Genomic DNA, 115,364 nt, shown 5'->3' on the forward strand with positions numbered 1-115,364 from the left:
GATAAGTTTAATGCTAGCTAGCAACTTACCTTGACTCCTTGCTGCACTCGCTTAACAGGTGGTCAGCCTGCCACGCATTCTCCTTGTGGAGTAGAATGTAATCAGCCATAATCGGTGTCCAAAAATTCAGATTACCGATTGCTATGAAAACTTGAAATTGACCCTAATTAATCAGCCATGCCGATTAATCAGTCGACCTCTAGTTGTTACACATGGTCTGCCACTGCGAGGACGATCAGCTGTCTGTCCTGTCTCCCTGTAGCGCTGTCTTAGGCGTCTCACAGTACGGACATTGCAATTTATTGCCCTGGCCACATCTGCAGTCCTCATGCCTCCTTGCAGCATGCCTAAGGCACGTTCACACAGATGAGCAGGGACCCTGGACATCTTTCTTTTTCTTTTTTTTTCAGAGTAAGTAGAAAGGCCTCTTTAGTGTCCTAAGTTTTCATAACTGTGACCTTAATTGTCTACCGTCTGTAAGCTGTTAGTGTGTTAACGACCGTCCACAGGTGCATGCTCATTAATTGTTTATGGTTCATTGAACAAGCATGGGAAGTGTTTAAACCCTTTACAATGAAGATCTGTGAAGTTATTTGGATTTTTACAAATTATCTTTGAAAGACAGGGTCCTGAAAAAGGGACGTTTCTTTTTTTGCTGGGTTTATATCTACTATATCCACTGTACATTGCATTTTCTGTTACACTGTTTGTACACACCGTGTATTTACATACTGGATTCTTGACATAGCTAATATATCTACTGCTGTACATACTGTATCATTTGCATAGCTTGCATTTGGATTACTGTTCATGTTATTTGTATTATTTCTGACATTTCTTGTTTGAAATTTTACTGCATTGTAAGGAGCTAGTAACTCAAGCAAGTTTTGTTAAGCCCCGACACTCGGTCTGAACATTAACACGCATCACTTGTGGTACGGTTTTGGAAGCATAAAGACCTTATCTTTCATATCAGCGAGAAATAATAATAACACATTTTTAAAAAGTTAAATTGATAGGTGTCAATAGGTGAGAGCATTTAGAAAGGAACCATTATAAGTGGGGGTTTTGAAAGGCGTCTTTTAACACTAGAAGCGCTGGAATTCCATAACTACTAGCACTGCCATGACTTGATTTTTCAATTATTATTATTCCAAATATTCAATAATACATTAATGTAAAAAAATACAATTATAAGTTAAGGTAGCTAGTCACGTGTAGCTCAGGTGAGAGTATTTTAGAGGCGCATGGGCGCCAGCGTCGGGGAGTTCTTTTCCCACGAGGGACCAATAATGAAACAAGTATTCAAATGTAGCACTCACCACTGTACGTTTGTTAAATTACGTAAATGTAACGTTGGCTAGCATTTACAAGAAAATTGTTACATACATACTACCTGTAGGTAACATTTAAAGAAACAGCTTAGTCAGTGAATATACTTTTTTTTGTTATTTTTTTTTTACATAACTGAAATTCCTCACTGTCGTCTCTGCAGACCATTACTAATGTCCGATAACCCAAACGACATATTGAGTGAAACGTGTCGAAACCCCCACTTCCCCATACAGTTCATTTGAAACGTTCACTCTTTTCGAAAATTCCACTTTTCTTGAGAGATGCGCTGCACTGAGAGATGACATAGCAGTAGATGGCAGCATAGAGACCCTGAGGGACGACGACTGAGATGATGTCGCAGCAGCTGGAACCCTCTCGCCAGAAACGTGGCGTCACTGAAAAATACTCTCGGCTGCAACTAAAATAGTGTACAGTAATTGAATATTTTGTATTTGAGAGATTATTTTGATGTGATATGAAAGTCTAGGACTTTATGTTTCTATAACCGCATCGCAATTGAGAATCGATTAATGTTTAGATGGAGTATTTGGCTGTGTTGGTCCTTGGACCTTAAGGCTAACAGTAAACTCCATCTTGGGCTAGATTAAGGCTTGTCAACATGGTAATGAAAGGAGACAGTGTAAAAGACACAATTCATAGGAACATTTACTGAAATAATGCCTATCAGCATTGCAAAGTAGCCTACTGCACCAAATACCTTTTAGATATTGACTCACTGTACATAATATTGTGTTGTGAAATGCACAGTATTCTGACTGTACTGCTCTTCTCCTGAAACTACGTATCCCATGATTCTTTTGAAACGCATGCACACATAGGAACAGGAAGACGATTGTTTGTTAGCAACAGTCGCTGAGGAGTGAAGTGTTTATGTGAAACGGTAAGAAATGAATAGTTAATGGTAAACATTATGCATGCATGCTTTACTATTGGATAGACACTTTTAAACTGGACGATAGCTAACTTGTTAGCTTGCTTATCCACTCTAAAACTAACGTTAGCTAGTTCATTGAGACTTGGCTTCAGACGAGCCGCTTGTTTTTGTACGTACGTAGCCAAACGAACCTAGCTAGCCTATTTGTGAGCTATTTTGACCTAGAAAGAAACATTTAGCTAAGCTAGTAGAACATAAATAATATGTACGCCTATTCTAGACATTGATAGCAACTAGTTAGTACTGTTAGTTGCATGGTTTTCATCTGACCTTCCTAGCTAAAACAAGCCACGGGAGGCTGTGTCCTGTTAGTCTTTCATTGATGGATAGCTGTGATGTCTCAACCTTTTGTTTCCAGATTGAACCATGTCAACGTTTGCTGACGAGACTGCAGCAGATGTGCCTGTTAAAGACATCACCCTAAACCTCACTAAGGTTGGAGTGGGATTATCAGGTTATTAATGCCATTACTTGACTTTACTTTACTCTACCCTATGGACCTTAACAATTGGGTCTAAACTGGTGGTAACTTCCTGGCTCTGTTTGCAGAGATGCTGGTAGCCCAGAATGCCCGGGCGAGGCAGGCGATCTTGCGGGTGAGCAGGGAGGAGCTGGAGGACAGGTTCCTACGGCTCCATGAGGAAAACCTGCTCCTCAAACAACACACACACAAACAGGAGGACAAAATCAAGAGGTGGGAACTGCACCTGGATGTATGCACACACACGCAACACACACACACATTTAGCTAAGGTTTCAACCTCAATGCATACCCCTACAGTATCAAACCTTAGAGTTCAACAACTCTTCATGTGGATTTCTGACCCTTGCCTCTGCTCCCATTCTATTGAACTTCTCTTGGCTTTTCGCAGGATGGCCACCAAGCTGGTGCGCTTGGTGAAGGACCGTCGGCGTGTGGAACAAGTGGCTGCAGGTGGGGTGCGACCAGGGAGCCGGGACGTGGAGCTGGAGGAGATGATGGAAGAGCTGCAGGAGAAGGTGGACCACTTTGGAAATAAGTGGATGCGTCCGAAATTGCACCATTATTCCCTATATAGTGCACTAGTTTTTACAAGGGCTCTGGTCAAAAGTTGTGTAAGGAATAGGGTGCCATTTGGGACATAACCAGTGTTTTCATTAATGTTTTTGTGTGTTATCCTCTAGGATTTCAAATGCGCATCTTGTCGATGTACGTTTTGTTTATTTGCAACCCAAAATTGAGTGTAATTCAATTCTAGGTCCAGGAGCTGCAGATGCAGAATGAGGGCCTGAAGCAGCGCCTGTTGGCCGCCAAACAGCAGCTGCAGACGCAGAGCAAACGGCCCACCCCCTATGGCCATGTCCAATCACGAGTCAATACAGGCCTGCGGAGGCTGAGGGAGGACACGTTCAGCCTGGCTCAGCTACCCCCTGCTGCCCCCAGAGGTGACCTTTGACATTTTACTTTTATACTCTGACACTGAATCCCAAATGAACTCCTAGTCTTTACTCCCTAGGCATAGATTGGATAGGAAAGCAATATGGATTTATCCTCATGTTTGAATTTTGGTGGGAGTTTTCTGTTAGCCTTAACTTTTGTGTCTGTTTGTGTCTCCCAGGCCCTAGAAGTGTGGAGGTGGAGATGAGTGGCAGGGCCCCTCAGGGTCTGCTGCCCAGATACGGACACAGTTTGCTGGATGACGCCAGAGCTGAGATCCGCAACCTGTATGTACTGTTTTTATCAGCTAGCTAGATTGTGAGGGACTGTACGTTTTGCACCATATTAGCAACATCCCCTCCATGATTGCAATGCTCTCTCATTCTCTTTCTATCCTCCCTCTCTATCTGTCTCTCTTTCACTCAGTCTTTTTCTGTCTCTCTCACTGTCTCTATCTCTCTCTCCCCTTCCCTCTCGTTTGTCTTTTTTTAAACTAATTTTATTCCTATATTTGAATACATCTATTTAAGTGATAATGCCCATGAAGACGATGTTTGGAGGATATATTGGCACAGGTGTTGTTAGGGTCGAAACGGAAGCTAGAGCCGGCAAACCATACCAATATATCCTAAAAACTGGCTTCGAGGGCATTTTCACTTTTACCACCATATTCAAATAATTATTGACATTTTCGTAAAAAATGTTATTTTGATTAATTTATTAATACTATTTCATCCTTCCACAAGATATAGTCCCAACACAAATCTAGGGTTGATAACCAAGCCGGCTGGTTGTTCTTTCTATCGGTTCGGTTGCGAGACCGTCGTTCAGTCTTCTTGATCTGTATCTATGGACGCGACCCAGTCGTTCGTTATAAATGTTCCATTGCCATACTGGCTGGCAACATTCTTATCCCTTGCTTTCTAGCTAGCCAACTACTGCTAACTTACAGTCACATCAAAAAGTGCAGCCCTAATAACAACAGTAGCTGCATTTGCATTTGTTTAAGCTGTTTTCTAGTGACCTTTATTTGGACACGTCCATAACAATGAGCTAATGAGGCATGATTTCACCTGGCATAAAAAATGTCAGGACACTGTTGTTCAGAGGAGCTAGCCAACAACACAGCTAACACAATCACTTCAAACTGAAGGTGGAAAGACTGCAAACTTAGCTGCACTTCATTTCGTTGGACCTTTTTTCAATTTACATTTCTTTGAATATATCCATAAAAATGATGCCAGCTGATTCACGAGTTCGACTGGCTGAGAAACGCTACCTGTCTGTCTCGTCCCGACTCCCGACACGACACGTTCATTACTATGGGACACATGGAGGTCAAATTTTAATATTGAAACAATGTTGCAAATGACATGAGAGACAGACAGCAAGGTTTATAGAAATCTCCACTGTTGAAAACTAAATTTTAGTCTCAAAGAAATGTGAGATAATGTCTAGATGCTTTTTATAGTGGAGATCAAGTATATAAATTGCTTGGCTGGGTTAATGAGACATTGGATTGCGCAGTCAGATGGAACAGAGTAAATAGGCATTTTAACATCATAGGTTTAGCCGGTGGTAACTTGTGGAATAGACACAGGCTGGAATGCGGTTTTAACCAATCAGCATTCAGGAATCGACCCACCCGTTGTATAAATTATAACAGAGCCCCACAGTGGTGTCCTAAAACCTAGTGGTCAAACAGGACAATGGTTCCAATTGTTTTTCCAACATTTGATAAAAGTCACCTTGTCCTAGAGAGATGTACATGGTTATCAGTGTTACGGTGCGTGAATGAGGACCCAAAAGCGAATTAACTTAAACAGAGCTTCTTTAATTACCAAACATAGGTAGGCTCAGACGGACCGGCAGATTCCGACAGGACAAGACAAGGTTACAGCAAAACATGACGACAGTCTGGTTCAGGCATGAAACACAACAAACAAGAATCCGACAAGGACAGGAACAAAAACAGAGAGAGATATAGGGGACTAATCAGAGGGAAAAGGGGAACAGGTGGGAGAAGGGGTGACGAGGTAGTCAAGAGGAGACAAGGAACAGCTGGGGGAAAGCGGGGGAGAAAAGGTAACCTAACAACGACCAGCAGAGGGAGACAGGGTGAAGGGAAAGGACAGAGACAAGACACAACATGACAGTACATGACAATCAGGGTAAGCCCTTATTTGAAGTGTTTCTAAAAATCCCCCATGGTAAAAATTTATGGTGGAAAAACAATTGGAACCGTTTCCCTGTTTGACCGCTAGGTTTTATGGGTATTTTGACTCATGCTGTGGATCGCCTACAATTTTACACCAATTTTCTTCATTTTAGGCTCTTACATCCTTCTGGACACTTTTTATATTCTGCTGTGTTTAGTATTATTTACCCATAATGCTCATTGAATTGACATTCCAAATGACCATTAAATAAAGCTCTGATTGATTTGTTCTACCATGATTCATTGTGTTGGCCAAAAAAACATAAGCAAAAATATAAAAAATACATCCTGCCAATACTGCTATTTTACTTTTCAAAATCCAAATAGTCTTGAATAATTTTGCGTCATCATTTATCCCATGATGACGTCACTCCGACCCCCTCCAGCCCTATAAAAGGGGCCCCCGGCCCATCTAAAAGTCATTCATAGTCTTATCTATCAATCACAAAGCCCAGAAGAAGCAGATTAGCCACCCTGTCCGCAGGCAACACCGCACCAGGGTGTCCCGGCGTCGAAGGAGAGGAGGCCGCAAGCGATAGACAGGCTAGGTAACCTACCTGACTGAACCTCACCCTCCCATTTCTCCCTCCCGACAGACCCCTGGTAGTGTAGAAATGTTAAAGTTGTGGCATATCAATAAGCTGATTAAACAGCATGAGCATTACACTGGTGCACCTGGTACTGGGGACAATAAAAGGCCACTCAATGTGCAGTTTTGTCACACAACACAATACCACAGATATCTCAAGGTTTATGGGAGCATGCAATTGGCATGATGAATACAGGAATGTCCAGCAGAGCTGTTGTCAAATAATTTAATGCTCATTTCTCTACCATAAGCCACCTCTATTGTCGTTTTAAAGAATTTGTCAGTACGTCCAACCGGCCTCACAACCGCAGACCATGTGTAACCACACCAGCCTCCACATCTGGATTTTTCACCTGCCGGATGGTTTGAGACCAGCCACCCGGACAGTTGATGAATCTGTGGGTTTGCACAACCAAATAATTTCTGCACAAGCTGCCAGAAACCGTCTCAAGGAAGCTCATCCGTTTGCTCGTCGTCCTCACTAGGATCTTGACCTGACTGCAGTGAAGTGAATGCTGTCCCACTTCATGTGACTAACAGAAAATGAATAATGTGTCCCTGAACAAAGGAGGGGTCAAAATCAAAAGTAACAGTCAGTAGTATCTGGTGTTGCCACCAGCTGCATTAAGTAGTGCAGTGCTTCTCCTCATGGAATGCACCAGATTTGCCTGTTCTTGCTGTGAGATGTTACCCCACTCTTCCACCAAGGCACCTGCAAGTTCCCGGGCATTTCTGGGGGGAATGGCCCTAGCCCTCACCCTCCGATCCAACAGGTCCCAGACATGCTCAATGGGATTGAGATCCGTGCTCTTCGCTGGGCATGGCCGAACACTGACATTCCTGTCTTGCAGGAAATCATGCACAGAACGAGCAGTATGGCTGGTGGCATTGTCATGTCAGGATGAGCCTGCAGAAAGAGTACCACATGAGGGAGGAGGATGTCTTCCCTATAACGCACAGCGTTGAGTTTGCCTGCAATGACAACAAGCTCAGTCCGATGATGCTGTGACACACTGCCCCAGACCATGATGGACCCTCCACCTCCAAATCGATACTGCTCCAGAGTACAAGCCTCGGTGTAACGCTCATTCTTTCGACGATAAACGTGGATCCTACCAGCCCTGGTGAGACAAAACCACGATTTGTCAGTGAAGAGCACTTTTTGCCAGTCCTGTCTGGCCCAGCGATGGTGGGTTTGTGCCCATAGGCGACATTGTTGCCGGTGATGTCAGGGGAGGACCTGCCTTACAACAGGCCTACAAGCCCTCAGTCCAGCCTCTCTCAGCCTATTGTGGACTGTCTGAGCACTGATGGAGGGATTGTGCGTTCCTGGTGTAACTCTGGCAGTTGTTGCCATCCTGTACCTGTCCCGCAGTTGTGATGTTCAGATGTACCGATCCTGTACAGGTGTTACACACAGTCTGCCACTGCGAGAACAATCGGCTGTCCGTCCTGTCTCCCTGTAGCGCTGTCTTAGGCGTTTCACAGTAATGACATTGCAATTTATTGCCCTGGCCACATCTGCAGTCCTCATGCCTTCTTGCAGCATGTCTAAGACACGTTCACGCAGATGAGCAGGGACCCTGGGCATCTTTCTTTTGGTGTTCTTCAGAGTCAGTAGAAAGGCCTCTTTATGTCCTAAGTTTTCATAACTGTGACCTTAATTGCCTATCGTCTGTAAGCTGTTAGTGTGTTAACAACTGTTCCACTGGTCCATGTTCATTGAACAAGCATGGGAAACCGTGTTTTAAACACTTTACAATGAAGATCTGTGAGGTTATTTGGATTTTTATGAATTATCTTTGAAAGACTAGGTCCTGAAAAAGGGACGTTTCTTTTTTTGCTGAGTTTAGAATATTATATGTACACTGCTCAAAAAAACAAAGGGAACACTAAAATAACACATCCTAGATCTGAATGAATGAAATATTCTTATAAAATCATTTTTTCTTTACATAGTTGAATGTGCTGACAACAAAATCACACATTATCAATGGAAATCAAATTTATCAACCCATGGAGGTCTGGATTTGGAGTCACACTCAAAATTAAAGTGCGAAAACCACACTACAGGCTGATCCAACTTTGATGTAATGTCCTTAAAACAAGTGAAATGAGGCTCAGTAGTGTGTGTGGCCTCCACATGCCTGTATGACCTCCCTACAACGCCTGGGCATGCTCCTGATGAGGTGGCGAATGGTCTCCTGAGGGATCTCCTCCCAGACCTTGACTAAAGCATCCGCCAACTCCTGGACAGTCTGTGGTTGATGGAGCGAGACATGGATTTAGGTCTGGGGAACGGGCGGGCCAGTCCATAGCATCAATGCGTTCCTCTTGCAGGAACTGCTGACACACTCCAGCCACATGAGGTCTAGCATTGTCTTGCATTAGGAGGAACCCAGGGCGAACCGCACCAGCATATGGTCTCACAAGGCGTCTGAAGATCTCATCTCGGTACCTAATGGCAGTCAGGCTACCTCTGGCGAGCACATAGAGGGCTGTGTGGCCCCCCAAAGAAATGCCACCCCACACCATGACTGACCCACTGCCAAACCGGTCATGCTGGAGGATGTTGCAGGCAGCAGAATGTTCTCAACAGCGTCTCCAGACTCTGTCACGGCTGTCACATGTGCTCAATGTGAACCTGCTTTCATCTGTGAAGAGCACAGGGCGCCAGTGGCGAATTTGCCAATCTTGGTGTTCTCTGGCAAATGCCAAACGTCCTGCACGGTGTTGGGCTGTAAGCACAACCCCCACCTGTGGACGTCGAGCCCTCATACCACCTTCATGGAGTCTATTTCTGATCGTTTGAGCAGACACATGCACATTTGTGGCCTGCTGGAGGTCATTTTGCAGGGCTCTGGCAGTGCTCCTCCTGCTCCTCCTTGCACAAAGGCGGAGGTAGCGGTCCTGCTGCTGGGTTGTTGCCCTCCTACGGCCTCCTCCACGTCTCCTGATGTACTGGCTTGTCTCCTGGTAGCGCCTCCATGCTCTGGACACTACGCTGACAGACACAGCAAACCTTCTTGCCACAGCTCGCATTGATGTGCCATCCTGGATGAGGTGCACTACCTGAGCCACTTGTGTGGGTTGTAGACTCCGTCTCATGCTACCACTAGAGTGAACGCACCGCCAGCATTCAAAAGTGACCAAAACCTCAGCCAGGAAGCATAGGAACTGAGAAGTGGTCTGTGGTCACCACCTGCAGAACCACTCCTTTATTGGGGGTGTCTTGCTAATTGCCTATAATTTCCACCTGTTGTCTATTCCATTTGCACAACAGCATGTTAAATTTATTGTCAATCAGTGTTGCTTCCTAAGTGGACAGTTTGATTTCACAGAAGTGTGATTGACTTGGAGTTACATTGTGTTGTTTAAGTGTTCCCTTTATTTTTTTGAGCAGTGTATATATATTTTTAAAATCATGCACACACTTTCCACTAGGATGTTGGGATGTTTTGTGTATGAAAATATGTATACTATATATATTGAAAATGAAATGCAGAAATATCACATTTAAAACCCAAATATCACATTTACCTAAGTGTTTCGACCCTTCACTCAGTACTTTGTTGAAGCACCTTTGGCAGCGATTACAGCCTTAAGTGTTCTTGGGTATGACGCTACAAGATTGACACACCTGTATTTGGGGAGTTTCTCCCATTATTCTCTGCAGATCCTCTCAAGCTCTGTCAGGTTGGATGGGAAGTGTTGCTGCACAGCTAATGCCAGGTTTCTCCAGAGATGTTCGATTGGGTTCAAGTCTGGGCTCTGGCTGGGCAACTCAAGGACCTGTCCCGAATCCACTTCTGCTTTGTCTTGGCTGTGTGCTTAGGGTGGTTGTCCTGTTGGAAGGTGAACCTTTGCCCCCAGTCTGAGGTCCCTGAGCGCTCTGGAGCAGGATTTCATCAAGGATCTCTCGGTACTTTGCTCCGTTCATCTTTCCCTCGATCCTGACAAGTCTCCCAGTCCCTGCCGCTGAAAAACATCCCCACAGCATGATGCTACCGCCACCATGCTTCAACGTGGGGATGGTGCCAAGTTTCCTCCAGACCTGAGGGTTGTCATTCACGCCAAAGAGTTCAATCTTGGTTTCATCAGACCGGAGAATCGTGTTTCTCATGGTCAGAGAGTCCTTTAAGTACTGTTTGGCAAACTCCAAGCGGCCTATCGTGCCTTTTTGTAAGGAGTAGTTTCCATCTGGCCACTCTACCATAAAGGCCTGATTGGTGGAGTTCTGCAGAGATGGTTGTCCTTTTGGAATGTTCTCCCATCTCCACAGAGGAACTCTGGAGCTCTGTCAGAGTGACTATCGGGTTCTTGGTCACCTCCCTGACCAAGGCCTTTCCCCCCCGATTGCTCAGTCTAAGAAGAGTCTTGGTGGTTCCAAACTTCTTCCATTGAACAATGATGGAGGCAACTGTGTTCTTGGGGACCTTCAATGCTGAATAAATGTTTTGGTACCCTTCCCCAGATCTGTGCTTCGACACAATCGTGTCTCTGAGCTCTACGGACAATTCCTTCGACCTCATGGCTTGGTTTTTGCCCTGACATGCACTGTTAACTGTGGAACCTTATATAGACAGGTTTGCCTTTCCAAATTATTTCAGATCAATTTAATTGACCACAGGGGGACGTTTTTATTTATTTTTAATACATTTTCAAACATTTGTAAAAAATAATTACATTTTTGTCATTATGGGGTATATTGTGTAGATTGAGATTTTAGAATAAGGCTGTAAAGTAACAAAAATTGGGGGAAATGAACGGGTCTGAATACTTTAAGCTGGAAAATATGCACTGTAAGCTGGAAAATATGGAGAGTTGTACTTAGTAATGTGTTGTATTGGATTTGTCCTAAACATAGCAATTTGTATTCAGGACAAAAAGTGTATTGCTTTGCCACATTTTTTGCAGTATTGATTTTGTGCCTGTTGCATTTAAAAAATATATTTTTATTCTGTACAGGCTTCCTTCTTTTCTCTCTGTCAATTAACTAAGTATTGTGGAGTACCTACTGTGTTGTTGATCCATCCTCAGTTGTCTCCTATAACAACCATTCAACTCTAACTATTTTAAAGTCACCATTGGCCTCATCTTCAAATCCCAGAGTGGTTTCCTTCCTCTCCGACAACTGAGTTAGGAAGGACGGCTGTATCTTTGTAGTGATTGGGTGTATTGCTATACCATCCAACGTGTCATTTAATAACTTCACCATGTTAAAGGGATATTCAAGACTGCTTTTTTATTTTTACCCATCTACCAGTAGGTGCCCTTCTTTGCGAGCCAATGGAAAAGTTCCCTGGTCTCTGTGGTTTAATCCGTGTTTGAAATTCACTGCTCGACTGAGGGACCTTACAATTATGTGTGTGTTACAGAGAAATCATTTGAATTGGGGTTTTAGGCTCTTCTTCCTGGAGAAGTCCATGCAACTTATTATGTGACTTGTTAAGCACATTTTTGCTCCTGAACTTATTTAGGCTTGCCATAACAGTGTTTGATTACTGATTAACTCAAGACATTTCAGCCTTTTATTTTTAACTAATTTGGAAAAAATATTTTCACTTTGACATTATCGGGTATGCCAGTGACAAACAAATCTAAATTTAGTCCATTTTAAATTCAGGCTTTATCACAACAAAATGTGGAAACAGTAAAGGTGTGTGAATGTTTTCTGTGGCACTGTGTATATAGATAGGTTGTGTGTGTGTGTATAAACACTCAGTGGCAAGTTTATTAGGTACACCTATCTAGTACCGGGTCGGACCTCCCGTTGCTTCCAGAACAGACTGAATTCTTTGGGACATGGACACTTTGCTCAGTTGGTATCACGGGACCTACACCACCGTTGTACTGCTCCGTCATTTGCCTGCTTGTGATCCGCCTGTTAGTTTGCATGATTCTTGCCATTCTCCTTTGACCTCTCATCAACGAGCTGTTTTCGCCCACAGGACTGCCGCTGATTGGAATTTTTGTTGTTGTTGTTTGTCTTACCATTCTCGGTAAACCCTAGACACTGTCGTGCGTGAAAGGCCCAGGAGGCAGGTAATTGACAAAATAAAGGAAACACCAACGAGGTGTCTTAATAGGGCGTTGGACCACCACGAGCCAGAACCGCGTCAATGCACCTTGGCATAGATTCTACAAGTGTCGGGAACTCTATTGGAGGAATGCGATACCATTTATCCATGAGAAATGTCATAATTTGGTGTTTTGTTATTGGTGGTGGAAAACGCTGTCTCAGAAGCGGTTCCAGCATCTCCCATAGGTGTTCAATTGGGTTGAGATCTGGTTACTTAGACGGCCATGGCATATCGTTTTCATCAAACCATTCAGTGACTACTTGTGGCCTGTGGATATGGTCATTGTCATCCTTTGGGTTCATAGCCTTGGTAGCCAAAATAATGGCCTGCCCAGCAATTTTATACATAACCCTGAGAATGATGGGATGTTAATTTCTTAAATTACTCAGGAACCACACCTGTGTGGAAGCACCTGCTTTCAATATAGCTCGTCATACCTTGTATTCCTTATTTATTCAATTGGTTCCATTATTTTGGCAGTTACCTGTACAATTTATATTTTTTAGTGTTATTGTTGTCATTCTCACTTTGCTTTAGCAACAGTAGCCTTGTCATTCATTCTAATAAAACTAACCTGAATCTTTGTCTGTCAGTGAGAATGTGATTGAGACCCAACGGTCTCACATAGAGGAGATGGACAAAGCTACAGAGCTGCTAAGGGACCAGCTGAGGAGGAAGGAGAGAAAATTTGAGGAGTCGCTCCTCCACCTGCGAGAGCAGCAGACCACTGGGCAGAGGTAACACACCGTGCAGAAGTAGCTACTCTGCATCCTAACAACACACTCCTCAATCAACCGCATTGAGCACATACGTTTCAACTTTTGATTGATTTTGTTTTTGGTGGAGATTCACAGCCACAATAAGTGGTAGTGTTCACGTACCTGTATATCTCCAGTTGTTTTATCCAGCAACGACACACACACACTATATGGGAATAGTGATCAAAACCATGCCTCTGTGTTGTGGTGTCTCCAGATCTACTATCAAGGACAACGTGGAGATGATCAGGTTGCAGAAGCAGCTTGTTGAGAAGGGCAACGCGTTCACTGTGCTCGAGGGCCGATTCCTACAACTCCAAGAGGTAAAATACAACTGCATGTTCCAGGAGACACTAGTTCATTAGCAATACTCTAGCAATGTCCAGTGTGGATTATTTGGGAAATGCATGTGGCATTAGTACTGCACCAGATCGAGGTTTTAAGAAAAATATTTGAGCTGATTTTTTTAGGGTCTCCACCGTACATTCTAATCTATAGTCGACATGGAAACTTCAAATATCTTGTTCTTTCAGTCACATACTATTCAAACCCAGTCACCATGGTAATGACCACAGTGTTGTGATTGCAGAGTCAGAGGACCCTGAAGGTCAGTCATGAAGCTGTGATGGCCAAGGTGGATGAGTTAATGGGCCAGCTGAAAGACGAGCGACTGAGGAGTCTGGGCCTGGAGAGCCAACTACAGGCCAACTCATTCTCACAGAGAAGGACAGAGGAGGTAACCTTCCGATACATTTGGGGCTGGTTTCCCAGACCCAGATTAAGCCAAGTCCTCAACAACAAAAAAAAGCACTTTCAATGGAGATTCTCCATTGAGCATGCTTTATAGTCCTGGACTAAGCTTAATCTGTCTGGGAAAATAGCCCTTATGGTTTGGTCATTTAGCAGGCACTCTTATCGAGAGCAATTTGATGAGATTGTTTCAATCTCATAACATTGTAGGGACACCCTTGGCTAAACTCTTGGCTAATAAACTATCCTCTTTTTTTAATGAAACACAGTTGCAGGAGCAAATCTTTGACCTGGAGAAGGAGAGAGTGTTGCTGAAGGAGAACTGTGATAAACTGGTGAACAGGTGAGGGGTTGGGACACATGGAATCCTACATGGAAAAACTCTTCTCTGTATGATCATTTTGTGGATGACATATGGCTTTGTGTTCCCAGTGCTTTCGATGTAAGCCAGGATCAGACATTTAGGATGCGGGAGCAGCAGCTGAAACTACAGATAGCCCAGCTAGAGTTGGCACTGAAGTCGGACCTGACGGACAAAAACGAGATTCTGGACAAGATCAAGGTTGAAAGAGGTAACTGTCGACCCGAACGTTTTGTGTACATTCAGAGACGTTTTTACATTGAAGTGTTTTAATTGTGTTACTATTTTAGATATGAACGAAAAATTGAGCCAAGAAAAGGAAGACATTCAGCTTCGGTTCCTGGAACAAAAGCAGCAGTTAGATGAAATAAGGGATCGAATCAAGTTTTACACCAAGGTACAGGAGCCGGTTCTCGCTCCATATAAAAATGAATGTGTTTTTTAATGTGTATACCTCAACCAACATGGTTATAGATGTGCGCTCATGTTTTTTCTCTTGCAGGAGAGTGAGGTCGATGTGGCAGAACTCAGTGAGGCACTGATGCTAATCAAGGTAATTGGTCATTTTACCTCAAATCAAATGTATTTAGAAAGCCCTTTTTACATCAGTAGATGTCACAAAGTACTTATACAGAAACACAGCCTAAAACCCCAAACAACAAGCAATGCAGATGGTAGTAGCACGGTGGCTAGGAAAATCTCCCTAGAAAGGAAGAAACCTAGAGGGGAACCTGGCTCTGAGGTGTGGCCAGTCCTCTTCTGGCTGTGCCGGGTGGCGATTAGAGTACATGGCCATTTAGGCCAGATCGGTCTCTTATCTCGACCTGAAATCATGCTCTAAGGCAGCGCTGCCCAACCCTCTTCCTGGAGATCTACTGTCCTGTAGGTTTTCAGTCAAACCCTAATTTAGCATATCTGATTCAGCTAGTTAAGGTTTTGTTGAGCAGCTAATTAGTAGAATCAGGTGTGTTAAATTAGAGTTGGACTGAAAATCTACACTGAAAACCCTAGGTCTCCAGGAAGAGGGTTGGGCAGCCCAACTGTAAGGTCCACTTTGACCATATGCAGCATCACCATATGTTACTACTCCCATCCACAAGGGGGCACTGTGCATTACAGTTTGCACTGAAATGAACACCTTTCCCGCTTGTCACTAGTTGCCACAAAGTAAAAATTGGCTATATTGTACAAATGTATGAAAACAAAAAATTGCTCTTTTGGTTTTAATTTAAGGTTAGTCATAAGGTTAGCAGTGTGGTTAATGTTAGGGATCGGGTTAGGGTTAGGTTTATAATCATTGTAAATTGTAGCAATAGGTGGGGTTTAGACAAAATGATGACTTCGTTGCTGTGGTAACTAGTGACAAGCATTCTTCCCTCCCTCAGGTGCGTAAGTCCCAGAGGAGTGGTGAGCTGGGCTTCCTGGAGCAGGTGGAGGAGGAGGTGCGTAGCGACACGGAGCACTCCGTGAGGGAGCTGCAGGCCACGTACGCTGAGACCATCCAGGAGCTGGAGAAGACCAGGAACATGCTCATAGTCCAGCACAAGATCAACAAGGACTACCAGGTACGTGGTTATACACAGCATGAATCACTTGGACTACGGTTGGGAAAATAACTAGATATTCCATAACATTTGCAACAAGGACACTTGAATGGTGTCTTACATTACACATACTTTTAGAAATGGTCTTTATTCGTAGTTTTTCACTTGATAAGGTGACATACCTTAAAAAAAAAATTGAAAAAGTTACACCGTATTCTTGTGTCTCAGGCGGAAGTTGAAGCGGTGACGCGTAAGATGGATGACTCCAAACTGCAGTACGAGCTAAAGTTGGAACGCCTTGCCCAGCTGCTGGACATGAGGGCTGCCAAGATCAAGAAACTTGAGGGTGTGTATTTATTCTGTCACGATTATTGTGTGTTGTGGTGATTTTATTGTTATGTCTAGTTTTGTGATGTTTGGTCGTGTCTGGTTTTGTCTTTATTGTCATTTTAACTGATTTCCTTGTTGTACTGTACTCTCTCAATTCACCCCGCAGCCCAACTGAAAGACATTGCCTACGGCACCAAATCACACGTTTTCAAACCCGAGGTTACCGACGACGACGTGGCCGACGAGTTCGACGAGACCGTACACCTAGAGCGTGGAGAGAACCTTCTGGAAATCCACATCGGCATGGCGACCCTCTCCCCAGTCGCCCTGGAGACACTGAGCGACCGCGAGCCCTCCACCTTCTGCACCTACGCCTTCTACGATTTCGAGCTGCAGGCTACACCCGTAGTCAGGGGAGCCCGGCCGGCGTACGGCTTCACGTCGCAGTACGTGGTGAGGGTGGACGATCTATTCCTGCAGTACCTCCACACGGGTTCGGTGACGCTGGAGCTGCAGCTGGCCCGGGGCATGGACTTTACGACTGTGGCTGTGGGGCAGCTCAGGCTGTCGCAGCTCCTAGAGAACGACAGCAAAGCCCATGGGATCGTACAGCTGGTTGGTGAGTGGAGGGGTTTTAATATGGACTTCTTTCTACCAGGGTATGTAACACAGATTCTCAGGTATCTACTGTATATCCAGTACCTACAGTAACTCTGCTCTCTCTTCTCTGCACCTCAGGTGTGGCTGGCGAGGTGCAGTCATTTGGCTCTGTGGAGTACTGGGTGAGGCTGCGGGTGCCCATGGAGCAGGCCATTCGGCTGTACAAGGAGAGAGTGAAAGCCCTGGGCTACCTCGGCTCTGCTTTCAATACGGAACAGCAGGTAGCTAGTGGATATTGTAACCAAACTAATCTTTCTTGGACAGACTACGTAAAAAATTGTACCATACATTCACTACATGGTCAAAAGTATGTATGGACACCCCTTCAAATGACTTGACTAGGCTATTTCAGCCACACCTGTTGCTGACAGGTGTATAAAATCGAGCACACCGCCATGCAATCTCCATAGACAAACATTGGCAGTAGAATGGCCTTACTGAAGAGCTCAGTGACTTTCAACGTGGCACCGTCATAGGATGACTCCTTTCCAACAAGTCAGTTCGTCAAATTTCTACCCTGCTAGAACTGCCCTGGTCAACTGTAAGTGCTGTTATTGTGAAGTGGAAACGTCTAGGCGCTATATCGGCTCAGCCGCGAAGTGGTAGGCCACACAAACTCACAGAACAGGACCACCGAGGGCTGAAAGCGCTTACAAATCGTCTGTACTCGGTTGCAACACTCACTCCCGAGTTCCAAACTGCCTCTGGAAGTAACGTCAGCACAAGATCTGTCCGTCAGTATAGCTTCATGAAATGGGTCTGGGCCGAGCAGACGTACCCAAGCCTAAGATCACCATCTGCAATTCCAAGCGTCGGCTGGAGTGGTGTAAAGCCCGCCGCCATTGGACTCTTGAGCAGTGGAAACGAGTTCTCTGGAGTGATGAATCACGCTTCACCATCTGACAGTCCAACGGACTCATCTAGGTTTGGCGGATTCCAGGAGGACCCTACCTGTCCCAATGCATTGTGGCAACTGTAAAGTTTGGAGGAATAATGGTCTGTTTTTCATGGTTCTGGGCAGTATTTCTGGTGCTTGAACCCAGAACCTAATCTGACCAAATTCTATGAGATATTAGTTCCGGGTAAACAAGATTCATAACCATACCACAACACAGAACTAGAAAAATGTAATGTCTACCCTATTTTGGTGGTTCAGTGTTGGTGCTTCAATTTCACAAAACTTTTAGTTAAAATACTTATTTCCTATTTGGCCCATAAATCCTCACTAACCCTACTCTGTTTTTCTATAATCCCCCAGGTGTCAACCTCAACCCTAACCCCCCATTCAGTGTCAGCCGACGGAGGCATGAACCTGAATGAGCTCAACGTCACCGTCCGATGCTGCAGCAACCTGACCTCCCGCCATGCCCAGCCACCCAGCCCCTACGTGGTCTACCAGTTCTATGACTTCCCTGACCACGACACCTGCATCGTGGGCGACTGCAGCGAGCCTCAGTTTGAGGACAACATGTCCTTCCCAGTGGCCATGGAGGCAGAGCTGGACAGCTACCTGAAGGCAGGGGCTCTGCTGCTCTACGTGTTCGATGACCACGATACCCAGAGTGAGATGTACCTGGGCAAGGCCAGGGTGCCCCTCCTGTCTCTGGCCCACGACAAGGCCATCACTGGTTAGTTTGGTAGTTAGTCAGGGTGGTTAGTTAGAGCAACTACACTGGTAATTATTGACTTTGAGTGTGTTTGTATGGGTTTAGGTTTGTTAAGTGCTTTTATCTATCTTCAAACTGCGTACATTACTTCCATGTTTTGCCTATTTTATTGAATCTTAGTCACACAAACTACTCTTTTTGTTTGAGTGGGACCAGTTGGGCCGCTCCAACCATCGACATCCCCCCTGTGTGTCCACATCTCAGGTACATTTGAGCTGACTGACCCGTCCGGCCTCCCCAGTGGCCATATTGATGTGACGCTGAAGTGGAAGTTCACCTACCTGCCTCCTCCTGGCTCTACCATGACAGTTGAACAGGCCAAGTTTGTACCCAAAGAGAGACCAGTGAAGCTAACAACACGAAAGGTAGAGGAGAAGAAGGTGGAAGTGGAGGAAAAGAGGAAAGAGGAGGAGGGGAAGAAAGAGGAGTTGAGGATGGTGGTGAAGGAAGAGAAAAGGGCCAAAGCTTTAATTCCTCTTCCTACTACTTCAACTGCATCTGAGGTAAGTACAGGTACTATGAGGGTAATGTTAGCTTGGTCTGGGATGGTTTGATGGATTTTGAGGTGGCTTCCAGTACAGAAATAGTATTTACTACAATGTACCGTTTGAAAGGCAATTTGATGGGAAAGGATTGCAGTATGTTTCAGTTACCTTTTTGGTTTTTGATTTGTCATGAAATTGTGTTTGATTCTTGTCTCCCAAGATGCCGTTACCAAAGCCTAGACTACGGACCGTGGTGAAAGAAAAAACGGCAAGCAAAAAAGTCTCATTCGTAGATGTCACAGCACCCGGAAATCAAGAAGCTGAAAACTTTTCATGTCCCTCTATTTTGCCTGGAACAGAGAAAAGGGATGTCTCAAAGTTACCGCCCCTAACAAAGGTACTTTATGTCTCTGTCTCTGAGTCATATGTTATATTAAACGCATACCTATTTCTGGGGTTTGGTGACTATGGGGTTATTTTGCTTCATGTTATAGTTGTAATTTTAGCTTGTGTGTGTGTGTATATACAGTTAAAGTCGGAAGTTTACATACACCTTAGCCAAATACATTAAACTCAGTCTTTCACAATTCCTGACATTTAATCCTTGTAAAAAAGTCCCTGTTTTAGGTCAGTTAGGATCACCACTTTATTTTAAGGATGTGAAATGTCAGAATAATAGTAGAGAGAATGATTTATTTCAGTTTTTATCACATTCCCAGTGGGTCAGAAGTTTACATACACTCAATTAGTATTTGGTAGCATTGCCTTTAAATTGTTTAACCTGGGTCAAATGTTTCGGGTAGCATTCCACAAGCTTCCCACAATAAGTTGGGTGAATTTTGGCCCATTCTTCCTGACAGAGCTGGTGTAACTGAGTCAGGTTTGTCGGCCTCCTTGCTCGTACACGCTTTTTCAGTTCTGCCCACACATTTTCTATAGGATTGAGGTCAGGGCTTTGTGATGGCCACTCCAATACCTTGACTTTGTTGCCCTTAAGCCATTTTTGACACAACTTTGGAAGTATGCTTGGGGTCATTGTCCATTTGGAAGACCCATTTGCGACCAAGCTTTAACTGATGTCTTGAGATGTTGCGTCACTATATCCACATAATTTTCCTACCTCATGATGCCATCTATTTTGTGAAGTGCACCAGCCCCTCCTGCAGCAAAGCACCCCAACAACATGATGCTGCCACCCCTGTGCTTCATGGTTAGGATGGTGTTCTTCGGCTTGCAAGCCTCCCCCTTTTTCCTCCAAACATAACGATGGTCAAACAGTTCTATTTTTGTTTCATCAGACCAGAGGACATCTCTCCAAAAAGTACGATCTTTGTCCCCATGTGCAGTTGCAAACCGTAGCCTGGCTTTTTATGGCGGTTTTGGAGCAGTGGCTTCTTCCTTGCTGAGCGGCCTTTCAGGTTGTCGATATAGGACTTGTTTTACTGTGGATATAGATCCTTTTGTACCTGTTTCCTCCAGCATCTTCACAAGGTCCTTTGCTGTTGTTCTGGGATTCATTTGCACTTTTCGCATCAAAGTACGTTCATCTCTAGGAGACAGAACGCGTCTCCTTCCTGAGAGGTATGACTGCTGCGTGGTCCCATGGTGTTTATACTTGCGTACTATTGTTTGTACAGATGAACGTGGTACCTTCAGGCGTTTGGAAATTGCTCCCAAGGATGAACCAGACTTGTGGAGGTCTTCAATTTTTTTTCTGAGGTCTTGGCTGTTTTATTTGATTTTCCCATGATGTCAAGCAAAGAGGCACTGAGTTTGAAGGTAGCCCTTGAAATACATCCACCTCCAATTGACTTAGGCTAATTGACATCATTTATCAGAAGCTTCTAAAGCCATGACCTAATTTTCTGGAATTTTCCAAGCTGTTTAAAGGCACAGTCAACATAGTGTATGTAACCTTCTGACCCACTGAAATTGTGATACAGTGAATTAAAAGTGAAATAATCTGTCTGTAAACAATTGTTGAAAAAATTACTTGTCATGCGCAAAGTAGATGTCCTTACCGAATTGTCAAATCTGTAGTTTGTTTACAATACATTTGTGGAGTGTTTGGAAAATGAGTTTTAATTGACTCCAACCTAAGGGTATGTAAACTTCTGACTTCAACTTTACACTGGACCTGTAATGGGGCAATTCAATGTGATGATTAAGCTTTCTTTAGAGTTACTGTCTACTGTGAGATTATGCAAGGGATACATGCATAAGAACGGTGATGTGCTCCACAGGTGTTCACAGGGTCAGCGGTAGCACCAGAGCCTCCTCAGAGCACCACAGAGGAAGAGGATGATGAGGAAGAGTCTCACTTCTCTGAGGGACAGGTGATCGTAGCCAGCTCTCAGTCTACCTCAGACGAATCAGACATTTCCGAGGAGATTCTCGAACAGATGGAAGGTTAGCACCTCACTGATATCAACAACAACACTAGCAGAAACATGTAACAAAAATAACAACCAGTTTCCTTGGTCCAACGATAATGCTAATCATTTGTATCGAGGTCCTATCGGAATTGGGAAGGATATGTTTGTTTTCCCTGCTCTCCCTGTCTTGTGGTTTGGAGTGCAGCTGCTACACTCCGTTTAGATTTGCAACCAATTTTTCAACTTCTTGCGTCAATCTTAATCATATTCCAGCAAGGCCTAATTTACAAACAAAACCCAAACCTGTACTGTAACTCTCTTTAAGTATGACTTTAGTGTACAGTACCTACTTTTTAGTCTGAGTTCGGATAGGGTTAGGGCTGCAGGGCAGCTCTGGCTCTTCAGCCTTAATAGCCAAATGTATATTCACATTTTAGTCATTCAGCAGACGCTCTTATCCAGTGCATGCATTTTTGTCCTGGTCCCCCGTGGGAATCGAACCCGCAACCCTGCCGTTGCAAGTGCCGTGCTCTACCAACTGAGCCCCACGGGACCAAATCCCCTATGGATCCTTAGGAAACAAATACTTACTATTGTATTCTCTTTCAAGTGCAAACAGTCCATGTTATTGTTTGCTGACGTGTTTCTTCACCAGAAAACCCATAAATATTTTAGTTCTGCTGCCAATAGTCTTCAGGCTGGGGATAGCTGAGCCCATCAATGTTAATGCTGACCTTGAGTAGTACGCGAGAGAGACCCCCCCCCCCCCCCTTTCAATGTTCAGCAGTGGTACATATCACTCAGCCTGCATCAATAAAACTTGCTGTCAACATGTCAATGCCAATAAGAATAGGTGATGTCATGTCAACTGTTATCACTATCCCCAGTTTCTTTCAAAACACGTATGCAGTGTACACACGCTCACAGCAACACTTATGAATCCTCTCCTTCTCTATTGCTCAGTATAACCCCCCCCCCCCCCCCCCCCCCCCTTGCTTCCTTCTGCAACACATCAAGCCTGAAATGCTCTTCTTGGTTATGACCGAATCTTTTTTCTCCTTCTCTCCCCCTCTCTTTTTCCCTCTCTCCCCCCCCTCCCCCAGACTTGGAGGCGGCCCCAGTGGCAGAGGACGAGGAACAGAGTGAATCTATCCTCTCAGACAGTGATGACTGCATTGTTCCTGGCCAGTCCTCCATGGGACGGAAGGTGGGTGAACCAGATAGAACCCAGCCTGTTTGCCTTGTACTCTGAGTCCATAGAGGATAGGAATACAGTACAGTTGGATAGAAAGTACTGTATCAAGGTTATTGGGCTTGTTGTGTTTATATCATGGGAATATAACAGCAGCATCCAAGTAAAAGTTTTTACCCAACAAGTCTAGTTTGCTTTAAGTTATTTGTATTGTTTATGTTGCCAACCATTGTTGGGACAAACCTCTAGTGCTGTAAGTATATTTACTGTGCCAAGGTTCTCTACTGATCATCTTTAACCAGTTTGTCAGATGGGATTATTGATTCTTTATTGGAAGCACAAAACACAAGCATTCATTCATCATTAATGGTGTTGATTTGAACTGTACGGATATGATATCCAGTTCAATATTAGCTGCATTATTATTGTTGATGGATAGGAAAAAAAGATTTCTCACTGATCATCTATCTGGAAGGAGGTGGAGCGATTGTTCTGCAAGTGAGTTACTTGCACATTCCTCTCACACCTGCTAAGGATGTTATTTTAAAGTACATGTACAACTGACGTAGCTATTTTAGATGACTCATTATTTTAGTAGTTTATGTTTCAGTACAATTATGTCGGACCGCTTCCAAATCATCTCCAGTATATGATCATCTAGAAATCTTCAGTCATTACTGCCCTGGTAGGTTAAGATTCTACCGTGTGTTCTTATAGACCCATCAGCCTAGTAAATGGGATCCACAGCATGAATATTAGCCAATAGACTTTCCAAAATCCCACCGCGGCTAAAGCCTAAATGATGACCCACCCTTTATGATTCCAGTGGCGTTAGGTCACCGAGTCTTATTACGTTACAGCGTCCTGTTTGTCTCTGCAGCCTTCGGAGCGCGTGCGCGTGGAGATCGTGTCTCTGAGCCTGAGGCCTGAGTCGCGGGCAGCAGCAGACTGTAGTGTGGTCAGGTTGTTTGTAGAGTACTCCCTGTTGGACATGCCCTCTGAAGAGACGCCACTGTCCCTGCCCAAACCCTCGCCGGGTAAGACCAGCCACTACAACTACAGCAATGGTAAGGGAATACCAGAGAGCGCCTACACACACACTCACAAATGCTGAACACACACACCGCAGGAGGTTGGTGAACATTAATTGGGGAGGACGGATTTGTGGTAATGAGTGGAGCGGAATGGGTGGATTGGTATAACCAACCATGTGTTTGATGCCGTTCCAGACATTATTACGTATCACTGTCAGGAGAAACAAGGCATGGCTTACTGGAAACCATGTGTTTGATGCCGTTCCAGACATTATTACGTATCACTGTCAGGAGAAACAAGGCATGGCTTACTGGAAACCATGTGTTTGATGCTGTTCCAGACATTATTACGTATCACTGTCAGGAGAAACAAGGCATGGCTTACTGGAAACCATGTGTTTGATGCCGTTCCAGACATTATGATAACTGTCAGGAGAAACAAGGCATGGCTTACTGGAAACCATGTGTTTGATGCTGTTCCAGACATTATGATAACTGTCAGGAGAAACAAGGCATGGCTTACTGGAAACCATGTGTTTGATGCTGTTCCAGACATTATGATAACTGTCAGGAGAAACAAGGCATGGCTTACTGGAAACCATGTGTTTGATGCCGTTCCAGACATTATTACGTATCACTGTCAGGAGAAACAAGGCATGGCTTACTGGAAACCATGTGTTTGATGCTGTTCCAGACATTATGAATAACTGTCAGGAGAAACAAGGCATGGCTTACTGGAAACCATGTGTTTGATGCTGTTCCAGACATTATGAATAACTGTCAGGAGAAACAAGGCATGGCTTACTGGAAACCATGTGTTTGATGCCGTTCCAGACATTATGAATAACTGTCAGGAGAAACAAGGCATGGCTTACTGGAAACCATGTGTTTGATGCTGTTCCAGACATTCTGATAACTGTCAGGAGAAACAAGGCATGGCTTACTGGAAACCATGTGTTTGATGCCGTTCCAGACATTATGAATAACTGTCAGGAGAAACAAGGCATGGCTTACTGGAAACCATGTGTTTGATGCCGTTCCAGACATTATGACTAATTGTCAGGAGAAACAAGGCATGGCTTACTGGAAACCATGTGTTTGAAAACCTCCTTCCATCAGCAAGGGCATTGAAGATGAAACGTGGCTGGGTCTTTCAGCATGACAATGATCCCAAACACACCGCCTGGGCAACGAAGGAGTGGCTTCGTAAGAAGCATTTCAAGGTCCTGGAGTGGCCTAGCCAATCTCCAGATCTCAACCCCATAGAAAATCTTTGGAGGGAGTTGAAAGTCCGTGTTGCCCAGAAACAGCCCCAAAACATCACTGCTTTAGAGGAGATCTGCATGGAGGAATGGGCCAAAATACCAGCAACAGTGTGTGAAAACCTTGTGAAGACTTACAGAAAACATTTGACCTCTGTCATTGCCAACAAAGGGTATATAACAAAGGATTGAGAAACTTTTGTTATTGACCAAATACTTATTTTCCACCATAATTTGCAAATAAATTCATTAAAAATCCTACAATGTGATTTTCTGGATTTTTTAAAATAATTTTGTCTGTCATAGTTGAAGTGTACCTATGATGACAATTACAGGCCTCTCATCTTTTTAAGTGGGAGAACTTGCACAATTGGTGGCTGACTAAATACTTTTTTGCCCCACTGTGTGTGCACACACACACACAAATACTCAGTCACTCTTACTGAGCCCTTGCCAGTGTAGGATTTCGGCTACAGATTAAGTAGCTAAAGAGAAACTGACAGGCTTGATGGAGCAACTCTGAAATGTTTCCTCCATTGAGTCTGTTTGTGTGTGTACTTGGAGTGTCAGATGTGATTCAGTAAGCCATGCCTTGTTTCTCCTGACAGTGATTCATGTGGACATAGAGAACAACAAGTCCAGACGGGAGATTCTAAGGGGGGTGCTAGAGGGACGCAACCCCCAAATGGAAAGGTAAGAAAAAGGTTGTTAAGAGTGTGTGTCGTTTGTCCATTGCATGCGCATGCATGCTGGTAGTAAAAAAGGAGGCGTAGCTGAGATTTCCCTTTAACATTATGCAACATTACTGTCAACTAGAAAATAGCCTAAATGAATAGACCAGATAGTGATGAGTTATGTGCTTCTCTATGGTGTCGCTGGTCATGGAAGGCAAGAAGATGAGGACAGGACTGTTGTAGACCGAACGGTTCTAGAAATGACAGTCTGTAGCTCTAGAAATGTACACACCGTTCCAGAGATTACATATTAACCTTGCCTGACCACTAACCTGCTGTGATTGGTCCCGTCTGACCTCTGGTGTGTTGTGATTGGCCAGTATCAGGTTCACGGTGGTGAGCGAGCCACCGGAGGAGGAGGAGCAGGAGAAAGAGTGTGAAGATGTAGGCGTGGCCTTCTTCAGGATCCCTGACATCCTGGAGCAACAGCAAGACCTGATTGAGACCAGCCTGAACAGTGAGTATTGTGTATGCATATTGTGTAGAAAACTGTGTCTTTATGTCAACTTGTGCAACAGGAAGTGTTTTTTCTCACCCCCAATCCCCTCTTTTTATGTGTGCATCTCTCTCTATCACTCTCTCTCTTTCGCTCCTTCTATTTGACTTTTACTTCCTCTCCCTCTCCACTCCCCCCCCTTTGTCTCTCTTTCTGAGTGTGTAGTTGTGGATGTGCAGGACAACAGTGTGGTGGTGGGCAGTCTGTGTGTGTCTGTAGAGGGACTGGAGGCACTACAGTCTATCATGGAGGACGCAGACCATGACTACACGCCCCTCTCCTCACTGGAACAAAAGGCAGAGGGTTAACTCGCAACGGACATTTTACTAGTGTGAACGACTTGGGTGTTTAGCCTTGCACACCACAAGACTGCATCAGCTCATTGAGCTAAAGCCTAGGCATTAGCTAGCACAAGTCTTCTGGTCTCAGACAAGGTTACTCATCACATAAAAATGCTTCACCAAATCACAGCTGTGACACTAGAAATCAGTGGAGGCTGGTGGGCGGCGCTATAGGAGGACAAGCTCATTGTAATGGATGGGATGGAACGGAGTCAAACTTGTGGTTTCCATATATTTGATTTAATTCAATTCCAGCATCTACGGTGAGCCTGTCCTCCTATAGCTCCTCCCACCAGCCGACTGCTAGAAATAAATTTTACTGCTGCTTACACAAGCATTCATCACTTCACTTATTTCTTCCCGGGAGCTACAAGAAGTAAAACTTGGAATGTGTAATGGCTAATGTGGTCTATGGACACACTTTTCTATGTTCTGATACTGTTATGTATGCAAATGAATCATTTGCAAATTATACTGTATTTAGGTAATGTATTTCATTTATATATTTTTATAGTTGAAAGGGATTATTTTACGAGGCAGTATGGCACTCCATGTCAGTGGCGTGATGTGTGTTGTGTTGGTAAAAAACTGTGTATTTATATGGCCTTGTGACATTGGCTCTGGTTATAATTGGATAATTAGCACGAAGCAGGAGTAATGTACGGACTGTGAAAACGTGTACCTCAAAAATATATTTTATATCTGAAATTAGGGTGTTCAGTAGAGTTGTAGAATGTCCAAAGCATTGAGAAATATCTTATTTTTACCTGTGTTAGAATAATAAAGAGTTTAGTTTCTAAATTACCTTATTTTGTTGTATATTGATTCCTAACCATTTGTTTAGTTTTAATGATTGCCAGAACAACCTCTATTTGCAAACATCCTTTTGGCATGTGAAGTATTTGGCAGGATTTAATATTGCAGGGTTCACTGGCTCTGATAACATTTGCTCAATTCCCTGTGACATATTAAATATCTGCCCCCAGAGGTCAAGGCAATTGAGTGTCCACTAATTTGTGTGTTATGAAGCCCTTTGAAAAGAGGATCATAGTCCTATAAGCAAAATCCTAACATTCTGCTCAACGCTTGTAGTTGTAAGCGAATTAAGTGTTGATTACACCATAGAAGAATGGTATCCAAAACCTGAAAAAGTATTTTGTGGTTATGAAAGGGATGTTGATTTACACTACAGTACCATCTAGTGTTCATTTGATGCATCTCATCTAAGACTATATTTTAAAAAGTAATATGCATCCACTGTGTAGAAAATGCAATCCTTTCCCATGCCACTGATTGCATAGGAATCTAATCTAGGGGGCAGTGCTGTGTGCAGTGGCATGTTTTTCAACCAGGAGTTGCCAAAGAAAGAAGATGCCATTTTTTAACAATGAGGGTTAAATTGGAGGCAATGCTGTGCAACAAAAGAAACACATATCTCTACAAGAGGATTCATTGTTTTTTAAGTTTTTTTTGTTACATTGTAGCATTTCAATCTGCCTAGCTGCATGTTGTTACAACATAGTTGTTACAATGTGTTGACTGGCACGTGGTGGTAGTTGCTACAAATGAACACCAATCTGGTTTATTGGGCAGAAGAATTGGGAAAGTTATCGGATTTATATTTTACGCAGTGGTGACCCGTCATTCAGGGCAGCTGGGGCAGTTTGCAAACAACGGGGGAAAATAAAATAAATCATAGTTATAAAGCCGCATACAAACATGGTCTATTTTTTGCTTTCTTGAGTAAGGCAGCTCCAAAATGCAGCTGTTTTAGCCTAGCTCAGTGGTTTCTGTGGTGGCAGGGCAGGTCAGTAGGAGTTGGTAATGTTCTCTGGTTGAGCCGTCATTGGCTCAGTGTTCTGTCACTCATGCGGACACTACATCACATCCAAATCTAAGGGTAGAGCCCGAAAATTCAAGCCCCTTGGGTGCTGCCATAGAGTTACATTAGAAGTGCCCATCCCAAGAAGGCTCAAGGTCATTGGCCACAGATAAAATGTCAAATCACGTTATATCTACAGTAGCTTTGATTGGACTGATCATGTCAACGTCATGAATCAAATCGACAATCTACTGGCAAATCCTTTGTAATCCTTGTCATATGAAGAGAAATAATGAATAGAAATAGAAATTATAGATAAAACGTATCGGTGCTCATCGCCCATTGGACATAAACATTACACAAGTGGAAATCGCACATTCAACAATGAGTGGTTTGGAAGGAATCAGTGGCTAACTGCAAGCGCTGCAAAGAAATCACTAGCCTGCTATTCAGTGGAGTGGGTGTGAGGTCCGAAGTCTGGGTTTAAGGGTCTCTATCCAAGCTTAAAAGGATAAACATTCAACATTCACAATGTTGTCAATCCAAATCCATACTGCTGCGCTCAAAACTCAGAACTGGGAAATCTGACTTCAGTGAGTTCAAGACAACTGGGAACTCTGAAAACAACTAGCTCCTAATGGGAAAATATGTTTTGAACGGTCATCCAACTCGGAATTGCAAGTCAGGAACTCGGGCCTCTTTCTTTTTTTTAATTAGCAAACAAATATTAACAAACAAAATAGGAATATTTACATGCAAACAAGCATACATAAACTATTTACATTGCCAGAGATCCTAAACAAACATAATCATTAATGATAAGGCAGGTAGCCTAGTGGTTAGTGTGTTGGACTAGTAACAGAAATGTTGCAAGATGGAAATCCCGAGCTGACAAGGTAAAAATCTGTGGTCCTGAACGAGGCACTGTTCCTAGGCCGCCTTTGAAAATAAGAATTTGTTCTTAACTGACTTGCCTAGTTAAATAAAACTAAAATAAAAAATACAAGTTGAAGTGCCTTTTTGTTTTTCATTTTAGTTCAAGTAGTGCCATATGGTTTAAAATCATTTAAGTTAGGTTTTGAATTAGAACCATTTGCGAATATGAAATGTACCTAATACCTGCGAATATGAAATGTACCTAATATCACTGACGTCCTCATGATTCGACCTTGTTCTTTTCCGAGTTTACAGTTGTCATGAAAGCATCATAAATGCAGAGAATGACAGATTTATGACAAAGTTTGATGGCAACATTTGTCCACGAAGGTCCGCGGCGCCACTTTCCTGTTCAAGTTAGCACAACAAGGTGTGTCCAAAAATGCATTGTATGAAGCTGCATAAATGATGTAATATGCCAGGGAGATACAGTTGAAGTCGGATGTTTACATACACTTAAGTTTCAGTCATTAAAACTTGTTTTCCAACCACTCCACACATTTCTTGATAACAAACTATAGTTTTGGCAAGTCGGTTAGGACATCTACTTTGTGCATGACACAAGTAATTATTTTAACAATTGTTTACAGACAGAATATTTCACTTACAATTCAAGGTATCACAATTCCAGTGGGTCAGGAGTTTACATACACTAAGTTGACTGTGCCAGAAATGTCAGAAATTATGTCAGAAGTTTCTGATAGGCTAATTGACATCATTTGAGTCAATTGGAGGTTTACCTGTGGATGTATTTCAAAGCCTACCTTCAAACTCAGTGCCTCTTTGCTTAACATAATGGATAAATCAAAAGAAATCAGCCAGGACTTCAGAAAAAAGTCTGGTTAAGCCTTGGGAGCAATTTCCAAACACCTGAAGGTACCACGTTCATCTGTACAAACAATAAGTAAGTATAAGTAAGTAAGTATAAACACCCTTGGACCATGCAGCCGTCATACCGTTTAGGAAGGACACGCGTTCTGTCTCCTAGAGATGAACGTACTTTGGTGCGAAAAGTGCAAATCAATTCCAAAACGACAGCAAAGGACCATGTGAAGATATTGGAGGAAACAGGTACAAAAGTATCTATATCCACAGTAAAACGAGTCCTATATCGACATAACCTGAAAGGCCGCTCAGCAAGGAATAAGCCACTGCTCCAAAACCACCATAAAAAGCCAGACTACGCTTTGCAACAGCACATGGGGACAAAGATTGTACTTTTTGGAGAAATGTCCTCTGGTCTGATGAAAAAAAATAGAACTGTTTGGCCATAATGTCCATCGTTATGTTTGAAGGAAAAAGGGGGAGGCTTGCAAGCTGAAGAACACCATCCCAACTGTGAAGCACGGGGGTGGCAGCATCATGTTGTGGGGGTGCTTTGCTGCAGGAGGGACTGGTGCACTTCACAAAATATATGGCTTTTGAGGCAGGAAAATTATGTGGATATATTGAAGCAACATCTCAAGACATCAGTTAGGAAGTTAAAACCTGGTCGCAAATGGGTCTTCCAAATGAAAAATGACCCCAAGCATGCTTCCAAAGTTGTGGCAAAATGCCTTAAGGGCAACAATGTCAAGGTATTGGAGTGGCCATTACAAAGCCCTGACCTCAGTCCCATAGAAAGTTTCTGGGCAGAACTGAAAAAGCGTGTACGAGCACGGAGGCCTACAAACCTGACTCAGTTACACCAGCTCTATCAGGAGGAATGGGGCCAAAATTCACCCAAATTATTGTGCGAAGCTTGTGAAAGGCTACCTGAAACATTTGACACAAGTTAAACAATTTCAAGGCAATGCTACCAAATACTAATTGAGTGTATGTCAACTTCTGACCCACTGGGAATGTGATGAAAGAAATAAAAGCTGAAATAAATCATTCTCTCTACTATAATTCTGACATTTCACATTCTTAAAATAAAGTGGTGATCCTAACTGACCTAAAACAGGGAATTTTTACCAGGATTAAATGTCAGGAATTGTGAAAAACTGAGTTTAAATGTATTTGGCTAAGGTGTATGTAAACTTCCGACTTCAACTGTATACTGTAGCTAAGAAAGTGATGCTAAGTGTATGTTGTGTAGTAAACTGTTAGTAGCCTCACCCTAATAATTTGGTCCTTTTCCCCTCTTAATTTTGCCTACTGTCCTGACTTGGTGGTGCACATGGAGCCTATAGCCTGTTTTAGAGAAATGTAATCATCGAATACTGTAAGAGCTTTCATTGTCTGCGTATATACCCCCTTTATTTATCCTACGGTTCTGACTTGGTGTACAGGAAGAATACTGTAAGAATGTTCCATGTTCTGAATTCTGTCACAGTTTGTTTCAAACTTGATGAACAAATAGTTATATTTACTATGTCCGTCCTAGCTCGCTCATTAATGTCTTCATCGAAATGATGCGTTGCCTCGTCTCCTTATGCCATATTTTCTACATCTCAATTGTCAGTAAAAACCACATTTGTTTAAGCAAGTCAGCAATATCAGCTATGTTTTTTTAAAGGGCAGTAAATGAGGCTGAATGAACTGTTTAGCTGCCAGACAAGGCAAGGCATTGGTAAGGTGTTGGGATTGCTGTTGGGACTCTGCCGTTGGGACAGCTTTATGTAGGGCCTAACAGTCTGTGGGTACCGTTTGTCACCGTTATAGGGCAATTCATGTATTGTTTAGTGTTGTGTGGTGTAATGGCTTTGCTGACATGCGTCTAAAAATATATATGTTTGCGCCACCAAACATGCTAAAATCGCCAGTGGTTTGGTTTACGTTGTTGAACATGGCATGAATGATTAAAACATCTCACAAAAAACTGGTATGAATGATATAATCATCCGGAAGTATTATTGTATTGAATGACTGGTATTCATCCATTAAACGTTGGAAACGCATTTTTTGTGGGCGGAAACCCCAAGTACGGTTGATATCGTATTCACCAAGCAAATACCGTCAACAATGTCACGTTTTCTATCGCTCATGTACTCTACGCAAGTCTTTTGCGTAATCTGCTACGCAAGATAGTAGCTTTCACTCAAAGGACATTTAAATGGCTACACTGTATAGCACCCACTGTATATTGGATCGCACAATACGAATAGTAACATTGTTTATATGTACGTTGTAACAAACCGCGCTTGAGTCGACTCTGCTTTGCAACTGCGTTGTAATTTGGACCCGAATCTATTTGCTGTGTACCCTTTGGAACAGTCAAAATGAACGAGGAGGAAGACTTTTTGCAGAAAACAAGGCAGGGGTTTGAAGATCTCTGTCGAGCTTTGAATATGGACGAGGAGGCGAGCAACGAAGCATGGAAGAGCTACGAAAACATAAGCAAAAATTACACATTAGAGGTAAATATGTTTTGCTTTGTATATTGTACAGTAATATACATATAGCCATTTTGGCAACCGGTTTACCACAGGCTTCACTTGCAGAATAGCATTGCCTCTACCTTTCACGACCGACATTTTACGTCGTCTCATTTCATATTTAAAGACGCAGCTTGTATTACGTTTGTAGTTTTACATAAATATTTGATATAAAACTCCATTATTTGTGATATTTTTCTGTGGAAAGGGGAGGAGTTTACCGGTCTGAATTTACCGGTCTGCGTCAGTTTTAGAGGCGGACCAATCTCATGGTTTAGAATAGGACAAGGTTAACTGGGGTCAGAGGTTCCCAACCTTTTTCCCCCCAGGGCGCCCTTTTTCACATTTAAAAAATGTCACTACAAAATTTTGTTTATCGAGATACCTTATACTAAATACACCACCAGCTTAATTTTTTTTATTTTATTTGAGGGACCAAGGAAAAGGGTTTTGTTTTTTAAGCTAATTTCCTGCAAACTACATAGTTTAACAAGACATGATGACATATTTTAGGTTGGCTCTTTATTTAGGTAGGCTCTTTAATGATGCTTACTGTAAATAAACTCTAGACCCTATTTCCCCAAATGTTATTCCGCTACCAAGTATGTTTATTAAGATAATTTATATGAACCCTCTATTTAATGATGTATATCCTCTTTTACATAAAGTGAATAGATCAATTGATAGCGACAGAGTCACACATTGTATAAGATTGCTTCCCATGCAAAGTCCCATTTCTTTGACTCCTTGACTTTAGAAGGTTGTTGCTCAGCTTCTGAATGACATTGAGACAAATATATTCCCCCATGTGCATTAGAGTCAAGTCTTCCTCTCTCATTTCACCTCTTGTTTTTAGCTTAAAGCATCGTAGATTTATTTATTATTTTTAGATCAGTATAAAAACAAACAAAAAATTACTCCTCAAATCAAGGAAGGTCCCGCGGAACATTGCCGCCCCATATGGGGGGTGCACCCTCTAAGTTGGCAACCCCTGGTCTAGAAAAGGGGGCGCTGCTCTTTGGTCCTAACACTGAATGATCCAGCTTACTTGATATTTTTTTTAAATATGGTATAGTTATGAATATCAAGGTTGTTATAATAAAGTCTGCCTTGTGCATGTGCCTTATTCACAAACCTTTCCTCATAAGGGTTAGCCATCTGCTGTATCTGTGTATGGTTTATTTGGAGGTGGTATGACACAAAATTAGGAACAGGGATTACAGAAGAAACCACTAGAGGGGAGAATTTCTAACATGGCATATCTCCTCTCTGGCCCCACCAGCTCTAACTGGTATCCTTAATAGTGAGATAGAGCCTGGGACAGAAAAAGTAACACCCCCCCTCTCTCTTTCTTCATCCCCCTTTCTTACAGGGCAGTGAGCTACACTGGTTAGCCTGTGCTCTCTATGTGGCCTGCAGGACAGCCATACCAACGGTGGGTAAGGGCACCGCGGAAGGAAACTATGTCTCTCTGACCAGGATCCTCAGCTGTTCAGAACAAAGGTGCGTATGCCCAGGCACTAGTCCCTATGGTCCGGTTTCCCGGATACAGATTAAGCCTAATCCTAGACTAATAAAGCATGTTCAATGGAAATTATACATTGAACGTGCCTCTTAGTCTAGGACTAGGCTTAATCTGTGTCCAGGAAACTGGCCCTAAATGTGCCCCACTTCATATATAACTTACTAAAGGACTTTCACACAAAGTCCTCCATAGATTTGCATAACAGTCCATATGGTTTCTTGCTTAGTTCTTGGATTCTGATTACAACCTGGTTATTTGTGTAATGCTGATCAAGGAACCACACATCTACTAACAACATGACTGTCCTATGTAATATATAATTTATTGAACTGGAAAATACTGTCATTTCTCAAACAGTTGCCCTGTTTCTGATTGCAGCCTCATTGAGTTCTTTAACAAGATGAAGAAATGGCAGGACATGGCAAGTCTGCCCCAAGACTTTTGCCAGAGCACGGAGAAGCTGGAGAGGAATTTCACAATTTCCGCCGTCATCTTCAAGAAATATATCCCCATATTCAAAGCCATCTTTAAGGCACCCTCTGACGACCCACCCAGAGTCCACAGGAGCCGCAAACAGAGGTGAGTTAGTTGTTGATACTGTAGCTCGCTATGAAGTTCTGACACATCACTATTTTCTACAATAGTTTGACCGGTCTTGAACAAAGTCAAGTAGATGTGTGCACTCACTTCACTACTGTAAGTTGCTCTGGATAAGATCATCTGCTAAATGGCTAGAATGTACAAATGGAATTGTTTCTATCCTGGTGCCAGCCAGATCGTGAGATCTCTGAGCACAGCGGTCAGTCTCCTTGACCAGACTGACTGCTGACTTATTCTGATTTAGGCGCCATCCCTGCACCGTCGCTGAAGTCTTCAACTTCTGCTGGATTCTGTTTGTCAACGCTAAAGGTGAGTACTTCTGTTTCGTTCATGGCAAAAGACAGGACAAGAGGGGGAGGACAGAGGGGAAAGGACTAGGGATCAGTGGGGTCCTGAGAAAAGGATAGTTCGAAGGCTATGTGAAGTGATCACTATTTGGTTACTCACAAAGTATAACTGACAAGGGCTAGCTACTCTACATTGGGCACTGGGCATGCCAAGGACTGCACTGAGTTGTTGGCATCAGCAGGAGAACAGAGGCCAGGGCAAATAGATGTCATTTTTATAGCTCCTTAATCCTTAATAAGATCTCAAAAGACACGCACGCACACACACAACCAGATAAGTCCCCTCCTGTGCTCCCTGTTCACCCACGACTGCGTGGCTGTGCACGACTCCAACACCGTCATTAAGTTTGCCTGCAACACGGCGGTGGTAGGTTGCGTCACTGGTTGGTATGGCAACTGCTCGGCGTCTGACCGCAAGTTGCTACAGAGGGTAGTGCGTACGGCCCAGTATATCACTGGGGCCGAACTTCCAGCAATCCATGACCTCTATACCAGGCGGTATCAGAGGAAGGCTCTGAAACTTGTCAAAGACTGCAGGCACCCAAGTCATAGACTGTTCCCTCTTCTACCACACGTCAAGCGGGTACCGGAGCACCAAGTCTGTGACCAAAAGTCTCCTGAACAGCTTCTACCCCCAAGCCATAAGACTGCTGAACAGTTAATCAAATTGCCACCCAGACTATTTACATTGCTCCCTTTATTATTTATTTATTTATCTTCATTATTTTCCACTGGCTCTATGCACACTCACTAGACTCTACCCTCTTAGAAGAAAAGGTGCTATCTAGAACCTTAAAGGGTTCTTCGGCTGTCCCTGTAGGAGAACCCTTTGAATAAATATGTTTGGTTACAGGTTAAACCCTTTTGGTTTCAGGTAGAACCCTAGTGGGTTACATGTAGAACCCTGTCCCCAGAGGTTTCTACATGGAACCCAAATGAGTTCTACCTGAACCAAAAAGGGTTCTGCCTGGAACCAAAAAAAGGGTTATTCTATGGGGACTACCGAAGAACTCTTTTGGAACCCTTTTTTCTAAGTGTCCTCACACATACTACACTGAATTTGATTTTATTTTACTAGTTTTGTTAATTGAATTAGGTGAAAGGTGACTTTGGTAAGTATACTGTGATATCCATTGTTCTCTTTTGAAATAATCAAAATCGAGGTTTGAGGCTACCAGCACTACTCTGCTGTCAACACGAGACATCTCTATCTTTCAGATCAATTCATTTCAACAAGCTTTATTGTTAGGACCAGATCATTGTGCCAAACTATCTTTGTGTCTTAGAAAAGCAGTGTAAAATCCTACTTATTATTATTATTATTATTATTATGATTATTTCAATTTCTCTTCTCTCTCCCTCCCTTGCCAGGAAACTTCCCTATGATCAGTGATGACCTGGTGAACTCATACCACCTGCTGCTGTGTGCTCTGGACCTGGTTTTCTCCAACGCTCTGCTGTGTAACACCAGGAAGGAGCTGCTCAACCCCAACTTCAAAGGTGACCTCCCGGCCCAAACCGATATCCCCTCCCTATCCTCCCATCTCTCACCCCCTATGCATACAGTACATTCGGAAAGTATTCCTACCCCTTGGCTTTTTCCACATTTTGTTACGTTATCAATGTACACACAATACCCCATAATGACGAAGTGATAATAGGTTTTTAGATTTTTTTTTGTACATTTATTAGTATTATCTTTTAAATACCTTATTTACATAAGTATTCAGACCCTTTGCTATGAGACTAGAAAATGAGCTCAGGTTCATCCTGTTTCTATTGATCATCCTTAAGATGTTTCTACAACTTGATTGGAGTCCACCTGTGGTGAATGCAATTGATTGGACATGATTTGGAAAGGCACACACCTGTCTATATAAGGTCCCACAGTTGACAGTACATGTCAGAGCAAAAACCAAGCCATAAGGTCGAAGGAATTGTCCGTAGAGTTCCTAGACAGGATTTTGTCGAAGCACAGATCTGGGAAGGGTACCAAAACATTTCTGCAGCATTGAACGTCCCCAAGAACACATTGGCCTCCATCATTCTTAAATTGCAGAAGTTTGGAACCACCAAGACTCTTCCTAGAGCTGGCCGCCTGGCCAAACTGCGCAATCGGGGGAGAAGGGCTTTGGTCAGGGAGGTGACCAAGAACCCGTTGGTCACTCTGGCAGAGCTCCAGAGTTCCTCTGTGGAGATGGGAGAACCTTTCAGAAGGACAGCCATCACTGCAGCACTCCACCAATCAGGCCTTTATGATAGAGTGGCCAGACAGAAGCCCCTCCTCAGTAAAAGGCACATGACAGCCCGCTTGGAGTTTGCCAAAGGGCCCTTAAAGGACTCAGACCATGAGAAAAAACATGATCTGGTTTGATGAAATCTTTGGCCTGAATGCCAAATGTCATGTTTGGAAGAAACCTGCCACCATCCCTACAGTGAAGAATGATGGTGGCAGCATCATGCTGTGGGGACGTTTTTCAGCGACAGGAACTGGGTGACTAGTCAGGATCAAGGGAAAGATGAACAGAGCAAAGTACAGAGAGATCCTTGATGAAAACCTGCTCCAAAGCGCTCAGGACCTCAGACTGGGGCGAAGGTTCATCTTCTAACAGGACAACGACCCTAAGCACACAGCCAAGACAACACCGGAGTGGCTTCAGGACAAGTCTCTGAATGTCCTTGAGTTGCCCAGCCAGAGCCCGGACTTGAACCCGATCGAACATCTCTGGAGAGATGAGAGATCCAACCCGACAGAGCTTGAGAGGATCTGCAGGGAAGAATGGGAGAAACTCCCCAAATACAAGTGTGCCAAGCTTGTAGCATCATACCCAAGAAGACTCATGGCTGTAATCGCTGCCAAAGGTGCTTCAACAAAGTGCTGAGTAAAGGGTCTGAAAACTCATGTAAATCTGATATTTCAGTTTAAAATGTATTACATTTGAAAAAATGGCAAAAAAAACTGTTTTTGTTTTGTCATTATGGGGTATTGTGTGTAGATTTATGAAGGGGGGGGGGCAATGTAATCCATTGTAGAATAAGGCTGTAATGTAACAAAATGTGGAAAAAGTCAAGGGGTCTGAATACTTTCCGAATGCACTGTATATACCCTCACTATCTTCCTATAGATAACAACATTCATAGTATCCAACCAGTATCTGTGCATGTGTACGTGTGTGCAGGCATGCATGCATGCATACATGTGTGGTTACTCGCATGATCCGTACGTAGAGTATGTTCAATCTCTGTGGTCCTTTTCCGTGTTACTGCATAGTTACTGTAATACCTTATCACTTGCATCTAATGCAGGAAGCTGCTATGTCTCGTCTGATCTACAGGCCTTCCTGAGGACTTCAACAGTAAGGACTACAAGCCTACTGCAGGGCCTTACTGCTTCATAGAACAGCTGTGTGAACTGCATGATGGCCTGGTGCTGGAGGCCAAGGGGGTCAAGGAACACTTCTGGAAACCGTTCATCAAGAGGCTCTTCCATAAGAAGGTTAGGCACACACACACCTCAGTCCTATACACACACACACACACACACACACCTCAGTCCTACACACACACACACACACACACACACCATCAGACTGTTAAACAGCCACCACTAACATTGAGTGGCTGCTGCCAACACACGGACTCAACTCCAGCCACTTTAATAATGGGAATTTATGGGAAATGATGTAAAATATATCACTGGCCACTTTAAACAATGCTACCTAATATAATGTTTACATACCCTACATTATTCATCTCATATGTATATACTGTACTCTATATCATCTACTGCATCTTTATGTAATACATATATCACTAGCCACTTTAACTATGCCACTTTGTTTACATACTCATCTCATATGTATATACTGCACTCAATACCATCTACTGTATCTTGCCTATGCCGCTCTGTACCATCACTCATTCATATATCTTTATGTACATAAGGTAGTAGTTTTGGAATTGTTAGCTAGATTACTTGTTGATTATTACTGCATTGTCGGAACTAGAAGCACAAGCATTTCGCTACACTCGCATTAACATCTGCTAACCATGTGTATATGACAAATAAAATTTGATTTGATTTGACACACATACACACACCGTAGTCCTACACAATCTACTTGTCTGCCTTGTCTCATCATGGATTTTCTGTGTCATCAACAGATTCTCAAAGGGAAAGAAGATAGCTTGACTGGCTTCTTCGATCCTATGAATTTTGGAGACAGTTTGTAAGTCAATCCTTATATTGTCTCTCTTCACAGAGCAGATATCGATAGTCTTCTGATTAATATTCAACGTTTCATATACACTGAGTATACAAAACATTAAGAACACCTGCTCTTTCCATGAAATAGACTGACCAGGTGAAAGCCATGATCCCTTATTGATGTCACTTAAATCCACTTCAATCAGTGTAGATGAAGGGAAGATAGGTTAAATAATGATTTTTAAGCCTTGAGACAAATTTAGGCTGTTCTGAGGGTCAATGTGTTCCTAGTGTTCGGTATACTCAGTGTATTTGTGTGTGTGTGTCTTTGTCTAGTGCGTCCATGGGGCGTGTGTACGAGGAGCATGTTCTAGCCACAGGGGGTCTGGATGAGAGGATCTTCCTGGGAGAGGGGGCCAATGAAGACATTGGCACACCAGGCCCCTGTCTCTGTGTGGGAGTAAAGAACCAGGACGCCTCTGCATACAGACTCTACAGCAGTCTGACTGTAAGACGCGCACACACACACACATTATTATACTATTATGTTGTGTATGACATGTGCTGCTGTTATTATGATTACTGTAACACACAAACGCACATGCACGTCTTGTGTCTGAGTTTGAATTCAATGCAAATGTACAGTAATCCCTTTGTGTGTCCTGTAGGCCTCGGCCTTGAAGGTGTCTACTCCCCTGACGGGTCTTAAGTATGTCCAGGACAACTGTCTGGGCACGCCGGTATCTACAGCCATGCAGAGTGTTGGCCGACTCCACAGCCTGCTCACAGGACTCAAACACCGCCCCAGTGGCAGACTCACAGACTTACTGAGGTATTGCACACAATACAAATAATAAAATATATTCTAAGCTGCACACAACCACACCAGTGGCCCAGAACATGTTTAATGGGGTGGCCAAGGTGGAGCACAGACCCAGTTTTGTGGGGCCAAAACATTTTTTACTTTAATCGAAGCAAGGTGGATTTAAAAAAAATATATATATAATTCTGATGGTTCAGCGCATGAAATGCTTCAGCTTAGTTTTGGTACATTTCCCTGTTCAGTAAATCATAAATCAATTAAACCAAAAGCCTTGTTACAGTGTTTGCATTCAAGGTTGTGATTTTATATACGGGTATTAAATCAAATCAAATCAAATTGTATTTGTCACAGACACATGGTTAGCAGATGTTAATGCGAGTGTAGCGAAATGCTTGTGCTTCTAGTTCCGACAATGCAGTAATAACCAACAAGTAATCTAACTAACAATTCCAAAACTACTGTCTTGTACACAGTGTGAGGGGATAAAGAATATGTACATAAGGATATATGAATGAGTGATGGTACAGAGCAGCATAGGCAAGATACAGTAGATGGTATATAGTACAGTATATACATATGAGATGAGTATGTAAACAAAGTGGCATAGTTAAAGTGGCTAGTGATACATGTATTACATAAGGATACAGTCGATGATATAGAGTACAGTATATACGTATGCATATGAGATGAATAATGTAGGGTAAGTAACATTATATAAGGTAGTATTGTTTAAAGTGGCTAGTGATATATTTACATAATTTCCCATTATTAAAGTGGCTGGAGTTGAGTCAGTGTCAGTGTGTTGGCAGCAGCCACTCAATGTTAGTGGTGGCTGTTTAACAGTCTGATGGCCTTGAGATAGAAGCTGTTTTTCAGTCTCTCGGTCCCAGCTTTGATGCACCTGTACTGACCTCGCCTTCTGGATGATAGCGGGGTGAACAGGCAGTGGCTCGGGTGGTTGATGTCCTTGATGATCTTTATGGCCTTCCTGTGACATCGGGTGGTGTAGGTGTCCTGGAGGGCAGGTAGTTTGCCCCCGGTGATGCGTTGTGCAGACCTCACTACCCTCTGGAGAGCCTTACGGTTGAGGGCGGAGCAGTTGCCGTACCAGGCGGTGATACAGCCCGCCAGGATGCTCTCGATTGTGCATCTGTAGAAGTTTGTGAGTGCTTTTGGTGACAAGCCGAATTTCTTCAGCCTCCTGAGGTTGAAGAGGCGCTGCTGCGCCTTCTTCACAATGCTGTCTGTGTGAGTGGACCAATTCAGTTTGTCTGTGATGTGTATGCCGAGGAACTTAAAACTTGCTACCCTCTCCACTACTGTTCCATCAATGTGGATAGGGGGGTGTTCCCTCTGCTGTTTCCTGAAGTCCACAATCATCTCCTTAGTTTTGTTGACGTTGAGTGTGAGGTTATTTTCCTGACACCACACTCCGAGGGCCCTCACCTCCTCCCTGTAGGCCGTCTCGTCGTTGTTGGTAATCAAGCCTACCACTGTTGTGTCATCCGCAAACTTGATGATTGAGTTGGAGGCGTGCGTGGCCACGCAGTCGTGGGTGAACAGGGAGTACAGGAGAGGGCTCAGAACGCACCCTTGTGGGGCCCCAGTGTTGAGGATCAGCGGGGAGGAGATGTTGTTGCCTACCCTCACCACCTGGGGGCGGCCCGTCAGGAAGTCCAGTACCCAGTTGCACAGGGCGGGGTCGAGACCCAGGGTCTCGAGCTTGATGACGAGCTTGGAGGGTACTATGGTGTTGAATGCCGAGCTGTAGTCAATGAACAGCATTCTCACATAGGTATTCCTCTTGTCCAGATGGGTTAGGGCAGTGTGCAGTGTGGTTGAGATTGCATCGTCTGTGGACCTATTTGGGCGGTAAGCAAATTGGAGTGGGTCTAGGGTGTCAGGTAGGGTGGAGGTGATATGGTCCTTGACTAGTCTCTCAAAGCACTTCATGATGACGGAAGTGAGTGCTACGGGGCGGTAGTCGTTTAGCTCAGTTACCTTAGCTTTCTTGGGAACAGGAACAATGGTGGCCCTCTTGAAGCATGTGGGAACAGCAGACTGGTATAGGGATTGATTGAATAGGTCCGTAAACACACCGGCCAGCTGGTCTGCGCATGCTCTGTGCATGCTCTGAGGGCGCGGCTGGGGATGCCGTCTGGGCCTGCAGCCTTGCGAGGGTTAACACGTTTAAATGTCTTACTCACCTCGGCTGCAGTGAAGGAGAGACCGCAAGTTTTCGTTGCGGGCCGTGTCAGTGGCACTGTATTGTCCTCAAAGCGGGCAAAAAAGTTATTTAGTCTGCCTGGGAGCAGGACATCCTGGTCCGTGACTGGGCTGGATTTCTTCCTGTAGTCCGTGATTGACTGTAGACCCTGCCACATGCCTCTTGTGTCTGAGCCGTTGAATTGAGATTCTACTTTGTCTCTGTACTGACGCTTAGCTTGTTTGATAGCCTTGCGGAGGGAATAGCTGCACTGTTTGTATTCGGTCATGTTACCAGACACCTTGCCCTGATTAAAAGCAGTGGTTCGCGCTTTCAGTTTCACGCGAATGCTGCCATCAATCCACGGTTTCTGGTTAGGGAATGTTTTAATCGTTGCTATGGGAACGACATCTTCAACGCACGTTCTGATGAACGTTCTGATGTTGTTGTCTGACGCAATACGAAACATGTCCCAGTCCACGTGATGGAAGCAGTCTTGGAGTGTGGAGTCAGCTTGGTCGGACCAGCGTTGGACAGACCTCAGCGTGGGAGCCTCTTGTTTTAGTTTCTGTCTGTAGGCAGGGATCAACAAAATGGAGTCGTGGTCAGCTTTTCCGAAAGGGGGGCGGGGCAGGGCCTTATATGCGTCGCGGAAGTTAGAGTAACAATGATCCAAGGTCTTTCCACCCCTGGTTGCGCAATCAATATGCTGATAAAATTTAGGGAGTCTTGTTTTTAGATTAGCCTTGTTAAAATCCCCAGCTACAATGAATGCAGCCTCCGGATAAATGGTTTCCAGTTTGCAAAGAGTCAAATAAAGTTCATTTCTGCTTGGGGGGGGATATATACGGCTGTGATTATAATCGAAGAGAATTCTCTTGGTAGATAATGCGGTCTACATTTGATTGTGAGGAATTCTAAATCAGGTGAACAGAAGGATTTGAGTTCCTGTATGTTTCTTTCATCACACCATGTCACGTTAGTCATAAGGCATACGCCCCCGCCCCTCTTCTTACCAGAAAAATGTTTGTTTCTGTCTGCGCGATGCGTGGAGAAACCTGTTGGCTGCACCGCCTCGGATAGCGTCTCTCCAGTAAGCCACGTTTCCGTGAAGCAAAGAACGTTACAGTCTCTGATGTCCCTCTGGAATGCTACCCTTGCTCGGATTTCATCAACCTTGTTGTCAAGAGACTGGACATTGGCAAGAAGAATGCTAGGGAATGGTGCACGGTGTGCCCTTCTCCGGAGTCTGACCAGAAGACCGCCTCGTTTCCCTCTTTTTCTGAGTCGTTTTTTTGGGTCGCTGCATGGGATCCACTCCGTTGTCCTGTTTGTAAGGCAGAACACAGGATCCGCGTCGCGAAAAACATATTCTTGGTCGTACTGATGGTGAGTTGACGCTGATCTTATATTCAGTAGTTCTTCTCGACTGTATGTAATGAAACCTAAGATGACCTGGGGTACTAATGTAAGAAATAACACGTAAAAAAACAAAAAACTGCATAGTTTCCTAGGAACGCGAAGCGAGGCGGCCATCTCTGTCGGCCGTAGTAAATTCTCTTGGAAGTGGCATCCAAAATGCTTACTATACCGTGACATTTAGGGGGTCTCTATTTTTTTTAACCGGACCTCCTATGTGTGCACTTTGTTTTTGATGGACTTCATGGTAAAGACATGTAATTTAACTGTAAAAATGTGTTACCTTTTTAATGTGTCATGAACACAACCAGTCAGGATGTTTTCCCCCGATTGTCTTAACAAATCACTTCAAAATGTAGGTTACCTGTGCACTTTCGTCTACTCCAAAATAAGTCTAGCATCCGAACAGTGCACTGTGCACCCACCACTTGAATGGAAAGGGACATCCTATTACAAACACCATCAGTGTAATGACATTCAGCCTATAAAGTGGTGTGTATTCATGGATGCCAAAGGAAGCCAGGCTTCCCCCCAAAAATGTTACAATAAAAAAATAAAACCTTTTTCTAATGCGATTTCTCATTTGTGTCTATCCATGTTTCATCATTCTCCTTCAATTTGCAAGAGGCGGAGTCTAATTCAACAGAGAAAGCATCCGAGCGAGGCAAACCACGCCCCTCCATCTTAGTATCTGTAGCCCATGTATCTGATGCTGTCTGGTCAAAAATAATATGACATGTCATACTCTTTTTGGCCAGATGGCATCAGATACATGAGCTACACATACAAAGACAGAGGGGCGCTGTTTGCCCCTGCTCGTATTGTATTCTTCCTCCGGTGAGATTGATGAGTCTTGCTGAAGGTGTGCATCTTTGTCAAAATTATCAATATATTCAGAGACAACCTAACTCAAAATCTCTGGGGGGGGGGCCACTTGGGTGGCCAGTCAGATTCCACATTCTGTGTGTGTGTGTGTGTGTGAACCACATACAGATTGTTATTATTTCGTGTTTTATGTATTGGAAAGGCCTTACCTTTTCAAATACTCACCCATCCTTATATTGTTACCACACGGAAGAGTTCAGTTGTCTATTTTCATTTCAGGTTGTTAGTATTTGAGCCATGAAAGGTGTTATAACAGTTTTGGGGTGTAAGTATGAGTTTGGAGGGTGATTTATCAGTAACTCTCTCTCTCTTGTTCCAGGGCGTGTGCCAGAGACCCAAGTGAGACCATCTCCACTAGGCTGAAGGACATGTGCCAGGTCTTTTGTCAGCACTTTGAGGGCAAAGGGGAGGAGAACGCAGGACTGGGGAAAGACATTGCAGTGAAGTACTTCCGCCTGGCGGAGGCGCTCTACTATAAAACCCTGGAGGCCGTCATTGACCAGGAGAAGGAGAGACTGGGCGACACGGACCTCTCTGTGAGTCCCACCTGCGCTGCCCTGCTAGCTCAGCTCAGTTTGCTGTAGCTAACTAGAAATTGCACACACATTTCCCATTCACGTCAAAGCATGATTTATGCAAAGGTCCAAGTTACGGTATTGTATTTTCAGTTCACATATACACTGAGTGTACAAAACATTGGGAACACCTGCTATTTCCATGGCAGACTGACCAGTTGAATCCAGGGGAAAGCTATGGTCCCTTATTGATGTCACCTGTTAAATCCACTTCATTCAGTGTAGATGAAGGTGAGGAGATGGGTAAAAGAAGGATTTTTAAGCCTTGAGACAATTGAGACATGGATTGTGTATGTGTGCCATTCAAAGGGGGAATGAGCAAGACAAAATATTTAAGTGCCCTTGAATGGGGTATAGTAGTAGGTGCCAGGCGCACCGGTATGAGTATGTCAAGAACTGCAACGCTGCTGAGTTTTTCACACTCAACAGTTTCCCGAGTGTATCATGAATGGTCCACCACCCAAAGGACAACCAGCCAACTTGACACAACTGTGGGAAGCATTTGAGCCAACATGGGCCAGCATCCCTGTGGAGCGCTTTAGACACCTTGTAGAGTCCATACCCAGACGAATTGAGGCTGTTCACAAGGCAAAACGGGGTGCAACTCAATATTTGGAAGGTGTTCCTAATGTTTTGTACACAGCATATGTTTAAATTGGGCTCTATGTTGAGATATTGCATGTTATGACACTTTCATCTCTGCCAGTCCTGCTTGTAAAATATGGAAAATAATTTGTTCTCTATGGTGGATGAGCAATAAACCCTTTGTTCTGTTGTGTGTCCTTAGGGTATTCTGGAGCAGGATGTGTTCCAGCGCTCTCTGCTGGCCTGCTGTCTAGAGATTGTCATCTTCTCCTACCGACCCCCAGGGGACTTCCCACGAGTCATACACATCTTCCAGCTCCCCGCATACCACTTCTACAAGGTACATGCTTGTACTTATATCTGTATTATGGGTTTGTATGTGTGATTGTCCTAGTCACGAGTGTGTGTGTTAGTCACGAGTGTGTTTTATTTATTTGATTTATTTCACCTTTATTTAACCATGTAGGCTAGTTGAGAACAAGTTCTCACTTGGAACTGCGACCTGGCCAAGATAAAGCATAGCAATTCGACACGTACAACAACACAGAGTTACACATGGAATAAACAAAACATAGTCAATAATACAACAGAACAAAAGAAAACAAAAAAGTCTATATACAGTGAGTGTAAATTAGGTAAGATAAGGAGGTAAGGCAATAAATAGGCCATGGTGGCGAAGTAATTACAATATAGCAATTAAACATTGGAATGGTAGATGTGCAGAAGATGAATGTGCAAGTAGAGATACTGGGGTGCAAAGGAGCAAGATAAATAAATACAGTGTGGGGATGAGGTAGGTAGATAGATGGGCTATGTACAGGTGCAGTGATCTGTGAGCTGCTCTGACAGCTGGCGCTTAAAGCTAGTGAGGGAGATATGAGTCTCCAGCTTCAGAGATTTTTGCAGTTCGTTCCAGTCATTGGCAGCAGAGAACTGGAAGGAAAGACGACCAAAGGAGGAATTGGCTTTGGGGGTGACCAGTGAGATATACCTGCTGGAGCGCGTGCTACGAGTGGGTGCTGCTATGGTGAACAGTAAGCTGAGAATAGGTGGGGCATTACCTCGCAGAGACTTGTAGATAAGCTGCAGCCAGTGGGTTTGGCGACGAGTATGAAGCGAGGGCCAACCAACGAGAGCGAACAGGTCGCAATGGTGGGTAGTGTATGGGGCTTTGGTGACAAAACTGATGGCACTGTGATAGACTGCATCCAGTTTGTTGAGTAGAGTGTTGGAGGCTATTTTATAGATGACATCACCGAAGGATTGGTAGGATGGTCAGTTTTACGAGGGTATGTTTGGCAGCATGAGTGAAGGATGCTTTGTTGTGATATAGGAAGCCGATTCTAGATTTAATTTTGGATTGGAGATGCTTAATGTGAGTCTGGAAGGAGAGTTTACAGTCTAACCAGACACCTAGGTATTTGTAGTTGTCCACGTATTCTAAGTCAGAGCTGTCCAGAGTAGTGATGCTGGACGGGCGAGCAGGTGCAGGCAGTGATCGGTTGAATAGCATGCATTTAGTTGTACTTGCATTTAAGAGCAGTTGGAGGCTACGGAAGGAGAGTTGTATGGCATTGAAGCACGTATGGAGGTTAGTTAACACCGTGTCCAAAGAGGGGCCAGAAGTATACAGAATGGTGTCGTCTGCGTAGAGGTGTATCAGAGAATCACCAGCAGCAAGAGCAACATCATTGATGTATACAGAGAAGAGAGTCGGCTCGAGGATTGAACCCTGTGGCACCCCCATAGAGACTGCCAGAGGTCTGGACAACAGGCCCTCCGATTTGACACACTGAACTCTGTCTGAGAAGTTGTTGGTAAACCAGGCGAGGCAATCATTTGAGAAACCAAGGCTGTCGAGTCTGCCAATAAGAATGTGGTGATTGACAGAGTCAAAAGCCTTGGCCAGGTCGATGAATACGGCTGCACAGTAATGTCTCTTATCGATGGCGGTTATGATGTTGTTTAGAACCTTGAGCGTGGCTGAGGTGCACCCATGACCAGCTCTGAAACCAGATTGCATAGCGGAGAAGGTATGGTGGGATTCGAAATGGTTTGTTAACTTGGCCTTCGAAGACCTTAGAAAGACAGGGTAGGATAGATCTGGTCTGTAGCAGTTTTGGTCTAGCGTGTCACCCCCTTTGAAGAGTTGGATGACCGCAGCAGCTTTCCAATCTTTAGGAATCTCAGACGATACGAAAGAGAGGTTGAACAGGCTAGTAATAGGGGTTGCAACAATTTCGGGCAGATAATTTTAGAAAGAGAGGGTCCAGATTGTCTAGCCCGGCTGATTTGTAGGGGTCCAGATTTTCTTTCAGAACATCAGCTATCGGGATTTGGGTGAAGGAGAAATGGTGGGGGCTTTGGCGGACTGCTGTGGAGGGTGCCGGGCAGTTGACCGGGGTAGGGGTAGCCAGGTGGAAAGTATGGCCAGCCGTAGAGAAATGCTTATTGAAATTCTCAATTATAGTGGATTTATCTGTGGTGACAGTGTTTCCTTGTCTCAGAGCAGTGGGCAGCTGGGAGGAGGTATTCTTATTCTCCATGGACTTTGCAGTGTCCCAGAACTTTTTTTGAGTTAGTACTACAGGAAGCAAATTTCTGTTTGAAAAAGCTAGCCTTAGCTTTCCTGACTGCCTGTGTATATTTGTTCCTAACTTCCCTGAAAAGTTGCATATCACAGGGGCTATTCGATGCTAATGCAGAACGCCACAGGATGTTTTTGTGCTGGTCAAGGGCAGACAGGTCTGGAGTGAACCAAGGACTATATCTATTTCTAGTTCTACATTTTTTGAACGGGGCATGCTTATTTAAGATGGTGAGGAAGGCACTTTTAATGTCATTCCAGGATATCCCGGCCTGGTCGATTAGAAAGGCCTGCTTGCAGAAGTCTTTTAGGGAGCGCTTGACAGTGATGAGGGGTGGTCGTTTGGTCACAGACCCATTACGGATGCAGGCTATGTGTGTGACTAGACAGTATGTAACTTTCTCCCCTTTTTGTCTGTGTGTGTTTGTGCATGCGTGCTTCCGTGCGTGCGTTCATGCATATCTGTGTAATATATCTCAGGTGATTGAGGTGCTGGTACGGGCAGAGCAGGGCTTGTTCAGGGAGGTAGTGAAGCATCTCAACCAGGTGGAGGAGCAGGTCCTGGAGAGCCTGGCCTGGAGGGGGGGATCCCCGCTGTGGGACAGCGTCAGGGAGGCCAAGAACCAGCCACCAGCTTGCCAGGAGGTAGGACATCCACAGCACCCCTCCTTATCCCCACCCTACTCATCACATGCACAGCTAAGAAAATGGTGCCAAGTTTCACTTCTCGCACACATGCCGAATCATTTGGCCCCAAAGTAACTCTGAAATCAATGTCTTGAAAAAGGTGGACTGGACGGAAATCAGAACAAAATAACAATCTTTCTCATTGATGTTCAGGTGATGCCACCGCAGCACCTGGAGGATGGGAACGGAGACAGCAGTGCTGGCAGTGCCCCTCTCTTCCCTAACAACCATGGCACTGACCTAAGCACCAACAGTGGTGGGAAAGGTTAGTCATTTAGCTTGTTAGCTAGTCAGGAGGTCAATTTGTCTGTCAGTTGTGCAATAACTCATTCAAATAGTCAGCCAGTCAACAGGTTGTAGTCAGTTGGTTACCTCCTCCCTCCCCCTCTCCTCTCCCCACTTCGCCCCAGGTGTTTCTCCCTCTCCCACCACCCTGTTGGACCGCTACAGCTCCCCGCCCACGGGCTCGGCCAGGAGACGGCTGTTTGTGGACGCTTCCTTCGATACCCCATCGGACCCCTCCACCACCACCACCACCACCACCGTCAGGACCTCCCAGGCCATCGTCACCACCACCATCCCTGCCGGACAGACAGTGGTCACTATGGCAACGGCCACGGTTACCGCTAACAACGGACAGACGGTCACCATACCTGTGCAAGGTGACGTTTGCAGATTCATTACTGTACAGTATGACATTATGGTTTTCTGTACACCTTTGCCCCTACTGCCAAATGATACTGTATATGACTCCTATATGCATTGTATAGTGGGGTTTCTGACTGATGCAGGTTATTAATGAGAAATCTCATGCCCTCTGACCTCTGCAGGAATAGCCAATGAGAATGGGGGCATCACCTTCATCCCTGTCCAGGTGAGTGTGACGGGACAAGGCACGGCCATGCTCCAGCCCCTGTCTGCCCAGTCCCTGACTGGCACTTTGACCAGCCAACCACAGACCACCACCACCCTGAACAGTCCTGCCCCACAGGGCAGCCCCGCCACCAGTAAACCAATCAAGAAGCTGGCAGCCCAGGTCCCGTCTACTAACAAGCCTCAGAAAAAGGGTTCCCTCTCGCTGTTCTTCCGCAAGGTAAGGGCACACAAACATAATCTCCATTTGTCACTGAATTTAAAGGGATAGTTCAGGCACGTTAGAAATATAACTCATCTCATCTTTTGGATAGGGAGGAAGTATACTGAACAAAAATATAAACGCAACATGTAAAATGTTGGTCCCATGTTTCAAGAGCTGGAATAAAAGGTCCCAGAAATGTTCCATACGCACAGAAAGCTTATTTCTCTCAGATTTTGTGCACAAATTTGTTTAAATCCCTGTTAGTGAGCATTTCTCCTTTGCCAAGATAATCCATTCACCTGACAGGTGTGGCATATCAAGAAGCTGATTAAACAGCATGATCGTTACACATGTGCACCTTGTGCTGAGTTTTGTCACAACACAATGCCACAGATGTCTCAAGTTGAGGGAGCATGCAATTGACATGCTGACTGCAGGAATGTCCACCAGAGCTGTTGCCAGAATTTAATGTTCATTTCTCTACCACAAGCCGCCTCCAACAGTGTTTTAGAGAATTTGGCAGTACGTCAAACTGACCTCACAACTGCAGACCCCATGTAACCACGCCAGCCCAGGACCTCTACGTCCGGCTTCTTCGCCTGCAGGATCGTTGACAGCTGATGATACTGAGGAGTATTTCTGTCTGTAATAAAACCCTTTTGTGGGTTAAAACGTATTCTGATTAGCTGGGCCTGGCTCCCAAGTGGGTGTGCCTATTCCCTCCCAGGCCCCCCTATGGCTGCACCCCTTTCCAGTCATGTGAAATCCATATATTAGGGCCCAATTAATTTATTTCAATTGACTGATTTCCTTATGTGAACTGTAACTCAGTAAAATCTTTGAAAATGTTGCATGTTGCGTTTACATTTTTTGTTCAGAATAGTTTAAATCCATCCTAGTATTCTGTTTCTGCCCTCTGTGCCATATGCGGCCAGTTTCAACCCTACCTTTTAAGAACCCCACAACTGTAGCATTTCATACCATGAATGATGGATTTTTGCTTGAGTTTAAAGACTTAAACCCTGGTACTGTTTTGTGCCTGCTCTGTACCACCAACAGGTGTACCACATGGCCAGTGTGCGTCTGAGAGACTTGTGTGCCAAGCTGGACATCTCTAGTGAGCTGAGGAGGAAGATCTGGACGTGTTTTGAGTATTCCCTGGTGCAATGCACAGAGCTCATGATGGACCGACACCTAGACCAGCTCCTCATGTGTGCAGTTTACGTCATGACCAAGGTAGGGTTAGAGTGTGTGTGTGGGGGGGGATGTCAGTCCCTCCAGGGTTTCATCGAACTTTGTTTCTGATCGTTGCGGGCCAAAATGCTTGATTTTGCTGCGGCAATGTGAAAGGATTTTGTCACGAAAATGCACTGACGAGGGAAACATTTGTTGACGTGTTGCTTGATTGAACCATTTATGCGATAAAAGTGTTGTGATTGGTTAAAATTGCGAGCCCTCTTTTTGTAGTGTGGTGATCCGACAGTTATTTGCGATAATATTGCGATGATTTGACTGTTTTATGTAGTAATAGTGTGGCGATTGGTCAAAATTGAGCAGAATTGCAAAATCCTGGACGGATTGGGATTGTTTGTGTGGGAAGCGGGATATGGATGTGCGTGCGTGCGTGCGTGCATGGTGTTTATAAACTGTGGGTGTGTACGGTCGCAGGAAGTGTGTGTAGCATGCTGTGTATGTGTTTCTACTGTTGTGCAGGTGACCAAAGAGGACAAGTCTTTCCAGAACATCATGAAGTGCTACCGCTCTCAGCCACAGGCCAGCAGCAGCGTGAGTATTGTTAGTAGGGCCTTATGCAATGATGTACAGTGCATTCGGAAAGTATTCAGACACGTATGTGTGTATATATACGTACCAGTCAAAAGGTTGGACACACCTACTCATTCATCCCCTCTGACGAATAATGGCGCCGGAGGGAATGGCTGCCTAACTAACTGTGCTATTTAAAAAAAAAATAATAATTGTTGTCTTGTTTGTAACTTTTTTTTAAATTATTATTTTGTACATAATGTTGCTGCTACCGTCTTCTATGACCGAAATGAGCTTCTGGACATTAGAACAGCGATTACTCACCTCGAACTGGACAAAGATTTTTTCTTTAATGAGTCCGACGCGAAGGATATACTGCTTTCTCAAGACCAGACCCAAACTCCCGACATTTGATAATTCGTAGGCAAGTGACTAAACTTCCGCTACCGTCTGTACTTTTGGCCAACGTGCAATCGCTGGAAAATAAAATGGATGATCTACGATTTAAGAATATCCTACCAACGGGACATAAACTGTAATATCTTATGTTTCACCGAGTTGTGGCTGAACGACGACACAAATACTATAGAGCTGGCTGGGTATTCCTAACAGCGGCAGGACTGAGAAGCTACGTCTAGTAAGATGAGGGGCAGGGGTGTGTGTCTGTTTGTAAATATCAGCTGGTGTGCGATTTCTAATATTAAAGAAGTCTCCAGGTATTACACGCCTGAGGTAGAGTACCTCATGATAAGCTGTAGACCACACTAGCAAGAGACTTCTCATCTATATTATTCATAGCTGTCTATTTACCACCACAAACCGATGCTGGCACTAAGACCGCGCTCAACGAGCTGTATAAGGCCATAAGCAAACAGGCGCTCCTAGTGGCTGGGGACCTTAATGCAGGCAAACTTATCCATTTTACCAAATTTCTACCAGCATGTCACGTGCAACCAGAGGGGGAAAAAAACTCTAAACCACCATTGTTCCACACACAGAGACGCATACAAATCTCTCCCTCGCCCTCCTTTTGGCAAATCTGAACATAATTCTATCCTTCTGATTCCTGCTTACAAGCAAAAACTAAAACAGGGAGTACCAGTGACTCTCTCAATACGGAAGTGGTCAGATGACGCAGATGCTACAGGACTGTTTTGCTAGCACAGACTGGAATATCTTCCGGGATTCATCCAATGGCATTGAGGAGTATACCACCTCAGTCACCGGCTTCATCAATAAGTGCATCGTCAATGTCGTCCCAACAGTGACCGTACGTACATATCCTAACCAGAAGCCATGGATTACAGGCAACATCCGCTTCGAGCTAAAGGCTAGTGTGGGACACTAATCCCGCTACGCCCTCAGACAAGGAACGGGACACTAATCAGGGCACTTATAGGAAATCCCGTTACGCCCTCAGACAAACTATCAAACAGGCAAATCACCAATACATTGAATCCTACTACACCGGCTCTGACGCTCGGCAGATGTGGCAGGGCTTGAAAACTATTACAGACTACAATGGGAAACCCAGCCACGAGCTGCCCAGTGACAGAAGTCTACCAGATGAGCTAAATTGCCTTTTTAGCTCGCTTTGAGGCAAGCAACACTGAACCATACATGAGAGCACCAGCCGTTCCGGACAATTGTGTGATCACGCTCTCGATAGTAGATGAGAGCAAGACGTTTAAATAGGTCAACATTCACAAAGTCGCAGGGCCAGACTGATTACTAGGACGTGTAGTCAAAGCATGCGCGGACCAACTGGCAAGTGTCTTCACTGACATTTTCAATCTCTCCCTGACTGAGTCTGTAATACCTACATGTTTCAAGCAGATCACTATAGTCCATGTGCCGAAGGAAGCGTTGATAGCCATGAAGTGCTTTGAAAGGCTGGTCATGGCTCACATCAACACCCTAGGAAACCCTAGACCCACTCCAATTCGCATACCACCCCAACAGATCCACAGATGAGGCAATCTCAATCGCATTCCACACTGCCCTTTCCCACCTGGACAAAACAAACACCTATGTGAGAATGCTGTTCATTGACTACAGATCAGTGTTCAACACCATAGTGCCCACAAAGCTCATCACTAAGCTAAGGAACATGGGACTAATCACCTCTGTAACGGGATCTTCGACTTCCTGACGGCCCGCCCCCAGGTGGTAAGGGTAGGCAACAACCCATCTGCCACGCTGATCCTGAACACTGGGGCCCCTCAGGTGTCCGTGCTTTGTCCCCTCCTGTACTCCCTGTTCCACCATGGCCAAACATGACTCCAACACCATCATTAAGTTTGCCGACGACACAACAGTGGTCACCTGATCACCGACAATGATGAGACAGCCTATAGGGGGAGGTCAGAGACCTGACAGTGTGGTGCCAGGACAACAACCTCTCCCTCAATATGATCAAGACAAAGGAGCTGGAAAAGGAAACAGGAAAAGGCGGGCCAAACAAGCCCCCATTATCATCGATGGGTCTGTAGTGGAGCGGGTCGAGAGTTTCACGTTCCTTGGTGTCCACATCACCAATGAACTATCATGGTCCAAAGGTGAAGAGGGCACGAGAACACCTTTTACCCCTCAGGAGACTGAAAATATTTGGCATGGGTCCCCAGATCCTCCAAAATATCTACAGCTGCACCATCAAGAGCATCCTGACCGGTTGCATCCCCTCCTGGTATGGCATCTGCTCTGCATCTGACCATACATAGGGTGCTACAGAGGCTAGTGCCTACGGCCCAATACATTACTGGGGCCAAGCTTCCTACAATCCAGGACCTCTATACTAGGCGGTGTCAGAGGAAGGCCCAAAAAATTATCAAAGACTCCAGTCACCCAGGTCATAGACTCCTTAACAGATTCTACCCCAAGGCATTACACCGCTGAACAATTACTCAAATGGCCACCCGGACTATTTAAATTGACACGCCCCCCCTCCCTTTGTTTTTACACTGCTGCTACTTGCTGTTTATTATCTATGCATAGTCACTTTACCCCTACCTACATGTACAAAATAACTTGACTAACCTGTACCCCCGCACATTGACTCGGTACCGGTACCCCCTGTATATAGCCTCGTTATTTTGTAGTACTTTTTATTTTTACTTTATTTAGTAAATATTTTCTTACTTTAGTTTATTTAGTAAATATTTTCTTACTTTAGTTTATTTAGTAAATCTTTTCTTAACTTTTTCTTGAACTGCATTGTTGGTTAAGGGATTGCAAGTAAGCATTTCACTGTTTTATTTGGAGCATGTGACAAATATCATGGGATTTGATTTGACGTGTTCTTTATTAGTACTATTTTCTACATTGTAGAATAGTAGTGAAGACATCAAAACTATTAAATAACACACATGGAATCATGTAGTAACCAAATCGAAATATATTTTCTATTTTAGATCCTTCAAAGTAGCCACCCTTTGCCTTGATGACAGCTTTGCACACTCTTGACATTCTCTCAACCTGCATCATGAGGTAGTCACTTGGATTGCATTTCAATTAACAGATGTTCCTTGTTAAAAGTTAATTTGTGGAATTTCTTTCCTTCTTAATGCGTTTGAGCCAATCAGTTGTTGTGATAAGGTAGGGGTGGTATACAGAAGATGGTCTTTTACCAAATAGGGCTAAGTCCATATTATGGCAAGAACAGTTCAACAACATGTTTTTGGTTACTACATGATTCAATGTGTTATTTCATAGTTTTGATGTGTTTACTATTATTCTACAATTTAGAACACAGTAAAAGTAAAGTAAAAAACCCTTGAATGAGTAGGTGTCCAAACTTTATATATATATATATAAATGTGTGTGTTTACCTCACATATAATTTAAAAGTATGTATTAAGGTGTCTGTAATAGAATGAACTTGGCAAAAACAAATGTAGACATTAATAAAGGCAGTTCTATAGCTTCCAAAATATTTTTGACAATGGTGTGGGAGTGGCAAGATGGAGGTGTGTTGGCATCAACACAGCGCCCCCTATCAGTCATCTAGTGTATAGCTCTTATGGCTAGGGCCAGGAGATTTTCCTCACCTGACCAGGACAAACTTCAAGCTCTAGTCTGAGGCAAAAGTACTGTGACAGCGTCACTGTTTCTTCCCCCTTTGGACACTGGATTATGTTCACAAATAGTGCTAATGCTGTCAAGGAACCACTCAGAGGTGGCACCACAGGTCCCAGAGTGGTGTGGCATTTTTTTGTTATATCTAGGGCCCTTGGTTTTTCCTGATCTGGTAACCTAACCAGGTAGAACTCTGGACCTTACATGGTATGACGTGATTAATCTGTTGTAAAATTGTTTAATACGGGCTTTGATGGATCAGAGTTTTTCTATTAAGGTCACATGGTTTTAAAAAAAACTCACAGTGCTGAGCTTGCTTTATGCAGGTTTGCATCGTAAATCCTGCCCTATGCAACTGTAGGCCAAGTAAGAAATGTTCTCAGACTGTCATAGTAGGCTAGGCGATAGACCCTTTTCCAGTACACGACACACTGACGTCCCAAACTCCTGCGCACGACTCTTGGTGGCAGTAAGAAAGCCATCGCCATCTGTGCCCATTCAACATAGCCTAGATTTAAGTTTTTATTACTTCTCATACACTTACAATGATGTTTTGATTCTTGCTTCAACAGTCGCTAAGATTATAGTTGGTTGTGATCTTTGCAAAATAACTAGTTTGGATGCAGCAGTTGAAAGCTAGAATGCTAATGCTCATTGATATATGCTTAAGCAAAAGCTAGCCAAAGAGCCATTTTACTGGTTGAAGTGTTTAAAAAAAAAAAAAAAGTATAATGCAGTTGATTTACAATGATGACAAAAATATTATATTAGGCAGGACATTCAATCAAGCCTTAAAATCCAATTATGATCCAATCACCCTCATGCTGGAATGTTTGCAAAAACAGAAAGGGTTCTATGCAGCTGCTGTTGTTAGTAGCCTACAGTTGATTAGACTGAAAAATGGTCTCCTTTCTATGTAATACAGCGTGTAAGATCGCTAATGTTTAGGTGTATAGGCTGCTACATTTATGTAAGAGTTTCTGCTTGTGTCTGTCAGGGGTGATGCTTGCTAAATAAATACCGGAGGAAAGTGGAGAGAGCGCCTTGAGTGTTGTTCCCGGCCCGGCGTGACCTGCCATTTCCATGAATCTGATTGGTCAAGACACGCAAAGAGCCTACAGCAGCACTCCGATGTAAAGGACAGATAAATTGTGTGCAAATGTACAAATCATGAGGCAAATCGGTCCAAAAAACAGCACTTTTCCTCCTTCTTTAATGCTTTGCGTCGATGTATTAAACTGATTGAAAAGTGCAAATTACACCTCACCACCCGTTTTCCGGCAGCCCTGGAACCACTGGTGGTGTGTGATTTTCTTTACCAGGTCTACCGGAGTGTGTTGATCTCTGGGAAGAAGAAACGTCTCTCGGGCAGCAGTGTGGGAAACACACAGAGCTCTCCCACAGACAACAGCCAGAAGCAGGGTAAGAACACACACACACACATACACTGTGTTAGATCTGGGTTACATGTTGAGACGCAAACTCTTTCCTGGACCTCTTCTCGCCTCCCTCGGTCTATTTCCCCCCTCCCTCACTCTTTACCCCCTTCAGGGAGTGGAGACAGCAGCCCGGTGCCTATGTGTTCCACCAGCACCCTACCTGCCTCGCAGCCTGGCAGCATTCCATCCACCCCCACCCTGGCCCCCTCCACCTCCTCATCCCTCCCTCCCTCCCAGGAGCAGGATAAGGAGGAGGGAGTGGTGGGGGAGGAGGAGCGAGGAGACCTCATCCACTTCTACAACCGGGTCTACATCAAACAGATGCGTCACTTTGCCCTCCGCTACTCGCCCAGCTCGCCCTCTGCAGGGGTGAGTGAGTGAGGGGGAGGGAGCGGGTGGGGGGAGCTTGGGACGGGGGTTGCAAGGGAAGAAATGAGAGAAAGATAGGAAAGGGAGAGACGAAAGAGGAGAAAAAGTAGGAGTTTTGTTTACAAACTTAGAAGAAAAGAGAATCTCGCACACTGCTCTTGCTAGTATCTTTACAAACTTCACTCATTTCTGCAAACCTATTGGTTAAAAGCAAGAGAGGATAGAGGTAGAGAGTGAGGGATGGAGAGGAAAATGACATTAACAAATTTAATGTATGTTTTGAATAGGTATCTCCCTATGCTCTTATAATGTTTTTGTGACAGGTGCAGTCTCCTCCCCTGTGCCCGTACCCCTCCCTGAGGACCAGCTCCCCTCGCAGGGTCCTCCTGTCCCACAACCACTCGATCTACATCTCCCCCCACAAGACTACTGGAAGCCCCCCCACCCCCTCCACTACTGCACGGGACAAGATCTTCTACTACATCTGCAGCAGCCCATCCAACGTGAGTCACAAGTACATACTCATGCACACAATGTATGCTGGTTAACGTTGATTTAGCACAGTACTTTTCAAACCCAGACAGTGAGTCTTTAATCATACCATACCTGACGTGTGATTGATGATGAACCCCCCCTGACCTGTGTCTATGATTTCTTTCTCTTTCTGTGCAGCGCCTGGCGGAGATCAACAGTATGATCCGCACCGGGGAGACGCCCTCCAAGAAACGCAGCATGCAGCTTGAGGAAGAGCCATCGCCCAAGAGGGTGTGTCCGGACAACCAGACGGCCCTGCTCCGCAGATTACAGGACGTGGCCAACGACCGTAGCTCCTCCCACTGAGGCAGGACACAACCCCTTCAGACCACACCACAGGCTGAAGTCGCAAGTCACTAGATGGTCATGATAGAAAGGAACATTTTGGCAAGATAATAAATATCAACATTTTATGAGCATATATTTGTTTTTCATTTAGGGGTAAGGACAGGCGTAAGGTTAGGGGGAGGGTTCAGTTGTTAGTGTTCATGGTCAGTGGTTGGTAGTTCTTATGATTTGTGTCTAGAAAGTACCATACTTCTGTCCATGGCCAGATTGTGATGAACCACTCAATTATTTTATCACCATGGCAATAAGACTAGTTGGTTGTTTTAGGAACAAAACCGATGCGTGCGCGATTATGGTGCAGAACAGACGGGGTTGGCTTAATTGTTGACATGTCAACTATATTTTGTCTCCAATGTTTATTGAAAACATATGTACAGTTGAAGTCGGAAGTTTACATACACTTAGGTTGGAGTCATTAGAACTCGTTTTTCAACCACTCCACAAATGTCTTGTTAACAAACTATAGTTTTGGCAACTCGGTTAGGACATCTACTTTGTGCATGACACAAGTAATTTTTCCAACAATTGTTTACAGACATATTATTTCACTTATAATTCACTGTATCACAATTCCAGTGGGTCAGAAGTTTACATACACTAAGTTGACTGTGCCTTTAAACAGCTTGCAAAATTCCAGAAAATGTCAAAAATTATGTCAGAAGCTTCTGATAGGCTAATTGACATAATTTGAGTCAATTGGAGGTGTACCTGTGGATGTATTTCAAGGCCTACCTTCAAACTCAGTGCCTCTTTGCTTGACATCATGGGAAAATCAAAAGAAATCAGCCAAGACCTCAGATAAGAAAATTGTAGACCTCCACCAGTCTGGTTCATCCTTGGGAGTAATTTCCAAATGCCTGAAGGTACCACGTTCATCTGTACAAGCAATAGTACGCAAGTATAACTCGTTCTGATGCGTTCTGTCTCCTAGAGATGAACGTACTTTGGTGCGAAAAGTGCAAATCAATCCCAGAACAGCAGCAAAGGACCTTGTGAAGATGCTGGAGGAAACGGGTACAAAAGTATCTATATCCACAGTAAAACGAGTCCTATATTGACATAACCTGAAAGGCCACTCAGCAAGGAAGAGGCCACTGCTCCAAAACTGCCATTAAAAAAAAAAGACTACGGTTTGCAACTGCACATGTGGACAAAGATCGTACTTTTTGGAGAAATGTCCTCTGGTCTGATGACACAAAAGTAGAACTGTTTGGCCATAATGACCATTGTTATGTTTGGAGGAAAAAGGGGGAGGCTTGCAAGCCAAAGATCACCATCCCAACTATGAAGCACTGGGGTGACAGCATCATGCTGTGGGGGTGTTTTGCTGCAGGAGGGACTGGTGCACTTCACAAAATAGATGGCATCATGAGGAGGAAAAATGATGTATATATATTGAAACAACATCTCAAGACATCAGTCAGGAAGTTAAAACTTGGTCACAAATGGGTCTTCCAAATGGACAATGATCCCAAGCATACTTCCAAAGTTGTGGCAAAATGGCTTAATGTCAACAAATTCAAGGTATTGGAGTGGCCATCACCGAGCCCTGACCTCAATCCTATAGAAAATTTGTGGGCAGAACTGAAAAAGTGTGTGCAAGCAAGGAAGCCTACAAACCTGACTCCGTTACACCAGCTCTGTCAGGAGGAATGGGCCAACATTCACTCAGCTTTTTTGTGGAAGGCTAAATACTAATTGAGTGTATATAAACTTCTGACCCACTGGGAATGTGATGAAATAAATAAAAGCTGAAATAAATCATTCTCTCTACTATTATTCTGACATTTCACATTCTTAAAATAAAGTGGTGATCCTAACTGACCTAAGACATTGCATTTTTACTAGGATTAAATGTCAGGAATTATGAAAAACTGAGTTTAAATGTATTTGGTTAAGGTGTATGTAAACTTCCCACTTCAACTGTACATTTGCACAATGAGCACTTGTTGTCTCTCAAATGCATTGTTAGTTGTTGGTTACCTAGCTAGTCAATTTTAGCCATAGACACCTCAAAACAAGACATCAAGAACAAATTAAAAGTAGCTGATACAAGCCTCCCACGATTCCCCACACGGCAGCTTCTTGTCATTGTTGCTATCTATCTGGCCATCCAGAATCACAACACCACACAGACATTTTCTTGATATCAGCTAACCCATCTATATATTTCTACACATATCCAGAGTCAAAGGAATGTATTTTGTCTAAATACACAGCAAATACAGAATGGACTGTCAGTGTTGTGGTGCTTTGCAAATTTGCATATATGGTGGAGTATGCTTCAAAATCACATGCATTTTAAGGTCTATTCTAATAAATAATGTTACTAACTTGCTCATGCCTACAATTTAGCTGTTCAATATGCTATGCATGAATGCCTTTCAGTGTTTTGAGATTATTCTGGAGACAAAACGCATCATTACATCATCTGTCATGTAGAAATGTATTTTGGATTTTATATGTCAGAAGTTTATGATTTTTTTTTTTTTTTTTTTTTTTTTGAGCCAGAAGAGAAAGCACTTGACAATGACAATGTTCTTAAAATACTTTGTACACCGTTTCAAAAATAAGTATTTTAATAAGATTTTGTAATACCGGAAAAGATGACATAATGTCATCAAGTCTCCCGGGTTTCTTTTCCAAAGTCAGAAAAACATTTTCTTTTTTAAACAGTTGAGCTTTTATATACTTCATTTTATGCTCTTATTTGTTATGTTTGTGTGAAATCTGTCAGATATTTATGCTACTTTTTTAACTTGAGATATGTTAGCAAGCAACTATAACTATCCCTTAACAATGACAAGTAGTAGAATCACTGACAACAATATTTATTTTCAGTCTCATGTAGCTACCATTAATTCTAATGTAATCCTTTTAGTATCCAATCTATTTGATATTTGTGTTAGTCACAATGGTATGTTATCGTTTTGTTAATCACCAATTTAGAAAAAAAAAGAAAGCATATTTTATCGTGAGATTCTGTTTCTGAATCGATTCATTTAAGCTATACATTACATGTACATGTCTTTGTTTAACTTGTCTAGCTGGTAAAAAAAAAAAAAAAACATCCTTGGAAATAAAAATATATATTTAGGAGTCATACAATTTTTTTCATTCACCTTTTTAAAGGCAACCTCTGTGGACCTCAACAGTGTCATCAGAAGATTTATGTTTATGATTTTTAGTATGTTATATTTTCACCACTAGATGGTGCTGCAAGAATGACAGGTCTTTACAAAGTACAGCATCACTATGTCGACACCATAGTTTATATGGCCATACTGTATTGTATGTAATTGTAGACTTCTAATATGTGTGAGAAGTATACAGGATGACAGGGATTGTGTTTCTGTGAATGTGTCTTTGTTGTTACTTTTTCAATGAGGCATTCAACAGTCTCCACATTTACATATGCCAATGTTTTCACGTGTCTTGTGGTGCTACTGCTTTTGTCTAGCAATATCATGAGCCAATTATGTGTAATCAGATCCTAGTAATAAGCATTTTCTCTACAAAGCATTTGATTTGTATGGGGGCCAATCTGATTGACAGAGTCGAAAGCCTTGGCCAGGTCGATGAAGACGGCTGCTCAGTACTGTCTTTTATCGATGGCGGTTATGATGTCGTTTAGGACCTTGAGCATGGCTGAGGTGCTGCGGGGGGTGCAGAGCAGGGCCGTTGTTGTAGTAGCGAGGTGGAAAGCATGGCCAGCTGTAGAGAAATGCTTATTGAAATTCTCAATTATTGTGGATTTATCGGTGGTGACAGTGTTTCCTAGTCTCAGTGCAGTGGGCAACTGAGAGGAGGTCCTCTTATTCTCCATGGACTTTACAGTGTCCCAAAACCTTTTGGAATTAGTGCTGCAGGATGCAAATTTCTGTTTGAAAAAGCTAGCCTTTGCTCTCCTAACGGACTGTGTATATTGGTTCTTGACTTCCCTGAAAAGTTGCATATCGCGGGGACTATTCGAAGCAAGTACAGTACACCACATGGTGTTTTTGTGCTGGTCAAGGGCAGTTAAGTCTGGAGTGAACCAAGAGCTATATCTGTTCTTAGTTCTACATTTTTTGAAAGGGGCATGCTTATTTAAGATGGTGAGGAAAGCATTTTTAAAGAATAGCCAGGCATCCTTTACCGATGGGATGAGGTCAATATCCTTCCAGGATACCCGTGCCAGGTCGATTAGGAAGGCCTGCCGCAGAAGTGTTTTAGGGAGCGTTTGACAGTGATGAGTGGAGGTCGTTTGACCGCGGACCCATAACGGATGCAGGCAATGAGACAGTGATCGCTGAGATCCTGGTTGAAAACAGCAGAGGTGTATTTCGAGGGCAAGTTGGCCAGGATGATATCTATGAGGGTGTCCGTGTTTATGGATTTGGGGTTGTACCTGGTAGGTTCCTTGGAAATTTGTGTGAGATTGAGAGCATCTAGCTTAGATTGTAGGACGGCCGGGGGGTGTTAAGCATATCCCAGTTTAGGTCATTGGGGTGTTTTGTTGGAACTTTAACAAATCTCTGTCCTCTGCAGCAAAGCTAACTGTTTTAAAGACATGTTTAATGCATCCAACTGTAAGGCATTTACACCAGAGCGAGATATCCCATTCCCTCATGTTTTTTCTGCTTCATATACAGTCAAAGACCTTAGCCACATGTCAAACTCATTACACGGAGGGCCGAGTATCCGGGGGTTTTCACTCCTCCCTTGTTCTTGTTTGATGAATTAAGGTCACTAATTAGTAAAGAACTCCCCTCACCTAGTTGTCTAGGTCTAAAAGAAAGGAAAAAGTAAAGCCCGCAAACACTAGGCCTTCCTTGGAATGAGTTTGACACCCCTGAACTAAGCAGACCGACCTAGCTGCTATTGCATTGGTGGGTATGGGAGAGCCACCCCTGGCTTAAGCAGACTGGAACTGTGACCATTTTTTCAATGGTAAACAGCCTGGTAAATAGCCTGAGTAAGACATCTTCATTTATCCCCCATCTTTGTTTATACAACAAAACGGGACGAACGGCGATGTCACAGGTGTGACTCATTTCCTCCAATTAAAATGTAATTCAATAATGGACTGTTGAAGTGGTCACCTGTATTGCATTTAACAATGTTCTCTCTGTTTGAGAAAGCGTCTGTGCATGGGAAGTGATGCAGTCCAGAGGCACGGATGTGTTTAAATGGGAAAAAAAGAGCATAAAGGAAAGTGAATGCCTATCTCCTGGGCTGCACTTTTTGCTCATGATTTTTGGTATGTTTTAATTTGCATGGTTTATTAAATGTATTCCTGAGAATGTGTGAAAGTTTTTAGAGAATTGCCCCTACTGAAAAGTTGAACTGTATTAACCATGTAATTATTTATTAAATGAGTGGGGGGGGAGGGGGGGGGGGGTTATGCTGCTGCTCAATCCAGATCCAAATCTGTCAATTTTCCAGCTTTTGACATTGAGTGTAGCTCTGCAGGATCTGAGAAGTTGTGAAGTAGAGGCTTTTGCTGTTGTGTGTGTGTGCGCAGTGCTGCCTCTGTCTATACGCTTTCACGCAGGGCCTCCGACCACTAGAACTCAGTTGGGGTCTCAACTAACTGTTTTTTCTAAATGTTTTTTTCTACATTTCTAAATGTGTTAGTGCCTCAGCAGTTTTCCTCTTATGTTAGTCAATGACAATGAGAGGCGTCATGCCCATAGGGGGCACATGGGGCACGTACACTCTCAGATCTTTCCTGTTTACATATACAGTGCCTTGCGAAAGTATTCGCCCCCCTTGAACTTTGCGACCTTTTGCCACATTTCAGGCTTCAAACATAAAGATATAAAACTGTATTTTTTTGTGAAGAATCAACAACAAGTGGGACACAATCATGAAGTGGAACGCCATTTATTGGATATTTCAAACTTTTTTGATAAATCAAAAACTGAAAAATTGGGCGTGCAAAATTATTCAGCCCCCTTAAGTTAATACTTTGTAGCGCCACCTTTTGCTGCGATTACAGCTGTAAGTCGCTTGGGGTATGTCTCTATCAGTTTTGCACATCGAGAGACTGACATTTTTTCCCATTCCTCCTTGCAAAACATCTCGAGCTCAGTGAGGTTGGATGGAGAGCATTTGTGAACAGCAGTTTTCAGTTCTTTCCACAGATTCTCGATTGGATTCAGGTCTGGACTTTGACTTGGCCCTGGCTGTGTGTTTTGGGTCGTTGTCATGCTGGAAGACCCAGCCACGACCCATCTTCAATGCTCTTACTGAGGGAAGGAGGTTGTTGGCCAGGATCTTGCGATACATGGCCCCATCCATCCTCCCCTCAATACGGTTTAGTCGTCCTGTCCCCTTTGCAGAAAAGCATCCCCAAAGAAGGATGTTTCCACCTCCATGCTTCACGGTTGGGATGGTGTTCTTGGGGTTGTACTCTTCCTTCTTCTTCCTCCAAACACAGCGAGTGGAGTTTAGACCAAAAAGCTCTTTGTTTGTCTCATCAGACCACATGACATTCTCCCATTCCTCCTCTGGATCATCCAGATGGTCATTGGCAAACTTCAGATGGGCGTGGACATGCGCTGGCTTGAGCAGGGGGACCTTGCGTGCGCTGTAGGATTTTATTCAATGACGGCGTAATGTGTTACTAATGGTTTTCTTTGAGACTGTGGTCCCAGCTCTCTTCAGGTCATTGACCAGGTCCTGCCGTGTAGTTCTGGGCTGATCCCTCACCTTCCTCATGATCATTGATGCCCCACGAGGTGAGATCTTGCATGGAGCCCCAGACCGAGGGTGATTGACCGTCATCTTGAACTTCTTTCATTTTCTAATAATTGTCCCAACAGTTGTTGCCTTCTCACCAAGCTGCTTGCCTATTGTCCTGTAGCCCATCTCAGCCTTGTGCAGGTCTACAATTTTATCCCTGATGTCCTTACACAGCTCTCTGGTCTTCGCCATTGTGGAGAGGTTGGAGTCTGTTTGATTGAGTGTATGGACAGGTGTCTTTAATACAGGTAACGAGTTCAAACAGGTGCAGTTAATACAGGTAATGAGTGAAGAACAGGAGGGTTTCTTAAAGAAAAACTAACAGGTCTGTGAGAGCCGGTTGGTAGGTGATCAAATACTTATGTCATGCCATAAAATGCAAATTAATTACTTAACAATCATACAATGTGATTTTCTGGAATTTTTAGACTGTCTCTCACAGTTGAAGTGTACCTATGATAAAAATGACAGACCTCTACATGCTTTGTAAGTAGGAAAACCTGCTAAATCGGCAGTGTATCAAATACTTGTTCTCCCCACTGTATGTGGCAGGGTCTACAGTCAATCACGGACAATCACTGTCCCAGACAGACTAAACAACTTCTTTGCTCGACAATACAGTGCCACTGACACAGCCCGCTACCAAAACCTGCAGGCTCTCCTTCACTGCAGCCAACGTGAGTAAAACATTTAAACGTGTTAACCCTCGCAAGGCTGCAGGCCCAGACAGCATCCCCGGCCGCGTCCTCAGAGCATGCGCAGACCAGCTGGCCGGTGTGTTTGAGCACATATTCAATCAATCCTTATCCCAGTCTTCTGTTCCCACATGCTTCAAGAAGGCCACCATTGTTCCTGTTCCCAAGAAAGCTAAGGTAACTGAGCTAAATGACTACCGCCCTGTAGCACTCACTTCTGTCATCATGAAGTGCTTTGAGAGACTAGTCAAGGACCATATCACCTGACACCCTAGACCCACTCCAATTTGCTTACCGTCCCAATAGGTCCAGAGACGACGCAATCGCAATCTTGATGTAATTAAATGTATCACTAGCCACTTTAAACAATGCCACTTTATATAATGTTTTCATACCCTACATTACTCATCTCATACTGTACTCTATACCATCTACTGCATCTTGCCTATGCCGTTCGGCCATCACTCATTGATATATTTTTATGTACATATTCTTATTCATTCCTTTACACTTGTGTGCTTAAGGTACGTAGTTGTTGTGAAATTGTTAGGTTAGATTACTTGTTAGATATTACTGCATGGTCGGAACTAGAAGCACAAGCATTTCGCTACACTCACATTAACATCTGCTAACCATGTGTATGTGACAAATACAATTTGATTTGAGGATGTGGATAGGGGTGTGCTACCTCTGCTATCTCCTGAAGTCCACAATCAGCTCCTTCGTTTTGTTGAGGTTGAGGGAGTGGTACATTTCCTGGCACCACTCCGCCAGGTCCCTCACCTCCTCCCTGTAGGCTGTCTCGTCATTGTTGGCAATGTTGTGTCATCTGCAAACTTGATGATTGGGTTGGTGGCGGTCGTGGCCACAAAGTCATGGGTGAACAGGGTGTACAGGAGGGGGCTGAGCATGCACCCTTGAGGGGCCTTGTGTTGAGGACCAGCGTAGTGGAGGTGTTGTTGCCTACCTTCACCACCTGGTAGCCTCCCGTCAGGAAGTCCAGGACCCAGTTGCAAAGGGCGGGGTTCAGACCCAGGACCCCAAGCTTAATGATGAGCTTGGAAGGTACTATGGTGTTGAAGGCTGAACTGTAAAAATGAACAGCATTCTTACATAGGTATTCCTCTTGTCCAGATGGGAAAAGGCAGTGTGCACTGCAATTTCATCATCCATGGATCTATTGGGGCGGTATACCAATTGCAGTGGGTCTAGGGTTTTGGGTAAGGTGGAGGTGATATGAGCCTTAACTAGCCTCTTTAAGCACTTCATGATGACAGAAGTGAGTGCTACGGGGCGATAGTCATTTAGTTCAGTTACCTTTACTTTCTTGGGTACAGGAACAATGGTGGACATCTGAAAGAAATTGGGGGGACAACAGACTGGGATAGGGAGAGATTAAATATGTCCAGAAACACTCCAGCCAGCTGGTCTGCGCATGCTCTGAGGACGCGACTAGGGATGCCGTCTGGGCCGGCAGCCCTGCAAGGATTAACACGCTTAACTGTCTTACGTCGGCCATGGAGAACGAAAGCTCACAGTCCTTGGGGCGGCCCGAGTTGGCGGCACTGTGTTATCATCAAAGTGGCGAAGAAGGTTTTTAGCTTGTCTGGGAACAAGACGTCGGTGTCCTTGACATGGCTGGTTTTCCCTTTATATTCAGTGATTGTCTGGAGTCCCCTTTGTCTCTGTACTGGCGTTTTGCATGTTTCATTGCCCTAAGGAGGGCATAACTGGACTGTTTTTATTCAACCATATTTCCAGTCACCTTTTCTTGGTTAATTGTGGTTGTTTGCACTTTCAATTTTGTGCGAATGCTGCCATCTATTCACGGTTTTTGGTTTGGATAGGTTTTAATTGTCACAGTGGGAACAACATCCCCTAAACACTTCCTGATGAACTCAGTCGCCGTGTCAACGTTTATGTCAATGTTATTCACTGAACATACCCGGAACACATCCCAGTCCACATGATCAATACAATCTCGAAGCTTGTATTTCGATTGGTCAGACCAGCCATGTAATAGACCTTAGCACTGGTACTTCTTGTTTGAGTTTCTGCCTATAGGAAAGGAGGATCAGAATGGAGTCGTGATCTGATTTGCTGAAGGTAATGTGGGGGAGGGCCTTGTAGCCATCCTGGAAGGAAGAGTAACAATCGTATGGATTTTTGAAAGTGAGTCTCCCAGTCCCTGCCGTTGAAAAACACTGTACACGGCAGTGACGATTACCAAAGATAATTCTCTCTGGAGATAATGCAGTCGGCATTTGATTGTGAGGTATTCTAGATCGGGTGAACAAAAGGGCTTGAGTTCCTGTATGTTAGCACAATCACACCATGAGTAGTTAATCATGAAACATACACCTCCACCTTTCTTCTTCTAGGAAGGTTATTTGTTCCTGAGAACAATGAGAACAATGAGAACTGAGAACAAGGTCCAATTTTTTATTAAATTAGTACTGTTTTTGTTTGCTTCTACTTTAGGCTGTCAAGACTAGGGTTGCAAAGGGTCAGAAACTTTCCAGTAAAGTTAAGCCCTGGAATTTGGGGAATTTTGCTAAAATTCATCAAAAAGGTTAGCTCATAACAGTGAAGCTTTTTTGTGGGATACACATAAGGCAATTCTATATCTTGTGGCATATGTTGGTTAAACTATCCCCAGTTCAACGGAATTACAACCCTCTGCATGCACAGTGCATTCTTCCATCACATGTACAGCTGATTCTCAAGATCTTGCACACTAATGAGATGCTATTGAGCCCACACTACTACACTGTCTGAGCCAAGGACTACATGCTTTCTTGTAAGTTTTAATTTCAATACTGGGTGGGTGAATATATTTTATATGACATACATTATTTTTTGTTAACTAGTAAATAGTAGCCTACAGCAAAGTGTGTTTAAATCATTTCTAAATAATTTCTAACATTTTCTGCTAGTTAGGTTTTGCTACCATGTTGGTTTTAGCTTGCTTGAGCCTGCTAACTGAGTGTTAATTCACCTGTTTCCATACATGTTTCATTTTAAAACATGTATCTTACAAAGGAGTTGTTTAATCTAACTTTAATCTAACTTAATCTTAACTATTTATCTGTACAAGGAATGATATATATATATATATTTTACTCTAATCTTTACAGGAAAATGCCACGGGCACTATCTGATGTGTGGAGACATTTCGCTGCAGCTAATGTAGAAGGAAAAGTTGTGTACATTTGCAAATACTGTGCCAAATTATATGTGAAGAATACAACAAAGATGCAGAATGATCTGGCCAAGTGCATAAAGTTCCCTCCGCGCTCACAATAAGCAACCTCTGACAAAAGTCCTTCTACTTCTATTTATGGTGAAAATTATGAATCAAACACCTTATTGATAGCAACAGCTCATGGTCCTCCTCAAATCAGAAGTTTTTTTCCTCAATGGAGGAACGTAGTCAGAGAAATGCTTTGGGATGGAGATGCAATATGGCAGTTGTGCCAACAGATCTCATCAGCCACCTGGTGAAAGGGACTTTGTGGATCTGAGGCTCTTTCCCCTGTTGCCTCCATCATCCTCCAAATCCCACCAATATCAGCCGCCTCAGAAAGCAACTGGTCTTGTTTGGGAACACACACACCAAAGCACGAACAGGCTGACCAATACAAGGGTTGAAAAATTGGTGGCCATCCAGGCAAATTTGAGGCATTTTGAGCCTGACAACGAGCCACCCTCAACAAGGAAAGTGGACAGTGACAGTGAAGATGAGGCCTCAGAGTCTAATGTTCAAGAGGTGGACATTGAGGAGGTCCAGGGAGAAGACATGGAAGCCTGAGAGGAAGACAACCAAAGCTTAGTTTCTAGACTATCATTTTATACAGTGCCTTGCGAAAGTATTCGGCCCCCTTGAACTTTGCGACCTTTTGCCACATTTCAGGCTTCAAACATAAAGATATAAAACTGTATTTTTTTGTGAAGAATCAACAGCAAGTGGGACACAATCATGAAGTGGGACGACATTTATTGGATATTTCAAACTTTTTTAACAAATCAAAAACTGAAAAATTGGGCGTGCAAAATTATTCAGCCCCTTTACTTTCAGTGCAGCAAACTCTCTCCAGAAGTTCAGTTAGGATCTCTGAATGATCCAATGTTGACCTAAATTACTAATGATGATAAATACAATCCACCTGTGTGTAATCAAGTCTCCGTATAAATGCACCTGCACTGTGATAGTCTCAGAGGTCCGTTAAAAGCGTAGAGAGCATCATGAAGAACAAGGAACACACCAGGCAGGTCCGAGATACTGTTGTGAAGAAGTTTAAAGCCGGATTTGGATACAAAAAGATTTCCCAAGCTTTAAACATCCCAAGGAGCACTGTGCAAGCGATAATATTGAAATGGAAGGAGTATCAGACCACTGCAAATCTACCAAGACCTGGCCGTCCCTCTAAACTTTCAGCTCATACAAGGAGAAGACTGATCAGAGATGCAGCCAAGAGGCCCATGATCACTCTGGATGAACTGCAGAGATCTACAGCTGAGGTGGGAGACTCAGTCCATAGGACAACAATCAGTCGTATATTGCACAAATCTGGCCTTTATGGAAGAGTGGCAAGAAGAAAGCCATTTCTTAAAGATATCCATAAAAAGTGTCGTTTAAAGTTTGCCACAAGCCACCTGGGAGACACACCAAACATGTGGAAGAAGGTGCTCTGGTCAGATGAAACCAAAATTGAACTTTTTGGCAACAATGCAAAACGTTATGTTTGGCTTAACAGCAACACAGCTCATCACCCTGAACACACCATACCCACTGTCAAACATGGTGGTGGCAGCATCATGGTTTGGGCCTGCTTTTCTTCAGCAGGGACAGGGAAGATGGTTAAAATTGATGGGAAGATGGATGGAGCCAAATACAAGACCATTCTGGAAGAAAACCTGATGGAGTCTGCAAAAGACCTGAGACTGGGACGGAGATTTGTCTTCCAACAAGACAATGATCCAAAACATAAAGCAAAATCTACAATGGAATGGTTCAATAATAAACATATCCAGGTGTTAGAATGGCCAAGTCAAAGTCCAGACCTGAATCCAATCGAGAATCTGTGGAAAGAACTGAAAACTGCTGTTCACAAATGCTCTCCATCCAACCTCACTGAGCTCGAGCTGTTTTGCAAGGAGGAATGGGAAAAAATGTCAGTCTCTCGATGTGCAAAACTGATAGAGACATACCCCAAGCGACTTACAGCTGTAATCGCAGCAAAAGGTGGCGCTACAAAGTATTAACTTAAGGGGGCTGAATAATTTTGCACGCCCAATTTTTCAGTTTTTGATTTGTTAAAAAAGTTTGAAATATCCAATAAATGTCGTTCCACTTCATGATTGTGTCCCACTTGTTGTTGATTCTTCACAAAAAAATACAGTTTTATATCTTTATGTTTGAAGCCTGAAATGTGGCAAAAGGTCGCAAAGTTCAAGGGGGCCGAATACTTTCGCAAGGCACTAGATGTCTGTTGAAAACATTTTTGGGAGATGCGATGGATCATTGGGATCATTCAATATTCCCTTTCTTTTGTTGTTCAGTGAAATCATCCCATGTGAAGAGTCAACTAATTTAATTAAAGTTCAATTCATGACCAAATTGTTTAATAAAAATTATATTGGAAGGATTTAATCATTTGTAATTATGTCTACTTATGATAAGGTAAAAGGTTTATGTTTCTGTCTCCTTATGATGTGGTAAATATATCCAATGCAAAAAAACATCTACATTTAAATGGTATAAATATTCATTTGCATTTATTCCCATTAATTCCCATATATTCCCGTTAATTCCCACAGAAAGTTTCCACCTCTGAATATTCCCCAAAATGTGCAACCGTATTCAAGACTGAACTTGGAACACAGGGGACAAGGAAAAGAGGGTGCCCAAGAAACACCTGAAAAAGGAAGCTTATAGACAGGTTGGTTGTTTAGCAACAAAACCGACTTGTGCCCAACTATGGGGCGAAACATACTTGGTTGTCTTATATTGTTTACGACATGTAAACTATATTTAGTTTCCAATGTTTACATTACATAAAATTGCACAATGAGCACTTTAGAAGTATTGAAGTACACCTTTGAAGAGCGCATCTTTCTTCGTGACCCATAATAAACTGGCATGGGGTGAAGTGAGCTGGAGAAGACTACCCAGAACAGAGTGTGTTGGAGAGGAGTAGTCGATGGCCCTAACTGTGCTTCCTGAAGAGCGATGCTAAGACAATATTGGCTGGAGATAAATGGCGTTGTTCTGTTTTTGCTCCCACTGTACTATTGCGTCCTATACTCAGGTGGAATTTTTCTTTATAACTAATTGTCATTATTCCATGTCCATGTCTGCGTTGGATAAAAGCATTTCATATGTCCCTCAAGCCCCTTCGATCTCTACAAATCAAGTCCGATACTTTTGGTACTTAAAACGCACCTGCCACCTTGCTACAAAATGTGATTTTCTTGCGCTGCTGTGCCCGTGTGTCACAGTCACAACTCTCTCAACCTTACATTTTCATGTTGATTTTCACCTTCAAAGTAAATTAGTGCTCAGCATCTCTTCCCCCTATGGATTTGTCTGTTGTGTCTATTATAGAAGTGTCTGCTTACGACAACAAAATAACACAGACCCATTGCTTATATTAATTTTACCCGGTAAGTTGACTGAGAACACATTCTCATTTACAACAAGGACCTGGGCAATAGTTACAGGGAGATGAATGGGCCTATTAGCAGCTGGGGATGATTAGGTGGCCACAATAGTATGGGGACCAGATTGGGAATTTAGCCAGGACACCAGGGTTAACTAACACCCCTACTCTTAGGATAAGTGCCATGGGATCTTTAGTGACCACAGAGAGTCAGGACACCTGTTTAACGTCCCATCCGAAAGACGGCTCCCAAAACAGGACAATGTCCCCAATCACTGCCCTGGGACATTGGGATATTGTCTATAGACCAGAGGAAAGAGTGACTGGCCCTCCGACACCACTTCCTGCAGCGTCTGGTCTCCCATCCAGGGACTGACCAGAACCAACCATGCTTATCTTCAGAGATACACCAGCAGTGGGATGCTGGTTGGTATGCTGGTTGGTATGCTTGTTGAAGTGATTACCAATGCAGACCCTTGTGAAGTACAGTATTACACATTTTAGCATCTCTTCCCTAGGAGAAATTGAAGGGGACGAAATGCAAATATGGTTCAGTGGTAGTAAGATGTACATTTATTGTATCTGTTCTTGTAGTGCTGAGTCACACACCACACACAGAAACACAAACAATGGTTCATCAGTTACTCTCCATTATCATATCAACCAGCTGCCCTGAGACATAATTTCTGAACAATGGTGTGCCAGCGTGTGCCAGGCGGGCAGGGTGCTGTGCGCGGGGGGGAGGGGGGGGGGGCAGATTTCATGGTCATATAATGTTTAGTATCAGTCAGAGCAGAGGAGGGTATACAGTGCCCTCTGTAGTTATTAGGACAGAGAAGCATTTTGTATTATTATTTTGGCTCTGTACTCCAGTACTTTGTATTTGAAATTATACAATGAATATGGGGTTAAAGTTCAGGTTTGAGGGTTTGAGGGTATTTCCATCCATATCGGGTGAACCATCTAGAAATTACAGCAATTTTTGTACATTTTCCGACCGAAAGTATTGGGACAAATTCAATTATGTGTATAAAAATATTAAAAGTTTAGTATCTGGTTCTATATTCCTAATATGCAATGATTACATCACGCTTGTGACTCTTCAAACTAGTTGGATGCATTTGCTGCTTGTGTTTGATTATGGATAGTCCTGAATGAATCGTGAATAATGATGAGGGAGAAAGTTACAGACGTGTCAACATAAAAATAAATGCTAACCTCCCCTGTTATTGTAATGGTGAGAGGTTAGCATGCCTTGGGGGTATGATATTTGTATGTCTGTAATTTTGTCACTCATCATTATTCGCGATTCATTCAGTACTATCCATGATCATGGTAGGATTAACATTATTGTAGAAGTATTTAGAAACATATTCTATTTTTATTTACAGTAAAAGTGACACCAACATGACACAATACATTATTTACCATACATTTCTATTGGGCACAAAAGAATCCGAAACACAACCAAAACAATTAGCAAATGCGTCCAATTTGTAGAGCCACAAACTTGAGGTAATCATTGTGTGCTAGGAATATGGGACCAAATACTAAACTGTTGACTACTTTAATACACAGATAAGTGAATTTGTGTGTGTGTGCATGTGTGCGTGCGTGTGTGTGTGTGTGTGTGTGTGCGTGTGTGTGCGTGTGTGTGTGTGTGTGTGTGATTGCACCCATTGCATGCATCACAATCTAGCTGCTGTACAGTCAGTGGGTGGGTCCCAAATGGTACCCTATTCCCTATATAGTGCACTTCTTTTGAGCAGAGCCCTATGGGCCCTTCGACATCCTCTAGGCCCTGGTCAAAAGTAGTGCGCAATATAGGGAATAGGGGGCCATTTGGGACTCAGAGAGTGTAACACCACTATTCTGGACAGTGTAATTTTGTCATGATGTCAGCACAGTAAAAGGCCAACGAAAGGCCTCTAATGGCAGTACTAAGCAACGATGAAAAGAATGCTGACAAATTAAGTCAAATGAAGGAAAGTTTAATGATATATACAATCTTTTATAATAGCCCACATTTGACGTTTCTGCTCAATGAATACCATTAACAGTGTATTAGTGTAGTCTACGTATTATCGGCTCCCATTCATTTCTGCCCAGACAGACACCATATAGGGTTGTGGTTAAGTAGTAGGTGCAATGGCCAGTCAAGGTTAACTGGCTGAATGGAGCGGTGAGGCGCATGATTTCCACAGCAGATAGGCTCTGTGCTAAAGAGTGATAAGGGCAGGTCTTGCCCCTTAATAATGAATTTTGATGCCAAAGCTGAATTATCTTGTGACTTTTATCCTTACTATAGGGGTGAATATGTACATCACAGTTTAAGTCTATGGCCTTGCTGTATGTATATACGACAGCCTGCCAGCTTCGGGACAATTCAGGCCTCCTCACAATTGATTCATATTTGGTTTCAGAAATGGCGTGATGATGCATGGTCCCTCTCCCCATGCAAATTAAATCTTTAAGGAGACGAATTGCCTCTAGTGAAGATTGTATTGTCCGAGCAGTAGATTTAAATATTTATATTAGAGGTTACTGATAATAGGTGCAGCTGCAGATAGGAGGAGATGCATGTGTTTGTCATCTTAAATATCATCATCCTGCACTGCGGACTGTATTATTAACAGGGGCGCAACTTTGGTTTTAGAAGTGGGGGGGACAACTTGGCGGGGGGGTCAACTTGGCGGGGGGGTCTTGGGGTCCTTTCATCTTTGGGGACCTCTAAAGCTAATTTCCTGACTTTCTACACAATCTAATATGACCTATGGCCCTTCTAGCTGTCTCGATTTAGAACAAAAAGCAAGCAAAAATTCCCACAGTCATCAAGCTAGGGAAGAGATCCTTATTAAATATGTTTAAGTGATTGATAAGACTGAACTAAATCAATGATAATTCAATAATCAATAATTCAATAATCAAATATCTTTAACCAATAGCCTAACAAATGAACAACTCTTACAAATAAAGTACAAATATTTTTGATTGTCTTGATTTAGACATCCTCTGCATTCAATTTCAGCCATCCCAAGCCGCCAGCACGCCTGAACCCCACCAGTATAGTCAATAACTCTCTCCCCAACTTCCTTCCCATATTATTTTTTTAATGTCTCAAGGGAAAGGTTTGGAAAACAAAAGTTTTATAAAAACACACATTCACCCACACATTAACACCCAGAAACAGTACACCCTCCATGTAATTCATATCTCATGCCTAATAGTACTGTAGAGCTCTTTTTACTTGCACACAATATAGCTGGGTCACCCCGTCCTGCTCCTAGGGGTCCACGGCCAGGTTTTCCAAACCTGCAGCGCCCGAACCCAACACACACCACTCAGTCTGAAAAGTAAGGAATTAGCTAGGGAAACTGACAGATCAATAACGCTACGTTGCTATACTGACTAATAAAACTCACAGTGTACTGAAAAAAACATCAGAATATCGGTGTTCAATTGTTTGGCTGCTGGTTTCATTGTTTGATTCAGGTCTAGTGTGATTGAGGCAAAAATAATAGCTAAAGTTCGTGAGATAGCTGACAGATAGCTAGAGGCTAGCTAGAGCTGAACTGGCTGTGGTAGCTACAGTGCATTCGGAAAGTATTCAGACCCCTTGACTTTTTCCACATGTTGTTACATTACAGCAATATTCTAAAATATATAAAATCATTTTCCCCCCCTTATTGATATGCACACAATACCCCATAATGACAAAGTGAAAAAAGGTTTTAAGAAATTGTTGTACATTTTTTTTTTTTTTTTACAATTAAAAAGTGAAATACCTTATTCACATAAGTATTCAGACCCTTTGCTATGAGACTTGAAATTGAGCTCAGGTGCATCCTGTTCCCATGAATCATCCTTGAGATGTTTCTACAACATGATTGCAGTCTCCCTGTGGTAAATGCAATTGATTGGAAATGATTTGGAAAGGCACACACCTGTCTATATAAGGTCCCACAGTTGACAGTGGATGTCAGAGCAAAAACCAAGCCATGAGGTCGAAGGAATTGTCCGTTGAGCTCAGAGACAGGATTGTGACGAGGCACAGATCTGGCAAAGGGTACTAAAAAAATGTCTGCAGCATTGAAGGTCCCCAAGAACACAGTGGCCTCCATCCTCCCTAAATGAAAAAATGTTGGAACCACCAAGGCCAAACTTTGCAATCGGGGGAGAAGGGCCTTGGTGCAGGTGATGAGTAACAACCCAATTGTCACTCTGATAGAGCTTCAGAGTTCCTCTGCGGAGATGGGAGAACTTTCCAGAAGAGCAAACATCTATACAGCATTCCACCAATCAGGCCTTTATGGTAGAGTGGCCAGACGGAAGCACATCTGTAAAAGGCACATGACAGCCTGCTTGGAGTTTGCTAAAAGGCACCTAAAGACTCTCAGACCATGAGAAACAATATTCTCTGGTCTGATGAAACCAAGATTGAACTCTTTGGCCTGAATGCCAAGCGTCACGTCTAGAGGAAACCTGGCATCATGCCTACAGTGAAGCATGGTAGTGGCAGCATTATGCTGTGGGGATGTTTTTCAGTTGTAGGGACTGGGAGACTAGTTAGGATCGAGGGAAAGATGAATGGAGCAAAGTACAGAAAGATCCTTGATAAAAACCAGCTCCAGAGTGCTCATGGATCTCAGACTAGGGTGAATGTTCACCTTCCAACAGGACAACGACCCTAAGCACACAGCCAAGACAATGCAGGAGTGGCTTCGGGACAAGTCTCTGAATGTCCTTGAGAGGTCCAGCCAGAGCCCAAACTCGAACCCGATGGAACATCTCTGGAGAAACTTGAAAAGAGCTGTGCAGCAACGCTCCCCATCCAACCTGACAGAGTTTGAGAGGATCTGCAGAGAATAATGGAAGGAACTTCCCAAATGCTGGTGTGCCAAGCTTGTAGTGTCATACCCAAGAAGACTCGAAGCTGTAGTTGCTGCCAAAGGTGCTTCAACAAAGTACTGATTAAAGGGTCTGAATACTTATGTAAATGTTATATTTCAGTTTTTTATTTTTAATACATTTGCAAATAAATTCTAAAAACAGTTTGCTTTGTCATTATGGGGTATTATGTGTAGATTGATGATGGGAAAAAAAACTATTTAATACATTTTAGAATAAGGCTGTAACATAACACAATGTTGAAAATGTCAAGAGGTCTGAATACTTTCCGAATATACTGTACTAGCTAGCTAACTAGCTGCTAGTAGTTCGTTCAATTCAGTTTAGAGGGGATGAAACATTAGCTAACGTAACATATCAGTTGCATTACTAGCTCTGTCAAACAGAATTGACTTCAGCTGCTAGATCAGTCAACTAAAGAGTAGCAAGTTTCTGCTCTGCTTGCTTTTAAAACTTTAAGAAAAAGTGCAACACAGACAGCATCCGCCTCTATTAATCTCTCCCGTGCTGGTCCTATATGGCAGCTTCTCAAAAGCTTTGCCTTCACACAGCCTGTCCACTTGTTCTGCTCTGTGGTGTTTGTGCGGTCCTAAATCCAGCTGGCTGAAACCGGAAAACAGCCTAACCAACCGCATCCGCATGGTCTTAAAGCACACCGGTGTGGTGTTATGAATCACAGTGCAATTATAAAATTGGGGGGGGGACAAAAATGCAATTTCAGAATGTTGGGTGGTCATGTTCCCCCCCGTCCCAAGTGAAAGTTGCGCCCCTGATTATTAACCTCAACTGAACTGGTGTTAACCACTTGCTTAGATAACACAGAATTCGTTCTAAGATTTTAAAAGGGGTGCTGTAGGCTATACCCTATCAGGTTTAAGAATATAGGCATTATTTACAATGCATGGGTAAAGTTGTAAATAATTTACAATTGCAGACAATTTCCTCTACCGTATATCAAGTTCAAGAGCAGAATAGGGAGTGAATGTGGGTAAATTCTCTCTCTCTCGCTCTCTCTCTCTCTCTCTCTCTCTCTCTCTCTCTCTCTCTCTCTCGGGGGATCAGAGCCTTGTGAATGGCAGTTTCACCTTTCTCACCATCTACCATGTCCACCCTCATCTGTGACACAGATATCCCAGCAGTACCAAGCTTTTACTATTCAGAGAGCTGACTGCTCTCTCACTGAATGAAAAAACATACTATGTGTGTATCCCAAATGGCACTCTATTCCATAGCGTAGGCCTACTTCTTTTTACCTGGGCTCATAGGACTATGGTCAAAAGTAGTGCACTCACCTGGATTTTTCAAGGCCTATATGTACATGCCAAGTTGAAAAATGAACTTGACACATTTTTCAAAAACTCCAAAGGAATTTTTTCTCCCTCCCTGTGTGACTCCTTAAACACAGGACCCAGTTATGACCCAAATGGCCAAAGGGCACACTATTTCCTTTATAATGCACTATATTTTTCAAATTTAGTACACTATGAAGGAAATAGGGTGCAATTTGGGACATACATATTATAGGTCAGAGGCCTGCTCATCAGAATGTAATACTGTCATGTCTTTTGTACATCAAATGGGATGAAAACATACACGTTCACTAAACAACAAACACAGCCTAGTAACCATAGAGGAATGCTCTCCAGGTGCAGAGTCTATCTCCTAGCCACAGGCTACCATAATCATTTATTAAAACATATATGCACGGCGCCGCTGTGTGTGACAGAGAGGAGATCAGGTGTTTAGTGGGGATATGAGGTTGAGATGACAGGTGCTGAGTGATATTAGGATGGACAGAGAACTAGCCAACCCTGAGGGAAGGATAACCTACACGCTCTACACCTGATACAATGTCACTCAGAAGTAAACTTACCCCACTGTATAGGACATATAAGAAAAGTAGATCAGGATGTTGGCTCTCTGTTTTTGGAATATGCATTGAGAGACGAGACAGATAGATTTATATAATACAGGTGTGATAAACAGTGAGAGGAGAGCAGTTACAGCAGTCAGAGGTGTGAGGAAACAAGCTATAGTATTACTGACACCACTATATCCATGTCAACTAATATCACAGGTGCTGAGTTGATGAGGGCAATGGTTTGAATAATGAAAGCAGAGGTATTTGTATTTATTATGTAAGCCTGGGGTCCTGCAAATAAGGTACTTTTAAAAAAAAACATTACAATACATTTGCAACAGATTTCACAACATAGTAAGTGTAGGCCCTCAGGCCCCTACTCTACCACCACATATCTACACACAAAATCCATGTGTACATGTGTGTGTATAGTGCGTATATTATCGTGTGTTTGTGTGCATGTGTCCATGCCTACGTTTGTGTTGCTTCACAGTCCCCACTGTTCCATAAGGTGTATTTTTATCTGGTTTTCAAATCTAATTTTACTGCTTGCATGAGTTACTTGATGTGGAATAGAGTTCCATGTAGCTTTATTCAAAGCCAGTGGCATGACATTAGTAAAGATTGAAAAAAGTAAGGGGCCTAGACTGCTCCCCTGGGGAATTCTGAATTGTGTTGTCCATTAAAGAACACCCTCTGTTCTGTTAGACAGGTAACTCTTTATCCACAATATAGCAGAGGATGTAAAGCCATAACATACAGTATATGTTTTTCCGCACTGAAAAGCCGCACTGAAGTCTAACAAAACAGCCCCCACAATCTTTTTTTTAATCAACTTGTGCTGAAAATATGTTGTCAATTTGTTTACTGTAAAATAGTATTGTATCTAGTTAAACACAATTTTTTCCAAAAGTTTATTAAGGGTTGGTAACTCATTGGTCGGCTATTTGAGCCAGTAAAGGAGGCTTTACTATTCTTAGGTAGGGGGATACATTTGGCTTCCCTCCAGGCCTGAGGGCACACACTTTAGAGTAGGCTTAAGTTGAAGATATGTCAAAGAGAGTGGCAATGCTGTCAGCTATTATCCTCAGTAATTTTCCATCCAAGTTGTCAGACCTCGGTGGCTTGTCATTGTTGATAGACAGCAATTCTTTTTGTCACCTCTTCCACACTTATTTTGCATAATTCAAAATCAAAATGCTTGTCTTTCAGAATTTGGTCAGACATACTTGGATGTGTCCTGTCAGCGTTTGTTGCTGGCATGTCATGCCTAAGTTTCCTAATCTTGCCAATTAAATAATAATTAAATTAGTTGGCAATATCAGTGGGTTTTGTGACGAATGAGCAATCTGATTCAATTAATGATGGACCCGAGTTTGCCTTTTTGCCAAAAATATAATTTAAGGTGCTCCAAAGCTTTTTACTACCATTCTTTGTGTCATTTAACTTTGTTTCATAGTGTAGTTTTTCTTCTTTTTATTCAGTGCGACTAGCATGATTTCTCAATTTGCAGTACGTTTGCCAATTGGTTGTACAGCCAGACCTATTTACCATTTATTTTGGCTCATCCCTCTCAACCATACCATTTTTCAATTCCTTATCAATCCACAGGAATTTAACAGTTTTTACAGTCATTTTCTTAATGGGTGCATGCTTATTAGTAACTGGGATAAGCAATTTCATAAATGTGTCAAGTGCAGCGTTTGGTTGCTCGTCATTACACACCACGGACCAACACATAATCTTTACATCAACATCATAGGAATCACTATAAAACGTATTGTGTGACCTTTTAAACACTATATTAGGCCCAGTATTTGGAACTTTGGTTTTAAAAGATATGGCTACTATATTGTGATCACTACATCCGAAGGATTTGGATACTGCTTTCAAACACATTTATGCAGCGTTTGTGATGATCAGTACATGTTGATGATTTAATTCCTGTGCTGTTTGTAACTACCCTAGGTTGATTGATAACCTGAACCAGATTGCAGGCACTAGTTACAGTTTGAAGCTTTCTCTTGAGTGGGCAGCCTGATGAAAGCCATTCAATATTTAAATCACCCAGAAAATATTCCTCTCTATTGATATCACATACATTATCAAGCATTTCACACGTTATCCAGATACTGACTGTTAGCACTTGGTGGTCTATAGCAGCTTCCTATCAGAATGGGCTTTAGGTGAGGCAGATGAACCTGTAGCCATATTACTTCAACAGTATTTAACATGAGATCCTCTCTAAGCTTTACAGGAATGTGGTTCTGAATATAAACAGCCATACCTCCACCTTTGGTATTTCTGTATTTTCTTTAGATCTTCTAACCATGTATTGCTACCACTGTATCATCAAAGGTATATCTAAGTCTGTTTCAGAGATTGTCAGAATATGAATGATTTTACAGAATGAGTGATGACAGAGAGAGATTTATCGACACAATACTGTTTATCACTGTTAGTGTTAACTAAGCAAATCTACAATGTGGTTGTATTGATTCAGGGAGGGAATGATATATACATACCTGTGAATCAAGCAGACTTGAAAGATTATGTTAACGTTTATCTGCTGTTTCAATCCACCTCATCCGGCTATGTCGGTCTTCCGCATCTGCGGTTGAAAGTGGCAGAGCTACAGCACTGTTTGTGAGACCAGGAAACATCCCAAAGATCAGTCTTCCCACAAAAAAACATGTGTAGCATTCGGACGGTTTGGCCTACAGACGATATACCGCTCAATGGAAAGATGAGACTCTCACGAACACGATGGTATTCTCCATTTTGTTGTACGACCCCACAAGTGTCACGGAACTCATCTGAAGTTAACCGAGTACCGGTTTTAAAAAATGAATGGAAGAATGGAAGCAGTTTTCTTTTGTGCCCCCAAAAAAGGGGTCAAATATGTGTCATAAATGTTTGTTTTTTATCATTCGTGAGCTTTCTTTCCTAGATTTAGGACAGACACATCTAAACCTTAATCCTTAAGAATTATTTTTGATTGTATATTTTGGCATTTATTAATCTGTTATTCAATGCGTTTCTGTGGGCTATAGCAGTAAAGGCCAAATACAATATCAATAATTGTTTTATATTTTTTTTATATATACCTACAGAGGTCATAAAATTCCAAATCAAATAGCTAAACGAGCCATGGCCACCTATGACCACCTTAAAATAATTCCATATTTTAGCTTAGTATATCCCAACTGCTTTATTCATAAAATATTTCATACGCGAGGTGATCTGTGGACAAATGCAAATTGTAAATAACTGATTATTATTAGTATGGAACAACCCTTATGATCACACTTTCAACAAATAACGACTTTCAAGCCTTCACAAACCTTCACAGACCACTAATGCCTACATGGCCTTTACGAGTTGAAGTTTATTTGAAGTGGGACCAATAACTCTATTCAGATAACACGGCAATTCTTGTCAAAGTGACATTGATACAGTACTAGGCTACAGCACTAAGCCAGCTATGGGCTGTGAGCTATCAGAGGGTTGATGTAGACAGATGGATTCAGGCTAAAGCTGCCTGCTCCCAACCTGTCTCTAGAAACACAGGCACAAATGGAGTCGGCCGGCCGGTGGGTCACCGTGAAACAGTTGACCCATGCACGTTTATGATCAGAAATGATCTGTGCAATAGGCACGTCAGATAGACACAAAGGCATAATCACAATGTTATCAACGCTCTGGTTCGGTGGAGGGGGGGATAGATTTTCGCCCCGCCGGAGATTTGGCAGGTCTTCTATTATTGAATATTTCCATTGTCACTGTAACAAAAGTGTGAGGATCACTGTTCAAATGCGTACAAAGGAAATGCCATCTTGCAAACAGCATGCTGACCTCGGCAGTTTTGAAGTGAAATATGCAATGATTAGAAAAGCACGTTTGTTTGCCTGTGATGAGTTTAAAAAGTAAGCTGTTGAATTCATTGTGTACAGCCTCTCACTCCCACCTCACTTGCTCCTCTGTCTGATTCTCTACAGTGTATTCTGAAAAACACTGTACATATTTCAATAATAATAACCCTGGACAGAGGTCTAATCATTTTGGAATGCATTTGGTGACTCTCCAGAGAATTCTATGTTTCTATTGTGGAACAAGTCAACACCAAGGATACTATTCACTGTAAAAGCTAATGCACTCACTCACACCCATACAAACCACTAATGTGTTAGACTGATATCACCAGAGATTTTATGTGTGTTGTCATGTACATTCAACATTTTAACCAACAAATAACTTTTGTCTGTTATTTGTCAGCCAAGTCAACATGTCCATCAAGGGCAAACTCAGTCTGACAATACATATTCAACTTGCCAGTATCTATTTTCTCAGAACTAGAAAATACCATTCCCATGTGATTCAAATGATTCAACACATAATCAGTAGTGTAAAGTACTTACGTAAAAATACTTTAAAGTACTACTTAAGTAGTTATTTTGTTAGACTTTACTAGGGTACTTTACTATTTATATTTTTGACAAGTTTTACCTAATTACATTCCTAAAGAAAATAATGTACTTTTTACTCCATACATTTTCCCTGACACCCAAAAGTACTTGTTACATTTCGAATGATTAGCAGGTCAGGAAAATTGTCAAATTCACTCACTTATAAAGAGAACATCCATACCCATCTCTACTGCATCTGATCTTGCGAACTCACTAAACACAAATGCTTCATTTGTACATTATGTCTGAGTTTTGGTGTGTGCCCCTGGCTATCCGTAAACAAGACAAATTGTGTCGTCTGGTTTGCTTAATGTAAGGAATGTGAAATTATTTATACTTTTACTTTTGATACTTAAGTATATTTTAGCACTTCCATTTACTTTTGATATATTTACAACCAAATACTTTTAGACTTTTACTCAAGTAGCATTTTACTGAGTGACTTTCACTTTTACTTGAGTAATTGTCTATTAAGGTATCTTTACTTTTACTCAAGATTGACAATTGGGTACTTTTTCCACCACTGCACACGTTACCTCTCAAGTGATAACACACGTAAACAAAGTTTATAGTGTGTGTGTGTCCACAAGAATAGTAAACAACATTTGTTTTGACCAACTGGGCACATTATGCTATTTCTAGGGGGTTTAGGGTCAAGGTTAGAATTAGTGTTTGGGTTAGAATTAGGTTAAGGGTTAGGGTTAGGAGCTAGGGTTAGTTTTAGGTTTAGGGTTTGTGTTATCTCTAGCTTATCGGTCAAACAATGCACATCTGCACAGTTTCACATTGTACATCACTCTGTGGTTTAATGACATTTGCCACTCATTCTGACAACCCATTCACCCGTAAAGCAGTACACTGTCGTAAACCATAACAACGTACAGTACGACGAACAGCACTTCGTACCATACATAACAGTTAGGAGCTAGGGTTATGTTTAGGGTTTGGGTTAAGGTTAGGTTTTTGGGTTAAGGTTAGGGTTAGGGTTAAGGTTAGGGTTAATGTAAGGGTAAGAGTATGGGTTAGGTTTAGGGTTAGGGGTTAGGGAAAATAGGATTTTGAAGGGGACGGAATTGTGTGTCCCCACAAGGTTGGCTGTACAAGACTGTGTGCGTGCGCATGTGCGCGTGCGTGTGCGTGACATTCATCTGTCTCTATCAGATATGTATCTTTGAAAAGCTTCGGACCAACTGGCCTTTGTTTTGGGCTCTGTAATGGTTCATTCCAGTTGATTACTCATGTTCTAATGCTAATGGCGAAGAGCTGGTTTAAGGTTTCGGCCCTGTCAGCTGGTCAGATATGTATAATAGGTTGTGACAGCACAGGGACCATGTCTCTTTCACAGGGGATTTGATATGTGGGATGAATGTGGTTACCGTCAATGGACATATTAGTGGCCATTATGAGTCAGAGGTGTTGTGCATTTGTTAAGCCGGGATACTGCTACAGCCATACAGGCTAGATAGGGGTAGTGTTTCACAACCAGCAGGAATCAGATTTACTCCCTAGAGTAAAACAGGAGACAAAAGTACTGACTCCTGACTCAAATGTTAATTTTGTGAATTAGTGATGCAACATGAAAATAAATACACAAAATGAAAAACTTTTCATGTGAAATTAAACTTGTTTGAAAAGCCAAAATGTGCTTATTGGTCTTTGTTAAAACACTGACAAAATTGACAACATGATAGTGTAACAGCAATAGCTTGACATTGTTGAGTCCAGCTTTCAAGATAAACACACATGATATCCCTAGGTGACTGACACTTTGTACCGTCTCCATTTAAATGTGACAAGGTGTAGTACACAACAGAGTAGCATATCTCCATTAGCTGTTAGCTGGAAATTGATATGTCATATCAAATCAACAAATTGTATCATCGGCAGAGAGCATACACACTTGAATGCTGAATAAGGTGACTAAACACCTCAGAACAGAAACAAATTACTTTATTGGTTCATACATAGAGTACATACAGTGGGGCAAAAAAGTATTTAGTCAGCCACCCGTAGCACGCGCTCCAGCAGGTGTATCTCACTGATCATCCCTAAAGCCAACACCTCATTTGGCCGCCTTTCATTCCAGTTCTCTGCTGCCTGTGACTGGAACGAATTGCAAAAATCGCTGCTGAAGTTGGAGACTTTTATCTCCTTCACCAACTTCAAACATCTGCTATCTGAGCAGCTAACCGATCGCACCAGCTGTACATAGTCTATCGGTAAATAGCCCACCCAATTTTACCTACCTCATCCCCATACTGTTTTTATTTATTTACTTTTCTGCTCTTTTGCACACCAATATCTCTACCTGTACATGACCATCTGATCATTTATCACTCCAGTGTTAATCTGCAAAATTGTAACTATTCGCCTACCTCCTCATGCCTTTTGCACACAATGTATATAGACTCTCTTTTTTTCTACTGTGTTATTGACTTGTTAATTGTTTACTCCATGTGTAACTCTGTGTTTTCTGTTCACACTGCTATGCTTTATCTTGGCCAGGTCGCAGTTGCAAATGAGAACTTGTTCTCAACTAGCCAACCTGGTTAAATAAAGGTGAAATAAAAAAAAAAATTAAAAAATTGTGCAAGTTCTCCCACTTAAAAAGATGAGAGAGGCCTGTAATTTTCATCATAGATACACTTCAACTATGACAGACAAAATGAGAGAAAAAAAATCCAGAAAATCACATTGTAGGATTTTTAATGAATTTATTTGCAAATTATGGTGGAAAATAAGTATTTTATATCACTTTTATACAACGGGTTACCAACATATTCAAATAATGGTTCACATATTTTCATGAACTTAATTTTGATTAATTTATTAATACTATTTCATCCTACCACAAGATATAGTCCCGACACAAATCTAGGGTTGCTACCGAAGCCGGTTGGTCATCCGTCCTATCGGTTCGGTTGCCAGAGATGCGACCCAGTCGTTCAGTCTTTTTGTTCTACATCTATGGACGTGTCCCAGTCATTAATTTTTTGTAATGTTCCATTGCCATACTGCTAACTTACAGTCATGTCAAACAGTGCAGCTAGAATAACAACAGTAGCCACATTTGCATTTGTTTAAGCTGTTTTCTAGTGACATTTATTTGGATACATCCATAACAATGAGCTAATGATGCACTATTTCACCTGCCTTAGAAAATGTGCTCTCACGTCAGGACACTGTTGTTCTGAGGAGCTAGCCAACAACACAGCTAACACAATCACTTCAAACTGAAGCTGGAAATACTGCAAACTAGCTGCACTTTGTTTCGTTTGACCTTTTGTCAATTGACAATTATTTTTATATATCCATAAAAATTATGATTTCGACTGGATGAGAAATGCTGCTGCCTATTTGTTACGTCCCAAAACATTCATTACTATGGGACAGCTGGAGATCGAATTTGAATATTGAAACAATGTTGTAAACGTCGAGAGAGTTTATACTGACACAAATCTCCGCTGTTGAAAACTAAATGTTAGTCTAAAAGAAATGTGAGATAATGTCTAGATACTTTTTATAGTGGAGATCGAGTTTATAAATTGCCTGGCTGGGCTGATGAGACAGTGGATTGTGTAGACAGATGGAAGAGAGTAAATAGGCATTTTAACATCATAGATTTAGCCAGTGGTAACTTGTGGAATAGACACCGTCTGGAATACGGTTTTAACCAATCAGCATTCAGGATTAGACCCACCCAATGTATAAAGTATATTAGTACATTGATATTGACACATCAATTATATATCCATGTGTTTCACAAAGATATGACAAAGTATGTTACAAGTGAATTCCTCTTCAATAACATAATCAACACCTCAAAATTCTATTAGAATTATAAAACTGTAACATTAAGCATAATTACACAACCAATAGGCTATTTTACCCATGTAAATAGGTCATAAAAAACAGTCAAACTCTAATAAGCACACTGAAAAGCAGGGAGACTTTACTAGACACTTGACTCCAAATAAGGTTATTATCATTTATACACAAACTCAAAGAAACTCAGTCTATTCCAACATCACAGTTAATTTCCTTCAAAAAAAGAAAGCTCTAGTCCATCAACAACAGCAGCCTTCCCTCTCCCTAAAATAATACACAGTCTCTTTAATTGGCAATCATTTCCTTCCTCTCCTCCATCAAATGAGTGAAACGGAAGTAAGTCGCTCTTTCTGTATCATTTTCCCCAGGCAGCGTCAAAGAAGCATTGTGTTCTGTATTGGGAAATTTGTCTAGACCAACATTTACACTCCCTTTGGGTGAGCTGGCCCCATGCCCCATTGGTCCAGAGAGATAAGGCCCGCCTCCGTTCTGGATGACTGAGATATCATTGGTCCTCAAGGCCAAATTCTTAGAGAAGGAGTCTGTACAGTGGTTCCAGAGACTAAAGGAGTCTCCACTACCGGACCTAATGTCTGGCCTCTGAATTGGCTCTGATAGCTTCACAGGATGGGTTCCCATAAACATCAATGGTCCGTCCACAGACAGTCTGCGTCCTCGCCTGGTGGGGGCACTACTCCACATATGAGTTCCCATATGGACCTACATGAGGAAGAGAGAAATGGTGAGTTACACTCCTTTTCTGAAGACAAATATCACAGTGTAATGATTCGATGTAGTTAATCTCCCACGATTTAGCAGGTGTGAGCACCTTTTGAAATTGGAAAGGGGGGGGGACATTTGGCCCATAGCATTGACCAAAACTTGCAGAGCGAGGGGGGTGGAGCAACCGCCCTGCTTCCGCTCCCCGTTTTAGTATATTTTCTCATACATCTCCCCAAAAACTGAATTGAGGAGCTGGCGCGAGATTTTTATTCTGGGATGTTGAGACCTTCGTAGGTGGTTTGAAGTCAGATACAAATCTGATTCCTGCCCATGTGACATGTGTCTGTAACAGTCAAATCTAATTTGTTTGCCCTCAAGTGTTTTTTTTAGACTGTTATTTGGCATATCTCATTGCTTGCTAACTACTCTGTTGACAGTTTGACAAGAACATGTGGTACCTATTTAGCTTGTTCAGGATTTACAAACAAATGAGTGAATGTGATAGAAAGTTAAACAGCTACCTAGGTATCTGACTCAGTTGACTGCCCTGGCTAGCCAAAAAGGACTTTTGAAAAGTTGTATCATCTTATCCTTCGAGGCTTTAAAAGTGTTCCTACACTATGATTTTGAACATCCAAAGCAACTGGGAAACGTCCATGGCAGGCATTGTTGTCACCTTAGCTTGCTACATAACTTCCTAGTGATAGGAAGCCTGAGCACCACCACCAATCAGCCTACACCTCTGTGCACACACCTGCCATTACTATGACAACTAGCATAGTCATGTCAGCAAATGACTGCTGTCTGAACACACAAATCTGATGGGGTTACTTGTGTCTTACTGTTTGGACAGACAGTATTCCAAAATGGATTTGATAACACAACTGACTTGAGCATGAAGGCCTGAAGTGTGAACAAGCCATTAGATCATGTATTTTTAGTCTTGTGAATTAACTGCTTTCTATCCCTCTCAATCGCTCATTTTCTCTTCTCTCAGTCTCAATGTCTTGCTCTGCATAGACTATGGAATATGGTCATTGTAGTTAATTACCACGTTTTCTGAGCTAAACTAAGTGGAATATTGGCCTGTTGGAAACTACAACTCCCCACTACATCGCACAGTTCAGGCTTGATCTGATTTATCTCTACAGAAACTGCACTAGGAGCTCACAGAGCAAATATGAATTGAAAATGGCATTCAAATAATTGAACCGATGTCGGTCAATTAGCTGTTTAAAAACTGAAAAGTAAGCTACATTTTGGTTAATTCTGCAGCACTAATGAATGAAACAATGCCCAAAAAACACAGTTTTGACATTTTTTTGCTAGTCAATCAGTCAATCAGTCTAAACCCTATCTTGTAAATGCAAAAGTGGAACGTACCTTCAGATTTCCTTTGGTGGTGAATGCCCGACCACAGACAGTGCAAGCGAACGGCTTCTCCCCAGTGTGAGTCCTCTCGTGGATTTGCAAGGCGCTGGAGGAAGAGAAGGTTTTCCCACAAGTGTGGCAGTAATGCTGCTTGGGAGTTCGTTGAGGTGGCAGGGCAGCGAGCGCTGGGGAAGAGGAGGCTGAGGACATCCTCAAACTCAAAATGCCTTGAAGATCCCTTGTTTCCCCATAGGGGACGCTACCCAGGAAACGGTTAACTTCTGGCTTAATCATTTGGGAGGCCAGAGGATTTGCAGAGGAATTGGGGCTGGAAGCAAGGCTGGGAATGGAGGGCTCAAACAACTGGGATGGCAGGTCCCTCATCTGATGGGTTAGCATGTGCTGCTTGAGGTTCCCCTTAGTGGAGAACCCTCTGTTGCACCCTGTGCAAATGAAGGGTCTCTCCTTGGTATGGCTTCGATAATGGATATCCAAGGCACTTTGGCAGGCAAATGTCTTGCTGCAAATATTGCATGCAGTGTTCTTAAAAATGCCTCGTTGTTCACAGAATGTGTGGACCATATTAGTGGGATTCGTTAGTGGGTTTAAAGATTTTAGGTGGTGAAGAGATGCCATGCCAGTGTCAGTGAATTGCAGAGGGCTTGGATTGATATGTGCCTGGGATAAACCATTCTGGTACCTTTCCTCACAGCTTGTGGGGCTAGAACATACTGGAACACTCTCGCTTGGGGAAAAAAAGTGCTTTGCAGCTGTATTCTCAGAAACAGCAAGTCTCCCATCACTTCGGTCACCGCAAAGAGATGATGAGTCACAGGCATATTGATCCTCTTTAGCCAGTCCCTTTGTCTTAAACCAGCTGACCTGCATCTCATCCACTGGCCTAAGATAGTTGAGTTTCTTCTGGGCATCAAAGGAGCCTGCTCCTGTACTATCAGAAGGAGACAAGCTGCCAGATAAGGAGTTAATAAACCTGGACATACCTGCAATCCCACAGTCATTGAAGTCCATATCATCATCAGAAAGGTTCTCTAACTCTTCTAATTTCCTTTCATCCACTGAACCTCTGCCAGACTCCATTGACTTTGGGTAGCTCTGTTCAGAGAGAGGGGTGTTGGGAATCTGGCCACCCATGTGCATATGAATATGCTGCTGTAGGACAACAGCGTTGGTGAACTTCCTCTGGCATATGGGACAGGAGTGCTGGACCCTCACTGGCGGCGTGGCACGATGAACTGCATGGTGTGTCTTCAGATTCCCTTTGGTAGAGAACGCCCGTCCGCACACTTTACATCTGAAGGGCCGCTCTCCTGTGTGGGTGCGGTAGTGCATCCTGAGGGCGCTCTGGCAACTAAGTATGCGGTGGCAAATGATGCACTCGTTGAGGTCCGTAATCTTCTTGTCAATGTTCTCCACTAGCTGCTGGAGTTTTGAGGTCTCTGATGTCTGCAGGGGATCATGGACTCCTCCTCCGAAGAGATGTTTGATCTTGAACTGCTCCAACTTGATGGGATTTGTGCTAATGGAAGTGATGTTAGCGGATATATAGTCAGCTGATCCTTCTTTTCTCGAACTCATCTTTGAGACAAAGGTCAAAGGGGGTTTAACCTCTTCTCTTTTTAGATTCAAGGTGGGGACGGTGGGGACTTTTCCAGGCTCTACAAGGTCAACACACTTGGTAGACTTTACCACACTAGATGATTCACATACGCCTGGACTGGAAAGCGTGGTTATTGAGACAGGCTGCTCCTCTTTCTTGATAAGAAAAGGTAAGTTGGGTGATACAGTTGGGAGCAACCGGCCAACAGAAGTAGTCAAGGTGGCTAGAGATGATTTACTCTCCAGCCAGCATGTAACTGGTTTTTGTGGTGGCATAGACATACCATAAGGGATTCCTGTGCTGGTTGGGATATTGTCTAGGTGTTCTGGAACAGGGTAAGGGTTCATCTGGATGTGAGGGTACCTCTCTTTGTGCCGCTGGAAGTGTACCTTCAAGTTCCCACGGGTGGAGAAACGATTCCCGCAGATGTTGCACTTGTATGGCCTCTCCCCAGTGTGGGATCGCAAATGGATCTGCATGGCACTGTCACTCCCAAATACCTTAGCGCAAAACCTGCATTTGTGTTTAAAGTAAGCCCGTTCAGAAGACATTTTGCGTTCTAAAGAAGTCACATTGGTTGGTTTGTCTTTCCTTTGTTGGGCTAATGCCGTCAAAGAATTCAGATCCTCCACAATTGCACCAATGCTTGGTCCAGCACTCGAGAGTGTTTGATTGCTGGATGGTGGCTGAGTTAGACATGGTTTATTCGATGGGTTTAGCAAGATACCTGTGCCAAGTGCTGGTGAGTTCATTTTGGTATGGGCTGAAACATTTAGTTGAGGGTACAGACCTTTAGCATGAGTGTACTTCTTTCTAGAGTGGGGCTTGCTAACTGCTGAAGCTATGAGTTTACCCATGCTTTGTAAGGGTTCGGTGCTAGAGTGCACAATGCTGCTACCAAGGGGGCTCTGTGGTAACTGTACTGTTGCTGTTAATCGTTTAAAGTGACTGATGCTGGCAGACTGAGTGGCGAGACTGTGGGCTAACCCAGTGGCTGCAGCTAGCTGCTGGGATAGATGAGAACTGAGGGTTGTCAGCTGGCTGGCCTGCGTTGATGCTAGACTACCCTGAGGGCAGCTGATGGGTGTCTGTGTTGGAGACTCTGATTCCTCTGACCTCTGGGAGGCAAACAGTAAGACCTGGTGACAAATCTGATCCATCAGCTGCAACTGGTGGATCTGTTGCAGCTGCAGAGCCAGGAGTTTCTCCATCAGAGATGAGACGGCCATCTTACTGCTGCCACTGTAGCCGGTGTCCGATCGGCTCTGCTGGCAAAACTGGGCCACTGCCACTTTAGTGCTCTCTAGGTTTTCAATGATGACGTTGCTGTTGAACCATGATAATGTCCCCTGCTGTTCCGACAGTTTGTTGCCAGGTTGAGGTAGTGAAATTGGGAGAACTGAGAAACATGAGACAATATCAGTCAGGCTGTCAGTACTGCTGCTCCGGCTGCTACTGGTGCTATCTAGCCGGCCATTGCTTCTCTTACTTCTGGAAACATCCATAGAGTCTTCATTCCCCTCTGGTTTCTCCTCCAACAGATCACTGCACTCTTCCATTTCAGAGTTGTTGACTGTTTCGCCTGGTGTACTGGGCGACGAGGCTAGAGGGAACATTTCAGCAGATGACACTAGGTCTTCATTGTCATTGACAATCAGGACTAACTGATTGGAAAAGCAATTCCTGACATGTCGTTCCAGATCTGATAGTTCAACAAACTCAGCACAGCATCTACTGCAGACATGAGCACAATAGTCCAAGGTGGGGGGAGTCCCTATACCCTGGTGTGTGCCCCCTGAAATAGACAAGAAGGAAACAAGGGTTATACATAGCGGTGGGAAGTATTTGGGGGGAGGGATGCTGCAAAAAAAGAAATGCCAGGGGGAGGGGGGTGGGGGGTATGTCCCCCCACGCTGAAGATGTCTATATCGGTCCGCTAATACAGGACTAGTAAAGGCCCAGTGTACTACTTTTGTGAAGAAAAAAAAACATTTAATGGATTTCAGTGTTTACCAGCATTTGTAAATTGAGTCTACAAATTGAGTGTACAAAAAAGTTAATCTGATAATACTTGTGGAATAGAAAAATACTTGCTTCATATATGTTTTTCAGTTTCTTGAAATACTTTGCAAATGCAACTTCTTTCTATGTGAAAACTGAAATGGTCTTTTCATTCTTTATCCATTGCAACTTACAGTAGTGAGTGCATACATTTTCGTGCTGGTCCCCCGTTGGAAATTAACCCACAACTCTAGAATTTAGAATTGCAAGTGCCATGCTATACCAACTGAGCCTCATCATCACATCATCACAAACCGCTTGATGTCTCATTGTGCTAAAGTACTGTATTGTGCATTGTTTTTCTTCATGGTGATGGAAAGTTTACAGGTACAAGCGTAGATGACCAGCCTATGTAGAATACAGTAATGTACAGTACCAGTCAAAAGTTTGGACACACCTTTTCATTCAAGAGTTTTTCTAATTTTTTACTATTTTCTAAATTATGGAATATTAGTGAAGACACCAAAACTATGAAATAACCCATGGAATCGTGTAGTAACCAAAAAAAGAGTTAAACAAATCAAAAAATATTTATATTTGAGAATCTTCAAAGTAGCCACCATTTGCCTTGATGACATATTTGTACACTCTTGGCATTGTCTCACCTGGAATGCATTTAAATGAACTGGTGTGCCTTGTTAAAGTGAATTTGCGGAATTTCTTTCCTTCTTAATGTGTTGTGACAATGTAGGGGTGGTATACAGAAGATAGCCCAATTTGGTAAAAGACCAAGTCCATATTATGGTAAGAACAGCTCAAATAAGCAAAGAGAAATGACAGTTTTAAGACATGACCAATCCGGAAAACTTCAAGAATTTTGAAAGTTTCTTCAAGTGCATTTGTAAAACCCGCTATGATGAACCTGTCTCTCATGTCATCCGCCACAGGAAAGAAAGACCCAGCATTACCTCTGCTGCAGAGGATAAGTTAATTTGAGTTAACTGCACCTCAGATTGCAGTTAACAGACTTCACAGAGTTCAAGTAACAGACACATCTCAACATCAACTGTTCAGAGGAGACTGTGTGAACCAGGCCTTCATGGTCAACTTGCTGCAAAGAAATCACTACTAAAGGACACCAATAAGAAGAAGAGACTTGCTTGGGCCAAGTAGAGTAGGTGAACGGATGATCTCCACATGTAGTGAAATTGGAGATTTTTGGTTCCAACCACCGTGTCTTTGGGATACGCTGTGTGGGTTTGAACGGATTATCTCCTCGTGTGTATTTCCCACCGTAAAGCATGGAGGAGGAGGTGTTATGGTGTGGGAGTGCTTTGCTGGTGACTGTATGGGATTTAGTTAGAATTTAAGGCACACTTAACGAGCATGGCTACCACAGCATTCTGCAGTGACACTCCAACCCGTCTGGTTTGCGCTTAGTGGGACTATCATTTGTTTTTCAACAGAACAATGACCCAACACACCTCCAGGCTGTGTAAGGGCTTTTTAACCAAGCATGAGAGTGATGGAGTGCTGCATCAGATGACCTGGCCTCCACAATTACCCATCCTCAACCCAATTGAGATGGTTTGGGATTAGTTGGACCGCAGAGTGAAGGAAAAGCAGCCAACAAGTGCTCAGCATATGTGGGAACTCCTTGAAGACTGTTTGAAAAGCATTACAGGTGAAGCTGCTTGAGATAATGCCAAGAGTGTGCAAAGCTGTCATCAAGGCAAAGGGTGGCTACTTTGAAGAATCTAAAATCGAAAATATTTTTTGTAAAGATAAAAATTAAGAAAAACACTTGACTGGTACTGTACATTTGCATTAAGTGGTTTGTAAGGATAGTGAATTAATACTGCAGAAAAATAGGTTGTTTTCCATGTTATTTGATCAAGAAAAATATTTAATTTGATGTGGATGTTTTGTGTCTTTGCCCATAACTTTGCATCTTTTGAGAGTTTTGTTCTTTCTGGATTCCATTAGAATGACAATCACAATGAAAGGACAGGGAAACAATTCTTACAATTCCAACTATTGAATCCTGCCAGATACTGTTCTTAATATTACAACCACCTTTTTTTGCCAAAGCAGAGATGCTGAATTTTTTTAAATTTTTTATCGGGATTTTTTAGGGGTGCTGCAGAATCCTCAGCACCCCGTACATCCCGCAGCTATGACTATATATAGAATTTATATTAGGGGAGAGTGGAGTAGGTTGAGCCAAAGGGGTAAGTTGAGCCACCCTTGTTTCTAGGAAACCATACACCAAATTAATCATTTGACCAAGTACTTAGGAAGAGATGATAATTTCATGGAGTCCGTGAAGGACTAAACCACATGGAAAAAGTGACAAGCAAGTTAAGTCCAAAAAATGGATTTTCACCAAGTCAAATTAATTTATTGTGTTAGAGGTTTCATGATGCTTGTATCTAAACCCGAAGTAGATACATGTATTTTAAGATTGTTTTCTATAATCTTCAATATGAGGTCCTAAACTTAGCGTGAAAGTGCATCCTTGTAGCTGTGTGGGCTAATGTAGTCAAAATGTTTGCCTTTTGAGGTAAGTTGAGCCAATGGCCATGGGATAAGTTGAGCCAATGGCCATGGGGTAAGTTGAGCCAATGGCCATGGGGTAAGTTGAGCCAATGCCATGGGGTAAGTTGAGCCAATGGCCATGGGGTAAGTTGAGCCAATGCCATGGGGTAAGTTGAGCCAATGCCATGGGGTAAGTTGAGCCAATGCCATGGGGTAAGTTGAGTCAATGCCATGGGGTAAGTTGAGCCAATGCCATGGGGTAAGTTGAGCCAATGCCATGGGGTAAGTTGAGTCAATGCCATGGGGTAAGTTGAGCCAATGACCATGGGGTAAGTTGAGCCAATGACCATGGGGTAAGTTGAGCCAATGACCATGGGGTAAGTTGAGCCAATGGCCATGGGGTAAGTTGAGCCAATGGCCATGGGGTAAGTTGAGCCAATGGCCATGGGGTAAGTTGAGCCAATGGCCATGGGGTAAGTTGAGCCAATGGCCATGGGGTAAGTTGAGCCAATGGCCATGGGGTAAGTTGAGCCAATGGCCATGGGGTAAGTTGAGCCAATGGCCATGGGGTAAGTTGAGCCAATGGTTGAGCCAATGGCAAGTTCATCAAATATAAGTGTTTTCTTCCCAGGTGTAATGCAAGGCATTATCGCTGGGATATGAGGTAACAACAAGGCCTGGTCTATGTTAAAAGTGTAACAAAAAAAAAGAAGTATAAAGTGTTTGTTAGGTGTTACGCTTGTGTGAAAAGATTATTCAAATTATTAAAGGACAAAAAAAGCAATTGTGATTGTGTTGAATAGTGTTTGCGAAGTAAAGATATACATGGTTTTAAAAAGGTAGTGGTAACATTTCATTCAGTACAGATATTTGTAGGCGGCTTAACTTACCCTGTCCTGCGGCTCAACTCACCCCTTTCCCGTGCCAAGAGACCACTATTTTTGGACAAGCTATGTTTACAATGTTTACATGAATACACAACATCCTGAAATACTGTATATGTAAATAACTTTGTTAGAAAGAATATTATATTTCCCTTGACTGAGTGATGCTGAATGTAAAAAAAATGGCTTCATTTACCCCACTCTACTCTATGACTTTATTTACTATATTCTGTCGAGCACCACCTCATTGACTGACCCATAGCGAAAAAGAAAGGAAGAGAAAAGCAGCTATTGTATGCACTTGTACCCCTTGTAGTGACATTGGGTAATCACTTATTAAACTGTATGTTATACAGCAATTGCCTACGATCAACAGTAATAAAATAATGTAAGGGAACCCTTTAGTCTCAGAGCTCAAGGCTTTTCCAAATCTACAAGCTTAGGAGAGATTACACTCACAAAGGTGTAAGAGACACTGAGACACAAGAGACACTGCCTGTCTAAGGGGATGGAGGAGTAGCTCTGATATTTTGTTCAGATCCCTCCCCACTCTATGGTAAACCTCTGCCACTAATGGCACGTTTTCCTCTATAAATATTATTTAAGTTAAGAGTATCACAAGGACAGTGATAAAATGAATAATAATGTTGGTCATGTAGCCTAATTGCCCACCTTTTTCATCAATTTGAAATTCAGTTAATAAATTCAATATAATTTAATGTAGCCAAATCATTTATTGCCTATATAAAATATTGAAAATGTCATTTGATTTTGATGTATTTACTCAGGATAGTCCAATCAGTAACACCTATTAACTCTAACTCTAACTTTCAGAATACATTATTTCTGTTCAATTCAAAGGGGCATAAACACAATGTCCGACATGAAAACTGAATCGTGATCATTATTCAAACTTTATTTGGGCATCATTAGGTCTACATTAATAAATAGACCTACAACAAGGAAACATACAGACAATTGGACTAACAATCATATTTAGCATGGTAAAACTCAGGAAAGAAAAGTTGCATGTGAAGGCTCTATTGTGAGTCATCACTCAATGAAACAATTACAATTTCAACTTCTAATGTCAAGGCTAACATTGCCCCGAACTCAGTACAGAATTGCACTCAACTATTAAATTACATACATTTCATTTTCAATTGCACAGTAATAACAATTAAACCTACAGTCTTGTCCCAAACTTACCGGTGGTTTCCAATAAAGACGAATTATGATCCGACTGTACATGTTGAGGCTTAGCTTGCTTCCTGCGCGACATGATGTCCAAGGCGCAAACATCAATTCAGACAGAAGAGAAAACTAAAAAAAATGTGTCTTCAGTTACGGAAGCTGAATCCACCCACCCAGTTTGTGTCCTATGAACTCTGTAGTTGTAGGCTAACTGCCAGCTGACTGAGCGTGCACCACCACCAGTTTCTCTTTCAAGGAGCAGTCTGCACTTGACCACACACACAGTAGGGGAGACCGGGGTTGGTTGTCTCACTGGTTTGGTTGTCACGGTGTAATAATTTCAAGATAAAAATGTGTGTCCTCTATAGGAGATGGCATTCATGTGGTCAATTCGTTTCAGGATGACAAAACATTGAGGTGAGAGGAATTTATTTGTATTTATTAAAAAATATGTTTTTTTACAGTGTGTTAGAGTACTGTACAGTATAGTTGAATTCGGTATAGCACAGTAGAGCAAAGAAAAGTACAGTATAGTTGAGTTTAATTCAGTAGAGTACAGTAGTACTGAACTGTACTTTCCTTTACCCTACTGTACTCTACTGAATATACTCTACGGTAAATACTGTGCTCTACTTCTGTGCTGTCCAAACTTAGATGTCTATGATTGGTTCAGATTTGGTCTGGTCCAGATCTGCTTGTCAAAACTGTGACTGAAAGTCAGCAACATTCACGCACGCACGCACGCACGCACGCACACACACACACGCACACATACACACACCTGTTCCTGTTTGAACAAGCATTCCTTTTCAACAAAAAAATGGAGTTAACACAAACGTTTACAGCTTTACTTTTTTCACTTTATTAAAATATTACATTTTCATCCAAGTATCAGATGGTTACTTTTTGTTTATTAAGCATTGATATGACGATTTAAGTGGAGTACGAACTACAATGTCAAATCACATATTCAACTATGTTGAATTTATTTATATTTTTACTTCATTTGTATTATGTTAAATATAAATACTATTCAATAAATAAGGCTTTACCTTTTTTTTTTCCAAATAAAGGCTTTACTTTTTCAAAAAACGTTGTAAATTGGTTTAATTGTTGCTGAAAAACAACACCGTGACAACCAACCCCATACTGTGATAGGGCTGATTATCACAAGTGAGCAGTGTGTTAAATGGCTTATAACTCCATGTTGAAATAAGATAACACTACATGACCAAAAATATGTTGACACCTGCTCATTGAACATCTCATTCCAAATTCATGTCATTTATATGGAGTTGGTCCCCCCTTTGCTGCTACAACAGCCTCCACTCTTCTGGGAAGGCTTTCCACTACATGTTGGAACATTGCTGCGGGGACTTTCTTCCATTCAGCCACAAGAGCATTAGTGAGGTCAGGCACTGATGTTGGGTGATTAGGCCTGACTCGCAGTCAGCATTCCAATTCATCCCAAAGGTGCTTGATGGGGTTGAGGTCAGGGCTCCGTGCAGGCCAGTCAAGTTCTTCCACAATGATCAACTAGCCAACTAGCCATCAACTAGCCATCAACTAGCCATTTCTGTATGGACCTCGCTTTATGCACAGGGGCATTGTCATGCGGAAACAGGAAAGGGCCTTCCCCAAACTGTTGCCACAAAATGTTGAATGTCGTTGTATGCTGTAGCGTTAAGACTTCCCTTCATTGGAAGTAAGAGGCCTAGATCATTATTCCTCCTCCCCCATGCTTTACAGTTGTCACTATGTATTCGAGCAGGTAGTGTTCTCCTGGCATCCGCCAAACCCAGATTCTTTACTCCAGACAACACGCTTCTTCCACTGCTCCAGAGTCCAATGGTGGTGAGCTTTACACCACTCCAGCCGACGCTTGGCACTGCGCATGGTGATCTTAGGCTTGTGTGCGACTGTTCAGCCATGGAAACCCATTTCATGAAGACCCTCACAAACAGTTATTGTGCTGATGTTGCTTCCAGAGGCAGTTAAGAACTCGGTAGGGAGTGTTGCAACCGAGGACAAAGGATTTGCACGAGCTACGCGCTTCAGAACATGGCATTCCCATTCTGTGAGCTTGTGTGGCCAACCACTTCACGGCTGAGCCGTTGTTGCTCCTGCACATTTTCACAACACAATAACAGCACTTATACAGTGCATTGGAAAAATATTCAGACTCCTTGACTTTTTCTACATTTTGTCACGTTACAGCCTTATTCTAAAATGCATTAAATATATGTTTTTCAGCGGCAGGGACTGGGAGACTAGTCAGCAAAGTACAGAGAGATTGTTGATGAAAACCTACTCCAGAGCGGTCAAGACTTCAGACTGGGTCGAAGGTTCCCCTTCCAACAGGACAACGACCCTAAGCACACAGCCAAGACAACACAGGAGTGGCTTCGACTTGAACCCAATCGAACATCTCTGGAGAGAGCTGAAAATAGCTTGATGAGGGGAAAAAACAAGAATTGAATCCATTTTAGAATAAGGCTGTAACATAAGAAAATGTGGAAAAGTGAAGGGGTCTGAATACTTGAATACAACAAATTGTCGTATACTTGAAAAAGTACACATAAACTAAAGGTGAAATTCAACAAACTTCACAGTTTTATTGAATTGTTTTTGACAAAATGCAGTTCTTGCATTCAATTAAATCACTGGAAAAGTCCTTAGGAAGTGGATTAAAAATAGGCTCTTAGTTATTGGGTTCATTGTTAAGTGTTTGATATTGTAGTCTGTTTCTAGTATTCAGCATGACTTGAAGTCCTCAATGCTGGCCAGCACTGCTATTGGTAACCAAGCTATTGTACCAAAACAGACAGGGGGGAAGAAAGAGATGGATTGTGAGTGTTTATAGGCTACCTATCTGTGGAAGTGTGTATCTGTTGGTGCAATGTCACAAATCGGTGAGTGTGTGCAATCATTTGGATGAAACAGTTTACGCGAATAAGGCTATTGGTTTACTCATTCATCTTAAAATGACAATTATGCATGTTTTCGTTTTATCTTATTGTAAATTAGAAAACCTCTAGCCCACTGTTTCCATACAATATCATTAACTGGCACTTTTTCAGTGTTCTCATGAACAAAAACTTGGGTGACCTGAGTCAGTCAACCAACTACCTTAGAGGTTTGGAATTTTCCTACTCCTTTGAAGCTCTATGAACATGACAACTACTGTCCACCAAATCCTTTGATTCATGGCTGACTCATTACCAGGCTGAAATACATATCTGTCTGGCCTGCCTCCTTCACAGGTAAGGGCTGACAGAGAGCGCGCCAGGTGCTCCCTGCTACATCCTATGACTCACCTGCCTACCGTCATTAGATATGAAGGGGCCTGATGGCACATAAACATCCCAGTCCCAGGCCTGCAGGGCCTTAGAAACAGACTCAGGGGCAAAACGGTTGCAGAACAGTGAGGCGTGTAAACATTAAAAAACTGTTTCTTTCCCACCTTAGCTACCTTAAAGAGGCAGTCCAGGCAGTTATGTATTTCTACAGCCTACTTACTTATGAGCCAGTGCATTAATTAATATTAGAAACATCAGACAACAATGTCTTGATTCATTCCGCTTTTTTAAAAGGATGTAATGTAGGCCTAGGTACTTTCCCTTTTTTTGAGTTTTCTTTGCAAAGACAACTCAATACTTAGGTAAATTCCTTGGTGGTCAACACATCCCAAAATCGAATTTACCCATGAAATCTGCCTCTAGATACATTTAAACCTATGGGGACAACACATTTATTTTGAAGACTGGGTGCCTGAAGTATTCTATAATTTTAATTGTATTTTCCCCCATATTTTCCCTCCTTCAGTTATGACTGGCAGATTCCTCTGGCTTCACTGCTTTTCAAAAAAGCAAGGTTTCTGTTTCTGTCCCCTTATTCCACTGAAAGGTAGAGCTGTCAAAAGCTCATCTCTTATTGTCTCGCCAAGATGTCCAAGTTTTCCTTACAAGGTTTTTTTCTTCAAATTCCTCACCGTTGATTAACATTGTGTTATTTAACTAAATCTGGCCATCAGGCCTTGCGGCAGAGAGAGGGAGTTATAAGGTGACTTTCACTGTAGAAGTTAGGCTTTGCTTTTGCATATCACTGCATCTGAATGGACATCAAGCACAAAAGATGTCTGTAAAGTTCTATTTAAACCAAATTGAAAAGACTAATGGCTTGTATGAATATGCAGCGGCATCGCGCGGTGACATAACGGCTTCCCGTTCATTAACTATTCAGGTGAACAACGCCTTACAAATTAGAAATAGTCCTATAGCCTTCATAAACCTGGAATTTATTTAATTTAACACCAATCAATTTCAAAATGGGTCTGACATTTCAACATGTACTTTGAGTTATAAGTGATTGTCATCTCATCACTTCGGAGATTAGATTTTATTGACTAGAGAAGTTTAACTCAATCAGTTGGCAGAAGTTGATCACTGTCATGTAAAATAATCCCACTCGGACATAACAAAGAGTTTATGACCATTTATTAGGATCTCTCCACAGACAAGTAGCTAAACATGAAGTTAAGGCTTTCAAGAACGTTATCATCTATATCACATCTGACATTTTCTTGACAGGTTAAGTGGGACAAATAGAGCTATTACAGCTGTTATTGATTGCAACCGTTTACATTAGAATATTGCTCACTACTTATGCGTAACAATGACCCATTCCTTATTGCAGATTTCAAATGGCAGCCTGCATTAGTAGCTCAGCTAGCAGGCTAACAATCACAATGAGACAGACTCATCTCTCGCAGCTGTTGCTCTAGCACACTGTACACACAGGCCTCAGAACAAACACAGAATTATGCTCAGTCACTGGTACAAACAGAGAGAAATGTATCACCAAATCGAAGAAATAAATGCATAGCGTCCCAGCTCGGTTGGTAAAACAATGGGCTCTGATGAAATGCCATTGTTTTTCCTCACAAGCGTTCATTTATGTGCTTATGGCCGTACTAGATAGACAGACACTGGACTGTTTCATAAAGGGATGCTGGTTGGTGTTTAAAGGACAACGCTCTCATCTGCATCAGTCTCACAGTTATACACTAGCTGGAACTGTGGCGCACGTCTGAGCGTGAGATAGATCCGATGTTGCAACTTGCTGCTCAGTACACACAAAACCTTATGTAATGTACAGCACCAGTCAAAGGTTTGGACACACCTACTCATTCCAGAATTTTTCTTTATTCTTACTGTTGTTGTAGAATAACTATGAAATAACACCATATGGAATCATGTAGTAAGACAAAAAGGGTTAAAGAAATGAGATCCTTCAAAGTAGCCACCCTTTCCCTTGATGACAGCTTTGCACACTCTTGGCATTCTCTCAACCGGCTTCATGAGATAGTCACCTCATGAGATAGTCACCTGGAATACAGTTCACATGAACAGGTGTGCCTTGTTGAAAGTGAATTACACCACTCCAGCGTTTGAGCCAATCAGTTGTGTTGTGACAAGGTACACAGAAGATGGCCCTATTTGATAAAAGACCAATTCCACATCATGGCAAGAAAAGCTCAAATAAGCAAAGAGAAACGACAGTCCATCATTACTTTAAGACATGAAGGTCAGTCAATACGGAACATTTCAAGAACTTTGAAAGTTTCTTCAAGTGCAATCGCAAAAACCATCATGATGAAACTGGCTCTCGTGAGGACCGCCACATGGAAGGAAGACCCAGAGTTACCTCTCTGCTGCAGAGGATAAGTTCATTAGAGTTACAAGCCTCAGAAATTGCAGCCCAAGCAGAGCCGGTTATTCTGTTTTCATGTTATCCAGAGCATTGGTGTTGTTGCAGTGACGCTCTATTGAAATGGATACTTGCATACTGGAGTCTTTTGTTAAGTTTTAATACGCAATAAAAACAATTTAAAGCTGCGATAGACAGGATTACCGTACACATACTGACCAGCTCAAATAGACAGAAGCGTGCTGTGTGGCAGACCAATCCAAACTCTTCTCTCAGCATGTCCAGCCTACTCATTATCTCAGCCAATCATGGCTACCGGGAAGGTTGCTGTCCTTTTCTGTGGCTTAATTAAGGCTCGTAATTGAACAATTGCATTCGTATTTACAGATGGCTTACAAGTTTGTTATTAAGGACATGAACGTTCACATGTTCGAGAAGGCATTTCTGCCCCCCCATTTTTTAAAATGTTTATAAAAATAAAATTACGTTCAAACGGCTCTCCATATGCATAGTTTACTGAAACGGGTCACATATGCTTCACAGAGTTCAAGTGACAGACACATCTCAACATCAACTGTTCAGAGGAGACTGCGTGAATCAGGCCTTTATGGTCGAATTTCTGCAAAGAAACCAATACCAAAGGACACCAATAATAAGAAGAGACTTGCTCTTCCAAGAAACAAGAGCAATGGACATTAGACCGGTGTAAATCAGTTCTTGGTCTGTTGAGTCCAAATTTGACATTTTTGGTTCCAACTGACGTGCCTTTGTGAGATGCAGAGTAAGTAAACGGAGGATCTCTGCATGTGTGGTTCACACCGTGAAGCATGGAGGAGGAGGTGTGATGGTGTGGGGGTGCTTTGCTGGTGACATTGTCAGTGATCTATTTAGAATTGAAGGCACACTTAACCAGCATGGCTACCACAGCATTCAGCATTCAGCCTTCAAGACTGCTGGAAAAGCATTACAGGTGAAGGTGGTTGAGAGAACACAGAGAGTGTCCAAAGCTGTCATCAAGGCAAAGGGTGGTTACTTTGAAAAAAATAAAATCTAAAATATATTTTCATTTGTTTAACACTGTTTTAGTTACTACATGATTCCATGTAGTATTATTTCATAGTTTTGATGTCTTCACTATTATTCTACAATGTAGAAAATAGTCAAAAAGAAAAACCCTTAAATGAGTTGGTGTTCTAGAACTTTTGACTGGTATTGTATATATGGGGTTCTCCTACCTGTCTTTGTATTCTATAAAATAGAGTGGATATGCACTTTTCTTTGAATGATGTCATTAAAATAATATACACTTTGCAAGTGAGGGGGAGTCATGATGGCATTGTCACCAACACAATTGAACTGTCTAGACATCCATGTGCATTCATTCTCATTTGCAAAACAAAAACATTCCCAACCATGTACAATGCATTGTCTTAATTTTTTTTGTTTCGTTTTTTTTGTTGCGTATTAAGATCCTGAAACAAACCTGAATAAAACACTTTGAACCAAATGATACTGATTGACTGCTGCCAACAATGTAGCTATAGACAGCCAAGCAAACTTTGATATAGCCATCCTTTGAACAAGTCGCCATCCAGAGGACATAGCTGGTACTACAAGATGAACGGATCTCAAAAATCCACTATGTCAGTTTTTCCTAACCTGGTCAGGCCTCATGCAATTTGTGTCTATTTCACAATAACCTATGATACTGTGTTGAGCATACCTCACACAGGCTGAGGGAAGACATGAGCTGCATCTAAATAAGTGATTTTCCTCCTAATCACCTTTCCTTTATCTGGATCAAGATGAGAAGACATGACAGCTGAAAGCCAGGGACTTTCTTTCTTCCGCCAGGTATTTTTTGTTAGATCAGTGCATATGAAGGAGTTCCCATAAACAGACAGTTGAACTCATGGAATCATGGATCCACATAGGCTACACAGGGATGGTGATTAAAGCAGCAATATGTAACTTTTTGGGCGGCCCGACCAAATTCGCATAGAAATGTGTTATATATCTGTCATTCTCATTGATAGCAAGTTTAATAAGCGTTATATCTGTTCTATGTGTGCTACTTCTATGCTTCCCGATAGAGGTCTGCGCGGGATGGATTTCTTCATCCCATGCAACTTTTCATACCGCGCCACGCCTGCACCCACTGGCTTTCTGTCGGAATCCCACTCACTACCAGCAAGAATTGATCCCAAACCCAACCACAGTCTCAAAATGTTATTTTAGGCATGTGTGACACAGCTCACTTGCCAGCCATGGTCCCAGCAATTTTCCACCCTATAGGCAATATCAAATCAGCAAAAATAACTTAACAAATAGGTTAAATTACCAAGAGGTGGAAAAAGCACCCAATTGTAATCCTGAGTAAAAGTAAAGATAACTTAATAGAACATGAAAGTTCCCCAGTAAAATACTTCTTGAGTAAACGTCTAAAAGTATTTGGTTTTAAATACTTAAGTATCAAAAGTCAATTTAATTGCTAAAATATACTTAAGTATTAAAAGTAAAAGTATGAATCATTTCAAACTCCTTATATTAAGCAAACAAGATTTATTTTTATTTTTCTATTTACTCCTGCTAAGCATTCAAAATGCAGCGAGTGCTTTTAGGGGTCAGGGAAAATGGATGGAGTAAAAAGTACATATTTTTCTTTAGGTATGTAGTGGAGTGAAGTAGAACTTTAAAGTATTTTTACACCACTGAGATTACCAGAGATTCTCACTTGGCCCATTATATTAGGTTTATATTACTGGGCTATATCAGCCAATATGCTAGATGTAGTTTGATGTGCTAATATGCTAGATGTAGATGTAGTTTGATGTGCTAATATGCTAGATGTCGATGTAGTTTGTGCTAATATGCTAGATGTAGATGTAGATTGAATAGAGCAGGGTTGAAGAGACTTGCCCTTTTCTTTTGAGCTGTTTCTATTTCCTACCTTACAGGAATGGGAAGATTTTCAGACAGAGAAATATGGGTCTCATTCACAAGTTTCCTTTTGTCATTTGACAATATTTTTGGTTATGGAGAATATATTTCAGAGCACTTGCGATGGTGCAATGATTCTCTACACTATAACAGCTTATTTTGTCACAAAAACTGAAATTAGGCAAACCATTAGAATTTTAGCAACCAGGAAATGGCAGAGCGATTTCTGCACAGTGCAACTTTAAGTTAACTGGCATGTGAAGCTCTCCCCATGCAGTCAGCCTACTCTAGTTCAATGAGACCAAACATACAGTTGTAGTCGGAAGTTTACATACACTTAGGTTGGAGTCATTAAAACTCGTTTTTCAACCACTCGACACATTTCTTGTTAACAAACTGTTGTTTGGGCAAGTCGGTTAAGACATCTACTTTGTGCATGACACAAGTACTTTTCCCAACAACTGTTTACAGATTATTTCACTTATAATTCACTGTATCACAATTCCAGTGGGTCAGAAGTTTACATACACTAAATTGACTGTGCCTTTAAACAGCTTGGAAAATTACAGAAAATTATGTAATGGCTTTAGAAGATTCTGATAGGCTAATTGACATAATTTGAGTTAATTGGAGGTGTACCTGTGGATGTATTTCAAGGCCTACCTTCAAACTCAGTGCCTCTTTGCTTGACATCATGGGAAAATCAAAAGAAATCAGCCAAGACCTCAGAATCTTTATTATTATTATATTTTTTTTTTACAAATGCCTGAAGGTACCACATTCATCTGTACAAACAATAGTACACAAGTATAAACACCATGAGACCACGCAACCGTCATACCGCTCAGGAAGGAGACGCGTTCTGTCTCCTAGAGATGAATGTACTTTGGTGCGAAAAGTGCAAATCAATCCCAGAACAACAGCAAAGGACCTTGTGAAGATGCTGGAGGAAACAGGTACAAAAGTATCTATATCCACAGTAAAAACGAGTCCTACATCGACATAACCTGAAAGGCCGCTCAGCAAGGAAGAAGCCACTGCTCCAAAACCGCCATAAAAAAGCCAGACTACGGTTTGCAACTGCACATGGGGACAAAGATGGTACTTTTTTGGAAAAATGTCCTCTGGTCTGATGAAACAAAAATAGAACTGTTTGGCCATAATGACCATGATTATGTCTGGAGGAAAAAGGGGGAGGCTTGCAAAGTCGAAGAACACCATCCCAACCGTGAAGCACGGGGGTGGCAGTAACATGTTGTGGGGATGCTTTGCTGCAGGAGGGACTGGTGCACTTCACAAAATAGATGGCATCATTGAAGTAGGAAATTTACGTGGATATATTGAAGCAACAAGACATCAGTCAGGAAGTTAACGCTTGGTTGCAAAAGGATCTTCCAAATGGACAATGACCCCAAGCATACTTTCAAAGTTGTGGCAAAATGGCTTAAGGACAACAAAGTCAAGGTATTGGAGTGGCCAATACCCTGACCTCAATCCTATAGAAAATGTGTGGGCAGAACTGAAAAAGCATGTGTGAGCAATGAGGCCTACAAACCTGACTCAGTTACATCAGCTCTGTCAGGAGGAATGGGACAAAATTCACCCAATTTATTGTGGGAAGCTTGTGGAAGGCTACCCAAAACTTTTGACCCAAGTTAAACAATTTCAAGGCAATGCTACCAAATACTAATTGAGTGTATGTACACTTCTGACCCACTGGGGATGTGATGAAAGAAATAATAGCTGAAATACATCATTCTCTCTACTACTTTCTGACATTTCACATTCTTAAAATAAAGTGGTGATTCTAACTGAACTAAGACAGGGAATATTTACCAGGATTAAGTGTCAGGAATAGTGAAAAACTGAGTTTAAATGTATTTGGCTAAGGTGTATGTAAACTCCACACTTAAACTAACTATTAAATGACCAATACTTAGTATACATCATTTATTATAAATAATTTATACATACAGTGCATTCGGAAGGTATTCAGACCGCTTGACTTTTTCCACATTTTGTTACATTACAGTCTTATTCTAAAATGTATTAAATTGCTTTTTCCCCCTCGTCAAACCACACATAATACCCCATAATGACAAAGCAAAAACAGTTTTTTAGACATTTTTGCTCATTAATATTAAAAAAGAAAAGAAAACGGAATCATCATATTTACATAAGTATTCAGACCTTTTACTCAGTACTTTGTTGAAACACATTTGGCAGCGATTACAACATCGAGTCTTCTTCGGTATGACACTGCAAGCTTGACACACCTGTATTTGGGGAGTTTATCCCATTCTTCTCTGCAGATCCCCTCAAGCTCTGTCAGGTTGGATGGAAAGCGTTGCTGCACAGCTATTTTCAGGTCTCTCCAGAGATGTTCGATCAGGTTCAGGCTCCAGGCTCCAAGTCCAGGCTCTGGTTCGGCCACTCAAGGACCTTCAGAGACTTGTCCCGAAGTCACTCCTGCGTTGTCTTGGCTGTGTGCTTAGGGTTGTTGTCCTGTTGAAGGTGAACCTTTTCCCCAGTCTGAGGTACTGAGCGCTCTGGAGCAGGTTTTCATCAAGGATCTCTCTGTACTTTGCTTCATTCATCTTTGCCGCGATCCTGACTAGACTCTCAGTCCCTGCCACTGAAAAACATCCCCACAGCATGATGCTGCCACCACCATGCCTCGCCGTAGGGATGGTGCCAGGTTTCCTCTAGACGTGATGCTTGGCATTCAGGCCAAAGAGTTCAATCTTGGTTTCATCAGACCAGAGAATCTTTTTCTCATGGTTTGAGAGTCTTTAGGTGCCTTTTATCAAACTCCAAGCGAGTTGTCATGTACTGAGGAGTGGCTTCCGTCTGACCAATCTACCATAAAGACCTGATTGGTGGAGTGCTGCAGAGATGGTTGTCCTTCTGGAAGGTTCTCCCATCTCCACAGAGGAACTCTGTCAGAGTGACCATGGGGTTCTTGGTCACCTCCCTGACCAAGGACCTTCTCCCCCGTTTGCTCAGTTTGGCCAGGTGGCCAGCTCTAGGAAGAGTCTTGGTGGTTCCAAACTTCTTCCACTTAAGAATGACTGTGTTCTTGGGAACCTTCAATGCTGCAGACATTTTTTTAGTACCCTTCCCCAGATCTGTGCCTCGACACAATCCTGTCTCTGCTCTCTACGGACAATTCCTTCGACCTCATGGCTTGATTTTGCTCTGACATGTGCTGTCAACTGTGGGACCTTATACAGACAGGTTTGTGCCTTTCCAAATCATGTCCAATCAATTGAATTGACCACAGGTGGACTCCAATCAAGCAGGATGCACCTGTCCTCAATTTCAAGTCTCATAGCAAAGGGTCTGAATACTTATGTAAATAAGGTCTTTGTTTTTATTTTTAATACATTTGCAAACATGTATAAAAACCTGTTTCGATTTTGTCATTACGGGTTTTGTGTTTAGATTGCTGAGGATTTAAATTTTTAAAAATCCATTTTAGAATAAGGATGTAACTTAAAATAAAATGTGAAAAATGTCAAGGGGTCTGATTACTTCTGAAGGCACTGTACCTCCTCTCAGTCAGCAAACGTCTTGAAAATGGCTATGAAACACAGGCTAGTCCCCTTAGTTGACTCCACACTGAAATACTGAAATAAAATAAACCAGGGGCGCAACTTTGGCTTCAGAAGTGGCGGGGACATAACTTGGCCAGAGGGTCCTCCCATTTTTTGGGACATCTAAAGTTAATTTCCTGCATTTCTACACAATTCAATATGACCCATGGCCCTTCTAGCAGTCTCTATTTAGAACAAAAAGTAATCAAAAATGCCCACAGTCATCAAGCTAGGTAAGAGATCCTTATTAAATATGATTCAGTGATTTATAAGACTGAACTAAATCAATGATACAATAATCAATAGGGGAAGGAAAAGGGGGATACCTAGTCAGGTGTACAACTGAATGCATTCAACTGAAATGTGTCTTCCATTTAACCCAACCCCTCTGAATCACAAAATATTGTGCTGCAACTGTTTCAACAGCCTAACAAATGAACAACTTACAAATAAAGTACAAATAAGGTATTAAGACATCCTGTATCAAATTTCAGCCAGACTGCTCAGCCAGCCTGAGCCGCCTGCACGCTCTACCCCCCACCAGCCTAGTCAATACCTCAACTCTCCCCAAAACAAATTCCTTCCCATCTTATTTTTTTCTATCTCAAGGGAAACACACATACACCCACACAATAATACACAGAAACAGTAGACCCTCCATGTAATTCATTTCACATGCGTAATAGTACTGTAGAGCTCTTTTTACTTGCACACAATACAGCTGGGTCACCCCGTCCTGCCCCTAGGGGTCCACGGCCCTGCAGCACCCCAACCCAACACATCCCACTCAGCTTTAGGATCTTAGTGAAATATTCATTATTGGTTTCAGGTGTTTGGCCAAGACCAGAGTGACAACCAACAATACGGTAGACCCCCAGGGCCAGGACTGAGCAGCCCAGTAGCTCGGGATTGCCGAAATAGGTATCTCCCCTGATGTGAGTATGTTTTAAATACAGACTCCTTTAGTTGTACAGTATTCCCAATAAGGCATCCAGACCTTGTGAAAGTTGCACAGTATACCCTAAATCTTGTAATAAGTCATATCTAGTGATACATAACTTGATATTTATTCCATCCATTGTGGGAGGATAACCAACCTTCCAATTATTGGCAATGCATTTCTTAGCCCCTATAAATGCTAGGTTACACCGTTTCTGCCAAGTCTCCAGTATCAACATTTCCAAGCAAACAAAAACAGGGAGCAGGGACAATTTGTAGATATGCAGTGATAAAATAACATACTCTTTGCCAGAATTCCGCCAGCCTTCACAAGACCATAATATAAGCAGATACAGTGCATTCGGAAAGTATTCAGACCCTTGACGTTTTCCACATTTTGTTACGTTACAGCCTTAATCTAAAATGGATGAAATATTTATTTTTTCACTTCAATCTACACACAATACCCCATAATGAAAGAGTGAAAACAGATTTTTTGAATTGTAAAAAAAAACAGAATTACCTTATTCACATAATTATTCAGACCCTTTGCTATGAGACTCGAAAATGAGCTCAAATCCATCCTGTTTCAATTGATCATCCTTGAGATGTTTAAGTCCACCTGTGGTATATTCAATTGATTGGACATGATTTGGAAAGGCATACACCTGACTACTGTACATAAGGTCTCAAAGTTGACAGTGCATGTCTGAGCAAAAACCAAGCCATGAGGTCGAAGGAATTGTCCGATGAGCTCCGACAGAGGATTGTGTCCAGGCACAGACCTGAGGAAGGGTACCAAAAAATGTCTGCAGCATTGAAGGTCCCCAACAACACAATGGCCTCCATCATTCTTAAATGGAAGAAGTTTGGAACCACCAAGACTCTTCCTAGAGCTGGCCGCCCGGCCAAATGGAGCAATCGATGGAGAAGGGCCTTGGTCAGGGAGGTGACCAAGAACCCGATGGTCACTCTGACAGAGCTCCAGAGTTCAAATCAAATCAAATTGTATTTGTCACATGCCCCAAATACAACAGGTGTAGTAGACCTTACAGTAAAATGCTTACTTACAAACCCTTAACCAACAATGCAGTTAAGAAAAAAAGTGTTTAAGTATTTACTAAAATAAACTGGAAGTAAAAAAATAAAATAACAGTAGCGAGGCTATATACAGGGGGTACTGGTACAGAGTCAATGTGCGGGGGAACAGGTTAGTCTAGGTAATTGAGGAAATATGTACATGTAGGTAGAGGTAAAGTGACGATGCATGGATAATAAACAGAGATGCAGTAGCTTAAAAATGGGGGTGGGGGGACGACTACAATGCAAATAATCTGGGTAGCCATTTGATTAGGTGTTCAGGAGTCTTATGGCTTGGGGGTAGATGATGTTAAGCAGCCTTTTGGACCTAGACTTGGCGCTCCACTACCGCTTGCTGTGCAGTAGCAGAGAGAACAGTCTATGACTTGGGTGGCTGGAGTCTATGGAAGCTTGGCCCCATTGATGTACTGGGCCGTACACACTACCCTCTGTAGTGCCTTGCGATCGGAGGCCGAGCAGTTGCCATACCAGGCGGTGTTGCAACCAGTCAGGCAGGATGCTCTCTATGGTGCAGCTGTAGAACGTTTCGAGGCTCTTAGGACCCATGACAAATTTTTTCAGTCTCCTGAGGGGGAATAGGCATTGTCGTGCCCTCTTCACAACTGTTTTGGTGTGTTTGGACTATGATAGTTTGTTGGTGATGTGGACACCAAGGAACTTGAAGCTCTCAACCTGCTCCCGTACAGCCATGTCGTTGAGAGTGGGGGCGTGCTCGGTCCTCCTTTTCCTGTAGTCTACAATCATCTCCTTTGTCTTGATCACATTGAGGGAGAGGTTGTTATCCTGGCACCACACTCACAGCTCTCTGACCTCCTCTCTATAAACTGTCTCATCGTTGTCGGTGATCAGGCCTACCACTGTTGTGTAGTCAGCAAATTTAATGATGGTGTTGGAGTCATGCTTGGCCATGCAGTCATGGGTGAACAGGGAGTACAGGAGCGGACTGAGCATGCACCCGAGAGGCAACCGTATTGAGGATCAGCGTGGCAGATGTGTTGTTACCACCTGGGGGCGGCCCACCAGGAAGTCCAGGATCCAATTGCAGAGGGAGGTGTTTAGTCCCAGGATCGTTAGCTTAGTGATGAGCTTTGAGTGCACTACGGTGTTGAATGTTGAGCTGTAGTCAATGAATAGCATTCTCATGTAGGTGTTCCTTTTTTTCCAGGAGGGAAAGGGCAGTACGAAGTGCAATAGAGATTGCGTCATCTGTGGATCAGTTGGGGCGATATGAAAATTGGAGTGGGTCTAGGGTTTCTGGGATAATAGTGTTGACGTGAGCCATGACCAGCCTTTCAAAGCACTTCATTGCTACAGATGTGAGTGCTGCGGGTCGGTAGTCATTTAGGCAGGTTACCTTGGTGTTCTTCGGTACAGGGACTACGGTGGTCTGCTTGAAAGATGTTGGTATTGCAGACTCGGTCAGGGACAAGTTGAAATCAGTGAAGACACTTGCCAGTTGGTCAGTGCATGCTTGTAGTACACGTCCTGGTAATCCGTCTGGATTTTTCAGTGGCAGGGACTGGGTGACTAGTCAGAATCGAGGGAAAGATGAACGGAGCAAAGTGCAGAGAGATCCTTGATGTAAACCTGTTCCAGTGCGCTCAGGACCTCAGACTGGGGCAAAGGTTCACCTTCCAACCAACAACGACCCTAAGCACACAATGAAGACAATGCAGCAGTGGCTTCGGGACAAGTCTGAATGTCCTTGAGTGGCCCAGCCAGAGCCTGGACTTGAACCCGATTGAACATCTTGGAAGATACTTGAAAATAGCTGAACAGCGATGCTGTTTATGTGGTGTTAGTGTGAAAAATAGGGAATTAGCTAGGGAAACTGACAGATAATGTTACATTGCAATACTGACTAATAAAACTCACATTACGCTGAAAAACCATCAGAATATAGGTCTTCAATCGTTTGGCTGCTGGTTTCATAATTTGATTCAGGTCTAGTGTGACTGAGGCAAAAACAATAGCTAAAGATAGTGAGCTAGCAAGCTAACGTTAGCCAACTTTTGGCTAGCTCTAGCTAAATGGTACATCAAATTTACATTTACATACACACAACAGCTGTTAGAAACTGCTACCCGGCAAATAGGTAGATGCTAGCTAGAGCTGAACTGTCTGTAGTAGCTATTAGCTAGCTGCTTGTAGTTCATTCACTTCAGTCCAGAGGGGATGAAACATTAGCTAATGTAACATATCACTTACACTACTAGCTCAGCACTAGGAATACTTTTTTTCTTCTGTCAAACAGTAGTTATCTTGCCAGCTAGATCAGTCAACCAAAGAGTAGCCAGTTTCTGCTCTGCTTGCTTTTACAACTCTGAGAAAAGGTGCAACAGACAGCAGCTACCTCTGTTCATCTCTCCTATGCTGGTCCAACACAGAAGCTTTGCCTTCACACCGCCTGTCTGCACACTCTGCTCTGTGGTGTCTGTGCGGTCCTAAATCCAGCCGGCCGAAACCGGAAAACAGCCTACCCGACCTCTCGGAGTTGTCCACTTAGTCCTAAATCACACCAGTGCCGAGTTTATCACAGTGTAATGATAAAACTGGGGGATCAAAAGGAATGTAGGGGGGGGTCATGTCCCCCCGGTCCCTAGTGAATGTTGCGCCCTGAAATAAACTTAGCTAATTGCCAATGTCTGGCTGGGTCTGTAATTCTATTTAGTGTCTCCCTTAATAAAAAATGACCTTTATTTGAAAGAGTTAGCTAGCTGGCCAGCTTGTAAAGTGGCAAATTAAAGTAGCCTTTTCTTTTCTGCCCCACTACCATGGGGCAGTCTTTCCACAACTTTGAAATCAGCAAACCGCTCGCTCACATGTGGTCTGCTGTTGTGAGGCCA

General features: G+C 42.7%; 3 protein-coding genes across 6 annotated transcripts; 2 read left to right on the forward strand and 1 right to left on the reverse strand.

The window, feature by feature from the left end:
* The first annotated feature begins 1,318 nt into the window (after window positions 1-1,318).
* Window positions 1,319-27,390, forward strand: rpgrip1l (RPGRIP1 like). 2 transcript variants are annotated; one of them, XM_021603604.3, is made up of 27 exons: window positions 1,623-1,763; window positions 2,175-2,236; window positions 2,649-2,744; window positions 2,840-2,984; window positions 3,163-3,289; window positions 3,529-3,715; window positions 3,889-3,994; window positions 13,191-13,334; window positions 13,573-13,678; window positions 13,945-14,091; window positions 14,375-14,448; window positions 14,538-14,677; window positions 14,757-14,863; window positions 14,969-15,019; window positions 15,852-16,031; window positions 16,239-16,356; window positions 16,507-16,959; window positions 17,079-17,221; window positions 18,259-18,628; window positions 18,872-19,170; window positions 19,373-19,549; window positions 21,396-21,561; window positions 22,631-22,734; window positions 23,600-23,786; window positions 25,624-25,708; window positions 26,070-26,206; window positions 26,411-27,390. In XM_021603604.3, the coding sequence occupies exons 3-27, from the start codon at window positions 2,657-2,659 to the stop codon at window positions 26,551-26,553; spliced, it is 3,984 nt and encodes a 1,327-aa protein (XP_021459279.3). In that variant the 5' UTR covers window positions 1,623-1,763; window positions 2,175-2,236; window positions 2,649-2,656; the 3' UTR covers window positions 26,554-27,390. The 2 variants fall into 2 exon arrangements, with proteins under 2 accessions (XP_090089333.1, XP_021459279.3); XM_090233207.1 differs by lacking the exon at window positions 2,175-2,236 and having other exon boundaries at window positions 1,319-1,763.
* A 4,541-nt stretch (window positions 27,391-31,931) lies between these two features.
* On the forward strand, window positions 31,932-61,857 carry LOC110524199 (retinoblastoma-like protein 2). Of its 3 annotated transcripts, XM_036979097.2 has the most exons (22): window positions 31,932-32,685; window positions 34,076-34,206; window positions 34,607-34,807; window positions 35,073-35,137; window positions 36,547-36,675; window positions 38,511-38,671; window positions 39,340-39,404; window positions 39,719-39,890; window positions 40,051-40,214; window positions 45,035-45,251; window positions 46,078-46,215; window positions 48,943-49,107; window positions 49,303-49,414; window positions 49,560-49,811; window positions 49,980-50,023; window positions 50,141-50,242; window positions 51,287-51,463; window positions 51,941-52,012; window positions 57,388-57,487; window positions 57,617-57,873; window positions 58,197-58,376; window positions 58,546-61,857. In XM_036979097.2, exons 1-22 carry the CDS (start codon window positions 32,548-32,550, stop codon window positions 58,711-58,713), a joined length of 3,210 nt encoding a protein of 1,069 aa, XP_036834992.2. In that variant the 5' UTR covers window positions 31,932-32,547; the 3' UTR covers window positions 58,714-61,857. The 3 variants fall into 3 exon arrangements, with proteins under 3 accessions (XP_036834992.2, XP_021459300.3, XP_021459311.3); XM_021603625.3 differs by having other exon boundaries at window positions 49,980-50,242; XM_021603636.3 differs by having other exon boundaries at window positions 49,980-50,242; window positions 58,203-58,376.
* A 25,294-nt stretch (window positions 61,858-87,151) lies between these two features.
* LOC110524205 (sal-like protein 1) lies at window positions 87,152-98,339 on the reverse strand. The gene is made up of 3 exons (XM_021603649.3): window positions 98,249-98,339; window positions 90,011-93,411; window positions 87,152-88,624 (listed from the first exon to the last, which is right to left on the reverse strand). Exons 1-3 carry the CDS (start codon window positions 98,319-98,321, stop codon window positions 88,190-88,192), a joined length of 3,909 nt encoding a protein of 1,302 aa, XP_021459324.3. The 5' UTR covers window positions 98,322-98,339; the 3' UTR covers window positions 87,152-88,189.
* Between the last annotated feature and the right edge of the window lie 17,025 nt (window positions 98,340-115,364).

The sequence above is a fragment of the Oncorhynchus mykiss genome, chromosome 1 (genome assembly GCF_057628025.1).
Source record: "Oncorhynchus mykiss isolate SJ-2025 chromosome 1, ASM5762802v1, whole genome shotgun sequence".
NCBI classification, from domain to species: Eukaryota; Metazoa; Chordata; class Actinopteri; order Salmoniformes; family Salmonidae; genus Oncorhynchus; species Oncorhynchus mykiss.

Excerpts from the sequence above, each read along its gene's own strand:
- LOC110524205 (XM_021603649.3), bottom strand. The coding sequence starts at position 98,321 with ATGTCGCGCAGGAAGCAAGCTAAGCCTCAACATGTACAGTCGGATCAT. Across the intron at positions 93,412-98,248 it reads GTCTTTATTGGAAACCACCG|GGGGCACACACCAGGGTATA; the intron begins GTAAGTTTGGGA and ends TGTCTATTTCAG. Across the intron at positions 88,625-90,010 it reads CCACCAAAGGAAATCTGAAG|GTCCATATGGGAACTCATAT; the intron begins GTACGTTCCACT and ends TTCCTCATGTAG.
- LOC110524199 (XM_021603625.3), top strand. The coding sequence starts at position 32,548 with ATGAACGAGGAGGAAGACTTTTTGCAGAAAACAAGGCAGGGGTTTGAA. Across the intron at positions 45,252-46,077 it reads TGGGCGACACGGACCTCTCT|GGTATTCTGGAGCAGGATGT; the intron begins GTGAGTCCCACC and ends GTGTGTCCTTAG. Across the intron at positions 52,013-57,387 it reads AGCCACAGGCCAGCAGCAGC|GTCTACCGGAGTGTGTTGAT; the intron begins GTGAGTATTGTT and ends TTTCTTTACCAG.
- rpgrip1l (XM_090233207.1), top strand. The coding sequence starts at position 2,657 with ATGTCAACGTTTGCTGACGAGACTGCAGCAGATGTGCCTGTTAAAGAC. Across the intron at positions 14,092-14,374 it reads CACAGAGAAGGACAGAGGAG|TTGCAGGAGCAAATCTTTGA; the intron begins GTAACCTTCCGA and ends AATGAAACACAG. Across the intron at positions 14,678-14,756 it reads CAAGATCAAGGTTGAAAGAG|ATATGAACGAAAAATTGAGC; the intron begins GTAACTGTCGAC and ends TTACTATTTTAG.